This window comes from Canis lupus, chromosome 29 (genome assembly GCF_011100685.1).
Source record: "Canis lupus familiaris isolate Mischka breed German Shepherd chromosome 29, alternate assembly UU_Cfam_GSD_1.0, whole genome shotgun sequence".
NCBI lineage: Eukaryota > Metazoa > Chordata > Mammalia > Carnivora > Canidae > Canis > Canis lupus.
The window spans coordinates 9,809,425-9,953,603 of record NC_049250.1 but is presented as its reverse complement, the minus strand read 5'-3'; the positions used below and the strand labels follow the sequence as shown (position 1 = coordinate 9,953,603).

General features: G+C 39.8%; 2 protein-coding genes across 8 annotated transcripts; one reads left to right on the top strand and one right to left on the bottom strand.

The window, feature by feature from the left end:
* Window positions 1-36,349: 36,349 nt before the first annotated feature.
* Window positions 36,350-93,740, top strand: NSMAF (neutral sphingomyelinase activation associated factor). 3 transcript variants are annotated; one of them, XM_038579367.1, is made up of 31 exons: window positions 36,350-36,482; window positions 53,344-53,433; window positions 56,407-56,485; window positions 56,584-56,651; window positions 56,732-56,768; window positions 60,889-60,939; window positions 63,471-63,542; window positions 63,851-63,898; window positions 63,991-64,043; window positions 71,198-71,327; window positions 73,010-73,081; window positions 73,312-73,420; window positions 75,347-75,523; window positions 76,986-77,065; window positions 77,622-77,712; window positions 77,796-77,859; window positions 79,016-79,067; window positions 79,171-79,291; window positions 79,680-79,811; window positions 80,811-80,853; window positions 81,196-81,359; window positions 82,775-82,874; window positions 84,209-84,267; window positions 86,767-86,834; window positions 87,647-87,714; window positions 88,357-88,480; window positions 89,959-90,042; window positions 91,193-91,343; window positions 91,743-91,845; window positions 91,981-92,090; window positions 93,038-93,740. In XM_038579367.1, exons 1-31 carry the CDS (start codon window positions 36,424-36,426, stop codon window positions 93,130-93,132), a joined length of 2,754 nt encoding a protein of 917 aa, XP_038435295.1. In that variant the 5' UTR covers window positions 36,350-36,423; the 3' UTR covers window positions 93,133-93,740. The 3 variants fall into 3 exon arrangements, with proteins under 3 accessions (XP_038435295.1, XP_038435294.1, XP_038435296.1); XM_038579366.1 differs by having other exon boundaries at window positions 82,766-82,874; XM_038579368.1 differs by lacking the exons at window positions 36,350-36,482; window positions 53,344-53,433; window positions 56,407-56,485; ... (1 more) ...; window positions 56,732-56,768; window positions 60,889-60,939 and adding an exon at window positions 62,087-62,228 and having other exon boundaries at window positions 82,766-82,874.
* A 616-nt stretch (window positions 93,741-94,356) lies between these two features.
* LOC482977 (syndecan binding protein) lies at window positions 94,357-133,255 on the bottom strand. 5 transcript variants are annotated; one of them, XM_038579371.1, is made up of 10 exons: window positions 133,119-133,189; window positions 132,384-132,392; window positions 113,349-113,413; window positions 107,924-108,002; window positions 106,484-106,593; window positions 101,429-101,590; window positions 98,351-98,526; window positions 97,450-97,621; window positions 96,592-96,683; window positions 94,357-95,552 (listed from the first exon to the last, which is right to left on the bottom strand). In XM_038579371.1, the coding sequence occupies exons 3-10, from the start codon at window positions 113,397-113,399 to the stop codon at window positions 95,498-95,500; spliced, it is 897 nt and encodes a 298-aa protein (XP_038435299.1). In that variant the 5' UTR covers window positions 113,400-113,413; window positions 132,384-132,392; window positions 133,119-133,189; the 3' UTR covers window positions 94,357-95,497. The 5 variants fall into 5 exon arrangements, with proteins under 5 accessions (XP_038435299.1, XP_038435297.1, XP_038435301.1 ...); XM_038579369.1 differs by lacking the exon at window positions 132,384-132,392 and having other exon boundaries at window positions 133,119-133,255; XM_038579373.1 differs by lacking the exon at window positions 132,384-132,392 and having other exon boundaries at window positions 101,429-101,587; window positions 133,119-133,255.
* Window positions 133,256-144,179: the final 10,924 nt, after the last annotated feature.

The window sequence follows — 144,179 nt, the reverse complement described above, 5'->3', positions numbered from 1 at the left end:
ACTTTAGATTTTAGATATTCATAAAAGCATATGATTGCAATATTTGATATTGCCTATGAAGACTTTGTTTTCTATATTAGGAGAGGCTGTCATCAAAGATGGGAGATTTTCGATTCATAGCTTCTAAATTGTATTTTGTTCGATTTCAGGAAATACACACTGTGATGTATTCTTATTGTTCTAATATTTCAGAAAGTTTGTGTGGGTTACATGAAATACAAATTGGGCTTACATAGCTCTTCCTGGCTGAATTAAGGTTAAAATTAATATCCCTCCTATATATAATATTGCTTTTGGCATTTTGACAAATGGCTGATGATTCAAGAAACATAAAGATGAGTCCTACGTTATAAAAAACGATTAGGTATTATATGTGGTTTTTTGGCCTATGTGGATTTTTTTCTTTTTTTCCTGTTTTCAAAGTCCAAAATATGTGTCTACTTATTCATAATACATTTAGTTTTTGTTTCTTATGGGTAACATTTTAAAACTTAATAGACAACTCAAATTGTTTCATATCGTCAAATAACGCTGAAGGAGTGTGCACTTCACTTTTTCAACTCTTGAGGGAAGTAAGTATGATCTGAATTATGGACAAAACTGTGCTCCTTTGCAGCAAGAGGAAGGAAGTGGTAAGGAAAGCACAGTGTGGTGCTTTATTTTTAAAACACAGCATTTAGACTTAAAACCATGCACAAAGTGCATTTCATTTTCTAGCCAATTTTCTACCTTTAAGATGTGGTGACTTTAATTTAGATATGGACATACTAGACAACCAAATCCTCACAGAAAGGAGGAAAATTTTAGAAGATCAGGCCTTAGATTGAAGAGAATGACAGATCATCACACTCATGTTTATTGAATATCCATCTCTCTAAGTCATTGGGTTTTCTGTTGTAAGAAGCAGAGATGAAAATAAAGTAGAGCCCCTGCTCTCAGGAAGCTTTCTGTCTCCCCATGGAAACAGAGCTTCCTGCCTATTGAGCCAATGATGGGCAGGCAGCACCCTGAAATCCTCATATAGAAAGGGAAACCCTTGCAGGATTTATTTTAAGAATTTAGATGAAATATCTTACTTGACAGCAAATCAGGAAAAGACTTGGTCAGGGTCAATCTAAGAAGAGAGATGCTCATAGCTTTCTTTTATGACCATTACTGGTGCTCAGTGTAGCACTAACAGGTTTGTCTATGGTTTTGTAATTCCAGATCCAGATACAAGTAAAGCAAAATTATTTCCCTCAAAGCATGCATAGGATGATTTCTTTCTTCATAACCATATGTAATGTGGAGCTAGAAGTTAAGACTACCTAGTTTACTCCATTTTCAGTAAATACACCCAAAAGGAATGGTAGCCTCTCCCATTTCTTTTGAAATTCTCTTCACTGGCCAACAATCACTTCCCAATGCTTACAGATGAGGAATCAGAGCAAAGAAAGCCTTATTCTGCTTTAAGATCTAAGTAAAGATCCTCCCCCAAGAAGGAAAGCAGCATTCCCCCCTTACACTACAGAACACAAGTCTATTTGACTGCATCCTCACTGCCAGAAGGCTTTGTCCCTTCCGCAGTGCATGATACATGGCATTATGGACTGACTGTCTCCCCAAACAAATTCATATATTGAAATCCTAATCCCCGATGTGGTATTAAGAGGTAGGTCCTTTGGGTGGTTACTAGGTCATGAGGGTGGAGCCTTCATGAGTGGGATTAGTGCCCTTATAAGAAAAGCCAGGAGAGCCTGTTTCCTCTCTGCCATGTGAGGATCCAGGAAAGGGACATCCACCTGTAAATCAAGAAGTACATTCGAACCAGACACTGGATCTGCCAGCGTCTTGATCTCAGACTGCCAGCCTCCAAGACTGTGATGTTTAAGCAACCCAGCCTAGGTCATCAGCCTGAGCTAAGACACACAGGCAAAATATTCTCCATTTCATTCTCCCCACAGAAGAATTCTGTTAAAAAAAAGATTATATATATATATATATATATATCTTGATCTTCTAAAAATCTTAGAGCCAAAGTTATCTATTTTCCTAGGGTTGATAATTTGGAAGAAGAAGCAAGAGGCAAAAGGATGTGAAAAGTTCTATTTGTCCTAGAGCGTTTTAATACATCTTTCTTTAATTCTTAAAACCATCTTTAATTCTTTTGGAATTTTTAATCCTTTTTTTCCTACAGAATATTTCCAAAACTCTGAGCCAGAAAAGACCTTTAGAATTCACAGGGTCTAAGATTATGAAAACACATTAATGCATCAAACATCTGCGGAGGATTAGCCTTCTTTAGATGTTAGTTTAGTGCCATCAAGTGGACTAGTCGAAGAAGTGTCATTTCTGAAGGTTTTTTTTTTTTTTTATTACAATCTGACTTGTAGACGCTTCAGCCCCCTCTTATGCCTGAAGGCATTTACTGAAAATGGAGTAAATTAAGGAAAATCTTGACTTTTAGTTTCACATTACATATGGTTACAATAAAAGAAATTGGCCCACATTTTCTGCAAAATTTGATAAAACAGATTGTCATTGTCAACAAATTGTGTTAAGAATCTTTCTGTCTGCAACACTTATGATAAAAAATATATGACTCTATCAAAGTTCAGAAAAGCCTAAATATTCATGATTGTAGAGTTAAGTATTTAAGTTCACTGCATTGTTTATTAAATATTTTTGTGACACTAGGAAATTGTGATTTGCCCAAAAAAGCCTGAATGACTATCAATTCTTCCTTTTTCGCATAAATGTATAATTTAAGAATTATAAAATAGGTATGTACCCAATACCTAAGTTATAAAATAAAGCATACTCAGGACCCCAGAGGAGCTCTGGTTGCCTCTTCCTTCTTGTTTATAATTCAGCTTCAAAGTAAGTGTCTCTAAATAAAATATTTTGGTTTTGCCTAAATAGAATCACAGAGTATGTGGGGTATGCATGTGTGTGTTTAGGTGACTAACTTTTTCCACTTAACTGTAGATTTTTAAGTTTCATCTACTTTGAAGGGAGTTTAATGAGTTCATTTTTGTTGCTATATTATATTCCATTGCAGGAATTATTAATCCATCCTGCTGTAGGTGAATATCTTGGTGCTTCCTCAAGGATCTTATGAATAATGCCGCTATGAAGTTGTTCATCTATGTGTTTTGATGTCACATATACAATTCTGAAAGTGTATCTGAAGGATATAAACATAGAGTAGAATCACTCGGTGTTGAAGGGTGCGTATCTTCAATTTTGCTAGGAAGTTTATTTATGCCAGGACATTTCTAAAGCAGTTGTATAAATTTACTCTTCCACTACCAATATGAAAGCTCCTGGTGGTCCAGATCCTGACCAAAGTTGTTAGATCTCTTTTTCAGTTATGTTAAATAGTCTGCTGGGTAGTAATGGTATTTCATTTTGGTTTTAGCTGACATTTTAGTTGTGATTAACAATGTGGTTAAGAATATTTTTACATGCTTCATGACCATTGTGATTTCTCATTTTTAGAGAGCCTGCTCAAGTCTTTTACCTATTTTTCAAGATTGTCTTTTTCATATTGATTTCTGGAGTGCTTTATAGGACCAGGATATGATCTTTGTCATTTATGGATGATATAAATATCTTCCACTTTGTGTCTTGCTTCTTCACTTTTTCTAAGGTGTCTTGATGAATACATGTTCTTAATTCATTACAATCATTTTATTAATGACTTATGTTTCATATTCTGTTTCTATAATTTCAAAGTAATGACTCATTATTGGTTATATTTGCCTTGAACACTTGGTTAGATGGATGGATGTGTTTGTTCATTGCAGTTACTCTCTTTCTCACTGAAATGGGTAAATACGTTTGGGGAAGATACCTTGAGGCGAGTCAAATCCTGCTTCTATTCAAACTTTAGTCACCCAAATTTTTGCTCACTGGGGTAGGATGGAAAAACCCTTCTTCACACCTCAGTTCTTCACAAGTGAAATGCAATAATATTAGTATCTTCCTCAAGGATTATAACATAGGACATTTATCTTTTTTGGGGCATGACCAATTTCTAGTCCTTTGCCATTTGAAGGAATCCTGTTGTTTGTATACCTGTGTTTATCCCAGTGAATTATTTCTGCTAGACTCTCATTTCTTCTTCTTCTTTTTAAAGATTTTATTTATTCATAAGATACACAGAAAGAGACAGAGACACAGGCAGAGGGAGAAGCAGACTTTCCTCAGGGAGCCTGATGTGGGACTTGATCCCAGGACCCCAGGATCACGCCCTGAGCTGAAGGCAGACACTCAACCTCTGAGCCACCCAGGTGTCCCTCCTTTTCTTTTCTTGCACCACTTTACCACTTTACCACTTACACACTGTGGTGTAATTTATTTAGATATCCATCTTCCCTGTTATGTACCTGTCTTCCATGGGACAAAGATTAGCTTTATGTCCCCAACACTTAGAACAATCCCTTCCTTTTAATTTATTATGCCTCTATATATGTTGAATAAGTGAGTGAATGGAATGAAACAAAACTCACAGATTCACTTCAGTGTTGTCTCAATGTCATGAACAAATTTTGAGTTGAAAACCAACCTAGCACATTGACTACCAGTTTTTAGAGATGGATGCACCTGGCTTAAGCCTCACTTACTGAATGTGAGGTAATGCTAAACAAGATGTGTAAACTGGGCTTTTGTTTCCCACTTCATTAGCTTCCTGTGTTGATTAAAAGAGATAGTGAATGCAAGTACGTAGGATTGCCTGGTATATAGTAGATGCTTAATAAATGCTAATTATAATGTCATCACTGAATTACTTCCTGATTCTTGCTCCCACTAGGCTCATTTGCATTTCTACCCATTTGAAAAGTTCATACTTAATATGCTTACAGAGAAATGTGTAAAATAACTTGAAATCCATGAAAATATACTACTTCAAACTGTGACATTAAATAATGCCCTTATTATATCTTTAATATAAATTATCACAGGAACTGGGAAACTTGGGCGGCTCAGTCAGTTAAGTGTCTGACTCTTGATTTTGACTCAGGTCATGATCTCAGGCTCATGAGATAACCCTGCACTAGCCCCACACTGGAGCATGGAGCCTGCTTAAGATTCTCTCCCCTACCCGCTCCTTCCCCACTTATGCTCTCTCTTGCTCTCACTCCTCTCTCTAAAATAAATAATTCAAAAAAAAATTATTGCAGGAACTGAGGCACTTGGAATAAAAAGAAGCACTATTACATTCCCTAAACTCCCCTCTGCCTCTTTACCCACCAGCAGCGCTAGACAACCTCTAATATACTTGCTGTCTTTACAAGTTCCCCTGTTTTGGACATTTCACCCAAGAACTATAGAAAATTTCAAGGGAAAAAAAAAAAGAAAATTTCAAGGGTTTTAAATACACATAATGGAACACTAGAAGAAGATGACAGAGAGAAAGGAGCAGAAAAAAACTTAAAGTAAAAATAACTGAACATTTCTAAAATTACTGACCTAGGGATCCCTGGGTGGCGCAGTGGTTTAGCACCTGCCTTTGGCCCAGGGCGCGATCCTGGAGGCCCGGGATCGAATCCCACGTCAGGCTCCTGGTGCATGGAGCCTGCTTCTCCCTCTGCCTATGTCTCTGCCTCTCTCTTACTCACTGTGTGCCTATCATAAATATAAAAATAAAATAAAATTAAAAAAAATTACTGACCTACACCAAACCACAAATCCAAAAAGCCCAAGTAACACAAAGCAGAATAAATACTAAAACAAAGAACAAAGACAAAAACACCATAGTTTGGATATCATATTCAAACTACAGAAAGTAAAAAAATAGAGAAAATCTTGAAAGAAGCCGGGGGCCAGGGGCAGCTTGCGTATAGGGGAAGAAGGATAAGAATTATATTGGTTTATTTCTCAGACACTATGCAAACAAAAAGAAAGCGGCATAAAATATTCAGGATATTGAAAGAAAAAAAAATCCACCAACCTAGAATTCTGTATTTAGAGAAATTATCCTTCAAAAGTGAGGGAGAAATACTTTCTCAGAAAAACAAAAACTGAAAGAATTCATTGATAGTTTTGTTTACCTTAATAAACAAACAAACTTGAATACAAATAAAGAAAGGTATGGATCCCTGGGTGGCTCAGTGGTTTAGCGCCTGTCTTCAGCCCAGGGCGTGATCCCGGGAGGGACCGGATCCCGGGAGGGACCGAATCCCGGGATTGAGTCCTGGGATCGAGTCCCACATCAGGCTCCCTGCATGGAGCTTACTTCTCCCTCTGCCTGTGTCTCTGCCTCTCTCTGTGTGTCTCTCATGAATGAATAAATAAAATTAAAAATTAAAAATAAATAAAGGAAGGAAGGAAGGAAGGAAGGAAGGAAGGAAGGAAGGAAGGAAGGAAGGGTACTAGATAAGGAATAAATAAGGCAAAATAAAGTATTTTATTTTTGTTCTTCTTAATTGATCTAAGATATAACTGTTCAAAGTAATGATAATAACAATGATTGGGTAATTCTGCCTTATAGATAAGTGAAATGAATGATATCAAAGTCAGAAAGGATGGAAGGTGAATTGGGAATACTCTGTCATAAGATACCTGTACCACACCTGAAGCAGAGTAGTGTTATTTGAAATTGCCCTCATATTAACTTAAAATCTATACTTTAAACTGTAGGATAACCTTTAAGAATATTTTAAAAAGAAAGGTGCCTGAATGGCACAGTTGGTTGAGTGCCTGACTCTTGGTTTCAGCTCAGGTCATGATCTCGTGGTCATGGGATCAAGCCCCATGTTAGACTCTGCACTCAGCAAAAAGTCTGCTTGATTTTTCTTTCTCCCTCTCCATCTGTCCCTCACTCCTGCTCTCTCTCTCTCTCTCTCAAATGAATAAATAAAACTTTTTTTAAAAAAATATTTTAAAAAGAAGAATAACAAAATAAAATGGGATCATATTAAATATTTAATACTTGAGAAAACAGAAAAAGCGAGAGAAAGGAAACAAAGAACAAAACAAAACTTCAAAACAAAGAAAATTGCCATGAATATAAACTGGAATTACATAATGTTACAGAAGTTATATAATTATCCAAGAAGACATAATAATCCTAAATATGTATACACCTAACAACAAAGTATTGAACTATAGAAGTCAAAAACTAATTTTAAAAAGGGAGAAGAAATAGACAAATCCACTTTTATAGTTCAAAACTTCAACACCCCTCTGTTAGTAATTAATAAATCAAGCAAGCAGAAATCAGTTATGATATAGATGATCCGAATATACCATCAATCGAATTATTATAATTAACATTTAATTAATATCCAACAACTACAAAATACACATTCTTCTCAAGTTCACAAGGGATATACACCAAGATAGACTACATTTTGGCCATATCAACAAAGTTAAAATATAAAAATCATACCAAATATATTCTTAGACCACAATAGAATTAAGCTAGCTAGCAATAACAGAAAGGTAGCTAGAAAAATCCCTAAATAAACAGCACACTTCAAATTACTGATGACTCAAATAAGTTTCAAGAGAAATTTCAAAATATTTCAAACTAAATAAAATGAAAATATGACATATCAAAATTGGGAGGATGCAATGAAAGCAGTACCTAGAGGGAAATTTACAGTATTAAATATAAAATGTCATAATGTATTTAACTAAGCCCTTTTGTTTGGATATTTAGACTATTTTTATTTTAAAATTATTTCAAAGTTACTAACAATGCTATATTAAAGAAATTGAATCTTAATTATTAAGATTATTAAGAAAAATATATAAAAGCATAATTGTTGATTAAACATATTTCTAGATTTTCAATACATATTACCAAATTCCCCTGGAGAAATAATATATTCGTTTGTACTCCTACCAGAAATTCATTCAATCAAGATCAAGTGTTAATTCTCTTCATCTTTGCAAATTAAAAATATAAAGCATGGTATCTCATTTTTCTTTAAATTTTCATTTTTTAGGTTACATGTACACTCATTGAAGCAATGCCTTCCAGAAAATAGAAGCACAAATGACATCGGGACAATACAGAGTCATCATAGCACAGTCCCTCTGACAATGTAGTCCCAGCATCACATATTGGCAATTGTTCTTTTGGTTGCTTAAAATCACATTATCATGGATGCCTGGGTGGCTCAGTGGTTGAGTGTCTGCCTTTGGCTCAGGCCATGATCCCAGGGTCCTGGGATCAAGTCCCATGTTGGGCTCCCTACAGGGAGCCTGCTTCTCCCTCTGCCTATGTCTCTGCCTCTCTCTCTGTATCTCTCATGAATGAATAAATGAAATCTTCTTTTAAAAAACTACATTATCATGACAAGTTTTCTACAAGTCTTCTAGCTTTCTTTTATACAATTGGACAATAATATAGACTGCCATAATATTTATGAGGCCCCTTACAATATTAATGAATTTCCACCAATCTCCAGCTGCACACTAATCTACTCTTTCTGTATTAGTTACCTATTGCTGCTTGATAAATTTAGTGGTTTAGGGGCACCTGGCTGGATCAGTTGGTAGAGCATGTGACTCTTGATCTTCAAGCTCCACATTGGGCATGGAGCCTACTTTAAAAACAATAGTGGGGTGCAGACTGGATTTCTGCTCAGGTCATGATCTCAGTGTTGCAGGATCAAGGCCCCCTCCTCCACAGATTCCACGCTCACCGTGGAGTCTACTTGAGATTCCTTCCCCTTCCCTATTCCTCTCCCTCTTCTCTTCCCCCCACACTCTATATCTCTCACAAATCAATCAACAAATAAATAAAATTTTTTAAAAAAATTAATGGTTTAAAACAACATTTATTATCTCATGGTTTCTGAGGGTGAAAAATGTTAAAACAATCTTATTGGGCAATTGTGACTCAGGGTCTCTCACAAAGTTTCAGTCAAGCTGTCTGCTTGAGATGCAGTAGTCTGAAGCCTTATCTATGGCTGGAAGATCCATTTCAAAGAAGGCTCACTCACATTTATTAGCTAGAGTCCTCGGTTCCTCCCTGGCCATTGGCTGGAATTCTTATTCTCTCACCACATGGGCCTCGCCAAGGGCCATCTTTGAGACATGGCAGTTGGACTCCTCCAAAATGATAAGTAATGAGGCAAAGAGAGAATACATGAAATGAAAGCTGCAGTCTTTTATAACCTTATCTAAGAAGCATCATACCAGCATTTCTGCTGTAGGCTATTGGTCACATAGACCAACCCCAGTTCATTATGAGAGAGAATCATACAAGATTAGGAGAAATGCTAGGAAATAGGGATAATTGGGGCATTGTGGCAGGCATAATCATGCAACCCTATGATATTGTGATTTATAATAAGGATAGATATATCTGGTCTTTTCTCCATTTCTCCATTCCTGGCACAGGGCTCCTAAAACCCCTAAAATTTCATAAGTAATGACTCATAAGAGTGTCGATGTTGTGTTAATGAAGTGACTTTTGGAAAGCCCTAGATAACCTAAAGATGGGGACTAGTCACCAGAGAAACCAACTATGTGATTAGAGGGTTGGAATATTCAATCCCACTGTCCCACACACACATATTTGAGGAGAGGACAGAGACTCGAGATTAAGGTCAATCGCCAATGGCCAATGATTTCATCAATTATGCCTATGTAATGAAATTTCTGTAAAATCCCAAAAGGACAGTTTGGAGAACTTCCAGTTTGAAGGTCTGCTGAGTAGCCCACTCAAACAGCATGGAGGCTCTGTGCCCCTTTCCCCATACCTTGCCCTATGCATCTCTTCCATCTGGCTCTTCATGAATTAGTCTTTTTATAATAACCCAGTAATTTAGTACATAAAATGCTTCTCTGAGTTCTGTAAACTGCTCAGATTAACTGAACCCAAGGAGGTGGTTGTTAGAACCTCTATTCCAGAGCCAGTTGGTCAGAAGCACAGGGAAAAAACTGGACTCACAATTAACATCTGAAGTGGGAGGTGTGGACAGTTTATAGGCCTGAATCCGTAACCTATGGGATATGACCCTATCTCCAGGTAGACAGTGTCAAAATTGAGTTGAATTATAGAACACCTAGTTGGTGTTCAAGAATTGCTTAATGGCATGGAACAAACACACACACATACACACACACACACACACACACTGTAATTAGTGTCAGAATCTTACACTTAAAAAGAAAGACTTTATTTATTCATGAGAGAGAGAAAGGCAGAGACACAGGCAGAGGGAGAAGCAGGCTCTTTGTAGGGGGCCTAATGTGAGACTCGATCCTGGACCCCAGGATCATGACCTCAGCCAAAGGCAGACGCTCAACTGCTGAGCCACCCATGTGCCCCAGAATCTTATACCTTTATCCCCCTTCCCTCCCCTCACCTCCATGCCATAAGTTATCAAGTCCTAATTCCTGGAATCTGTGATTATCACTTTATATAACAAAGTCCTTGCAGATGTGAATAGGGATCTTGATATGAAGAAATAATTCTGCATATTCCAGGTGAATGACATTACTAAATGCCATCACAAGTATCCTTATAAGAGTGGTGGAGGGATTTTTCAAGACTCACAGAGAAGGCAATGTAAACAGGAGCAAAGAGCTTTGGAGGTGTGGCCACAAGCTAAAGAATGCTGAAAACTACCAGAAACTAGAAGAGGCAAGGATGGATTCTCTCCTAGTACCTCCAAAGGAAGTGTGTCCCTGCAAACACCTTGATTTTGGCTCAGTGATATATTTCAGATTTCTGCCCTCCAGTATGGAGGACAAATATGTTTCTGTTGTTTAAAAGCTTGTAGTACTTTTTTTTTAATAACAGTATAGTATATGAATACATCCATCTTAAAAGTTGACTATTACATATTCTATATCATCAAATATTTCCTAAAAGACACTTTAAGCAACTGTTGTGCAATTCAGAGTGATGCTCAACCTGGATTCTTTGCATAGTTCAATAGTTATTCAGCCATTATAGATAAAAATTATTTTCAAGTACAAAACAAATAGGGGAGCAATAAATATCACGTTTAGCAGAATATATTTAATTTGGCATAGTGCTCATTGGTTTAGAGTTCAGTATAGTATGCTGAAGTTCATGTCTGAGTATATGATCCCTTCTGTTTGCAGCTTTTATTAGATGAAAGTGAACCAAAGACATTGGCTGTTTATAAATACAAATAGCTAGTGAGGAGTAATTCTAAGGTAGCATTTAATCAATTCCATTCCAGGTGTTATTATTGGGGTCACAGGTATACTAAACCAGGTAAACTTTTTAAGCCTATTTTTGGAATTTGCATTTTTTGGTAGTGAGTTGTAGGTCTTATCTCTGGTCCAGTTTTCTATTATGATATTTGCCTTTTTCATTTTTCAAAAATTGAGCTCATGTGTCTTAAATGTATTATCCAGATATTTTCCCTACCCTTTCACTCTTAAGTTTGTTTAAGACAGATTTTTTTCTGTAAGGAATTCTTACATTTATTTATTTATTTATTTATTTATTTATTTATTTATTTATTTGTTTGTTTATTTAGAGAGGCAGAGAATAGGGAAGGGGCAGAGGGAGAAGGAGAGAGAGAATCGTAAGCAGGCTCCATGCTCAGCGCAGAGCCTGACATAGGCTTGATTTGACAACCCTGAGATCACGACCTAAGCTGAAATCAAGAGCCAGATGCTTAACCTACTGAACCACCAGATGCCCCCAACTTTCCCCTTTTCATGTGGTTATGTTGATCACTTTTCTCCAATTATGGGTTTTGCCTTTAGCACAATCCTTAGAAAAGCCTTGAAACTGGTGCAGCTACTCTGGAAAACAGTATGGTGTTTCCTCAAAATGTTAAAAATAGAACTATTCTATGATCTAGCAATTGTACTACTGGATATGTACTCAAAGAAAACAAAAATACTGGGCAGCCCGGTTGCTCAGCGGTTTAGTGCTGCCTTCCACCCAGGGCGTGATCCTGGAGACCGGGGATCAAGTTCCACATCAGGCTCCCTGCATGGAGCCTGCTTCTCCCTCTGCCTGTGTCTCTGCCTCTCACTCTCTGTGTCTCTCATGAATAAATAAATAAATAAAATCTAAAAAAAGAAAAAGAAAACAAAAATACTAATTCAGAGGGATACACACACTCCAATGTTTATAGAAGCATTATCTACAATAGCCAAATTATGGAAACAGCCCAAGTGCCCATCAGTTGATAAATGGATAAAGAAGATGTGAGATATATATCTCACCCATAGGAAAGAATGAAATCTTGTCATTTGCAGTGACACGGATGGAGCTAGAGAGTACAATGTCAAGTGAAATAAGTCAGAGAAAGACAAATACCATATGATTTCACTCATATGTGGAATTTAAGAAACATAACAAATGAACAAAGGGAAAAGCAAAACAAGAAACAGACTCTTAACTATAGAGAACAAACTGAGGGCAGGTGGGTGGGGAGACAAGTTAAATAGGTGATGAGAATTAAGCCGTGCTCTTAGTTTATTGAGCACTGGGTGCTGTATAGAAGTGTTGAATCAGGGATCCCTGGGTGGTGCAGTGGTTTAGCGCCTGCCTTTGGCCCAGGGCGCTGATCCTAGAGACCCGGGATCAAATCCCACGTCAGGCTCCCAGTGCATGGAGCCTGCTTCTCCCTCTGCCTCTCTCTCTCTCTCTCTCTTTGTGACTATCATAAATAAATAAAAATTTTTTAAAAAAAAGAAGTGTTGAATCATTATACTGTACATCCAAAACTAATATTACACTGTATGTTAGCTAGCTGGAATTTAAATTAAAACTTAAAAAAAAGAAAAGCCTTTCCATTACTAGTACATCATACATATATGCATGCATGTGTGTGCACACACATTCACATACAGCCCAAATTATTTTTAAGAAATACCTGAAGTCAGCTTCAGGAATTTCCTCAGTCCTCTGCTATGTAGAAATATAATGGCCTCCCTTCTATAAAGCATCCATCCTTCTTAGACTCCTCATTTTCATGGAGAAGTGTTAGCTGATATACTGGAAGCCCAGTATATACCTGGTAATATAGAGTCTCTGTACTATGGCTACTTTCTTGGTTAGCTCGGGCTGCCATAACAATATACCATAGGCTGGACAGCTTAAACAGAAATGTATTGCTCACTATTCTGGAGGCAGGAAGCCCAAGATCAAGGTGTGGTCAGATTTAATTTCTTCTGAGGCCTCTTTTCTTGGCTGGTAGTCAATTTCTCATGATATACTCACATAGTCTTTTCCCTGTGCCTATGCATTCTTGGTATCTCTTCCTCTTCCTCTAAGGACACCAGTAATTTAACCTTAATTATTGTTTCCTTAAGGCTATGTCCCCAAATATTTCTCTTGCAGCACCCTGGGAGTATATTCCTAATGCTTGTTCAAGGGAACAATCACAAAGCAAAGAAAGAGCTCTTGGGAAAGAGAATCTTGAATGTTAATAGTAAAAACAGAGTTTGTAGAACACAGCAAATGAGTAAAGAAATCTTCTCAAAAGTATAGAATGAGAGAAAAGAGACACAAAGGAAAAATCTAACAGAGAAGGTTGGAAGACAAAGTTGGGTGAATATTCCAGGAAGTGGAGCAAGGAAGATGAGGAAATACAAGAAAAATAAAGGACCATTTCTTTCCATTCAACATTTGAAGAATAAGTCCAGAAGAAGGACAGGGTCTGAACAAGAGTAACTGAACAGGACCATGGAATGAGTGGGGAAAACATCTCTTTACATTGTTGTGAAATTTAGATCATCAGAGATAAGGAGAAATCCCTAAAAGCTGCCAAAGACAATAAATAGTTCCCTACAAAAACTCAAGAATCAGACTGATGCCAGACTTCTTATCTACAACACCAGATGTAGGAGAGCCATAGAGTAAGGCTTTCAAAATTTGACATAAAATAAGACTTAACCTAAAATTTTGTACCTTACCCAATTACCAATTACACATGGAGGCAGGATAAAGACATATTAGACATGCAAGAACTTAAATGATCTCCTTTATATTCTTTCATAGGAAGTTACTTAAAGATTGAAGAAAATACGAGAAAGACAAAAACAGGGTTTGGTTTACCATTGAGAGGTTGAGCAGTGAAGATATATCCCAAGGTGACATAGTTCAGTAGCTCCAGAGAACACATGGGCTAGATGGGAGTAGAAGACAAAAGGCATGGGGAGGACTTACCATGGAGGAAGGGGATCCCGCCCCCAGCAAAAGGACCCCAGACAACGAGTAGCATAACTGTAAGAACATGAAAATATAAGAATATTCAACTCTACTATTTGGTGAACAAAAATAAAGTTTATTAGAAACTCTAGGCAAAACCAAAAGCTGTGGGAGAAAATCATGGCCTGTTTTGGCAAATTCAAATGTATGATTTTAAGTGCTTTGAAGAGTGAATTCCAGGGGACTGTGATGTTAAAGACATTTTCCTTCAAGTGGCACATGGATGTGTCCCACCAGGACGGAAATATAATACTAGCATGCCACTTGGTCTAAAAGTGAATAATAATTTAATAACCATAATAAAGTTAATTGTTTATTGATTTTTAATTAAGTCAGCATATGAAAAAAAGCGAGGTTACAGAACATAATACAATGGTAGCATTGTAAATTTTACCTTTAGAAAAATTTACAACGTGAATGTAAAAGAGTGATTTACAAAAGAAGGAGGTAGAAAGGGAGGAGGTTTAGGGAGGACAGTATTTCCATCTTATATAGAGGGGACCTACATAATGATAGACTATGAAATAGTGTACACTTCTAGAAGAGCTGAAAGTAGCTATCGGTGATCTTAAAAATAAAACTGCCTGTTATTCTACTGGTAAAAACGGGTTTGGTTGGAAATAGAAGAGATTTAGAATTCAATACAAGCAAGCTACTGCAAAAACTAGAGGCAGGTCCACTGAACAAAAGAGAGGAACTTTCTTTTATAGAGGAAAGAGAGATTTGGTAGGCGCTGTTAGAAACAAAAAGTCCATTGGAGTAAACAGGGAGTTAGAAGTATAGCAGCTTCTCATTGGCTGAGTTGTGAAGTCTCTCACTAGCTGGGCTGTTAGGGAAGAAGGGAGGAAAGGAGGTAAGCTTTTCTTCCTCCAGCCAGAATAGTAAAGTAGTACCCACTTGCAGGTTCCCTCACTTTCTGTTGAATTTGCAATTGACCGTGAGTTGTAGAGCATGAGAGTCCCCCTGTTGAACCTCCTGATTCCATTTTCTTGGTGGTTTCCCTTTATTCATTTTCATGTCATCTTCAATCAGCAAAGGATAGTGGAGCTTAGTTAAATCTAAAATTAAAATTTAGGGGTACCTGGGTGGCTCTGTGGTTGAGTGTCTTTTGGCTCAGGTCATGATTCCCATGATTCCCATCCTGGGACCCACATCAGGCTGCCTACAGGGAGCCTGCTTCTCGCTCTGCCTAGGTCGCTGCCTCTCTTTCTGTGTCTCTCATGAATAAATAAACAAAACCTTTCAAAAAAAAGTTGTGAACTTAGCAATGAGTATTTTTAAAATTGGTTTTTACAAATGACACCTTTTTCTGATGATCAACACTTACTTGCTTGTTGCTTCAAGAAGGAAATAAAATCGTGTTGCCATTTAACTATTAACAATTAGAGAGGAATTCTCATTCAGTCTCTAGTCCTGTCCAACAGTTTTTGAATGTTATGAGATTTATAGGTTTCTGATGGGGTATCTGGGTTTTTTTAAATAAAAAATACCACAGGCTATACATCAAAGAATGTGCCCTGAAGGGTTGTGGGAGACATGCAAGACCTTAGGATTTGGCATCCTGGGTTCAGGTTTATCCCACAGTGAGCAGCAGCAACAACTTGAACCAAACTCTACTTCTTCAGGTCCCCATTTTCTCATCTGTATATAGACAATTAATTAATAATTAATTATGATAATCAATTTTAATAGTAATACCTCTTTCACCTACTTTGCCAGTTTGTTATGGTCAGATGAGAAAATGTAAGTTAAAATAACTTTAACCCCTAAGTAGCTGGCTCACATGTTTTTCTTAATTCCAAAAATGCTGCTATTTCCATAAATATTCTTAAATTCCTGCTTTTGTAATTGTGTGGAAGACTCATTTTCAAGTTATGCATGAAAAGGCATCTCATTAATTAATAGTTGAGTCTTATTTTTGACCTAAGCATAAGTTACTCAGCATGATTATCTATTTTATTAACCATTTCTCCTCTGTCAGTGTCCAAAAAATCAAACCTACTTCTGAAAACATTATTTTTCAGCAGTGAGAGTATAACTAAAATTATAACATATGCTCCAAAATAAAAACCAAAATTTTATTTCACTTTATTTTATTTTTAAGAGGGGTGTAGGGGCAGAGGAAACAAGAAAATCTTGAGCAGGCTCCATGCTCAGAGCAGAACCAGACCTGGGGCTCGTTCTCAACCCTGAGTCCATGACCTGAGCTGAAATCAAGAATCCAACGCTTAACTGACTGAGCCACCCAGGAGTCCCCCAAAAACCCACAATTTTTGGTAAAATTTTTCTAATAAGTATTTAGTTTCCCAATATTTTGACTTTGGAAAGGAAAACACTTTATATTGATATACACCTATGCTTGTTTTTTGCTTTTTAAAAGTTTTTCAGTTTTTCACATGGTTTTCTGGTTAAATCATAATACAGGCCAATTTGTCGTTATAATCCTATATGTTTTATTTGATTTAAATATTACTACGTAAATTTTACATAATAACTTGTATGAAATGACAAAGGGCATGATAGAACAGGTAGGAAAATTCAGAAAGGCACAGAAACTGCACACTTTAAAGTGATTAAGATGGTAAATTTTAGGGGCAGCCCTGGTGGTGCAGCGGTTTAGCGCCGCCTGCATCCTGGAGTCCCGGAATCGAGTCCCATGTCGGGCTCCCGGCATGGAGCCTGCTTCTCTCTCTGCTTCTCTTTCTGCCTGTGTCTCTGCCTCTCTCAATAAATAAATAAATAAATAAATAAATAAATAAATAAATAAATAGTCTGTTAAGACGGTAAATTTTAGGACACCTGAGTGGCTCAGCAGTCGAGAGTCTGCCTTTGGCTCAGGTCATGATTCTGGGATCCTGGGATCAAGTTCTGCATCAGGCTCCCTGTGAGAAGCCTGCTTCTCCCTCTGCCTATGTCTGTCTCTGCCTCTCCCTCTGTGTCTCTCATGTGTAAATAAATAAAATCATTTCTAAAAAATGATAAACTTTATATTATTATGTGTTCTTGCCACAATAAAAGACAAAAAATAAATAAAAAGAAAGGCACAGACATTTAGATCAGAAGGCAAATAAGTAATTGTGAATTCAAGTTACTGAGCTCTTTCTACTAACATTTCATGAAGTAATCAAATCTTAAAAGAAGCTAATAATTAATAATATTGCTCTATTCTATTTTTTATTGCCCTATTCTAATATGCCTGTTCTCAAAATAGCATGAATATGAGCAAAAGTATAACACAAAACTAGAACCCTTTCTCCACCTTCACACCGTACCAAAAATGTAATCTAATTCAGCAAACAATAGGAATATGAAATGCGTCCTTTCGAATGTTATAGTCATAGGAGAAAGAATGACCATTTGCTAGAATGCTTGTAACCTGCCCCCCCCAGAAATTCTCCTGTCCTTTCTTCTAATGGTCACAACTTGAATATTCCTGATTTGTAAGGCTGAACATCATTCTGTTCCATTCACTTGCTGTGATTTTGTTTTGATGATTAGGTCTTAGCAATCACGGTGAGATTGAATGGATGCAGATGCTACAGATGGATGTGTCATAATAGCACTAACCACCAGAAGGAGCTCTAAAACAGACTACTGGGAAGAATTAGACCTGCTGGCAAAGAGGGGGAAATAATATATTGTCTACAGATGGAGAGTTTAAACCACATTAAAACTTAATAAAGGATTACAAAGTGGCTGAGGGAATTATAACACTAAAAAGTCTTCAGAAGACAGAATACAAGTGCCTGAAGGCATTAGGTTGGTACTGTATTTTTGTGGGTTTTTTTTTTCTTTTGAGAAAGAGAGAAAAAAAAAATACACAAGAAATATTGATTCAATTAGTGAAGCCAAACAAGCCATGAGATTGTAAATGAGAGTAAATTTACACAGGGTTTCTCAACCCCTCCATCTGCCAGAATATTCTTTGCAGTGGAGTCAGCCTTATGCATGAGCTTTGGAGGATGTTTCAAAAGATGCCAAAAGTTTCCCTTCACCAGACATCTCTCTTCTGAGTAATCCCTAGGGCCTAAATTCTTAAGATTCACATCTTACCCTAAGACCTTTAAGCTTTTTTTTTTTTTTTTAAGACCTTTAAGCTTTGTTACGTTTTATCAAATATCACATGTTTAACTGCGCTAAGGCTTCACCTCAACTTGGATGGCTAATACTGATTATTGGCGGGAGTTGGCTTAAACACCATAATCTTTTACTCCACATTATCCTATGGTAGGAAGGTACAGCTTTGAGGGTTAACTTGATGATGTTTTTTAATTATGGGGAGAAGATCAGGTGTGCAAAGAACTGTCTGTAGCCAGCAGAATATTGTGTCCGGAAATCTGCCAAGACCAACCGTGGGCACCTGTGGAAAAAAAAAATCGAAGAGGCATAAAGATAGTAACAAATTCCCTATGTTGGCTTCCTAGGGCTGTCATAACAAAGCATCAGGGACTAGGAGGCTTACCCAACAGAAATTTCTACTCTCACAATTCTGGAGACTGCGAGTTCAAGGTCAAGGTGTGAGCAGAGTTGGTTTCTTCCAAGTCCTCTCTCGGATGCTTGCTGGTGGCCATCTTCTCCCTGTGTCTGCTCACGTATACACCTGTAACCAAATGTCCTCTTCTTATAAGGACGCCAGTCCTGTTGGATTAGGGCTCACCCTGATGACCTCATCGTAACTAAATTATCCCTGGACAGACCCTATCTCCAAATATGGTCATATTCTGAAGTAATGAGGGTTAAACTCTCAACATATGAATTTGAGGGAGGGACACAACTTAGTCCATAGCACTCTCCTTCCCCATGTTGCCCATCCTTCTTAAAACTCCACAGCACAGGGGCACTGCAGGGCTCAGTTCGTTAAGTGTCCAACTCTTGATTTCAGCTCAGGGTCATGGGTTCAAGCCTGGCATTGGGCTACTAAAAACCTGCTTGAAAACAAAAATACTCCACAGTGTTGTGGGCTGGCTATGAAGCAGTCGAGAGGGCCCGAGTTTTAGAGTTAGGCCTGTATTAAAATGCCAGCTTCACCACTTCCTAGCAGTGTGACCTGGGGAAATTATTTGGCCTCTTAGCCTTAGTTTATCCATTTGTAAAATAAAACTAGAAATACCTTCCTCACCAGGCAGTGACAAAAGCAGGAATAGATAATTAGTGTGAAAACATGGACACAGCCTCTCTCACATATGGCAGAAGCCCTTGTCAGTCTTTCACTGCCCTAGAGTGATGACCCCCAAATTCTCTGCAGAGCTGACGAGGTCCCATGTGAGCTGATTCCCTTTTTTGTCAGTAGAGTCTTTCTGAGGTAAGAAGGACCTGAGCCACATAAAATTTTCCATGCCCCTGACAGAAAAGAACCACCCCTTCCAAATGATAAAAACAAGGAATCAAAAACCACAGTGTGTTTTTCAATATTTATTTAATAAGCCAATTTAAACATTCACAAACAGTATGATTGTCTACACAACCTCAACTGGAGATGAGACCAAGAATCTAAAGTTGAGGCTGTTAGGAACTTTTACCACATGTCTAGGCATCTCATAGAGTCTGTGCTCCTGCAGCTCTGGCTTCTTTCACTTCACTTTGCCAGGCTCCTGTCTGCTCCAGGCACTTTCCTCACCACCCTGGACAACTGATCTCTCAGATAGAGACTAACAGCATTTCTCGAAGAAAGGCTTCCTCTATGCCTCCAGCCATTTCCTCAGTATGTCAGTGTGTCACACACCCAATTTCATTCAGGCCACCTGATCTCACAGGGCCTCTGTACTTAATCTTTTTAGCAGTGACCACAATTGTAATGAAATAATTCACTCCATAATTGGTTGTTTAATCTCTGTCTCTCCTGCTAGGATGTAGGCAGCCTGAAAATTGGAACTTCATCTGTCTTGTTCAACTGTCTATCCCCAGAGTCCAAGGAAGGGCCTTGCCTACACATAATCCCACTTACTATACCTGAGTCAATCAATAAGTGAATTTAAGGTGAATGTAGCTTTCAGGACCCTATCCTCTCTTTACAGACTATTTTGACATTCTCAATTACAAATGCCAAGCCAAATCTACCTCCATGTATTCAATAACCATTCCTGCAAAGCTCCAAGGTTTGAAATATTCTCATTATATATATTTATCCCCATATATCATTTCCTGTAAGAACAGGCAGTTGTGATGAATGGAGAGAGGGATAAAATATCACTGATAATACAGATGGTGTGACTTGGTAGTCATTAATGATAAAGCCTTCTGGAAATTATACCATTCAAAGAATGTCATCTTTTAGCATCTGTTGGATGATGAAATCTGTTGATAAAAACATGAAAACATGCTCCTGGTACTGTATGCTTTTGATGGCTTCATTTTCAAAGTGATAAACTTGAGCATCAGGAAGATATATATCTATATGTCCATTTTTTAGGGAAAAAATGTATTTATCAATAAAGAAACAAACACCAAGATGCTATAAACACAATTGCCAAAGAACAGTGTTTTACTCTGGTTCTCAGAGTAGGCAGGACATATCCTCCACATTCTTCTTTAAACCCAGCTAGCTCACACCGATGAATGGGGAGCCCCATAGGGCCCAAATAAGTGGCCACCCCCATTCTGCACCAGTTGCTGTGTGAATGAGTATCAATTAAAGACCATAACGGAAGCAGATAATTCCACAATTTTCAACTGTTTTCAAATTTAATTCTACTAAAATTTGAAGTCTAGAAACTGGGATATAGCAACATAAGAAAAAAGAGATAATCTGTCCCCTTTGGCAGAATTATCTCCGGCTAGCCTAAAGAAAGGAGGAAAGAAGGAAGGATTCAAGATGTGGCCAACTCATCCATTCAATAAATGTTGACTCTGAGGCCACTACATGGTGGGCACTATCATAGGCATGGCAGTGAAAACCTGTCCCTACTGCTGCAGACCACATGCCACAGCGAAAGGGTCCAGAGAGTCCCTGGAGCCATCACAGAGCTGTTTCCTAGCTGCCACTCAGGAGAATCAGGTCACCCCAACTCGCTCCTTTCCTCTCCCTACATCATGGGTAGCTTAGAAGTTTGCTATGGTAGCAATCTTTTCCTGTCCTCAGCAGAATCCTTATCTCCTTCCCCCAAACTTGCACACTATCCTGTTTCTTATCTTATTTGGTGGTATCACCACCCACTCCAGTACATTCTGTAGTGATTTTGTCTCCTTGCTAGCTAGTCTTCATTGCCCCTGAGTTGCCTTTGTAAAACATAGGATTGGTCATTCTCTTGACTCTCTTTTCCAATCCAAAGTTATGTCCTGGCTCTCTGCAGCCAACTGCTCAAAACCTAAATTCATCATCACCCCTGCATTGACGTCCACAAGCTCCTCCTGCCTCCTTGTAAAGGCCTTTACACCTCCCGTATTCTTGTTATCCACTCTGAACTTCCTGCTGTTGCCCAAACCAGCCACAATCTTTCATGGTCTTTTTTTTTTTTTAATTTTTATTTATTTATGATAGTCACACAGAGAGAGAGAGAGAGAGGCAGAGACATAGGCAGAGGGAGAAGCAGGCTCCATGCACCGGGAGCCAGACGTGGGATTTGATCCCGGGTCTCCAGGATCGCTCCCTGGGCCAAAGGCAGGCAAACCGCTGCGCCACCCAGGGATCCCCATGGTCTTTTTTTTTAATCTCCCTCTGTGTTGCTTTTGACTGAGATGCCTTCCTCTCCTTCCTGAGCTCCAGAAACCCCTTCTGGAACTAGTTGGCAGCAGGAAATTGCTGCTGTTTCTGGGGCCCTGCTTCTGGTTTGGCCATACTTTATAATGCTGGTTCTGTTTAATTGTGTGCATGTCTATTTGCTCTGCTAGGTTATAAGTTCTTTGAAAATGAGCCACCATTTTATTCTTGTCTCTGCATTACCAATACCTGGCTTTAGGGTTTAAAACACTGTGTGATGCAAAGTAAACTATAGTGATTCCTGAATTAAGTCCTTTGTGCTTACGGATACGCGAGATGTTGGAATTGACAGAGGCCTATGGTATTTATGCCAACACTCTCTTGCACACGGCTAAGGGTAGTGCTTTGCGGGCAGCATTAAATTACAAATGCATGTTTAAATTACAGGTTTCGTGTCATAATATGTACATGGACGCTTTTTCACATTGAGGTTCTTTGGTTGCAAGCCAGAAACTGGATGTTTGGGCTCTGGTTACCTTAAATAAAAAAGAAAGTTTTCTGGAAAGGAATTAGGAATACTGAGAATCAATGAGCAGGCTGAAGCAGCAGGGTTTTTATGGGCAGGAACCCAGGTAGCTCCAGGGACTAGTGAACAAGAGCAGCAGGAACGAAGTGGCAACAAGACCAGTTTTTCCTAGTTAGCTCCACTAGAATAAATCATTCGGGTCATCCTTAGTCTGTATTCTACTTGGGATTTAAATTTCACGGAAGGTGCATGAAGTTTGGGTTCTGTGCCCAGCCATTAGCTGGGTGAGGAAAGAACATTTGACTAACAAAAAATTCCACCAGACTAAATTTAACAGGAGATAAAATAATCCTCGAAAGGAAATTAAACATGGTCTATGAGAAAGAGGCAGGGGATGCAGGTTGCCAAAAAGCCATCACCCGTGTTCTACACTCGGGTCCTAAAATTAACTTTAGTGCAAACACTGTAACAATTGTTGCAATACGATCATTATAAAACCATATTATTTTTCATCTATAGCCTTTCGCTAAGAAAAAATAGACCCTTAATCCAATTCTAAAACAGCTTTGTATCTCTTCTAAACTACTAACTTATGAGACACTGGATATGCTGTGATAGGATGTAAGTGAGTGAGTAGTAAAAAAAAATGGTCGGTGGTATGGCAACATCAGTAAGTTCTAGTCATCATCATCCATCTGGATCACCATCAAACCGTTATCGTTGTGGCAGAACCATGTGTGGCCACGGAATACTTCAACAGCCCTCCCGGGCCAGTGCTACGTTACAGCCCATTTAGCTCCTGTGTGGAACTAGTGGAGTCTCTTTGTTGAGGGAGTCATCGGCTCAATTAACTGGCATTAAAGTACTGTACCTCTAGAATCATAATCAGGAGAACATGATCATTTACTCCCAAAAATATCTGAAACGTTTTCCCTGCTGGGTAGAGAGGGAAAATTAAATTACATGAAATAAACTCCCAGCTCTCCATATGTGAACTCTCCATGTTACAGATTGCCAGTTCAAGAGCTGCGATTTGTCACCATGGCCGTGACCATGACCCAGCTGGGCTCTGAAATGCAGCTGAGAAATTATATGGATCAGAAATATGTTTTCTCTGGTTATCTGCAATGACAGTATACTTTATAAAAACTAAAGGAATAAAGAATGTTTCTTAAACTTGAGGTTTTATTTAAACTGACAGATTACTCTTCTTGTTTCAAATATCCCTTCAACCCTGTTAGAAATTCCAGTCTTGCTATAATCTATAATCCGGTTTATCACCAAGTTTCTCAGTGGCTATTTTCTCGTTAAGTGATTCCCAAAGTCTTAACCTTCTTATGTCAATTTCCATTCATTTTTCCCCCCTGTTCTTTTTAATAAAGTACCATTTTCTCTGACAGCGAAGGACCAAAATGTCTTTCATACTTTGCATTTTTTATTACTTATAGGGTAAGAAAATCTCTTTTATATTAATGTAAATCATTTATAATTCAGTTTATCACACCAACCAGAAATCTTAGCGGTCATGTGGGTGACTGAAACCTTAAAGCTGTGATGTTTTTAACCTTTCCTGAAATGACAAGTGTGTCAAACAAGTAAGACATCTCTAGCTAACAATGTTTGCAATCTCTCTGTCAGAAGCTGCTAGATTCTAGAACTTTCTGATGGTTTTGTTTATTGAGTAGTTTTCAAACTTTTTGGTCTACCAAACCCATTATGCTTTTATTTTTTAAATTTTTTTATTTTTAGATTTTTAAAATTTATTTATTCGTAGAGACACACAGAGAGAGAGAGGGAGAGACAGAGGCAGAGGGAGAAGCAGGCTCCATGCAGGGAGCCCGACATGGGACTCTATCCCAGTCTCCAGGATCACACCCTGGACTGAAGGTGGCGCTAAACCGCTGAGCCACCCGGGCTGCCCCCATTATACTTTTAAAAACTATTGAAAACTTTTGTTTATGTGGATTATAGCTATTGATATTTACCATATTAGAAATAGTGAGAAGTTTTAAAAATATCTTAAAATGAAAATGATAAACCCATTATCTGTAAACATAAATAATGCATTCACCAAAAAAAAAAAAACGTTTTTAAAATAGAATTAATTATAAGACTCGGTTTTGTTTTGCATTTTGGCTATTCCTTTAATATCTGGCTTTCATAGAACAAAATTGGATTTCCACAATCTGCTTGTGCATTTAGTTCATATGATAATGTTGTTTGGTTGAAGTATATGAAGAAAATCTCATCTCACAGGGATATGTGGTTAGAAAAGGGAAGACAATTTAATAGCTTTCTTGTGTGATTGAATATTCTTCGTTGGTACTATGCTGGAACCCATCAAGTGGCAGCCTTTTAAAGAATGGTTGGGGCAGCCCCGGTGGTCCAGTAGTTTAGCACCTGCCTTCGGCCCAGGGCGTGATCCTGGAGTCCCAGGATCTAGTCTCGCATCGGGCTCCCTGGATGGAGCCTGCTTCTCCCTCTGCCCGTGTCTCTGCTTCTCTCTCTCTCTCTCTGGATCTCCCATGAATAAATAAAATATTTTTAAAAATAAAAGAATGGTTGGATGTGGAAACCAAAACCATAAGTGAACCAAAGTGAGTTTCTCTTCCTCTGTTACATGAAAATCCATTAGTCTATCTCCCATTCTGAATGGTTCTTTTAAACATGTGTTTGTGTAACTTCCAAATGCCGACAGATTTCATTATTGCAATGTCAAAAAAAAGTCACACTTGCTAATATCCTCACTGATTTCATCAAGAACATTCTTTCAAATATTAGGAAACTATCAAGCTCATGGTTTTATACATGTTTTTATACAAAAATTCTAATTTTTGCTTCAAAGATGAGTGTGTGTCTGCATGTGTTGCACAGTACTTAGAGAATGTCTTGGGCAGCCCCAGTGGCTCAGCAGTTTAGCGCTGCCTTCAGTCCAGGGCCTGATACAGGAGACCCAGGATCGAGTCCCGTGTCGGGCTCCCTGCATGGAGCCTGCTTTTCCCTCTGCCTGTCTCTGCCTCTCTCTCTGTGTCTCTTATGAATAAATAAATAACATCTTTAAAAAAAAAAAAAAGAAAGAGAATTTCTTACTGACTGGAAAACTTACTCATGGGTCATAATTTCTGTCATGAATGACCTTTGAACTAGATCTTTCTTTCTTTTTTTAAAGATTTATTTATTTATTTATGATAGACATAGAGAGAGACAGAGAGAGAGACAGAGAGAGAGAGGCAGAGACACAGGAGGAACAAGAAGCAAGCTCCATGCAGGGAGCCCAATGCAGGACTCGATCCCAGGACTCCAGGATCGCACCCTGGGCCAAAGGCAGGCGCTAAACCGCTAAGCCACCCAGGGATCCCTGAACTAGATCTTTCTATAGACAAATCATTTCTTCTTCTGTCAACCTCCACTTTTTGGCAAATATTTTGTAATATACAAAATGGCGTATATTTATTATAGAAAAATTTTAAATTAAGCAAGGGGCACCTGGGTGGCTCAGTTGGTTAGGCATCTGACTTTTGATGTCAGCTCAGGTCTTGATCTCAAGGTCATGAGTTGGGCATGTTGGGCTCCACACCTAACAGGGGCCCCTGGGTGGCTCAATCAGTTAAGCATCCAGCTCTTGATTTCAGCTCAGGTCATGATCTCAGGGTCCTGGGATCAAGCCCCGTGTTAGGCTCCTCACTGAGTGGTGAGCCTGCTTGTCTCCCTCTCCCTTTGCCCCTCCCCCTGTTCACTCTGTCTCTCATAAATAAATCTTTTTTAAAAAATTAAATAGGAAATAGAAAAATAGATAAAGTATAATTCCACTAATAAAGATAATGCTGTAAATATTTAATGTACATGATATATCTGTTTCTCTCTAATTTGTCTTAGTCATTAGACCTATCTAGGAAAAGAATAATCAAAGATAATTCATGTCCTAAAGTTATTTTCCCCATTTCCATCTAAATTAGATACAATGCTTTGCCAGGTTTTTTGGGTTTTTTTGTTTTTCTTTCTGGTAAACAGTTCCATTACTTTTTCAAAAAAAAAAGTCACATGTAATTTTCTTATGGCTGCTATATAAAATTGCCATAACTTAGTGACTTAAGTCACCACAATTTATTATCTTACTGTTGTGTAGGGTCTCACTGAGCTAAAATCGAGGTGTCAGGAAAGCGACTTTCCTTTCTGGAGGCTCTAGGGGAAAATCTGTCCCTTTGTCTTTTCTGATTTATAGGGGCCACCTACATTCCTTGGCTCATGGTGTCCTTACTGTCCTCAATGCCAACAAGGATGGCTTGAGTCCTTCTCACACTGCTGATTCTTTCTTCCATAGGCATGTCTCTCCCTAAACACAACTAGGAAAGGACTCATGTGATTAGACTGGGGACACAGCCAGATTATCTGTGATAATGTTGCCATTTTCAGGCTCCTTAATTTATTCCATTGTCAAAATCTATTTTTCCATGGAAGGTATATATTCACAGGTTTTAAGAATTAAGATCTTCAGGGAGCTATTATTCTGCCTTCCATAATTATTGGCAGCATCTGAGGAGGCTTCATTATTTTTAAAAGCAATTTATAGCATTTAAAAAGTAATATGTTCTACTTGCATAGACTTCACTGGCTATCTTATTCATAAATCTGTGCTGAAGTAGACTTGCAGGTTTTGTTTTGTTCTAACTATGACTATTTTAGGGCTTAAGTTCTAATTTCCAGACTCTTTTTGTATCTGGAGACAGATAATACACCCTTCAACTTCATCTTCCACCTGCCATTTGCCAATTCCCTTTAAATAAATGATTACATTAAATCTGGCAAGCAACACAATCCTCAGTGATAAAAAAAAAAAAAGTGGTCTGTTTCATAAACAAAATCTCTTGAATGTCAAGGCCATGTGTAGAGTGATATTTTGCATCTCTTTCACAAGGACAACCGGGACCTGTTTTACTGTCAGCTTTCCAAGTTGGCCTTTTTTTTTTTTTTAAGATTTTATTTATTTATTCATAAGAGACACAGAGAGAGAGGTAGAGACATAGACAGAGGGAGAAGCAGGCTCCCCGTGGGGAGCCCGATGTGGGACTAGATCCCAGGACCCCAGGGTCACATCCTGAGCCAAAGGCAGACGTTCAACCATTGAGCCACCCAGGTGTCCCTCTAAGTCAATCTTAAGCCCCAGTGAAGAAAATAAAAAATAGAGTGAAGCAGTTACTACTTTTTAAACAACAGCACAAAGGGAGACTCTACCTCACTGTTTGGAGAAGGGAATTGAAGGGATTGGAACAGTGGAAAAGAGAAACTCCATTGAAAGGATAAAGTGTGGACTCTTGAATTTGAATTTGCCAGGATACAGACTAGAAAGACACATGGCACACACATCTAAACCATGTGAGTGAGGTAAGATAGATTTGTTAGCTAAGTTCAAAATACTACTATAAGGGGCACTCTGAAAATTGAACAAGAGAGTACAGTAAGTAAGAGGAAATACCACATCACAAAGTAGGTAATAGACTAATAGAGCTGAATCTTTCCTTCTTTCATCAACTTTCATTGATGAGATATGCACTGGACAGATAACTCTACTAATCACAAGGGATCAGAAATGTGTGACATGAGCTCTGGCCCTTGAAGAGATGTTACTAGAGGAAGGTAAATAGGCATGGGAACAAATAGTTACATTATAGTATGATCTAAAATTAAACTGTGGGGGCACCTGGGTGGCTCAGTGGTTGAGTGTCTACCTTTGGCTCAGGTTGGGATCCCCAGGATTGAGTCCCAACTTGGGCTCCTTGCAGGGAGCCAGCTTCTGCCTCGGCCTGTGTCTCTGCCTCTCTGTCTCATGAATAAATAAATAAATCTTAAAGAAAAGAAAAGAAAAGAAAAGAAAAGAAAAAAGAAAAGAAAAGAAAAGAAAAGAGAAAAGAGAAGAGAAGAGAAGAGAAGAGAAGAGAAGAGAAGAAAAGAAAAGAAAAGAAAAGAAAAGAAAAGAAAAGAAAAGAAAAGAAAAAAGAAAAGAAAAGAAAAAAGAAGGAAAGGAAAGGAAAAGAAAATTAGACTAGAAACAAGAAACACTGAAAATGCTTGGCATTCAGTATCTCCTGTGTCTTAGTCAGGGTCTGGCTAGGTAAAATGGCAACTGGGGATGGCTCAAGGAGGAAGGAGGAAGTGAAATTTGGCTTGAGTCATGAATGAGAAGTGGGAGGACAAGGAAGTTAGTGAGTTCAAAGCAACTTTGCAAACACTTGGGTGTGTAAGTATGCATCCTTCCCGGGCTTCTGAAGCTTGGGGAGATGCAGAAGTGAACATGAGCCAGAAGTCAAAGAGCCATGTAGTCAGGACAAAAGGCTATATTTTTCCCACCCCTCCTCCCACTTCTCATCTCTTCACTTGTGTTATAATGAGAAGCCAAATTTCTCAGGCCATTGACTGACACAGGACACACATTCCAAATCTGATCCCATCTCTCATCTCCTTTATCTCCCCAAACTCTTAAACTTTCCTGCTGTGTTAAAGTTCTTATACCCCAAGTACCTTTGGATCAAGAAATAAGTGTCTTTGTGCCGCTGAGTAGTTCCTTAAGAAAAAATTCCTAGATGTGAATTCAAGGAGTCTTGCCACCTATTTATTTCTTTTTTTAATTTATTTATGATAGTCACACAGAGAGAGAGAGGGGCAGAGACACAGGCAGATGGAGAAGCAGGCTCCATGCACCGGGAGCCCGACGTGGGATTCGATCCCAGGTCTCCAGGATCGTGCCCTGGGCCAAAGGCAGGTGCCAAACCGCTGCGCCACCCAGGGATCCCTCTTGCCACCTATTTAAATTGCCCTCCAGAAGAGCTAGCTCACTTGCCTATCCCTTCTCACCTCTGTTTTCAGTGACATCATGTTGGTAGCTTGAAATTGGCCATGACTGGAGTATTTATACCACAGCTATTGGCCAGCACTCCAAATCAGTCTGTTTTCTCCCAGCTTGCTAGTTGCTAAACCTGTACCAGCAGACACCTGAAACAGGTACTGAATTATACTATTTGTTGTGTTAAAGCAGTACCCAATACTCTTCTCACATGTACCCAATGCTACCATTAACAGCACTGATTATTTGGTAATTTTATATATGAAAATGGCATCTCATTGTGTTTTACTTTTTATTTATTTTTTAAAAGATTTTATTTACTTATTTATTTAGAGAGAACATGCAAGAAGGCGGAGCAGCAACGGGAGAGAGAGAGAGATAATCTCAAGCAGATCATGGCCTGAGCCAAAATTCCAAGTCAACACTTAGCCGACTGAGCCAAGCAGGCACCCCTACTTTTTATTTATTTACCAATGAAGTTGACATTTCTGCATTCTGAAGGATATAAAATATATCTTAAAGTCACTGCTTCATTTATCATTTGCTGCTTAACTTCTAATCTTTTTTTAAAATATTTTATTTATTTATTAATGAGAGACACACAGAGAGAGGCAGAGACACAGACAGAGAGAGAAGTGGGCTCCACGCAGGGAACCCAATGTGGGACTCGATCCCCAGACCGAGGATCAAGCCCTGAGCTGAAGGTAGATGCTCAACCACTGAGCCAGGCACCCCTTACCTTCTAATCTAATCAATTCTAATCTCTAATGGACAACGAGGATAGAAAAGTTCCTGGGTTTATAAAGTCCTCACTCATGCAGGCAAGATACTCTGTGCGGATAACAGATTATGAGTGCCTTCTGACAAATGTATGTTACCTGAGGAGAAAAACTTGATGCAATTGTGGGCGTATATATTTCCTGAGGCACATTAGGATTTTGCAACTGGCCATAGAAATCTGAATCTCAGAAACAATACTAACTGTGTGGGGGAAATCATTTAAAAGTTTTCAAAATCTAGCTTATAAGAATTGCCTGGCAAAACTGTGAGGTCTACTGACCTCAACACTAACTCAAAAGCCTGAACAGGCACAAAAGGGAAAAGAACAGGTACACGCCCACATTGCCAACGTGGAAAAATGCAAATGGTTATGCGTAGTGTCTACTGGGAGTGGCAGAGTTAACATCTCATTGCTGCCCCACAATCTGGTCCTTCTCACATACTTTTCACTTGTTTTCCTCCCCTTCTTCACTGAGCCATGTGCTTTGGGAAAAACTCATTCCTACTTTAATTTTCGAGATGGCTGTGGTCTACGGCCCATAGAACGTTCTTTTTTTCTAAAGTCTTTGATTCAGAGTAGTCGTGTGACCTAGGAGGCCTGAACAAGATGAATCTCTGGATCCTTGCTAAGATACTGGGCTAGATGTGGTCTCTCACCCTGAAGGAGAAAATCTAAACTGCCTGTGAGCCCTGTAGGGAGGGGGACCAATCTTACAATCAGCTAATGATGCTGAGGGCCTAACAGTAGAGTAGCTGTGTCTTTGATGAAAATATTGAGACTGGCTCAATAAACCCTGAGGCCCACTCTACCTCAGATTTCCAGGTACCTGAGCCAAAAATTCTCCTTGTTACTTAAGCAAGAAGTGAAAGGGAAATGGCCAATAACTGTTCCCATCTGACTTTCAAAGCTGTCTGTGTAGGTTCTGGGCTTCTGTCAGGCTAGTTACAACATAGGAACATTTAAACATTTAAATCAGATCCAGTGAGGGCACCTGGGTGGCTCAGTGGCTGACTGTCTTCAGCTCAGGTGGTGATTCCGGGGTCTTGGGATCGAGTCCTGCATCGGGCTCATGGTGGGGAGCCTGCTTCTCCTTCTGTCTATGTCTCTGCCTCTCTCTCTCTGTGAGTCTCTCATGAATAAATAAATAAAATCTTTAAAAAACAATCAGATCAGACGACTCCCCTGCTCTTTAATCCCCCAGTGGCTTCTGTCATACATTGTTAACAATGACAATAACAATACTGATGAATAGTCCAGTGCCCTCCCTGGCTCCATGGCCCTGGCCACAGATACCTTAGCACCCCTCCTGGAGCACGCTTAGCTACTTCACCTCATGTCTCAGTGCCGCTATGGTTATTGTCCCTTTCTGTCTGGAATGCCTTTTCTGGGATCTTCACAATTATGTCTAAATTCAATCATTCACTAGCTCAAGTATCAATCATCAGAGGGGGCTTCCAGGACCCCCTTACTGAAAGCAGTACCTACCCCCTTCACACTCTATCCCTTGTTCTCCTCTAATTTGTCTTCATAGCACTTACTCCTGCCTGAATTCAGATTATTGCCTTTAATTCTGTCCATCTCAGCAAAGTGTAAGTTCCATAAGGGCAAGGACTTTATTTACAACTGTGTCTCCAACACCTGGAGCATTTCCTGGCATGCAGCAAACAGTTGGTACATATTTATTGTAGAAAAAAATAAAGAAGACAATAGAATAGTAGTCTCAAAGAGTGATGGTCCTTAAGAACTACCAAAGTATAGTCCTTGACCATTTTTTATTTTAGTAATAGGGTACATACTGCTGATAGGGTGATTTGAGAACCCTCCTGCCTGGCTCTTTCCACTATCCTGCCTTCAAGATTCAAATACTTGTTTTCTTAGCTTCTATTGCTGCCACAAACTTGTTATAACAGTTCTGGTCAATGGGATGGAAGTGGAAATCTGGAGTGTGTCTCTGGAAGTGCTTTGGGTTGCCTCGTAAAAGAGACAAGCAAGTCTGACTCTCTTTCCTCCTTATTTCTGTTCAGAAGCCAGGTATGATCATGGCGATCCAGCAGTGATCTGTGGACCACATGACTGGCTATAAGTCTAAGAGAAAAATCATGTCATATCACTGAACTATTCAAACAAAACTAGTAATGAGAAAAAGAACTTCAACTGTTGACTGAGTTTTCTATTACCTATAGCGCAAAAAATCATAACAGACACAGTGGTGACAAAAATATTTACTGAACAACCACTAAGTGCAAGACACTGTGGGGAATGGTAATGTGGATACAAAGACCAACAAGTCACCGTTCCCATTTCCAAGGAGCTTCTAACCTAAATAGAGAGAAAGGCCTCAATAATATAACATAGACTGGGATCACTGTTAAAATCCCCATCTGTGAGCTTTGTGAAGTCACTATCCAGTGCCCACGACTATGTCTGATGTATGCTGTTATGAAATAAATATGTACTGAGTGAATGGGTGGTAGATGAATTCCACCTGGGTGCATTGGAGAAGGCCTCAAAGTCTTGAGTGGAAACTTAGGTAGGATTTCAACAGGGAGAAATGTTGGGTGAAAGGCAAAATGGCATATCAAGCAGAGAACAGGAAGCTTCAAGACATAATGGTAGCAAGACGTAACATATATAAGAGAATGATGATTAGCCATTTTGTCTAGGTAAAAAAAAAATATGCTACCACTTCTAACTTAAGAAAGGGTGGTAATTAAATATGTATGCCTCCATAAGATTTTTAAAAATAAGTAGACATTCTTCAGAAATATGCATTACTGAAAGATATTTATCTTACAGATAAAGACAACATTCTTGTTTACTCTGCTGATGAATTTCTTGCAAATGGGAGGTACATAAATGTACTTATCGTCATCTGCAATAAACACAATTTTTTAAAAATTGATGAGTACAACCTTTTTGAGGTTTTCAGAGTCTGTAAAATAAAAATAAATATACTACTGAGAGTTCAAAAAAATTTTTTTTTGGTGATTGCAAAATAGCTTTGAATAGAAACTGTTTTAAAAGAATAAAGCTCTGAGTTTTATGAGGATGATAACGGGGGAAGGGGTAAAGAGATAAGGTCCCTCCCAGAGCTTCACCATATTTCCCGGATGCGCAATCACCTTCACTTGAGGTAGGCAATATTACCACAAGCCCTATTTGTAAACAACTAAAGATCAGATGGGCTTAGGGCTTTAAGTGGTCTTATGGGAGTTCAGTGTTCTGTCCAAAATTCCCATTTCTTGAGGGACTGTACATTTCAAAGTCATCTGTCTCTCATCCTCCACTGCGGTCTTTTACTTTGCTCCATGTCCTGAAATTTTCCCTTACGTCTTCCCTGGTAGGTACCCACATAGGAGAGCCTTGGAAATTTGCTACTCAATTTCATTCTCACACACCTAAACCTAACACATTATCCTGGTTCCTCCTTCCTCTCCCCCACCCAATCACAGCACAGGTTACAATGACCTGTGAGTGCAGAGAATCAACCTTGGGAAGTTAGGCAGGAGAGAAACCAACCAAGGATACTGAGAAAGAGGAAAGACCCAGGGAAGAAAAAAAAAAAAAAAAAAGCAAAAAAACTGTGGGACCTTGGAAGCCATGGAGGAAGGCGCTTCCACAAGGAACTATGAGAAATGCAATGTTCACCTATACCGAGTTCTGCTGAGAGTTCAGGAGAAAAGTGACTGGTAAATGTGGTGACTTGGCAACATTTCAGAAGAGTGATGGAAACAGAAGCCTGGTTAGAATATATTGAAGAGAGAGAAAATGCAGACAACCTATTCTGACAGGTGTCTCTAAAAGTTTTGCTAAGCATGGGGAGCCAGAGGGAATTAAAGCAACATTTAAAAACAAAAAACAAAAAACTATATATTTGGATGGGAATGATTCAAAAGTGAGGGAGAAATTGACAAAGCAAGAGAGAGAAAGGGAAAAGAGACAAGAACATAATCATAAAGGCTACATTGTTGAGAAAGAAGTTGGCCTTTGTAGGAGCAAATATATCTCAAAATAGCAGTAATGAAGGCAAGGGAGCAGATGCTAGTAGGCTGGATGATTTGGAGGCAGAGGGTGATGACTGAGGAAATTCCATCTCGGTTTTTTTTTTTTTAATTATTTTTTAAATTTAAATTCAATTTGCCAACATTTGGTATGACACCCAGGGCTCATCCCATCAAGTCAATTCTGGCTGAATTCTCCACAAACACAAACTCTGTGACAGCAGAAGCATCGATCTTCTGAGCTATTGTTCAAGAGGATCCTTTTGAGCAAGTTTCTTCCCCTCCTCTTGTCAAAGATAAAGCTGGGGAAGTTAAAAATTACAAAGTGTAATTAATCAGTGTAAATGCTGTCTCTGTATTTGCTAGCTGGCAATTATCTTGGGGCCTGAGAGACAGAAGCCGATCCTTCCTGATGATTACATTTCAAAGGAATGGCTTTCAAGTCCTTGAGAAAGGCCCTCCTGAGTTGTAGGAGGTACACATATGCCTACCTCAAAGGTCCAGAGAAAGAATTCACCATTGTAAACCCCTCTTAGTAAATGCTTAAGAAACAGCAGTCAGGGGCTTATGTTAGGTGTTGGCTACAAGAAACAGTAAATTCTTTGGGCAACCTTGAGTTTTCTCAGACAGGGACTTTGAAGGAGGCTTAGGGTCATCCCAAGCATGAGGCCTTGAGCTGTTAGAAACCATGTTAGTGTTGATTTAAGTCTTTTAATGTGGGGGAGAGTGTGGACGAAATCATTTGTGCCGGGAGTCTGTAGTTTTTATAGGCCACGGTTGAGGCCTAGCTGAGAAGAAGGTTCAAAGAGGCCTGGCTAAAGTTTGGTCAAGGAGAAACTGTCACTCTCCACCCAAAAAGAATCACATTACCCTTTAACGTTTAAAAGGAGAAAACTTGAGTGCTGTTTTCTTGCCTTATTCCAGCCGAAGTGATACCTCTCTTCTGAATTCATAACATGTGTTGTATTATTTCTCACACAGAAAGCTATCATGTTGTACCTCTTGCAACTTTCGTTATCCTATCTCACCATTGGTGCACTTGTCCTGGCACTCCGATTAAGCACAATTTCCTATCGGTACACTGAGCTAATGTCTCTGACGTGTTTTTACAGTTACAGGTTCTGTGCAGCACGTGAGAATCACGTGGAAGGGACTTAAGACAAGTTACAGGGTACTTATGCAGCTTCACAGTTCTAATAGGTGCCCACTTTATGGGTATCATTTTTCCAATGCTGCTAGGATCAAACTCAGTAAGATCCATCTTGGCTTTTAATCTCGGCTTTCCATCTTCCCTTCAGGGTCCTGCAGCATCTTAGTGAGCTGAAATACACATTTACATAGAAGCCTTTAAAAATCTTATTCTGCAAAACCTGATCTGTAAGGCAATATTAGATAAGTGTCACCATATATGTAATTCAGAAGTTTATTATTTAGGAATCCCCTTACAACCACAGGCTCAGATTCAGGCTATATTAAGGAGTCAGTCATAAGGCAGCGGGATACCCCTCACACCCACTAGGAGAGCTATCATCGAAAGTCAGACATAAGTGTTGGCAAGGATGTGAAAAAACTGGGACCCTAACACACAGCTGCTGGGAATGTAAAAGGTGCAGCCGCTCTGGAAGGCAGGTTGGCAGTTTCTCAACATTTGAACACAGAGCTGCCACAGGACCCAGCAGTTCCACTCCTAGGTATGTAGTCAGTAGCAATGGAAACACCTGAGCGTGCAAAGACTTGTACAGCCGTGTTCCCAGCAGCCTTGTTCATGCGAGCCACGCGCCGAATGGACCAACAAAACGTGGTATATCCACGCACTGGAATAGTCTCGGGCCATAAAGAAGACTGAAATACCGAAACACGAATGAACCTGAAAAACATTTATGCTAAATGAAAGAAGCCAAACATAAAAGGCTACACAATGTATGACTGCATTTGTAGGGAACGTGGGGAAGGGGCACATTCCTAGACGCGGGAAGGCAGCGCGGGCGGGCGCGGTACCCGGAGGCTCGGGTCGGGTGGGGCGGCTGGCCCCGGGGTGCGTGTGCGGGACCATCCCCCCCACCCCCCGAGGGCACACCCTAAATGGGGGGGCTGCTTGCCGCGGGAGCTCCGTCTCAAGAGAGCCCTCGGAGAAAGAGGAAGGAGTCGTGCGGCCCGGGGGTTGCGCTCGGCAGAGGTGCAGGGCGCCAGGCCCGGCGGAGGCCGAGCGCGGCACGTGGGCGCGGGGGCCGCGGGCGCGGGGGCCGTGGGCGCGGGGGCCGCGGGGGCCGCGGGCGGGCGGCCCGGGCCTGAGTCACGGCGCCGCGGGAGTCCCCACGCCCGCCCGCTCGGCTGAGCGCGGCGCCGACGCCGGGCCCGGGGCGCAGCGTGGGGCGGTCGGGCCGCCGCAGCCGCGCCCCCCTCGCGGCGCGGACCTCGCAGCGGCTCCCCGGGCCCGCCCCCGGCCGCGTCCGCAGTCCCGCCGGACCCGGCGCCCGCGCTGCGCTCGCTCCATGGCGTTTATCCGGAAGCAGCGGCGCGAGCGGCAGCTGCAGCTCTACTCCAGGGAGAGGTGAGCGCCGGCCGGGCCGCGGGGGCCGGGGGGGGACCGGGGGGGCCGGGGGGGCCGGGGCGAGCCGAGCGCGGGCGGAGCTCGGCGGGTCCCGGCGGCCGCGGCCCGGCGGGGTGCGGAGGGTGCGGGCGGGGTGCGCGGGCCGGCGGCCTCCCCCCGCGCGGCCCCGGCCCCGGCCCCGGCCCCGCCTGCACCGGGCGGCTGCGGTGCCTCGCTCCCCCGCCCTTTGCCGCCAACTTGTGCGGAGCCAAGGCCGCGGGGCCGGGCCGGGGCCGGGCCGAGTCGGGCCGCGCCGCCGCCGAGGCCTCGCTCTGCCGGAAGCCGGGGTCCGGCCGTCAGGCGCGCTCGGGGGCGGCGGCGCACGGTCCGCACGGTCCTCGGCGCCCGCCCGGGGGGCCCCGCACTCCGCAGCCCCCGCCCCCCCCGCACTCGGCCCGCGCCGGACCCGGGGTCCCGCGAAGCAGCGGCCGGACGGGGCCGAGCAGCGCCGCCCCTACTTCCTGACTCGGCGCTGGGGAGGCCGCCGCCGCCGCCGCCTCACTCGCCCACTCGCCGGTGCCGAAAGGGACTGGGAACGAATCGTTTTACGAGGATTTTGACCCTGAGAGCAGGTCATCCGGGGGCGCCGCGAGCAGGTCACCTGTGATCGGCGCTGCGGGAAGGAGAAGAAACCTCTTCCCTCACCCTTGAAGGTCTAAGAGCCGGACTGAATTCACATGAAATAGATGAACAGGAGGAGAGAACCGAAGTTTTATTACCCGTGTGCGGAGGCCCAGCATTAGAGACCTAACGAGATGGCCAAGGCAGGCAGTTTTTATACATTTTGGGACAAGGAGACAGTATGTGTGTGAGGAATCGACAGGATAAAGAAAGCAGGTGTTTGGGAGCCTCAATTAGTAGGATTCTAAGCGGAATTTAGGCTGAGGGAGTAGATTAGAAAACAACAAGGTCTGTTTGTCTTTCTTGGCTCTAAAGTCCTTATCTCGGGTGGTAAAGATGTCTTTTTATTTTTTGGCACAGGGAGGGTATTTCTCACATGGGACATTTGTTTCCTGCTTTTAGGAGGGCAGGGGAGGGTCTGAATGACGTTGCACTGGCTATTAAGTAACTTTAATTTGAAATAATATGCCAAAGGGGCACATTTTGGGGCAGCCTGCCCTTGGCCCCTATAGGGGACACCAGCAAAGCAGATTATACGTGGAAATACAGGCTGGAGACTTTAAGGCTTGTGTGTGGCCTCGCAGCATCCACACTTGTGTTATAGACGTGACTTGACTGCTTTCATCCAGACACTCATGTCCTTTTCTAATCTCTAATGTTGGCCTGGCCAGGCCATCGATGGTTTAAAATTTCATTCCCCACCATAGAGAAGATGACAAGATGTATCCAAAAAAAAAAAAAAAGCATATCTTGGATATGGCTTTCAAAAACATTTTTGGTTTTGTGATGTTTTATCCACAGAAAGGCTTATCTTTTTTTTTTTTTTAAAGATTTTATTTATTCATGAGAGACGCAGAGAGAGAGAGGCAGACAGAGACATAGGCAGAGGGAGAAGCAGGCTCCATGCAGGGAGCCCAATGTGAGATTCGATCCCGGAACTTCGAGATCACTCCCTGAGCAGAAGGCAGCAGCTCAACTGCTGAGCTGCCCAGGGATCCCGAAACGTTTATCTTTTAATAATAAATAATAACTGGACCCTAAATAAAGTAACTCACTTGTAGAGGCTCTTCCGACTTCGTTTATAGGGCTTGTTTCATATGAAGGAGCTTGAGTTTCTTTGTTCTGTGCCAGCATCATTAAGAGTTGGGGGTATTCTGTACTAAATAGATGGATGTGCAAATTTGCATTGTGAGAACTTAGAAACACTTGAATTGCCATCATGTTCTGTGCTCAAAGAATCATTTGTAACAATTCTGTGGCCTCTTTGATAGAGAGGAAAACCTGTTTTCTTTAGACCTGCCAGTTAATTTGATAGCTGTAATTTTTGTTTCATTTAGTTAGTTTATGCAGCTCTGCAGTGTCACACAAATCTTGAAGTCTGCACTGAGGTTTCAGCATATAATCTGCTTTGTTGGTATCTATTGATCAGTGTGACAGGCTAGCAGTGCACGGAGATAACTGTAGCTCTCACAACCAAAACACTTATTCATCTGTCAGGAGGCAGCAGCTGTTCTGAGCATCAGTAATCAGAAGAAGTTGGTGCCGCATATCTTGGATATATTTGAATCTTGCTTGCTCACTGCCCCAATTTTTTAATGCTCTGCTCCCTGGCTTTGCAATCTTGGACTGATAAGCCGACTTTAACCCAAAAGGTGTCTAAAGAATACCAGTTGGATGAAAGGAATCTGTCTCACAATCAGGTGTGGGCTAGAACCAACCAGTCTCTGTAAATCTAAGAATGAATGCACTCTGAAAGATGAGAATATTTTAAACCAGCTTTATTTCTGCACAGATTTTTCCTGGCTCATCCCTTTGTGGCAATAAACACCTATTTAGCACAATGATTGATGTAGATCATTGGCTCAGTCATACCTAAGAGAACTGTTAACTTTCTTTGGGACTGCTTCGGAGGTGACCCAACAAAAGGCCTCACCTCCTCAGAGTTGTGAGTTCATTGGTTTCATGCTGTTTTCAAGATTTTAGATTTCTGCCACTACCAAGTAATGACCCCAGGAAAGGAGAAACCTGAAGTTAGCTTTTATTTCTTTTAGTATTAAACTGATACTACTGCATTTAGTGTAAGTGATATTTCTATAAAGGTAGAAGAAGCAGAGAGTCTGATTGGGAGTTTTTGGATTGGTGGCTTAGACCAAGATGGGGGCAGAAGAAATGAAGAAAGGTGGATGGGTTTTAGATGTTTTTAGGAAGTAGAATGGACAGGTCTTGGTGTGGTGGATTTCATATAGAAGATATCATAGAGAGAATCCCAGCTAGACTTGTCAGATAAAATATAGGATGCCTAGTTAAATTTGATTTTCAGATGAATAGTGAAAAACTTTTAGTACAAGTATGTCCCATGCAGTATTTGGTACATACTTACACTAAATTTTTTTAATACTAAATTTTTTGGTAACTTATCTGAAATTCAGAAATAAGTCGGTGTTCTGTATTTTTATTTGCGCAAAATGGCAGTCCTCTCAGGTTTCTGGCTTGAACAACTGTATGGTGGTACCACTTATTAGTAATATTTCTGTTTATAAAGAAATGCTTTGAAAAACAAACGAACAAAAAAGAAATAAAAAAACAACAACAACAACAAAAAAGAAATGCTTTGGTAATTTTCAGTATTTGAAAACAAAGGGATGCTTGGTCATTAAAGTTAAGTACAGTTGTATCTTGGTTAAGATTTAGATTCCAGAAACTATATTGATTTTACTGGCTTTTAAAAAATCTACTGTGTAAAAAAAGAAAAAAAAATGTACTGTGTAGGTGTTAATGAAAATAAATGGGAAGAAGTTTAAAAGACAACTCACATATCTTAGAAATGATGTTGGAAATAACAAATGTGTACAGTGCGTTTGCAGATAAGGATATTTTACAAACTGCTGCTATTTAAGATATTTCTATTTTCATGGCATCTGGGTGGCTCAGTTGGTTAAGTGTGTGCCTCCAGCTTGGCTCATGATCCCAAGCTCCTGGGGTGGAGCCCCACATCACTGCAGGAGGGAGGGGGTGTCCCTGCTAAGTGAGAAGCCTGCTTCTCCCTCTCCTGCTCCCCCTGTTTGTGCTCTCTCTGTCAAATAAATAAATAGAATCTTTAAAAAAAGACATTTCTATTTCAAGAGTAGGCTAATTGTTAAATAATTTTCGTCTTCACATCTAGGAGTGGTGTGATGGACGAATAGCTATTTTTTTCTTAAGTGATTGGAAATTGAGATACTTGAGGCATGCTCCTCCAGGAGAGAGTCCAGTTTTCCTCTCTGTAATGTTGTACAACAAATTACTTAGGTGTAACTTTTAAGCTATCATCCCAGAATAAAACACTAGTAATCATGAATTCTATGTTGAGCACACATATTTCATTAATGATTTACAGGCACTTCTTAGAATTCAACTTTGCTTTCAGACATTCCACGTGTATATGATTCTCTTGGTTATGCTGATACTAAATTTTTTGGCTGATACTAAATGTCTTTTATTTAATATTTTATCGATTGATTCTGTATTTATCATACTAAAAGTACTGGTTGAGAGGGCAGAGTGCTTTGCTATACTCCTGTTTATGCTTTTATTTCTAAGACTGACCATCCTATTCTTATAATGTCTCATTGGTATATGCCAGGTGTTGAAAATGAATATAAACTGCAGAACCACAGGAATGCTGAAGAGTTGAAGGAAATCTACCTGTGACTCAGAAATAGGGTTTATTTTTCTCACATAAAAACAAAAAACAAAACAAAAAAGAGTGGGAGAAGAAATAAGTGTTGCAGATATTTTGATTAACTTAGAATTTATATTGGCTTTACCCAAACTGCATTATTTAGGCCTTTACCTTACCTTATGCCCTATTGCTGTCTGAAATTAGCTTCTTCCAAAATTGCTACCATTTAAGAAGACACAAGAAAATAACCACAAACTTTGAGTGGGTTTGCTCTATGGTTTTTATTTAAAAATTTTTTTAACGTGATGTAAAGTGGGTCTGGCCATTTAATGAAAACATTGCTTGTCTTTCTAAATACCATTGCAATTTCATCTTTTACTCATCAGACATGTAGAATTGTGACTGTACATTTATGACTCAGTAATTTTGAAAATTACCTCTTTGTTTTTTGTTTTATTAAGTGGACACCACTTAATAAACCCAGCATAGGGCTTGAACTCAGGACCCTGAGATCAAAATCTGAGCTGAGATCAAGAGTCAGATGCTTAACTGACTGAGCCATCCAAGTGCCCCTGTTTTTTATTTTTAAATTTGTGTTTAGTCAAATTCTATTTAATACTGATTATTTGAAATTATTGTGACGTAGATGGTAGTCATTTTTTACACATTGATGTGAGGTTGAAAACATGTATATTAATATTGGTATAATATCTATATATCTGTTACTTTAAGCTTGTCAGTTGGGTTTCGATCTTTCATTTTTCTTAATGAATTTTTTTCTGAGTGACTTAGCAGTTACTGGGAGATGCTTCGTGATATAAACTTTGACTTCTATTTCTCTCTCTTTTTTTTTTAAGATTTTATTTATTTATTCATGAGAAACAGAGAGGCAGAGACATAGGCAGAGGGAGGAGAAACAGGCTCCATGCAGGGAGCCTGATGTGGGACTCGATACTGGGACTTGGGGACCACGCCCTGGACCAAAGGCAGATGCTCAACCACTGAGCCACCCAGATGTCCCTGAGTTATATTTCTGTCAATTTTTGCTATCATATTTTCAAGGGTTGTTATTGAGTCTATGTAAGTTTAAATTGCTATCTTCTTAGAAAATTGAATCTTTTATCAAGGATTCTAGTAATGATTTTTTCTGTTTTTTTTTCTGATATTAATATATCAAATTTCTTTGAAGTATTTGCATTATATGGAATTTTTCATTTTTTTTTACATTTTGATTTTGTCCTTAGGTTATAGGCATATTTTCATTAATAGCTTAATAGTTGGATATTTTAATAAATAATTTTCCAATAATTTTTGTCTTGATAGATTTAGTCCATTTACATTTATTATTTTACAAATATATTTGGACTTTATTCTTTTATTTCTTTAGTTTTATCTTATTTTTTTTCCTTCATTTGGATTAATTAAGACCCCCTTGTTCTCTTTCATTTTTCCTGAAGAGTATGGTACTTATATACTGTTTCTGTTTTTCTAGAGCTTACCTTGAAAGTTTAGCATTTATATTTAGCTTAAGATCTGAAACTAATCGTTCTCTTAACCTTGGTCCCTAACAATACAAGGACCTTGGAGGGCTTCCATTGACCCATCCTAAATTATAGTCTCTATTGTCTAGTATTTTCAATCTAGATTTTAAACCTACAAATCAGACATTACAATTGTCTAGTTAACGTTTATGCTTATATAGTTTTACATGCATATTTACCATTGTCTTAGTCCAGCATTCCTTCTCACCTATCATACCTTCTCTATGGTATAATTTTCTCTTTCCTGAAGAATATCCTTAGAAGTTCCCCTAATGGTAGTAAGCTGCTTTTGTCTGTCTGAGCATGTGCTTGTGTTTTGTATTGGAGATCAGTTTTGCTAGATGTATAATTTTTGGCCCATGAACAACAGGGGGTTAGAGGCACCAACCCCTGCACAGTTAAAAATCTGTGTATAACTTTGACTCCTACCAAAAGTTGAACTACTAGTAGCCTGCTGTTTACCAGAAGCCTTCCAATAACAAACAGCCAATTAAAACATATTTTGTATGCTATATACATTATGTACTTAAAGTAAGCTAGAGAAAAAAGTATTATTAAAGTATTCTTAAAGCAAGCTAGAGAAAAGAAAATGTTATTTAGAGGAACGTCTGGGTAGCTCAGTGGTTGAGCGTCTGCCTTCGGCTCATGTCGTGATCCCAGGGTCCTGGGATCAAGTCCCACATTGGGCTCTGCAGGGAGCCTGCTTCTTCCTCTGCCTGTGAATGTGCCTCGTTGTCTGTGTCTCTCATGAATAAATAAATAAAATCTTAAAAAAAAGAGAGAGAAAATGTTACTTAGAAAGTCTCCTTAAGGAAGACAAAATACATTTTCAGTACTGTAGTGTATTGGGAAAAAAAAATCCACCTATAAGTGGATCAGCACAGTTCAAACCCACGTTGTTCAGGAGTTAGCTGTAATTTTCTCAGCATTTTGAAGATTGTGCAAATAAAGACAGATAGCCAGGGAATATGCACCCAAACTGCTAGAGCAGTTTTTGGTGGGAGGAAACAGCTCTCAAACTCAGAGAAGAGGTCAATAACAGGTGTGCTGTGCCTTCCATGACACAGCTCTTAGCTACCTGGCCAGGTCAAGCTTCAGACTTCAGGAGAAACTTGGATCCTTGGAGTGAGCAGGAGCCAGGATGCAGTAGAGCTATGCTGTGATGCAACCTTAGCTCACCATGGCCTGACTGGGGCTGTTAAGCCTTGCACTTGAGTCTGTGTGATGTGGCAGGATGGGAGCAGGATTTGTTGTATCTGTGTTTGTGGTTAGGGAACCACCAGAACTCTCTCTGGCATAATGAAGACACTGGGGTCCTAGCCTTGCATTCGACGAGGACCATTTGACTTTGGCCCCAGGGCACAGTAAGTTTCTGGGGAGCTTCGCAGGAGGCCACTTTATTCTGGGGAGACCAGCTTGCAACAAACCCCTAGCATTTAAGTCCAGCTTTCTTTTTTTTTTTTTTTTTTTCTTTTTTTCTTTTTTTTAAATTTATTTATGATAGAGAGAGAGAGAGAGAGAGAGAGAGAGAGAGAGAGAGACAGGCAGAGGGAGAAGCAGGCTCCATGTACCAGGAGCCCGACGTGGGATTCGATCCCGGGTCTCCAGGATCGCGCCCTGGGCCAAAGGCAGGCGCCAAACCACTGCGCCACCCAGGGATCCCAGTCCAGCTTTCTTTTAAGGACTCTGTCTTCTCTCTGGCTGCTTTTAAGATCTCCTCTTTGTAGTGTTTCACTGTTGGTCTATCTATAAATTTCTTTTTATTCACCTGTCCTAATTGGGATTCCTAAAGCTGAAACATTCTTAGGAAATTTGGAGCCAAGCCTTCAGCTCTTAGAATATTGTTTTTATGTCTCCTAAAGGCTCTTTCCTATTAATCTGCATTTTTCTCTGCTGCATTGTGGGTATTTAAATCCATCTTAGAATTTACAATTTTTTTTTTTCTCTAGTTGCTTGTCACTTCTTCTTTGGAAACTTATCTTTGGGAGTTCTTGCAGGCCTGGGTTTCAGGTGGATTTTTCCAGAAAGTGTTTGTATTCATTTCTGTCTGGGGTGCTGGGAGAGACCACACTAGTTTGTCTTGAGTTTTATTGGGCTAAATAAGTAGTGAGTTCTAGTCCCAAATGTATGTCAGGGCAGGCTGGTGGTTTTATCTTCTCAAGGGAGACTGACTTTGCTCCTAGCCCAGCACCCAGGTCCTACCATCTCCCTCTAGGAAAGGGGGATGGGTGGTTTTTATTTCCATCCTCCAAGGGTTAACTTTAGGGATCCTAGCTTTTTCTGCCCCTACCTGTCCTCTCTGTCCTCTTTGCCCTCTGCTGTCTTCTCAGGGCACCGGGCCCTATGAAAGCAGGCTCCCTACTGCTCAGATTTGGGCAGAGCCCCCAGAGGAAAAGACTGCTCCAACGCCTGCTAAGTTTTCTCTACTGAGGCTTTCCTCACCTTTGTATCACCTCAGCCAAGCATTTGAAAAAAAGGATTGTATTAATTTATCCAGCAATTTTAGATGCTGTATAGTGAGATTGTTTTTCTGGACACATAATCTGCCATAATGTCTGAATTGGAATTCCTGCTGGTTTGTTTAAGCCTGGGTTTATTTCATAAATCTATAAACCCACTGGTTAACAAGAGACTTTTGAGGTAATCTAATTTGTCTCCCTCCCCTCAATTTTATAGTTGAGTCCTAAATAAAGTGATTGGACTAAAAGTCTAATGGCCAAGTCATGGCTGACCTAAGCCTGGAACAGATGTTATCTGATCCAAGGCCATCACCTTTGCCACCATAACATGCTGCTTCTGTTTTAAATATGAGGCCGGTGCTTATTTTTATGGTACCTCAGAAATTTAGAATGTTTAGGAATAATGGAAACCTTGTTATTCTCAGTGTAATACAATGGCTGGCAGCCTCTGCATTGCCTCAGAGCTTGATAGAAAATGCACAATCTTAAGCTGCACCCCAGATATGCCACATCAGAATCTGCATTTTAATGTGACCCCTACATGATCGTACACTCGTACACATGTTTATGTTTGAGAAGCACTTTCTAGATAACAGTAATTAAGCATTCCTCTTTTTTTTTTTTTTTTTTTTAATTTTGTGCCATTGAACTATGCTTCCACATTGATCTTCTCCATAGTTTGGAGAAGGCTCATGGAATATCCTTCTTCAGGCTATGACCCCAGTGAGGAAATTGAAAGATTTTGAAAGCGTGGATGATATTTTTGCCATTTGTTCTCAAGATAGTTGAGACTTGAAAGTAGAAATGACTGGTCTTATGAATGGTGTCAATGAAAGGGATTTTGATATCTGAACCATCTAGTCCAGGAAGTAACTGCAAAGTAGAGTCAGAGGAGAATGTAATTTCCTACAGTCTGGCCAAGTAGTAGAGTTTTAAACTTATCCCCAAGGGAAAGGATCACAAAGCCAGATGAAATGGTGACATTGATTACACTGGACGAGAGTAGGTAGGAGATGGAATGCTACAGTACGGGAAGAGGGGGCAGTAATTTGCTTGAAAAAACAATCTGTGTAGGACCTAGAAATAACATTTAGTCACTCAGGTGTCTTTATGTAAATATGCAGAATATGAATAATAAAATAAATTTTATTACAAAAGAGAATTAATGTGTCTTAGGTGTTATTGAAGCTTATTAGGATGAGGACTCAAGAATGGAATCTAGGGGCACCTGGATGGCTTAGTTAGTTAAGCATCTGCCTTCAGCTCAGGTCGTGATCCTGGGATCTTGGGATCAAGCCCTGTTTCAGGCTCCCTGCTAAGGGGGTGTCTGCTTCTCCCTCTCCCTCTCCCCACTGCTTGTGTGCATGCTCCCTCTTTCTCTCTCTCTCTCTCTCTCTCTCATAAATGAATGAATGAATGAATAAATAAATGAATGAATAAGTAAGTAAATAAATAAATAAATGAGATCTTTAAAAAAAGATTAGACTCTAGTGCTGAAAGGCTACAGATCTGTTCAGAAGGGAAGACTTGTCAGGAGGTGAGGCAGTGGGCCCTGAATGTCAAGAAGCACAAGTGCAGAGGAATCCATTAACAGAGGGGAAGAACCTGGGACCTTACTAAAAAGAGGAACAGAGATAATTGCATTCCTTTGTTACAGGCCACCTAAGTGAGTAGAAAGAATGGCGGATATGTACCTGATGTAGATGAAAAATGGGAAATAGCAACACAGATAATGACAGGAGACCTGACTTAGTCAATGTTTAGTGAGATAGAATTAGTTTCTTAAGTTCCCTTGTTGAAATTTCAATCTATTTGAAGGCAGAAAACTTGAGAACTTGGTAAAATTCTGAGTATTAAATAGAAATTAATTAAGTAGCAGTGCTGGAAACCTTCAGAAAAAGCAGTCCCTGTCAAGTTATTTATTGCTGAAGCCCAGAGGAAACCAAGATGGACTCATAACAGAAGTAGATTTTTTAGAAGGCAGATATTAAAAGTTTCAAGGGGGAGGTGGGGAAGATAGCCATTATTACTGAACAGTTCTGGAATGGATATTGATCCAGAAAGTTTTGAAACTGTCAAAAATAAAATTCAGAACATTCAGGCCAAATGGTCTTTGGTGAAGAGTTACAGAAAATCAGACAAGCAGTTAAACATAGGATAGTTGCACAGTGGTGTTCCTCTGAGCTTATACTTATTATTATTATTATTATTATTATTATTATTATTATTATTATTTATTCATGATAAACACAGAGAGAGAGAGGCAGAGACACAGGCAGAGGGAGAAGCAGGCTCCATGCAGGGAGCCGGATGTGGGACTCGATCCCAGGACTCCAGGATTGCACCCTGGGCCAAACGCAGGCGCTAAACCGATGCGCCACCCAGGGATCCCCCTTATAATTTTTTTAAAAATGTAAAACAAGGACAACAACCAGGGACAGATTAAGAGGATGTCACAGACCTGCACAATTAGCATCAGGAAAGTTAAAGCCCCAACTGTGGCTTTAAAAAATGCTGCAGATTAAAAACATTTTCACAGTTTCCTAAAGTTGAATTTAAAAGCAGGCTGCTGCCGCGCAAGGCCTTGGCTGATAGTGGAAATTGATTGATAAGAGAGGAAATGGCTCTTATTTGTGTTAATAATACTGACCTTCAGATGGGAAGTGACAGGATAAGTCTTCCAATGTGTGCTACATCTCCTGCTGGGAGCTGCTGGGAGAGTTTCGAGCTTGGAACCCCAGAACCATTTCAGGGATCTAGGAACGTTGAAAGGTGCCAAAGGAACATATATGCCTAAGTAAGTTTAGTGCTAATTCTGGATCATTCAGATTATTTATAAAATGCTAGAAGAGAAAGTTGTTGCCACCAGTCTCCAGAATGAATCCACTATAAAGTCACATCAATGCTCAACTCTTTTGACAGAGTTTGGCTGGTAGGTCAGGGACATGCAGTAGCTTAGCTCATGGGAACTTTGACAGAGGATAAGGGTTTTGAGTTTTGTTTTGGTTTTGATGTCTTAATAGCGGAATCGAGAAAGGAGAAACTAATGTTAGTATAGATTGGCGGAATGATGTGTCTCTGAATGACTGTTCAGAGGTTACTGTCAAATGTATTCCAGGAGGAACGTTTTCATGGTGAGTCACAGGACTGTGTTCTCGCCCTTGTCTGTTCAGCATTTTTCTTCATGTCCTCATTTCAGAGCCACTCTAAAAAGCTCACAAAAATGCCCCACTTAGTTGCACCAACTCTCTGAGTGGTAGGGGCCCTCGTGTCTAGTTTGAGCCAAGGACAGCGTTAGGGTACCCAGAGTAGAGAGGGCAAGTACGGGCCTCTCGTGCCCTCTCCCGTGCGTGTACACATCTCTCAGGCGTTAGGCCGCTGTTTCTCACGGAGCACAAAGCAGTTCCCCTCAACACAGTGAAACCTGCCCTGCAGCTGCAATCTAGAGAAATGATGGACTAGCATTATAACTACTGCTCATCAGTAGAGGGTCGAGTGGTTGGGTGGGCACAAACACAAGGGGCTGCCTAAAGTGAACTTATTCAATGAGTAGGATGCTTTAAAATTTAGGTGATGTGAGAATGGGACAGCCTCTCCTTTAGGAAATTAAGTAGCTAAATGAGTACATTTATCAAAGAGAATCCAAAGAGCCGCCCACACCTTTGTAAAGGTGAATTGAACTAAGGAATCCCCAGGAGCAGGGCCAGGGGTCTCCTAAAGAAAACATTTAAAATTATAAAAGTGACCTCACAAGAACCTTTTCCTCCCAAGGATGTGGTTTGAAAATCATCATTCAAAATGCCATGAAACTTTACTGTCATAATTTTTACATACAAAAATTTTAAAGCAGGTAAAACTGAACACATCAGCGGAAGGAAAATGCAGACTCAGAAAAATTCCTTAATCCTTTCACTTTAAATAACATGATTCGATTCTATCCCTTTGCCATGTGTTTTGGATCTCTTACAAAATATGCATATTGGTGAATTAAGGAGGATGTAAGTTACTGGTCAAGATAATGACTCTAGTTCTATAATAGTTAATATTAATTTTTTTTAATTGTGGTAAAAAGCACGTAACATGAGTTGACTGTCTTAGCCACTTTTACATGTATAGTACAGTAGTGTTAAGTATGTTCACACTGTTGTGCAACAGATCTCTGGAACCTTTTCATCTTGCAAAACTGGAGCTCTCTACGCCCTGAAAAGCAATTCCCTAAAAGGAGCTCCACTCTTTCCCCTACTACCAGCTCCTAGCAACCACCATTCTATTTTCTCTTGGTAAGAGTTTCACTAATTTAGATACTTGACGTGAGTGGAATTATGTAGTATTTGCCTGTGCCGCTAGCTTGTTTCACTAGCATAATGGTTCATCCATGAGGTAGCATAAGACAAGACGTCCTTCTTTGTTAAAGCTGAATAATATTCCATTGTATATATATACCACATTATCTTTATCCATTCATTGTTGATGCACATTTAGGTTGCTTCCTCCTCCTGGCTCTTGTAAATAATGCTGCAGTGAGCATGGTTATGCAAATATCTCTTTGAGATCCTGTTTTCAGTTCTTTTGGATAAATACCCAGAAGTGGAACTGTGGATTGTGTGGTAGTTGTATTTTTAATTTTTGAAAGAACCTCCATGCTCTTTTCCATAGCAGTTGCCCCATTTTACAGTCCTACCAACAGTGGGCAAGGGTCCCAATTTCTCCACATCCTCACCAACATTTGTTATTTTCAGGCGTTGTTTTAGTAGTGTGTGAGGTAATTGCTCATTTGTAGTTTTGGTATACATTTTCCTGATGATTAGTGATACTGAGTATCTTTTCATACACTTTTTGGCCACTTGTATATCTTCTCTAAATCTTTTGCCCATTTTTTAATTGGGTTACATTTTATTGTTGTTGATCAGTGGGAGTTCTTTATGTATTCTGGTTACTAACTCCTTACCAGATATATGGTTTAAAAATCTTGTTTCCAGTTGTTTGGGTTGCCTTCTCATTCTGTTGATTGTTTTCTTTGCTGCACAGTTTTTAGGTTTGATGTGGTCACATTTATTTTTGCTTTTGTTGCTTGTGCTTTTGGTGTCATATCCAAGAAATCATTGCCAAATCCAACATCATGAAGCTTTCTGCCAAGTCTTTGTCTAGGAGTTTCATACTTTGAAGTCTTGCATGTAGGTCTTAAATCCATTTTGAATTAATTTTTGTATGTGATGTTGAAGTAAAGGCCCAACTTCATTCTTTTGCATGTGGAAATCCAGTTTTCCCAACACCATTCATTGAAGAGATTGTCCTTTTCTCATTGTATGCCCTTGGAACCCATATTTGAGCACATAAGTGAGGGTTTATTTCTGAACTCTCTATTCTGTTCCATTGGTGTATATGTCTGTCTTTCTGCTGATTTTGAGTTTGTTTTGATTACCATAGCTTTGTAATATGTTTTGAAATCAGGAACTGTGAGGCTACCAGCTTTGTTTTTCTTTCTTGATGTTTTGGCTATTAAATTCCATATGAATTTTAGGATTGTTTTTTCTGTTTCTGTAATAGATGCCGCTGAGACTTTGATAGGGATTCCATCGAATGTACAAATCATTGGGGTGGTATGGACATTTTAATAATATTAAGGTTAGGATTACATATGTTTTATATTTTTCTTTAAAAAAGTTTTATTTTGTGTTCAAGTATAATTAACATACAGTGTTATGTTGGTTTCAGTGTATAATACAATGATTCAGCAATCCTATATATTGCTTAGTGCTTATCACAAGTGTGCTCTTAAAACCCTTCACCTATTTTAGCCATCCCTCCACCCACCTTCCCTTGCAACCACCAGTTTTCTGTATATGAGTCTGTTTTTTTCTTTGTCTCCTTTTTTATTCATTTGTTTTGTTTCTTAAATTCCATATATGAGTGAATCACGTGGTATTTATCTTTCTCTGATTTCTCTCACTTAGCTTAATATCCTCTAGATCCATTCATGCTGTTGCAAGGAATAGGACTATATTTTAACAATCATGTGGAAGAACTGGTTGTCTATGAAGGCTACTTGTGCTTTGTATGCCATTGTCTTATTAAAGAAACTTACTTTACCTTCTCTCTAAGAGGAGGAGTGGGGAGATTAAGAATGGGAAGGAAGGGTTATATAGCTCCAGCCCAAGCCAAGGGTTTCAGGTCATTAGAACAAGCTAAATTAAGAGGCAAGGTAACTAGTAAGTATCTCTCTGATTTAAACCTTTGTGGAAATTATCTGATGCATCAAAGGACTGTTCTAGCAATCCTAACTCTTGTGATTGCATTGAAATTCAAGAGTAAGTATTAATAGTGAGCATTTTACTTTGAGCCCTGGCATTGTAGCTCATGATTAATTGTTATTCACGGGTTTAAAGACATTAATAGGCTAATAAAAAAGTTACCTATTAGAATGATAAAGCTGGTTCCTGCTGTCATTATTCTTAATTTATGAGTTATTTTCCTTTTGGTTCAGATTTTCTCTGTAATGGGCAATGTCTTCTTGTCCCATGAATATAATTTCTTCTTTGTAAATATATTTAGTATAGGCTTCTGACCTCCTGTTTTCTGTATTGTGCCTAGAACTTCAAGTTGTGTTCTTCCACTTGCTTTGGTGTAGTTCTTTCATATTAGAGGTTGGTGGTCTTAGGCTATCCATTCATATCTAAGTGTGAATTGTGTTGTTCTGTGTCACTGTGGGTGGGCCTTTTCTGTTGGGCTTCAGTATGGGATGATATTGTAAAGACCTGGCTCTTTCAGATACTCCTATCCATACCATAGGTCTTTTCTCCATAGCTGTTTAGTTTTTTCTTTTTTGTTGTTGTTGTTGTTGTTTAGTTTTTTCTAAAAATAATCTACCAAACTCTTTCTGGAATGGTTATGTCTTCCTACTTTTTACACCACAGCCCTGCTTTCTACTATGTTTGATGTCTAGTTTGGAGCCTCGTGTTCGGTTTTTGTCTAGAAAAAGCTGTGCCAGAGTGAGGTAGGGTATGCATCAGGGGAGGGGTGTGGACTACTGACTCATTCAGACCCACCGTCCCCCCAGGCTTTCTCCCTACTTTCTTCGTACCTGATACCTGCGATTTTGGAACTTTTTGGAAGTCCTATGACTTGAGTTGGTTTTCTCCTGATTGGTGACTTCTCCTGGAGGTGTCTGCCATTCTGGCTTTTGATCACTGCCGATTCCTCCCATCCACTTGCTGCTCTCATCTTCGTTTGAGACTCTTCAGTTTTCTTTGGTCTGTGGTCTTGCCACTTAAAAAATATTTTAATTTTTTAAAGATTTTATTTATTTATTCATGAGAGACATAGAAAGGCAGAAACATAGGCAGAGGAAGAAGCAGGCTCCCTGCGGGGAGCCTGATGTGGGGCTTGATCCCAGGACCCCAGAATCACGACCTGAGCTGAAGGCAGATGCTCAAACACTGAGCCACCCAGGTGCCCCTTAAAAAAATATTTTAAGTCACCAGAATTTTAGTGGTGTTTCCAGAGGGAGCAGAAATAGACATACATGCTTGATCTGCTATATTTATTGGAGATAGCATCCTCCAGCACACCAGAACTCCAGTATCCCATCCCCACAAGAGTTTTTCCTGTTAAATCTAGATGCCACTGATACTTCCTGAACAAAAAACACTTGTTTTCAGTTATTTGCCATGTATTTGTTTCTGTGGCTGGACAACTAAATTAATACTTCTTCTTATTTCCTTATTTTGTTTTTAAAGGTTTAAAACACATAAAACTTTAAAAAGAACTATGTTTTAATCCTATTCTGTTTGGTTTACGTATTTCTTCAATACCAAAGCATTAGACTGATTATTATAGGGAAATATCTAGAGACATGCCTCTCACAGGCATATGATCTTGTGGAAGTAGTAGGATGAATGCCACTAACCATGAGGCAGGACATGGGAGCAGAGGGGGTGTGCAGCCTGGAAGGGGCGGTGGGGAAGCCTGGTGGTCAGTCAGCAGGAGCAAAGGATGAAAAAACTCTGTAGGTGAGAGAGCCCCAGGTTTTGTTCAGACAAGAATACGTTTTATTTCAGAAATCTGGGGTTTCGGGATCCCTGGGTGGCGCAGCGGGTTAGCGCCTGCCTTTGGCCCAGGGCGCGATCCTGGAGACCCGGGATCGAATCCCACATCGGGCTCCCGGTGCATGGAGCCTGCTTCTCCCTCTGCCTGTGTCTCTCTCTCTCTCTCTCTCTCTGATGACTATCATAAATAAATTAAAAGAAAATTTTAAGAAATCTGGGGTTTCTCCTAAAGGAATTGAAAAAATCCATCTGTAATTATTTTTTATTTATTTTATATTTGCCTTGGCTGGGCAGGACTATCTGTTGCTTTTTCCTGCTGAGTAGAGAAGAGCATCTGGTACATAATATACACTTCATAGGTACCTGTTAACTTAATGAATGGACAAACACTTTGGGAACAAATGCTTTAAATACTCTGCTTTCGTGATACTTAGAAAAAAAAAAACAACAACAATAACATGAGGTTTTTTTTTGTTCTGGTTTTTCCAAATTCAGATTTTCCTTGCTCCTGCTTAACTTGGAGGAATACTACTTTGAACAACATACCGCTAATCATATTCAGAACAAGGGTGGTCAGAATGAAAGGTAAGGAAGATTTTTGGATCTCTGTGAGACCTTTCGTTTGTCTGATACTTTAAAAATTAAATGTATGGTCATGTAGATTCCCTCCCTCTTTTGTACTGGGAATTAATGAGAAAGGAGGACTTCAAAGTTACTGTCATAACTTCAGATGTTTTCTAAAGCTGGGAAGCAGTTTGTATGAATTCCTCTAACGTGGGTTTCTCAACTCAACTGGACAGGATTGATTCATTCAGCTCTTTTTTCTTGTATCACTTTTGTACTTAATGCTCTCAATTATTTGGGTTATGGTATTATAAAGTAATAATCATAAAATACCAGAGTGGCAGAAAAACCAGTACTTTCAAAAGGAATAATTGGATTTGAACTGGAAGCAAAATCAGTTTTCTCTGTGTTGTAATAATTACTGCTTATTGCTATAAAAACAGATTCAGTTTCTTTGACCATACATTTTGAAAGCTGTGTACAAAAATGTATAGTGAAGTTTTTTGGTTTAAAAGTGCCAACTTGGGGAGTTAACTAAGATCAGAGTTGTTCCTGCAAAATTGTATCTGCTAATGATTTTCTTTGGGGATGTCCCTCAACAACTACAGGCCACAGCTTGAACATGTTTTGATGTCAGATAAACTTTTTATTTTTTATTTTTATTTTTTTTTTCAGATAAACTTTTTAATTGTTAGTGCTCTTCAGGTTTTATCTTGAAAGGACCTTTAGAGCCATGTGGTATTTGTTTAAAAAAACAACCTAAAGTGAAAATCACTTAGCTTTTTATTTGGGAGCTTCTGACGTGTTTGTTCCATAGCATTCAAATTAGACAGTTACTGTTCATTGAAACCAGCACCTTGCTTTCTTCTGCAATTTTGCTCATATTCTTCTCCCTAATTCTGTACCTTTGTTTTTCCTCCCAGTGCTCCTCTTCCCTATATCATAACAATGTCTTGCTTAAAGTTCAGTATATTTATTATTAAGACATAAATATAAGCTTGCAAACTGAGACCTGCTTTTGTAATTTTTAAGTTATTATTAGAGTTCAGTGGGACAACCCGTGGAAATGAATTCAGTGGTATCTCACAACATTAACCTGTTGCTCTAGGAAGGCTATTTCAAGAAGGTACCCTGGGAAATACACAAAGGGACATATGTACAAGGTTATTTATCATAACGCTACTTGTAATAGCAAAGTGCTAGAAACAGTCTAGTAGACTGATTGAATAAACAGGGCATGTCCTCACAATGGAGTACTCTGCAGCTGTTATAATGGAGTGGAGAAGTTCTGTATAGTGCTGTGGAGTGAGCCCTAACGTATATTTAGTGCAAACAGTAAGGGGAAGTATACTGTATATTGTATGCTGTCTTTCATATCATTATGAAAGGAGAAGAATAATTTTTGTTATTTTTAAAAATATTTTTTAAATTAAAATAATTTTTATTATACATTTTAATTTTTAAAAATTTATTTATTCCATGAGAGAGACACACACACACACAGAGAGAGAGAGAGAGAGAGAGAGAGAGGCAGAGACACAGCCAGAGGGAGAAGCAGGCTCCATGCAGGAACTCCAACGTGGGACTCGATCCTGGGTCTCCAGGATCACGCCCTGGGTCAAAAGCGGCGCTAAACCACTGAGCCACCCAGTCTGCCCATTATACATTTTAAAAAGCATAAACTAAAAGCTAACGAGAATGATCATCTACACAGAAGAAGGAGCAATGAGGGTATGATATAAAATGGCAATTAGACTTCTCTGAATATCCCTTATTTTATAGCTTTGTTTTTGGAACTGTAGAAATATTTTACATATACTTTAATATAGAATTAAATTTCAGAATAAACACTGAACCTTAAAACTCAAAAAGAAAATGAAACAAATTAACTTAACTATATATGTAAGTTAGAGGGTTAACCACAGAGAAGAATTATTTTAATCAGCTTCACAGCATAGTAATTTTTGTCTCTGATGTGGTATAGCCACAATAGAAAAAGAATCACAAAAAATGATGTAAATGTTTTAGTAGTAATATTGCTGTAATTTTTGATATTATTATTTTGAAACTGTGGTTTAGTCACACGTGCACATAGATTTATATAGTTAGAGGGAGCAAATGAGTATGTGTTGAGGCCAAGACCAAGACTTGCAGGATGAAAGATACAAATCTAACAGTAAAGGAGTTAAATTCAAAGCCTAATCTTACATTAGAATTGGGAATGTTTATACGGATGTATATACTTTCCTTTTAGAAGAAAGTATTTTCTAGCACTCCCCTCTGAAAAGGCCTAGAAACAACCCTATAGCAATGATCCCCTAGATTATGCTGTCTAAATACTGTGTCCCACTAACAGGAATGAAGGCTTTGTGAGAAGTGGCTGAGTCTAAGTCTGGGGCAGGAAGGGTACGAGATGAACCTGGGAGATCTTGTCCTGCTGGCAGTAAGGGAGGTACCAGAAATCTGTACATTCAATTAAAAGGACATAAGGGCCAACTTGAAGAATTGGGCAACAAATGGCACAAACTACACATCAAAAGAGAATAATGCCTGCAGTGGTGGGAGATGTATCAGAATTGTTAAAACCCACAAGTTCATAAGATACGTATGTTACCTGGCAGGGATCCTAGGACACCAACTCACTTTTCTGAAACTTGATCAATAAAAGTAAAGAATCTAGCATTTTTTCTGCTTTCTTTGTACAGATTGTACTCAGGGTAACCAAATCATAGATAAGTACTGGAAAGTTGTTCTTTGTGGATGAATTCTAGGTAATAAACCCAGGAGTCATAAAAATTTCAGCCCCTAATGAATAATGGGATCAGGTTGGCAAACTCTTGCCCTGAGGTTAAAATCTGGCCTGTCACTAATCTTTAATTACACTGCTGTTCTTTTAGTTAATGCTTTAGCATCTACTTTCTAGTTAAAAGTTGTATTATGATTTTTTGTGACTTTATGTTCATAGATAATAATCCTTTATATTTTGATTCCTAGGAAAATCAGAGGCTCCTTAAAAATATGTTCAAAATCAGTTATTTTTGAACCAGATGCCATATCTCAGCCCATCATTAAGGTAAGTGCATCCTAAATATGAACAGAGACATTCCTACTGTTTGTGTATATGTTACCTCTTGCATATTTTTGTAATACTTCCCTCTCGATTTTATCCAGATTCCTTTGAGAGATTGTATAAAAATAGGAAAACATGGAGAAAATGGATCCAACAGACACTTTGCAAAGTATGTCATTGTCACTAAGTGTTTAATTTTACCTCTACCAAAAAATTATAATTTTTTAATGACTTTTGTCTGCATTGTAGGACAAAATCCGGGGAGATCTCACTCATTTTCAGTCAGGTAAGCATCACACAGTAATTATTTTTTACTAACCTGAATGAACATACATATGCACACTTTTTCTTTTTTTAGAACGGTAAAATTATTTGTAGAAATCTCAGATGAAGACTGTTGGAATAGATGTGTACATGTTTTTAAAATTGAACCATTAAGAACTATATTTCTTAAAAGCTGTGGTCCCTCATGAGATCCTTAATGTTTATAAAGTTGTGTGATACCACAGGCCTGTGGTTTCATCCTTGGGAATCCTGACAATCCCCCAGTCATGTGGGGGTTCAGCCAAAAGCCCTGCAGTCCCTCCTGCAGCCTCCTGGCCAATTAGAAGGTTGGGAGACAGGCCGCACAGCATTGAGGTGGATTTCAGGGTGACTCATGGTGCAGCCAAGGCACCAACTCAGGACATGCCGTCTTGTACAGTTATGAGGCTTGGGGTCCTGACCTTTTTCATCCTAAATTTATTCTGCACACATTTATGTACCTAGTACTGTGCTTAATATTGGCAACACAGAGAAAAATTAAAACACAGCTTTTCTCCAATCATACATTTAGTTCATCTATAGATTTTTTTTTTTTTAACTTATAAATAAGAAGGGAGTACAGGGCCTCTCCCACTTGCTTTTTGCTCTGGTTTTTACCTTTTTTCATTGCTAAAATGAGAGGGTTCAAGATCATGTTGTCCCAGATATATGCAGAGCTCTAGTTTCATGACACATTCAAAGGAACATCCTTCCTTGGTCAAGTAAATGTAGGAAAAGCTGTGAGGAGCAAAGGACACAGCTTTCTTTCCTTCAGGACTCGACCCAAAGCCTTAGCACACGGAAATGCCTCAAAGGTCTCAAGAGGCGATGGTTGGGAGCAGAGGGTGTTCCCAGTCATATTTGGATCACTTGCCTCTTCTGTTCATGGAACACTTTTCAATTACATTGAAGAGTATTTTATGAAAGCTAGGAGATACCAGCTTAGGTACTTTTCTGTGTCTGCCTTCCATGCGTTGATGAATCTTAAGGAAGAAAACATTTCACAGCCTATTTTTTGACCTTATGTTGTTTTAACTGGCATATGTGCAAAGGGTTGTAGCCATCTTACTCTGGATCGTAGGGGACACCATTATTAATTCTGGCCTGCACCTGTGCTCTCATTATCTCTGAAGTATCATTCTGCATCATGGCCTTATGCTAGAAAGTCCATATTTTGAAAGGAAGAGGTATTTTTTCAGTCAGAAGTGTGGTTTCCATTATAAAAATAATCTATTTTAGGGATCCCTGGGTGGCACAGCGGTTTGGCGCCTGCCTTTGGCCCAGGGCGTGATCCTGGAGACCTGGGATCGAATCCCACACGTCGGCCTCCCGGTGCATGGAGCCTGCTTCTCCCTCTGCCTGTGTCTCTGCCTCTCTCTCTGTCTGTGTGTGACTATCATTAAAAATAATAATAATAATAATCCATTTTAGTATATTTATTTATTAGAACTTATTAGAAGAGGCCTCATGTCAGGTAAACTCAGAATCAGCTTAACATCCTGGGGTGACTAGTCAGCAGTTAGTTACTCTTTCTTTCTAGAATTATTTTGAGCTTCCTGGATTAAGTATACAACCAAAAATACTCAACTTTTGTGGGTTTTGATTTCCTTAAGTGGTCACACTGTTTCAGAAATATGTTAGGGTCCTTTAGGCTTTAGAGAGTTTTGCTTCCAGATTTTCTTTTGTAGAATAAAAAGAGGTGTATGTGTGTAAATTATAGTTTGTATTCATGCATTTATATATTCAGTAAGTATATTCAAGGCTATGAAGATACAGGGAAGAATAAAATATCCCAAAGCCCCTCTCCCCATGGACTTTACCTTGAGATTAGGGCAACAGACAATAAGCAGACGTCTTCTATAATGAAGGAAATGCATACAGGATGTAAGGGTAGAGAATGATGAGGAGGGCATGTGCTGCTGTAGGCAGAATGGCCGGGGGCACTTCCCCAAGTAGGTATGTGTGAAGGCACACCACTCTGAAGGCCTGAGGGAATTAGCCAGGCTGGATCCTGAGCAGTGGAGGCCCTGAGAGGCAATAGCCTGGCTGGTGGCAGGCCCGGTGAGGGTGAATGTGCCTGAGGGAAGGGACGAAGGGCAGCTGGGAAGGTTGGTTGAAGTAGTATCAGGGTCTGGGTCATGGAGGGTCCTCGGGCCACAGTAGAGAGTCCCAATAAAGCACAAAAGAGAACCCCCACCCCCAGAGAGCTGAAAAGAGGAGGGGTACGATCTGATTTGTATGTATTTGTGAATCTCTTGGAGGCAGATAGAGAATATGCTGTGAGGAGGGGTACGATCTGATTTGTATGTATTTGTGAATCTCTTGGAGGCAGATAGAGAATATGCTGTAGAGGGCATGAGCAGCAGCAAGGAGAGCCTTTAGGGGTACTGAGAACCTAGAGGTTTCAGACCAGGATGGTAGCAATGGGAGGGTGAGAGGTGGTCAGTGTTTGGATATATCCTGAATAAAAACCTGATGGATGTGCTGATGGGCTAGCTGCAGGGTTCAAAGGGAAACAGGAATGACTCCAACAGGGTGAGCAGCAGGGCTTTATTGCTGTAAAGAAGCCTGGGGAAGAGCAGGCTTTGTTTAGAATGTGGCCTCCTGGAGGCTGATGGGCATTTGGGAGCATTGCTCTGGGCTTCAGGGAGGAGGTCAAGGGCAAGAAAGATAAACTGGGTGAAGGCTTGGGGCTGAGTGTACACAGAGAGGTCTGAGGACTCTACTAGGGGGAGGTTGGGAAGAGAGAGGGTCCAAAGGAAGGCAGAAGGAGTAGTGGGTGAGGCAGCAGAGGGCCAGGAGCTGATGGCTGGAAGCCAACTGGAAAGCTGCTTCGTGAAGAACCATCAGCTCTGTCATGTACTCTGAGAAACAGAATGGAGGATGTCCTTAGAATAGACTCTTGGGTTTGGTGACATGGAGGTTCCTCTGAACCTTTTATGACCTTCTCAGGAGGGGATTCCATAACACAGTGCAGCTGAAAACCTGTCCTGAACCCAAGAGAAAGTACAGTCAGCTCTTGCAAAGAGTTTTGCCACACAAAGGAATAGAAATGACAAAAGGAGGATATAAGACCAAGGGAGGGTTTTTATCTATGGTTTGTCTCAAATGGGAGAAAGTGCAGGAAGCATGTTACTGCAGAAGCTTTTGAACAGCCTAGTCAAGTGACTGGCTCTGATGGCCCAGGCAGGTCTTTCATCAAAACAGGAGGGAAAGCAGGGCGAAGGCTTCTTGCTCCATGTTGACGGCTCTAGGGGGCACAGGGGGCAGTGGCGTTGCTTGTTGGACATGGTTACTAATACATAGTGTCAGCAGGTGGCCATGAAGCACCATGTGCCCAGATCACCTCGAGAAGAGGAATTTCTTTATATAAAAAAATGTAGGGGCACCTGGGTAGCTCAATGGTTGAGCATCTGCCCCGTGATCCTGGGGTCGGGGGATTGAATCCCGCATTGTGATTCCTGTTGGGAGCCTGCTTCTTCCTCTGCCTATATCTCTGCCTCTCTTTGTGTGTCTCTCATGAATAAATAAATAAAATCTTTTTTAAAAAGTATTTCATACGACAGTTTGTTTTACCCATTTCTTACAAAATTTGCACTTAAATTAGCTAGCTTCCTTCACTGGTGTACTTGGTTACCTGGTACAAGTACTGGCATTCATAAAACATCCTAAGTATTTTATTTACCCAGTAATGGTTGCTACCTTGTTGCCTTGATGAATCTCTCTCTCTTTTTTTAAGATTTTATTTATTTATTCATGAGAGACACACAGAGAGAAAGGCAGAGACACAGGTAGAGGGAGAAGCAGGTTGCATGCAGGGACCCCGACATGGGACTCAGTCCCAGGTCCCCAGGATCAGGCCCCAGGCCGAAGGCAGGCGCTAAACCACTGAGCCACTGGGCTGCCCCTTGATGAATCTCTTTTTAATGCAGTGTTTGTTATTCTAACATTGGAACTTTAAAGTCATACTAATATTAATGCAAGTGCTTTTGGAAATAGAGATTATGTAACAGTGATCTAAATTTGATTCATAATATCCTAATTTATAGCAACTCATTACTATGAAAATTTTTATTTTACAAGTATCAATTTGTCTTTCTCAGGTGTATTTCATTAAAGAACACAACATTGTTGCACCATATAAAATAGAAAGGGTAAGTACCACTTTTCATTTATTCCTAGCAATTCATATCGTTTTTTAAGCAATAAGATTCTGTGACTTTATTCATAGCATCTTTAATCAAACATACTAATAATGAGTATAGTATTTTAAAGCTTGTTACCAGCAGTTAGAACAAAATTACCCAAGGGAACCAGACTTTAGTCCAAGACATTTCAATTAACTTTTTGGCCTAAAAACAAATGTGTCTAATGGGGGAAAAACTTAAATTATTAGATGAGAAATTGAAATCAGAATATGTATCATTTGTAAGATTATTTGCTGGATATTACTGAGAATATAGTTTTTAAAATGTTGAGAAATATTTATAGGTTATAAAATACTCTTGAGAGCTCAGTTATAATTTGTAAATTGTCTTAATTGGGAGAAGCTGTGAGTAGGTTTGACTGCCATGTTTGGTTTTCCAGGACCTGTCACATAAGCATAAATGTTACATTTAACCATACTATGCTTTATTGAATTCTTTTGCTTCAGCTTAATATATATCAAAGGGATAACTTTTACCAGAAAAGAGTCTTTATAGGACCTACATCAGGCTATAGGACCTACATCAGTGCCCTATATAGGGACACCTCTGTAAATGAGGAAGAGCCTCACAGGCTGAATCTCTGTCTCTGCAGCTTCTCAGCCAGCACTTAGGGAACATGTGGGTTAGTTACATGCTGTGGCCTTGGGGGTTTATGCACAAGAAACACTTACATGTGCTAGTCAGAAACTGTAAATATGAGATTTAATTACTCCCAGGTGGTGCTGTTGGCATTTGGGGAAGGATAGTTCTTAATTTTGTGGGGCCATCCCTTACAGTGCAGCCTGCTCCCAGCCACTAAACACCCCCTCTTCACCATTACCCCTACTGTTGGATAGTATCTCCTACATTGACGGAAGCCTCATGGGGGTGGTGGATTACCCACCCCCCCCAAGTTGAGAACCACCGCCAGGGGGGATTGGGGCTCTCCCTCCTAAGGCCCTCCTCATATCCACTTGAAGTGCCAAGCTCTTCTTGGCTCTTTGAAAATTTCTGTAAAAGGAGATTAGGGAGGTTGTCTGAAGCAAAGAAAAGCTCTTTTGTTCCAGTGGGAATTAGAACACCCAAGGATTTTCAGATTTCAGAAAGAGGGCGATGGTGACACCGATGGTGACCATGAGAGATGGCAGACTAGGAAGCCCTTGCTCCTCTCATGAAGACACTGATTCAATCGACAGTACATGGATGATGCCTTTTGCAACAAACCTGGAAACCAACTGAGAGACCGTGCTCCCCAGGTTAGCATGAACTCAGCCTCATTGAAGCTGATAGGGGCATTTGCAATAGCCTTTCACTGTAGGCCCTCCCACAACACAGTACCACGTCATGGGAGAGAACTCCCAGCTCCCAACTTCTCCCCGGAGGGAAAGACAAGACTGGACCATGTGTCCAGTGTTCTGTTGGGGTGGTTGCCCAAGGGACTGGCTTCTGTCTTGCCTGTCTTGGAGTGGGGACAGGACCTGGCATATGCCCTAGATGCCTGGGGCCACTGAAAATAAGAGCTGGACATCAGGCTGTTGCTCCAGGGGACCCGTGGTCTAGCAGACAGAGGACAGCGCAGGACTCTCCTGGCAGACTCTCCCTCAGGACAAAGAGAAGAGGAGAGCATGTGACACATCCCATTAACCTTCACAATATGTAGTCACCCATCTTCCCAGCACCAAAATATTTGAAGCGTACATTGACAGAATTGGAAGGAGAAATTGACAGCAACCTAATAATAATAGGAGACCTCAATGCCCCAATTTAATTAATGGATAGAACATCCATACAGAAGGTCATTTAGGAAACAGAGGATCTAAACAACACTGTAGACCAGATGGACCTAAGGAACGCATAGAGAACACTCTACCTAACAGCACAGAATCCACACTCTTCTCAAGTGTGCATGGAACATTCTCTAGGACATCAAATGTTAGGTCAAAAAATGAATCAAAACAAATTCAAGAAGATTGAAATCCTACCAAACATCCCTTCTGACCACCATGGAATAAAACTAGAAATACATGGCGGAATGAATATTCACAGCTGTGTGGAAGTCAGACAACGCCCTTAAACAACCAGTGGGTCAAAGAAGAAATAAAAAGGGAAATTAAAGAATATCTTGAAACAAAATCGAAACCAGAACACACCTAAACTGAGAGATGCCACAAATGTACATACTAAGGGGAAGTTTGTAGTGATATGTGCCTACATTAAGGAAAAGAAACTTCTCAGATTTAGAAACCCAACTATACACCTCAAGAAACTAGAGCAAGAACTGCAAACTGAGCCCAAGTTAGCAGAAGGGAAGAAATAATAAATGTAGCAGTAAATCTGACAGTGTCTGCTCACCTGGAGCTCACCTTCCAGGGTGGGGTGCAGGCAGACATGCACGGGTCAACGGGGGGGGGGGGGGGGTGCAGGTGTTCTTAAAGGAATACAGCTTGACATTGACATGCCGCTTCTCTTTGATTTGATTTGTTTCCCTTTTTTGTCAGGGCAAAATGGAGTATGTCTTTGAATTGGACGTTTCAGGGAAAGTGGAAGATGTGGTGGAGACGTTGCTTCAGGTAAGCCAGCACCGTGCTCAGGCATTCATCGGGCAGAAAATTCAAAGCAAACTTCAGCAGAACATTAAAAAAAAAATCATATTTACACATCTCACTGAAACTATAATTTCTTTTATAAATATGAAGCAGTTTACTTGAATATGTTGAATTTGAAAACTGTATATTGGGAAGAAGTCATAGATTTATGAGAAGTGATCTTAACCGTTACCAAGTAACAGAATGATTGCTGTGTTTCATTTCTAGTTCTAAGGAAATACCTATATGTTTTAGAGAAAAAAATAAATTCTTGTATATTTGCAATATTTTAGCTTCACAGAGCATCCTGCCTCGACAAACTAGGAGACCAGACTGCTATGGTAAGAGTTTCTAAAGGTCTGGGTCTTTCTTGTGAATTAAATCGTACTGATGGTTTTCTCATAAATACTTTTACATGGTTCTGTTTTCATAGATAACAGCTATTTTGCAGTCACGTTTGGCTAGGACATCATTTGACAAAAACAGGTAAGTTAATGATTTCATTCCCTGAGTCTTTTTTGTTTTTTCTAAAGATATATTTATGTATTTGAAAGAGAGAGAAAAAGAGTGCATGTGAGTATGGCGGGGCGGGGGTGGAAGTGGGGAGAGAGTCTTAAGCAGACTCACCACTGAGCCCGAGATCATGACCTGAACCCAAATCAAGAGTCAGATGCTTAACCAACTGAGCTCCTGAGGCACCCCTCACTCCCTCACACCCCTAAAAGGAGTGGATGTCTTCCACCTGGAGGCCTCCTCCTGCTTGTCCTGAACCACCCGCATTACCATCTGTGTCACCCTGACCTGCGCGTTGTGGCTTCTCTATCCTGAGTATGGCCAGTGTGCCAGGCCCATTGACCAGTGTTCTCTAGGATCTTTCTAGTCTGTCACCATCCTTTCCCACTGTCGTTGAGGCCACCATCACCTTCACTTGGAACACTGTGACAGCTGTTAGCTTGCCCACCGGACCCCTGTCTTCCCTTCTCCTGTCCTGTTTTCCCTACTGTCCTGAGTGTACTTTGAAAATGCAAGTTTTCTAAAGTACTTGCTTAATTATGTCACTTGTCTGTTTAAAGCTCTTCAAGATCTCCCATTGCCTTCAGGATAGTCTTAACCCTCCATGGCTTAGGTTCCAGCCCTTGTGCACAACCCTGGTCGCTGGTGACGTGACTTAATTCTGTGTGCTTGCTATCCACATTTATGTGGATCCCGCACATGTCCCAGGGTCTCTTCCCTGCGACCTTTGTACGCTTGCCTCTGCTTAGAGTGCTCAGCCTCCTTCCTCTTTTGCACCAGGCTGACTCTTACTTGATTTCAGCTTAGCTGTCAGTTGTTATGGAAAGTCTTTCCTGACCCTTGCTAAGGTACCTTGCTAAGGTGTCCTGCAGGGTCCAGGAGACACATTCCTACTGGTCCAGTGTTTTTTTTTTTCATTGATTTTCTTGGCTTTTCTAAGTATATGATATCTCATGCAAATAATTATGCTTTTATATGAATCCATTCTCTTATTTCTTTCTTGCCTTCTACGAAGTAGATTTGCATCTCATCTGTATCACCACTGTAGCAGTCACATAGCTTTATATGAAGTAGCTTGTGGTATCTGCAAGTTCAGGGCCTCCCATCTTATTTTCCTTTTTAATTTATGTCATCATTGTTCTTGGCCTTATGCCACACTTTGTATAAATTTAGAAACTGCTTGTTGAGTTCCAGAAAAGAAAGCTCCCCGAGATTTTGATTGTGATTGCAATGAATCACCCATTTATGTAGGCCTTCTGTAATGTCTTCCTTAAGGTTTTTTTTCCATAAAGGTCTTTCCTCTCTTGTGTTAGATTTATCCCAAGTACTTCATATTTTTTGATGGTGTTGTAAATGGTGTCCTAAAAAACTCACTTTCTATTTATTATTGATATATAGAACACAGCGGGTTTTTGTGTATTCATTTTGTTGTCAGCAACCCTGCTAAACTTTCTGATCAGTTCCATTGACTTTATTTATAAACTCTGTAACGTGGACAAAATCTTATGGACAAATTATTGCAGGGCCTATTCACTATAAATATATATTTTTTTTAGATTCTTATTTTAGATTTCTGCATTTGTAATCACTACAGCTTAAGGACAACGTAGAAAGTATTGGTTGAGTAGATTCATTTATGGATTATGATGTGCTAGGCTTTTGCTAGAAGATTATGTTTATATATGAGATTAGTTTGTAATATTCTGTTTTATTGTGATCGTTGTGAGATTTGTGACCCTTCACTTCATTTGGAAGTGTTGAAGAACTTGCCAGTAAAGCCATCTGGCCAGTAATGTTTCTGTGTTTATATTTGATTGCTGCTTTTTCTGTTTCACCTACATAGCATTAATTTTCTTTCTATTTTAATACTTGCAGGATATGCTAAGTAAATGGATTGCTGAGGGGAAGAATAGCTTCCAGTTTAGCAAGGAAAAGGAATAAGAATAATTAGTTTCTCTTGACCTACTTAGAATGCATAATTCTTCTGAGTAGTGATTTTTTCAATCCTGGATTTCAGTGTGACATTAATTTAAAAAATGGCTCACTCTGGAAGTCTTAATTTAATCCAGTCTCTAAAATGTTAGGCTGAAGAATCTGGGGAAGAAACTTGCAGTAGAAGATAAGATACTCTGGTGTTGTATACATCCTCTCAAAGAAAAAAAGGAAACTTTTGCCAAAGTGAGCTTTCATCATAGTTCTGAGAAGATACTTTCTTATTGAAGAAATGAGGTGATAACTATATTTATTTTTCCCTACTGTTCATTTAGAAAATTTTCACATCCTCACAAGTTGGAGGAATAACATGAACACAGATACCCGACAAGTCACCAGGTGTTCGTTTGTGAACATTTTGTCAGATTTGCTTTACTTCTCACATGGTCTGTGAGCGCATGTGTGTGCGCATGTATATGTAGTGTGTGTACGTCTGATATATATGTGTTATATGTGTCTATACATATAGGTCATGTGTACGTGTATGTACATTTGCATTGTGTATAAAATACATACTTTTTGCAGAATCACTTGAAATTACATTGCAAGACATCATGACACTTCACCCATAACTACTTCAACATGTGTCTCTTCAAAGGGTATCCTCTGGCACTCATCCATACTATGACAATACCCAAATAACGATAATTCTCTAACGTCATGTAATTTATAGTTTCATATTCAAGTTTCCCCCATTTGTACCCCAAAATATCCCCCTTTACTTGAGGCTAATTTTAGATCTAAAGAAAAGGTGTAAAGATGGTAAAGATAAGGTAAAGATAAGTAAAGGCGTAAAGATACACAGAGGTCTTTTACACCTTACCCTCTTTTCCCCCAGTGTTATATGTTCAGTCTGTCCATGTGGCCATATTTGATCGAATGGATTCCTAGATTGGTGATTTTTAAAAAAATATTTTATCTATTTATTTGAGAGAGAGGGTGAGATAGACTAGAGGGAGAGGGAGAAACAGACTCCCTGCTGATCAGAAAGCCTGGTATGGGGCTCGATCCCAGGACCCTGAGATCAGGACCTGAGCTGTGGCAGATGCCCAACCAACTGAACCACCCAGGTATCCCGATTGGTGACTTTTGATGCTATTCAAGTTTTGTTTTCCAGTTATTTGTTACTGGTATATACATTGTTGTTGTTTAGTTTTGTTTTTATATTCACCTTGTATTCTGTGACATTTCCAGATTTACCCATTAGTCCTGGTGGGTTGTTTATAGATTGCATAGCGTTTTCTGTATACATAATTGTTTAATCTGTGAATAATGACAGTTTCACAGAAATCCTTATGGCTTTTATTTCTATGCCTTGCCTCGTTGTACTGTTTAATAGATGTGGCAGGAGCACATTCTTGCCTTGTTCTTGATCTTACAGGAACAGGGTTTGTTTCACAACTAAAGAATGAGGCTAGCTGTAGGTGTTTCTTGGATGCCCTTTATCAGAATGAAGAAGCTCCATTTTATTCTGGTTTGCTGAGAGTATTTTCTTTTTTTTTTTTTTTTTTTTTTTTTTTTGAGTATTTTCAATAATAGGTTTAGAGTTTTGTTAAATATTTTTTTCTGTACTTACTGAAATGATCATATCTTTTCTACTTTATTCTGTTAATATTGTGAATTACATTGATTGATTTTTGTCAGTCTTAAGCCAGCCTTTTTCATGGGCTAAATCCAACTTGCTCATGATGTATTCTTTTTGTATAATTTGTTATTACTGGATTTGCTTTGCCTGTGTTCTGTAAAGGATTTTTACATCTGTGTTCATGAGGGATATTGCTCTGTAAATCTTTAATGTATTTGTCAGAATTTGCTATCAGAGTTATGTCTGCATCATCAAATCAGTGTAGCAATGTTCCTTTATTCTCTGTTTTCCGAAAGAGTGTGTGCTGGATTGTATTTCTTTTTCTTTTTTTTTTAATTTTTTTTTGGATTGTATTTCTTCCTAAAAATTTTAATCAAATTTATTGGTAAAGTCCTATAGGCCTGAGTGTTCTTATTTATTTTACTTACTATGAGACTGTGTTGGTTTTGTTTCTTGTGCCTGTTTTGGTAAGTTGTGGTTTTCAAAAAAAAGTGTCCACTTCATCCCAGGCTTATTGGTATAAAGCTGTTAAAGTCCTTTTAATGTCAGTAGGATCTATAGTGATGGTCCCTCTTTCATTCCTTATACCACGGCTTTGTATTTTCTCTTTTTTTTTTTTCTTTGTCAGTTTTGCCAGGGATTTGCCAATTTTATTATTTTCAAAGAACCAACTTTTGGCTTTATTGATTTTTCTCTACTTTTCCATTTTATATAAAAATGATTTGCCCTCTTATGATTCCTTCCTTTGGCTTAGTTTGGGTTTAATTGTTCTTTTTCTAACATGTTACAAAGATTAGAACACTAACTTTAGACCTTCTTGTAACATAATTGGTACTTAAATGTAACTTGACCTCTAAGCACTGCTTCAGCTGCATCCCACACATTTTGATATGTCTTCACTGTCATTACTGTAAAAATATTTTGTGATTTCCTGTGTTATTTCTTCTTTGACTCGTGGGTTATTTAGAAGTGTGTTATTTAACTTCTGCATATATGGGGATTTTACTATTACTTTGTCATTATGGATTTTTAATTAAATACCATCTTGGTTCAGAAAATATATTCTATATGATTTCAGTATTTTGCTACTGTTGAGATTGGTTCTGGGCTCAGCATATGGTCTGTCATGGTGAATGCATCCTCTGTCCCTGAAAGGAATGTGTATCTGAAGTTACTGAATATTGTCATTCAGGTCCATCTGGTTGAGGTTGTTCAGATCATCTATACTTTGTTGGGGTTTTTTGTCAATTTGTTCTATCAGTTACTGAGAGAAAGATGTTAAAATTGCCAGTAATGATTGTGAAATTATTCCCATTTTTGTCAAATTTATGCCTTGTGTATTCTGAAGCTGTATTGTTAGGTTCACAAACATTAATATGTGTGATGTCTCCTTGATGGGTTGAACACTTCATCATTATGAAATATCCCTCCTTTTCCATTTGTCTTGAAGTCAGCTTTGTCCTCTTTTAATCTAGTCATACCAGTTTTTCATGTGGTATGATTGCATGGTATATCTTTTTCTATCCCTCTACTTTTAACCTGTGTCCTTATTTCTGAAAAACACACACTTTATATAGTTGAGTCTTGCTTTTTATAGTCTGACAACCTCCCTTTTTAATGAGAATGTTTAATTCATTTTTTTGAATTTACTTTTTAGAGAGAAAGCTCCTTCTCTTCACACATGTTGCTCCTCTTCTGGATCTTTAGCATATCTCTTATCTTGAAGTCTCCCTCCAGTGGGTCCCACCTTGAGTCATCTTCTGTTGAATCTTTTCTCTCTTGAGCATGGGTCATATTTCCTTGTTGCTTTGTAAGGTTCTTGTAATTTTCTGTTGCATGCTGGGTACCATGTGTTCAAAGGAACCTTAGAGACCTAACTGAATGCTGCTTTATGTTACCTCCAGAAGTGGTTGCTTGCGCCCACCCCTCTGTCCCCGATCTTGTCCTGGGGGCTCTGGCAGCACCATCTATGATCTAGTGGGGTCAGGGCTTTGTGGCAGCCATGGTTATGTCCCTGTCTCTGCCACCCACTGTTCTTTGGGGGGAGGGATCAGGACTTTCTTCCAGTGGAGCTTGGGATCTGAGCACTCTAATGACCCTGGAAATAATCTTTGCACCTTCCAGCTGAGCCACTAGCTTTCTGAACCCTGGAAGATTTCCCTCTGCTCTCCACCCAGCTGGCAGCATTTTCGCCCCTCTGCTCTCCAGTCCTGACTCTGCTTTCTGCTTCCGTCTAGACCCCTCTCCATCTTGCAGTCCTCCTTATCTGTGACAGGTGGCTCTTCTTCCTGCACCCAATCGTGGCTCTCTTCATTTAGGTTTCTTTGCATCTTGAGCTTTCTGATGGCTTTTAAAAAGGCTTGTGTAGCTCTTCTAGCTGGTGTGTGTGGTTAGGGTGACAGCTCTAAGGTCCCCTTCACTTCCTAAGGAAGTAGAAGTCTATCCCGTGGGCTTTTGTCCCGTTGTTACTTATAAAAATGGGGAGATTTATTTTTAACCCAGTTATGTAACTAAAGAATTGCCTTCAAATACTGATAACTTGGTTGTTTCCCCTCTATTTTTTTTACTAATTAGTAAGCAAAAATAAAATGGACTTTTTCAACTAGTTAAATAATTTAGGAGGGGGTGGTAGAAAAATCACATTTGACTGGTTATACTGTAGTAAAGCCACAAAAGAACATACCTTGGAACTGACATTCAAGTAATTGTAATTATGGACTCATAGCCTTACAAAGTGCTGTGTGAAATAAATGGCACCTATGACTATAAAAATGGGGCTTAGAGATGCAACAATAGAAAAATATGTTAATATAGGAATAGTTTCGAGACCAGTTTATTCTGGAAGAAGAGTTCAGCTATAAAGGGTTGTTTGGTATTACTTATTTGCCTGTCTTCTCTTCTGTGGCACATAAACCCATCTTTCGTTGTTGTTTGAGTTCTCACTACACCATTTAATTTTTTTTTTTTTATTTATTTACGATAGTCACACACACACAGAGAGAGAGAAGAGGCAGAGACACAGGCAGAGGGAGAAGCAGGCTCCATGGACCGGGAGCCTGACGTGGGACTCAATCCCGGTCTCCAAGATCACGCCCTGAGCCAAAGGCAGGCACCAAACTGCTGCGCCACCCAAGGATCCCTCACTACACCATTTAAAAGAATGTCAGGTTTTTGTCTCTTAAAGAACATCAGTTTTGGGGCAACTGGGTGGCTCAGTCATTGAGCATCTGACTTTGGCTCAGGTTATGATCCTGGGGTCCTGGGATCGAGTCTCACATCAGACTCCCTGCGGGGAGCCTGCTTCTCCCTCTGCCTCTCTCTGTGTGTCTCTCATGAATAAATAAATAAAATCTTTTTTAAGAAATTAAATAAGTGAAGAACATCAGTTTTACTTAAGCAATGGATTTATATTACCATTTTTCTTGTATTAAGTATAGTGTTTAGACAGATGTCATGTGTAGTCACATTATAGCTCCCTTAAAGAAAGCTAAACCTAGAACATACATTGATTTGTGATTTTTCTTATTGTTGCTGAAAACTGTATTGTCAGATTCCAAAGTGTTTCTGAAAAGCTGCACATGGAATGCAAAGCAGAAATGGTGACACCGCTGGTGACGAATCCAGGACATGTGTGCATCACTGACACAAACCTGTATTTTCAGCCTCTCAATGGGTACCCGGTAAGTAGAGACACAGAGTCAGACGAGAGCCACTTTAGCTCTGGGGTCTTCATCTTTCCTGTGGACTTGACTTCACAGTTACAGTGTTCTCCTATTTTGTCAAGGATCGAAAATCGCCCTCTTCCCCTCCAGCAGCTCTGTGTTTAACAGGCCTCCCTGGGTCATCCTGATGCCTGCTGATCGGATTCCAGCTCTTCTGAACTCTTTTCAGTAATTCCTGGGTCACTTGCTCCTGCTGTGAAAAGTAACCCTGCCCTGCTCCCCCCCCAATTTTAGTAAAGGGTTGTTAGAGGTTTCTACCATTCTACTTGGAAGCACTTCTGGAAGAGACCAATGAAATATACTAAAATTAAAGAGAAATGGGTATTTTCTGTATATCTGCTTATGTGTACAAATAAGTGGGTATTTCCTGTTTTTCTTTAGGAGCAAAATCAGTAGATGTGAAGCTGTCACAAGCAATATCTTCTGCCAGGTGGTACACAGGCACATGTGGAGATGCTCTAACTGAGCAGCTGTAGCGTTTCTACCGTGATGGTGGAAACAGTGTCCTCTTTCACAATGACTTTAGATTTGCTGGGCCAGATTGTAAAAGTAAACTCGGATTTCCACAGTAAAATTTGTAGAGATCTGTCACTTTATTTAGATGTGAATACTTTTTGGACTGGTTCATCAGAAGAATAGAAACGCTAATACACTCTGATAGTGCGTTGGACCATTTGGCAGGGCAGCTTAAAGAACGTGTTTTCTGTCATAGGAAGCTCCGTCCTAGAAGTTCTCCAGGCTGGCCAGTCATTAGGTCCCTGAAACATCTAATACTTTTCTACGTGAACAATGGTGCTGTGACAGTCCTGTCCAGAAGGTGGCGCGGCACCCTCACCCAGCCCTCCCATAGATGCTCACAGTGCTGAAGGGCATTGTCCGCTGGTGTGATAGTGCCTTGGCCACTGCTGTAACTGTGGCTTGTGGGATACTATCTGAGTATGTGCTGTAGCTCCACGATCGATGGGGGAGCATGTATCCCCTCCCACTTCTCTGGGCTAGGATCCTTGACCAGTCTTCAGGCAGTTTCCACATGTGGGCTCTTCCTCCCTCTCACTTAGGAGAAAGGTGGATATGTCACCGTTTAGCCAATCTCAGTGGCTTTTCATTCTCCTATAACTAGTGTTTTAAGCCTCTAAAGAAGCAAGAAAAATTTCCTCCTCATAACAAAAGAAAAATTTAGTGGCCCTGCTTGCTACTATTGTTATGAGCCTTAATACAATATAGTTTTTACGGAGATAAAGAACGAGATTCTAAAAAAAGATGTACTGTGTCAGTTCTAAAAAAAACCATTGATCTATAAAAAGATAGCAGAATTCCTGAGAGGTTATCTGTAGCAGCACTTGAATATCCCTTATCACTCAGCAGCCTTGCAGAACCCTGAATGATACATCAGTGCATTATCATTTGGCAGGTCCTGAGTGGGGGTAGGGAAACTTGTCCATGGTCAGGAAGTAAGTGAGAGAGGACAGACCAGGACATAAAACCAGAAATGCCTGTTCTAAAAGCTCCCTTTCCAACTGTTCACATGTAACACATTGGGAAGGCAAGATTTGGCCACTTTTTCACATTTCTGGTACCAAAGGACAGCTTCTAACTGTGTCTGAATGTTGATTTTTGAGATTGTCTTTCTACTTTTAAAGAAACCTGTGGTCCAGATAACACTCCAAGATGTCCGCCGCATTTACAAAAGGAGGCACGGCCTCATGCCTTTGGTGAGTTCATGTGGAATGTCACTTCTGGGTGGATGATTATCATAGCTTCAGTTCGGCCAATGGTGTATTGACTTTGACTTGTAAGCACTCATGGCATGTTTGAAAAGTGCAAGTATGTTGTATTAAGCACGTTGACTCCAAGTCTTTCTTTTGTACTTCCATAGCTTGTTTTGAGATTGCAAGGTAAATCCAGTGGTATTTATTTTACTGTTTTCTTTCTGAATTTATAGGGCTTGGAAGTCTTTTGCACAGAAGATGATCTCTGTTCTGACATCTACTTAAAGTTCTATGAACCTCAAGATAGAGATGACCTCTATTTTTATATTGCCACATATCTCGGTATGGTGCTCAGCCTTCATTGTATCTGTTCATATGAAGGTAGTTCAACTTTTAAGTACTGAGTTAGGAAATAAGAGAAGTGCTATCTAGAATCACCTCTCTGGGTCGTCCTCTCAGGGACAAGGTTGGCAAAATGGAATTCTAAAAGCTAAGGGAAATATAAATGATATTTGGTAATAGTTCATTCCAATTGTGCGTTTGAAAAACTCTTGATATTTTTAAATGTTTTTTGTATTTTAACAACCCCCAGGTTGAATGGAGTATAAAGAATCGACCTCATTATTTTTCTGTTCAGTTATGTCTATGTTCGTTTATGGAAACCGAGACTTGGTTTCTTAATGTGAAGCAGTGAGTTATCTGGTCATGTGCTTGTGATCGTTAGCTGTGGTCTTAATCACAAAGCTGGAAAACACATAAAAGGAGCACATGAGCCTTCTGTACTCAGTATAGTACCATGAGACTTGATTTGCTTTTCATAGTTTCTAAGTCTCCTGGAAAAATGTGAATTTTCCCACCTTTATTGGAAAGAGCACCTCATTTTTCTTTTTAGGCATAAACATATGAAATTGTATGGTTGAAGTAAATCATTTTTGTTTACAAGTTGTTAGAAAACTAAAATAGGTTGATTTTCAAAAATAGATGTTGGGATTTTATTAATGCCATCTTATCTTCTTCGCTGTTCTTACTCCCTTAGAAATAGAATTTTCCCTCAGAAGAATAGTTTATTTTCAATAAGGAATATATTTTATTTTATAGTTGATTTAGAGTTTATATCTTTTTCTTCTCACATTAAGCTATTATGTTTATTTTAATGCCTGAGTATAGCTCTGGTACAAGTTCCTGCCTCCTGATTAAATTTTTTTTTTCATTTTATTCCTCTAATTGTATAACAAGATTACAACAAAAAACTCAGCTTTCATGGTGAGTCCTAAAATCTCAAGTCAAAACACTTGCCATGACCTAAAAACCTGTCTTCTATAAAGCTTCCTTACTCTCTCTGATCTGATTCCTCGGGTTGGCCAGACTTTTTCTGAGGTGTTGTGAGTGTGGGAAATGAGAATAAGCATTTTGATTTTTTAGGCCCTTTCCTCATAGCTGGTTAGAGAAGAAACTTGGTAAAAATCAGAGGAATAAATATTGAATCAACAGATGAGTTAGATAATTTGCTTGGTCCAGCCAACAAAACACTTAAGGCAGAATCTTCTGAACAAAATAAAACAGTAGAGTCACTTCGCTCCCTGAGAGGAAAGCTGTCCTTACCCACCCCCTACGGCTGCTGACTAACCCTATGTTTCCTGAGGTAGTCTCAGGGCGGGAGGGGGAGCTGTCGGGCTCTGGTCTTTGAGAAGTGCTTTCCTGCCAGAGACCTTTTCTCCTTCACTGGGTTCCTTTCTCACTCCTCACACGCATACATAATACACAGGCATTGGCAAACCTGTGGCTGTACACCTCCTCCTGATCTAAAAGAAAACTTAAAAGACTGTTTTTTGTTTTAATTTCATAAATATTGGGGGCAATAAACTTTTACGAATGGTCACAGCTTCTTAAAGGCATTGAAACTCAAACATTTTGTATATATGGTGGCCTGTATATAATATAGTGAACGTCATCCGTCACCACGTAATACATACATATTTGCTCCATACCTTCATATTTGTTTTACAACAAATATTTAATATATATGATGTATTTTATATCATATGTAATAATATTCCCTCCTGGCGAATATCTTTGGGAGATACGCCAGCTCAGTGCAACAGGTGTTTGGTGAAAACCAACCACGGCCTACCTCGCTTTCTTAAAATGCATTTTTCAAAAAATGCATCGAAGAATCTATATGTAAAGCCTCTAGTTTCTTACGCTCAGTATAATGTAGCCAGGGTTGGACAAGTTCAGCGGTGACCCTGCGGGCCCTGTTCCCCTCAGAGCACCACGTGGCCGAGCGCACGGCCGAGAGCTACACGCTGCAGTGGCAGCGCGGCCACCTCTCCAACTACCAGTACCTGCTCCACCTCAACAACCTGGCGGACCGCAGCTGCAACGACCTGTCGCAGTACCCCGTGTTCCCCTGGATCATCAGCGACTACTGCAGTGCCGAGCTTGGTAAATGCCACAGGGTGGGGTTTCTGGAGGAAAGGGGGTGTTCCGATTGCCAGCCGTGTTGTATGTGTAGACAGATTAGAACCCATCTGGATTCTTGTACCAAAGGTTGCTAGCTTCCATTCTGATGTACTGGATCAGCGTTATCTAAATTCTGGGGGTTCTTTATGTGTTTTCTCCACTCTCCCTTAAAGTCTTATAATCCTGAAAAGAGGACTCGCAGACTTCTGGAAAGACCCACCCAGAAAGTATGCCTATGATTTTTAAGCCGATGTTGGCGTTATTACCTGTAACGACCACACTTGAGATACTTTTAAGTTTTTCACTTTGAAAATTTGTCTCAGATTGTCCTGTTGTTTTAAAATTCACACTCAAGGGGCGCCTGGGTGGCTAAGTGGTTGAGCCTCTGCCTTTGGCTTAGGTCATGATCCCAGATCCTGCGGTCGAGTCCCACATCAGGCTCTCTAGCCTGCTTCTCCCTCTGCCTATGTCTCTGCCTCTCTCTGTGTGTGTCTCATGAGTAAATAACATCTTTAAAAAGTAAAATAAGATAAAATTCACACTCAAGCATGTGGTTGCCAAAAGTAGTAATCATGCATTACAGAACATTTAGGAAGTACTGGAATATTTAAAGGAGGAAACAAAAATCAATAATTACATAAATGAGAGAGAACCATGTTAACCCTGGGGTATATGTATTTCTCTCAAATTATTGTAACAAAAATGTGACTGTATTATAATTTGATTTTGTAATAGTCTAAATTATATATTGTGAGCAGTGAATTCCTTCTGATAGTTCACTAATCAAACCCTTTCACTTGAAAGAAATAAGAGACTTTCTGGGAATATGATAATTTATTCCTCTGATAAATATTCCGTCCCCAATTCTCGTATTATGTTATTATCAGAGAATAATAATATTCACTCTAATCGACCTTAAATCTTGGTAGAAGGAATACTGACTTTTAAAATGTGATTATTTTTTGTTGTTTTCCTTGGAACATAGTTAAAACACAGTTAAAAAAAAATCAGTAATCAGGGCGTTTTCAATTAAGAGCTGCTACTCTTGAGTGACTTGCTAACTCGGAACTCAAGCGCTAACCTTTACAGCTATGTAAGTGACTATCAGAAATACTATAATTCTGGGGTCTGTCTCAATCTTTAAGGGCAGCCCAGGTGGCTCAGCGGTTTGGCACTGCCTTCAGCCCAGGGTGTGATCCTGGAGACCCGGGATTCGAGTCCCACGTCGGGCTCCCTGCATGGAGCTTGCTTCTCCCTCTGCCTGTGTCTCTGCCTCTCTCTCTCTCTCTCTCGAATAAATCTTAAAAAAAAAAAAAAAAAAGAATTATTTGTGGAAAGAAATGTGTGTGCCTATGTATCCATTATGGGGAGGAGATAATGTTATTAAGGATAAGCTTGCCTGCTTTATTTTAATTCATTTTTTAAAATGTATTTATTTCTATAGATTTGTCAAATCCAGGAACCTTCCGGGATCTTAGCAGGCCAGTAGGGGCCCTAAACAAGGAAAGGCTGGAGAGACTCCTGGTACGTGGTTTTGGGGATGCCTGGCTTCTAAGCACCTCCATGAGCCATGGCCTCTGTTTTTGTAGTAAGGGAAACTCCTTTCTCCAAGACTTAGGGGAGGTCTATGATGAGTGACTAGAGGATCTACATCCTATTTTTTCTTACTTTCCTCTCTGCCCTCTGCCTTCCCCTGTAAGTTTATTAGCTGCTCACCCACCCACCGTTTGCTTCTTCTGCCTTCAATTCAGGACATAGGAGACTGTGGCTTGATCACAAATCAGTTTACGGATTTATTTGCACGAAGGTGCTCTCTGGTAAATCACATAAGAGACACATAAAATCCATTCTGTTCAATCCAGCCCAGTGTTGTTCCCACAGAGCCAAGAAAAGCAAAATACTTGTCACAGGAATACTGTGTGTGTTCACAGTTTTCCCCCCCTTTTCTTTTCTCCTTTTCCCCTTTAAGAGAGAAACTAAGGGATATGTATCCATGCCCCAATTTTAGGCTTTGACCAGTTGAGTCAGTCACTATCTTCATGGCCAACATCTAAGCAGGATCTCTCTCCATCTGTTGTAGGCCCGCTACCAGGAAATGCCAGAGCCAAAGTTCATGTACGGCAGTCACTACTCATCCCCGGGTTATGTGCTATTTTATCTTGTTAGGATCGGTAAGATTCTTTATCAACCCTCCCAATTCATGTGGATTCTTCAGAGATTCTGTTCTCTCACTTAACTCTGATTTCCCCTCTAGCGCCCGAGTACATGCTGTGCCTGCAGAATGGAAGATTTGATAATGCAGACCGAATGTTCAACAGGTTTGACCCAATGTTTCACCTACCAGTTTTTAAACTTTCTAATTATAAACATACAATATGTTTGCTCAAAAAACCTGGATACAAAAATGTCAAGAAATGTAAAGAATCACTAATGGGTACATCTATTCCTTTCAGGCTTTTTCTAGTCGTGTGTGTGTGTGTGTGTGTGTGTGTAAGAACTTCTTTTATTTTTATTTTATTTTTTTTAATAATTTTTTTTATTTTTATTTATTTATGATAGAGAGAGAGAGAGAGAGGCAGAGACACAGGCAGAGGGAGAAGCAGGCTCCATGCACTGGGAGCCCGACGTGGGATTCGATCCCGGGTCTCCAGGATCGTGCCCTGGGCCAAAGGCAGGCGCCAAACCGCTGCGCCACCCAGGGATCCCAGAACTTCTTTTAAATACAGCTTTTGTCCTGCCTGTCCTAGCCTTGTATTAGATATTGAAGTTTTCCCCATGTTATCAAATGTTCTTCAGTGACTTTTAAATTATTGTATCACATCCTAATATATGCCATAATTTAAGTATTTTCACTGTCTCTGCATTGTTGGACATTTAGACTGTTTCCAGTATCTCATTATTCTAAATAATTCTGCTGTGAATTGAATATAATTTCCTATAAGTATTTAAATGACTTTTTTTAATTATAAAAGGAATATTTCCTTGCCAAAAAGTTAGAAAATACAAAGAAGAAAATTAAGTTCACTTGACCTCCCAACCACACTTAGATAATATTCATTGTTAATCCTTTGGTCTATGTCTCTCCAGTCTTTTTCTAAACTGTATGCATGTTTCTTTTGAATTCTTTTTGAAATGAGCTATTGAAACAGCCGTGCTAGATTATCCGTGTTTATGTACCACCCTGTGTTGGCCTGTCAATGAGGCAGTGTGCATGCACGGAGGCTCATGGTGTAGGCTTGGAGATGCCCTGTCTGCATCTGTGTCCTCACCCGGTGTCACTCCCCACATGAGCTCTGAGGAGCCGTCTCATCTCTTCTGTCAAAGGGGGATCCTGACACAGTTGTTGAGAGTAATGAGTTAGAGAAACAGGTTAATACAGGTGAAGTGTAGGACAACACTTAGGTGTATAGACAGTGCTGTGGTTGCTATTTCCAGACCCAAGACTTCAGATCAGTTAATTTTTTTTTTATCTAGTATTGGAGAAACTTGGAAAAACTGTTTGGATGGTGCAACAGATTTTAAAGAGGTAAGCAGTTAATAAAGGTAATAATTCACTGGACTTGTGGTTTCTAACTGCTTTAAAAAAATGTTCATTGCTGTTCTCTCCCCCACCCCCGCGAAACTTTCAGTTGATTCCAGAATTCTATGGTGATGATGTCAGCTTTTTAGTCAATAATCTGAAGTTGGATCTGGGAAAGAGACAAGGAGGACAGATGGTTGATGATGTGGAACTTCCCCCCTGGGCACGGAGTGAGTACCACCTTGGAAGTACTGACTTAGAGCAATGTTTCACCTGGGGGGACCGTTTCAGTATTATGATTTAGTTGCCTGGATTTTTAAAAACTAATAGTATAATTCTCTATGTAAATGAGGCGCTGTCAGTCCTGTTCCAAATCAGAAATAGTCTGTGAGTCTACAATGTAAAAACGTGGAAGACCTAAATGTTGTAAAGATGATTTTCACCACTCCCCTCTCCCTGCCAAAATTTATATTTTGTATGATGGAGACAGAGAAAAACCTCATTAAGAAATATGTACCTCTACCCTCTCCTAGAAGCTTTAGCTACATATGGATAGACAAAAGAAATGGGAGACAGTAAACCAAGACACTGATGTTTTGATCGAGTCTAATCTAATAGGTCCCGAGGATTTTCTCCAGAAGAGCAAAGACGCGCTGGAAAGCAATTATGTGTCCGAGCACCTCCACGAGTGGATCGATCTGATATTTGGCTACAAGCAAAAAGGGAGCGATGCCGTTGGGGCCCATAATGGTGTGTGAGAGTCTCGGAAATTTCATAGCACATTAGACAAAAACAAAAGCAAAAAAGTAAGAATCAAGACCAGACCAGTCAGGCTCATGTGTTGAGCAGAAGCATCTTCCATCGGCAAACAGAGGCTCCCAGCTCAGTGGCCCTGGATCAGATACTGAGTAACAGAGGAGGAAGCACTTTTGCCTAAAGAACCCCAACCCCACCATGATTCTGAGAGGTGTTTTTCCAGTCTTCCAATTTTAGCATGTACTCTCCATCCCACTCACTAATTCCAATTAAAACTCAATCTTGGCACGCCTGGGTGGCTCAGCTGGTGGATTTTAAGCGTCTGTCGGCCTTCAGCTCAGGTCATTAAGTCCTGGATGGAGCCCCACATCGGGCTCCCTGCTCAGTGGGGAATCCGCTTATCCTTCTCCCTCTGCTCCCCCCACCCCTGCCCCCCGTCCTCCTTCCCTCCCTCCCTCCCTCTCTCTCTCTCTCTCTTTCTCTCAAATAAATAAAATCTTAAACTAAATCAGAATATGATAGAAGGGCACCCCCAGTTCCTCTGAAGGGACCCAGGGCTTTTTATTAATTGATCAGAAAGAAGCCAGCATGATACACGTCCTGCTCAGGTTCCTTCTTACCTGCCGCCAGGTTGCTGGGTGGTGCTAGCAGGTCAGAGGAGCTGGAGAAGTTCCGGCCTGACCTCGCTCGCTGGGCAGTGCAGGGTGATCTGTGCTTCCCCTGGGGGCAGAAGTGCTAATTGGCAAATACCTGGAGATAACAGACTGTCTCACCTGCCCGATGACTTTCTGCTCAGCAAAAGATAATAACTCAAGTTGATATTTGTTGCTGTTGGATGTTACCAGTCTGTTTGTGCAAAGTGACCATCAGTTTCTTTGAATAGAAGTTTCAAGTTGTTGAGTTTTTAAGATTCTGTACAAGAGCGCGCCTATTATAAACCAAACAGCACCTCTTTCAAGAGTGTTTTTCATCTCTCTTTTTTTTTTTCTCCAGTATTTCATCCCCTGACCTATGAAGGAGGCGTAGACCTTAACAGGTACCTGTATGTCTAGGAGTTTCTACTTGAGTCACGAAATATCTTTTTGTCTAAACGATTAATGCAGCTCTTTGATCATATTAAGGTGTGGAAATTTTACAGTGAATCATATTTTGCTTCCCCCGTAAAGGAAGGAAGATATCCTTCCCCCCCTCGGTAAGGTACTGAGCCTCTGAAAATTCTCTAAAGATGTGTGATGAGGCTTAGACAGTCCTGGCATGTAGTCTCTATTACTCTTTGAGGGTTAAATCTGTCTGCTGTTAATTTGCGTTATTTGACATTTATGCTTTCAAAGAACTTGAACCTCGTGGTTCACTGCATTATTTGTGTTCTGTCCTAAAGCATTGAGGACCCTGATGAGAAAGTAGCCATGCTGACCCAAATCTTGGAGTTTGGCCAGACGCCGAAACAACTCTTCGTGACGCCACATCCACGACGGATCACCCCAAAGTTTAAAAATTTCTCCCAAACCTATAGTCATAATGCTCCCATGGCAGATTCTCCAGGTGAGTTCTGTAAAGAGAATAAATGTGAGCACCCTTTGTTTCTCTTTTCTGATCGAGATGTTCCTGAAGATTCCGAAGGCCAGGGGAAACCTGAACTGTCGTGTGGCAGACAGAGGTTGCGTGCGGGCGTCCTGCTGCAGTTCTCCTGAAAAACAGCTCCGACAAGCCTGTTTTTGTTGTTGTTTCATTTGTGTTTAACTGCTGATTTTAAAGAAAATCAAGTTCTTCCCGGTGGTATTACTCATTTTACATGAGACCTGGCAGTGCTTTGTTGTTGTTGTGGCTCGGGTTCTCCTTCGTTTGTCTGGTTCTCCAAGGCAGCGTTGGCTGCTTAGCCCGTCACTTTCACACCCGGCTGCTGGCCCTGCTGTCTCGCCTGGGCTCTCCCAGAAAGGACTTCCTTCCTCTGTCCCTAATTCTCCTTCTCTTTCCCCACACATCTCGAATTCAGGGTGCTTTGTCGTCTTTGATTCTTTTTTCCTACCCAGTCGTTGGAACAGACACACAGTCCCCCCCATTGTGTGCTGGGTGCTAAAATGAATGTGACCCTCGTGTCACATCTAGTATGTGGAGGAGGAGGAAAGGCTACTCACCTTCACCCAGCCTCCCTGTCGGACATTTCACAGAGCACAGCCTCAAGCCCGAAGGCTCCCAGGGGTCCCGCACTCTGTGTAACCCGGGGGGGCGGGGTCACATGAGTGCTCGGCCCCTGCAGGCGTGTCTGCTCTGGGTGGGGGCGCCAGGCGTGGAGGGGTGCTGGCGGCCGGGGACCCAGGGCTGGCCAGCAGGCCTCTGAGAGATAATGCGCCCGGGCTTACGTCAGAGAGACCATGGGATGATCTTGTGACGCCTCTCAAACCCGGGCCCGCTTAGTCACCAGGCTCATCCCACTGTCCTGTGATTGCACCCGAGGGTGATTGTTCCAGGCCTTCGTGGCACGGGAGGGACGGCGTCCCCTGTCCAGGCCTGGGCGCCAGGCCGCTTTCTCCCCCATCAGCACCAAAGTGAACCCACAGCGTTTTGGGGAACAAACCGGCTTCTGCAGCGATTCCTGACAAGGAAATAGTTACTCAGCCTCGTACTTCCTGAGGTTCCTAAGTCAGCGGCCGAGCGGCACGTCGGCAAACACTGCTACGAGTGTAAAGAGACCGGCATATTTCAAAGATGATAACTTTGTCATCTTTCTCCAAAGGATTTTTTTTTCCTTTCTTAGATCACACATTTTTTCACTTCCCTTGACAAACAGGGAGCTGTGTAGCAGGCACGTTCAGAGTAGTTCGGTCTCGGGGCCGAGACCAAGGTGTGCCTCCTTGGTCATTTGGCCTGAACGGGACGTCGCGGGCGGTGCTGCTTGTCTGCCGCGCGGTACTAATTGAGGTGCCTCACTCAGCCACAGCTCACTGTAGTCTCTCCAGGTGAGGAGTCCTTTGAAGACCTGACGGAAGAAAGCAAAACCCTGGCCTGGAATAACATCGCCAAGCTGCAGTTACACGACCAGTATAAGATCCACAAAGAGTAAGAACGTCCCCGTGCTGTCCGTGCAGAACCTGGGCCCTTGGCCTGCAGAGACGCTGTTGCCTGTGGAGTCCAGGGGGTGGGAGTCCCTCTCAGCGTTACTTTGATTTGTCTTGAGAGTTCTCATCCCCCTAAAACATCTATAGTGATCAGCCACCTGAGGTCAATGTGGCAAGGGAAGGTTTGGCACAAAATGGATTTCTGGGGACGCCTGGGTGGCCCAGTCGGTGAAGCGTCTGCCTCTGGCTCAGGTCATGATCCCAGGGTGCCGGGATCGAGCCCCACGTTGGCTCCCTGCATGGAGCCTGCTTGTCCCTCTCTCTCTGCTGCTCTTTCTGCTTGTTCTCTCTTTCTCTCTGTCAAATAAGTAAATAAAATCTTTAAAAAGAAATAGATTTATGTCAGCCTTCCATGCTGTCATTTCTACCCCCTGGTCTTTCTAGGGCTTTCTAGATCAAAGGGCTAAGTTCCCAGGAGTTTTAAAAATAATACCTATACTTTCAAAGAAAGGACTTCCTGTCAAACCCAGAGGGGCTATGAGGGTTCAGACTTATACCATTAAAGGTATTTACACATTTTGACAGAAAGGCTTGAGAAACACTGGCCTCCCCTCAGCCACATCCTGTTACAGATGAGAAAACCCGGGCTCAGAGACGAGCCCATTGGCCTGCACCTTGGCCGTAGACATCGTGTCTGACATGTTGGTATCATAGACACCATTTGTTGTGGATGGGACTGAAGGTGCCAGTCTGCTTCAGATCGATGGCTCCAGATCAGAGCACAACCTCCTGCAAAGATATGCATAGTTCCACCTTACTGATGATAACAGTGGCTTTCCTTTCCTCAACTTCTCTAAGTGACACATAGAAAGAGGCCTTATTGTCCAAAGCAGTGAAGACATGAATGAACCTGTAAGAGGAAATGGTTGAACCAGACAGTCGTATCATTACCGTACAGATGCTCTGGTAAATTCGATTCAGAAGTCAAGCAAGTGAAGTGCTTGTAAAGAAGACTTTCAGTAATTTCGGGGATAGTCACATAAGGTGGAATCGAAAAAGAAGCAGATTTCCCGGCATCAGGAACATATTCAACTTTAAATCAGGCAGCTAGGAAAGCTGAGACCGGGAGTGGTTTCCACCCACGGGTATTGCCAAAACTAAATTCAAATTGGTAGTGGGGGTGTAATGTGGGGGTGGGGTGGGGGGGCAGATCCAGCAGACGAGCTCTGACAAAAGAAAATACAGAAACTTGGTAAAATGAAATCGAGGACTTGAAAGAGACTAGCGTCCCAGCACCCGGTGGTTGGGGACTTCTAACACTCTGTCTTTCAACAGGGCAGTTACTGGGATAGCGGTCTCTTGCAACGGGTCCTCTGTCTTTACAACCTCACAAGGTATGTCTTCCTGCCTGAAAAGTGGCTTACTGGAACCGTGCAGTATCCAGGTTTCTTAGCTCTCGGTCAAGGATTTGTTCTGGAATGTGCTGCCTCCACGTAAAGTGAATTTTGAGCAGTTCATGGCATTTAACATAACGTCTTTGCAGTTTGCCAAAACAATCATGAAAATGCCTTTCTGTTTCTGGAAATTTAAGGGACAGGGCAGAAGGAGCTTGTTTCCCATCTTCTTGCTCAGCGGGGGCTTTTGCCTGTTGCCACAGGACCCTTGCACATTCGCCACGGCTCCGCCTGAGCCAAGAACAGGCCTGACAGTGGAGGGTCGGTCCAGCGCAGGATGCCCCAGGGCATGGTGTGCTGTAGCGCCTGCAAGTGTGCGTTCGTTCGCTGTTAAGGTTATCCCTTTTGTCAGTTGGTACATACTTCAGGGTGTGTGTTATAGAATTTCCCTGGAAATCTTACTCATACGTTGTTAATGTCCTTATACGTCATCAAATTCTTGGCCATCCTGCTTCTGTTTTTTAAGACAGCTTGTTCTGGCAGAGTTAGTAGCTGGCTGCCTGCAGGGTACTTGTTCCTTAGCCTTTCTTTATCATATGAAATTATGTTTTTCATTGACTAAGCTTGGCAGTGGTGCTCTGCAACTAAACGCTTCCAGAGCAATCAGTCACCACACTCAGGTTCTGTAATGGCTTATGACCTGTAGCACGTCATTCCTGTCTCTCTCTCAAGTGCAATCCCAGGATGCGTAAAGCAGGATGTTCCCCAAAGCGTAGGTGACGATTCTGCTGTGGGCCAGGGGAAGCGACCGTGCAGGACACGACTGGGCCCCGTTGGGGTCACACGGCGATGCTCTGATAGAGGGAAGCCGTCTGCGTTTCCCCAGGATCCTGCCCGCACAGGGTGCCAGCCTCGTGACACGAGACCACAGGCCTCTGGAAAGCAGGGTCTCTGTAAGGCTTCATCTTTAAGCAGAGCCTGCGTTCTTAGCTGGATTTGCCTGATGTGCTTCATCCAGTCCCTCAGTCTGTTGTACTTGGATGACCTTGTAAACCACGAGTCTGGGGAGCGTCCAGGCCATAAAGCCCTGAGGCTCATTAAGCATGATTATCACTTCTTTGTACAATTACCAAATAAAGGGGAAAGCGGGTCCTTTTTTTTTTTTTTTTTAAGTCAAGAGCTTTTTTTTTTTTTCCTGTTTGTTTCTTCTGTTAATAACTCATATTATTGATTTATACGTATCCTGATGGTCACCCCGAAGGGACCCGTGTTGCTCACACCCGGGGTGTACACCTCGCTGCCTGGGCACCTGGGTGGCCCTCAGCTGGGAGCCTGGCTCTTCGGCAGCCTTTGTCGGGGTCGCCTCTAGCACGGGGTGGGGGGGGGGGGTGTCCTGTTTGGGAGAACAGCATCCTTACCCGTGGGGCTACCCGCAGCCCTGCGGGCTTCCTTCCCTGAGGCTGCCCCAGGGTAATAAGCTGCTGGTGACCTTGAGGCGAATGCTCGAACTGCAGGATCAAAGGCAGGTCGGTCCAGAGAGTCTCAGGAAGGCCCCACAGGGCCAAGTTCAGGGAATGCTGTGTTCACTCTTTGGACTTTGCTTCCAAGCTGATGCTGGAAATGCTTTCCACTTTATGAAGTCTCAGGACTTGGTATGTCGGTGTTGAGAAAATTAGGTCAAAACGTTAGACTTGGGGATCCCCGGGTGGCTCAGCAGTTTAGCGCCCGCCTTCAGCCCGGGGCCTGATCCTGGAGTCCCGGGATCGAGTCCCACATCAGGCTCCCACATGGAGTCTGCTTCTCCCTCTGGACCTGTGTCTCTGCCTCTCTCTCTCTCTGTTTCTCTCTGTGTCTCTCAGGTATAAATAAGTAAAATCTTAAAACAAACAAACAAAAAAAAAGAAACGTTAAATTTTACTATACAGAAGAAATTGTTTAAGGCTCACTCTGACCTTTTAGCTGTCATGTTGTGTGTTTACAAGTTAGGCAATGTGTTACTTGCTTCAAATAGGGGATGTTTGGAGCTCAATGTCATTTTTGCAAGTCTTGATTTCCAAGAGATTATTCTACACTTTTTAAAGCTTCTGTTAGGAGAGGAAACTTTAATCCCTACTTTATTATTCTTTAGGAAATCTGGTTCCTCCAGAAATGCTAATTCTCTACAGGGGCATCACACCATAATTAGGCCATTTGTTAAAAAACAAAACAAAACATATATTACTATAATTTTTGTGGTCTTTATAAAATTGCTACTTTATTCCTCTCGAACTCTTAGCTTCTGTCCGTGACGAGGTCCGCTCCACGTTCAGTCCTGCTGAAATGTGAGCAGGGTGCTGGTCCTGCACTGGGGATGCAACAGTGTCCTTGTCATGGGCTGACAGGTCCCCAGAGGGGGCCCCACCTGCCACCCCCACTGCCTGCTGGTCTCTGGTTGGTGTTTGACCTCTGGAAGGGTCAGGAAATCTTTCTCATACGTTTCCCTTCTCATTGTTAAATCAGATTCCACCTTGAAGATGTTCTCTAAGGAATCCAAAATGCTACAAAGAAGCATATCATTTTCAAATATGGTGAGTTCACTTTAATTTTAAACCAGTGGTATGATGGAAGTTCATGCAGCAGTTTGTGTTATACGCACCTATACTGGCATTTCGTTTCTCCCCAAGCAATTGGGTTTATTCCCATGGGGTGTCTACAGAATGCCTCAGTGAGATTACTTCTCAATTCAATTAAAATTTTTTCAGGGTGCCTTTTTCTCATAATACCGTGATTTGGTTTGTAGTCTGGAAAACTAGAAGTGCCACCCAGTAGACTTCTCCATAGTAAATCTTTCCTTTTCTGGAACTGGCAAACTAAACATGTCTATGTCTTTTAAATAATGTGTGCATTTCTGAGTTGGTAGGACACCAAATACTTGAAAACCAGTTCTTCTGGAAAAAAAAAAAAAAGAAAAATGCATCTTATTGTTAATGTAAACCACCCAAAAGGTTTTGAAGTTCCCTGCAGATTTTTGGAAGTTCTCCCTACCTGTGCAAGTCTGTAGTCCAGAGACTTCTTAAGGATAATACGCAGCCCACCCTCCCCTCACGATTTACCCAGGCTAGGAGCTCCTCCAGCCCAGTGCCCTGAGGGCCACCAGGGCCCCTAAAAATCCTCAGGCTAGATCCACATGCACTGGACACGCTTTGACTTTCTTTCTTACGTTTGGGAGGAAACTAAGCATCTGGAATTAGCCATTGGGAAAAAAAAGTCCCAAACGTGAGGAGACAAAAGTAAATAGAATTTGAGCATGAATTTTGGGGGCAGCTTACAAGTTAGTTTTACCGTGTTAGGGATTTACTAATTATTGTAAATAATTAATGCTGAACCATTTGCATTTCAGGCTTTATCATCTTGTTTACTTTTGCCAGGAGATGCCACTGTCATAAGTTCTTCATGGGATAATAACATGTATGTATCTGGGCTCCCGGTGTAATTCCTCACTCGGCTTAGTGATCTCTGGGGACGAAAAGCAGGAAGGACAGGTCTTCTGCTGGTGGCACAGGTCTTCTACTGTGTTGTTTCCAAAAAGGAACAAATATTAGCTAAAGATAGTACTGGTGGCTTTCACTATGATTATTGAACCTAATAATTTCTCCAGCAGGACTCTCTCGCTCTGTGGTTTAAACTGAGGTAAAAACACAAATGAGGGATCCCTGGGTGGCGCAGCGGTTTGGCGCCTGCCTTTGACTCAGGGCGCGATCCTGGAGACCTGGGATCAAATCCCATGTCGGGCTCCCAGTGCATGGAGCCTGCTTCTCCCTCTGCCTGTGTCTCTGCCTCTCTCTCTCTCTCCGTGACTATCATAAATAAATAAAAATTAAAAAAAAAAAACACAAATGAGCCAGACCTGGAGACTTCTAGTTTTAATGTTCAGATATTGAGTATTTTGGTTTAGTAAGATGAAAACAAGTAATTTGTAATTCTAGCGAGTCTCAGTAAGATTAGAATTAAACAACATAATATGTGTTTAAGAGTCTCAGAATGAAGCTGGAATGCTTTTTTTTTTTTTTTGGAATGCTTTTTAATAGTTCTCATTATCTTTTATGTCAGCTATTTTTATTCTATAGCATTTGCAAGACGCCAGGACACGTTAATGGGACACGATGATGCCGTTAGTAAGATCTGTTGGCATGACAACCGACTGTATTCTGCATCGTGGGACTCCACAGTGAAGGTCTGTATATATTTTCTAACTTAAAATGTTTGGGTAAGGGGCGCCTGGGTGGCCCATTGGTTGAGCGTCTGCCTTTGGCTCAGGTCGTGATCCCGGGGTACCGGGATCGAATCCCACATCAGGTTCCCTGTGAGGAGCCTGCATCTCTCTCCGCCTATGTCTCTGCCTCTCTCTGTGTGTCTCTCATGAATAAATAAATAGAATATTTTTTTAAATGTTTGGTTAATACAAGTATTATAAACCATTCTACTACCCGTTGTTAATGTGCTAAGTCACTTCACTATTTTTCACAAAGTGTGTAAGTGACGTAGAAAGATACTGAATGTTATTACCTGTGTTTTTTTAACCTGTGTACTTTTCAATGGGAAGTCTTCATGATTTTTTTGTGCCATGTGCGCTCAACTGGGGGGTTGGAACAATGTGGAATTCACAAGACAGAGTTAACAGAGAAATACAGTTGACCGTTGAACACCACAGGTTTGAACTACACAGGTCCCCTTATAAGTGGATTTTTGTCGATAAATCTGTACAGTACTGTAAATTCACTTTATGATTTGCTTAACATTTTATTTGCTCTAGCTTTATTGTAAGACTACAGTCCACGATACATGCAACACGAACTATGTTAGCTGTTTGTGTTACTGGTAAGACTTCCAGTCAGCAGTAGGCTATTAGCAGTTACGCTTTGCGGGAGTCAGAGTTATAAGTAGATTTCACCTGCATGGGGTGGGGTGTCGCCCCCCACCCCCAACCACCCCAGCATTGTTCAAGGGCCAGCTGTAGACAGTAGCAGCCCATCTGATCTCACACAGTCAGGACTAACAGTTAACCAGTTAATTAGAAAATGTCAAGTTAAACTGGGGAATCATGGAAAGAGGACACATTTTATTTCAAGTTAGCACAGGCGGACACACATTCATTCACCATTCTGTTGATGCGGGGCCATCCTCAGCCCCTTCTTTGGAACCCTCCACAACTATCTGGCAAACACCCCACCAGTATTCATCATATTCAGTTTCCAGTTTGCATTTATGTAAAAAGAAAGCAAGAACCTAAAACTGTTAGAATTCCTTCAAGAGTTTTTCAGGATTTCCCCCCATTCTTATAAATTCCCTTGCCTACACCAAATTCTATTAATTTTTTGGGGGGACTTGCCTTTTCGGGTCTTCTCAAAACATTAACAGACACACTACAATGCGCTTGCACTCAGGTTTCCTTAGTCCTCATAAAAATCACAGCCACAAGTGCAAAGGGTAGAAACAGACACAGGCACCAGCACTCGGGAGTGCCTGTGGCCGGAATAAAAGCCTGGCACTGCAGGAGAGGAACCAGAAGCATTTCTCATGTAAAGAGAAAAACAGCGTTATTTTCTTGGCAAGTACGTTAACTGGAAGTTGGTCAGTCAAGCATTTTTCTCGAATGTGTTAGAAATGCTTTTCGTGCGCAAGAAATACCTTCTGCAATATATTCCACCTTAGGTGTGGTCTGGTGTTCCTGCAGAAATGACCTGCACCAGGAGACAGCGGTTTGACATGCTGGCCGAGCTGGAACACGACGTCAGTGTGAGTGCCAGCAACAGCGCTGCTCCCCGCTGAGCCTGAGGCCAGAGGAGGGGGCGGGGGTTGGTTTTAGCTGTGTGTCCATTTTTCTCTCTCATTTTATTATGCTTATTGGAAGAGAGCATGGACTCTTTGGGTTTCCAAGTCTGCTTTGTCTTTTTTTTCCTCCAATTTGCTGGTTCCCAACAACTAGCTATGGTCCCATCAGATTTCCAAGACATTGAATATTTGGACACCCTCAAACTATTTGGGGCAACACAGTGTGCCTCCTCGGCTTTCGTGTTTTCTGACACAGAAGGTGGAAGGGGCCGTCTGTTCTAGCATGACGCCCTCCGACAGGCGAAGACACGGACCTGATGTTGGGGTGGCCCAGGGAAGTGCACCCGAGCCGGGGCAGGACTGAAGCTAGTGCTTTGTCACTTGTCCCATCCCCTCCAGTCCCCCTGGGTCCCGCTGCTGCATCTCCCACTAGAGCTGACAATACTGCCTTTGCTCGGAGGTGGTGAATTGATGCCTGATTTTCATGGTCGACAGTTGAGCTGAGGTTGAGAAATATTTACGTAGTACGTAACTCCGGGTGGGCCTGGAAACATAACCCTGAGAGACCCCGGCTTCTCCCAAATCCCTCAGGTAACCATGGGCCAGCTGTGCTTCAGACCGTTTGGCACCGTGTACGATGTGTAATACATGGAGGTATCTTTCTGAAACTGTCAATTTTAGGCTATTTTGAGACAGCAAATCGGGCACCCGGGTGGCTCAGTCGGCTAACCATCTGACTCTTGGTGTCGGGCTCAGGTCGTGATCTTGTGAATCACGGGATCGAGCCCAGAGCTGGGCTCCACACTCAGTGGGGAGTCTGCTTGAAAATTGTCTCCCTCTGCCACTCCTCCCACTCACTCTCGCATGTGCTCTCTCTCAAAATAAATCATAAATCTTAAAAAAAAAAAAAGCATTCCATTTACCCTACCAGTATTTCATTTTATTCACTAGCATATGAAGAATTTAATTTTTAAATAATTCAGTAAGCAATGGTGAAGGCCATCTGCATGAGCCACGTCAGCACACCGTACAGCGGAGCAGAACCTTGCTCGGCCAGCCAGGGGAACAGCTCTTGACCGTAACCCTAAGCGGACTACTCTGTTTTCTTCCTTAGGTAGATACAATTAGTTTAAATGCTGCGAGTACACTGTTGGTTTCAGGCACCAAAGAAGGCACGGTGAATATTTGGGACCTCACCACGGCCACCATGTTGCACCAGATCCCGTGTCACTCGGGGACCGTGTGTGATGCTGCGTTTAGCCCAGGTAGTATTATCCTTTGTAATACAGATGATAACTGGGGGAATCGGAATGATTTTAAATAAGAAGAACGTAAAGAGAAAAACAGTGCTGATAAAAGTGTTGCCTGGATGTGAGGCTGCTTCCCGGCCCCGTAGCGTATACTCGGGCCATCGGCACCTACAGGAAGGCTGTAGCGGAAACGGTTCTTAGTTCGTCAGCTGCCCAGAGAAACGAATGTATAAGATGCAAATGCACTCACACCCAAGGGTCAGCAGCCCGGGGTCTTAGAAGCATTTCAAGGAGAGGAGAATCATCTGGCAAGTACAGGTAGCTCAAGGAGAAGGAAAGTGAACATTATGCCAGAGGTGAAATGTCAGAATCCTTTACAACACGCTTCTGAAGCCGTGTCTCCTCGTGTTGCAGACAGTCGCCACGTCCTCAGCACAGGGGAAGACGGCTGTCTAAACGTCATAGATGTGCAGACAGGAATGCTCATCTCCTCTATGACTTCAGACGAGCCCCAGAGGTAATATGTTTTTTGAGCTACTAGTGTGTGAAAACACTTACAGACAAGTTCGTGATCATGTCATTTGGGTTTGCTCTGGCCAGGGTAAGAGAGAGCCCCTCCGTCATGACGATGATCTCTGCACCTTTCTTGCAGATGCTTTATCTGGGATGGAAATTCTGTTTTATCTGGAAGTCAGTCTGGTGAACTGCTTGTTTGGGACCTCCTCGGAGGAAAAATCAGTGAGAGAATCCAGGGCCACACAGGTGAGCAGTTATGCGGTTGACTGGACCTTTCTTCCTAAAATGCTGAACTCAGACCTACTTTTCCCATCAGGAAACATACTCTTCCCAGGCAGAAAACACACCGTTCCTCCCCGTGCCGTAGCTGTTCCCCTCCAGCACCTTGGTTGGCCAGGCCAGCTGCATCTCTTGGGTCCTTGGGGACTGAGATTTAGGTTAACAGACATTTGACTCCAAAAAGGAAGTTTGTACAACACAAAAATAATAATGTGAACAATCTTCCTCCTGCCACTGACTCCCGCACCCCCACCCCCGGTCTCCTCCTCGAAGGACGGGTTCCAGTTTGTATCCTGGGAGGTGTGCCCTCATTATTGAGAGGGCACATTGTAGGCATATTGATTATTCTGTTCTAGTTGGTCCGAGGGCTGTGGGTTATTGTTAAGCTGATTATTCTGTTCTTTTGGGTTTTTTCCACTCTTTGCTTACACTTGCATGGTTGCCTCTTGACCTTCTGGAAGATTTATGGTTTTTAATTCTTCTAGTATCTCTGGTTATAAGCATCTATTTACCTTTCACTGTGACCAGTAACCACCACCTTCACTCCTTTCCCTCTATCACCCAGTTATGTGGTTATTTCTTAACATTTATATTAAGTGATCTGTTTAGGATCATTCTTAACTTACTGGCTTTAAACATTTGACTCCTTCCAGTAGAAATGGAATGAGCAAATTTACACCGGTTCCCTACCTTCTCCTCTCACCCATCCTGACTACGGCTAGGAATATCTATTTGCAACCCATTATTTTAGCTTTACATTTAAGTGTCTCCTTATTCCCCATAAGTTCCTGTGCTAAGCAGTTATTTTTAATTTATACACCAATTACAAGATGAGAAGACAACATAGTACTTAGAGTATATCTTCGGGGCCCCCGGTCAACTTACTACCTAACCACAAGGTCTCTTTCTTTTAGGTGCTGTGACATGTATATGGATGAACGAACAGTGTAGCAGCATCATCACAGGAGGGGAAGACAGACAGATTATGTTCTGGAAATTGCAGTATTAAGTGCCTTTTCCTCTCTTGAATGTTAAGTCGAACTCTATTTATTTTTAAACCAAACTTTCAAATGAACTGGTGAATGTGCAATGATAGTAATTAGAAGTTTTACCACATGAGACATTTGTGGTTTTAAACTTCCTAAATCATGGCGACTTCACTGAAGGCCACTAGTTGCCATCCTCCCAAGGCAAGGATATGGCAGTGTTAGGGAGAAAACATTACATGTGTGAGGCCAATAACCATCCCAGGATGCTGATGGGCAGAAGGCAGGTTTGGGTGGCTAAGTAGCCGGGAGATACTAAATAAACTGAGATGAGAAAACTTTCAGAAAACACAACAATTTTGAATTTTCCAAGAAAACTTGCAGTATTCTCTCCTACTTCTGAGTCGCTCTGTCTTCCTGACCCATAGAATTGCTGCCCATTGGGGTTTTGGATACCTGTGTTTTTCATGAATGGTTACTTTGTATAACCTACTGACCTCAGATTCTAAGAACCTGGGGAAAGATCAGCAATTCTTGTAACAGTATATTTACTGTGTATAGAACGGTTTATTTCATTATAGCTATTAAATGCTCACCTTTTCTACATTAAAAATATTTTTCTGTAATGAAAGCTGTTTTCATTTTCTTATTTAAATATTTTATTGCCAAGACTAGTACCTTTTAAGAACTGCAAGTATTGATCCTTGAAAACTGTACTGAGTGAGGTGTCACTCACTTACATTTCTGGAACTATACACAGACCCAAATCCAGTTAACAAGGCAGGTAAACCAGGAAGCATTGTTCAGCTCGCTTTTCTAAATTTCAACAAGGGTAAGCTCTAAAACAACTCTACTGACTTCCCTTTCTACTATGACAATGTTTTTAAAGACTATAGAAGTTTTATTTTGTAGGCTGTATGACATGGAAAACTTGAGTCAGGGTACCAGTTTTCAAAGTTGGTTTTAAGTATGATTAAACATGACTTGGTGTCAGTTGTTGCAGGGAGCAGCACCGGCGGCCTCCGTGAGTTCTGCTGCACAGCCTGAAGTGTGCAGGCCGCAGTGTACTGGTCGCAGGTAGAAACACTCTTCATGACACCCCCGCCCTCTCAGCACAGAGGGCTTTCCTCAGGGATTCTGGGTGTCAGCTGCTCTGGGAGACCACTTCCACGGGCCCAAGGTGGGAACTTCACATGCCTGTTTTCTAAGTCCTGTGCAAGTTTGGTGAAAGTTTCCAAGTGACACAATAACAGACTAAAAGTCAACTTTATTTATATGTATTTAATTAAAATGGAATAGACATAAACCAAAAAGAAAAAAATCAGGATAAAGTGTCATTGCCATTTTGTTTGTAGGGAGGGGTCAGGAAATGGAACAGATTACCTGGGAAACATCCTAAGACGATCTCAAAGAGGGTAGGTTACAGAATTTAAGAGTAAATGACAAAATTAGGTATTATTCCACTTAACCTACAAGTGAATAAAGGAAGTCAAAATAGTTATCCTATTTGGTACAAGAATTTTTACATTTAATACATAGTGATTCATTTCTCAGAAACTAAAATACCGGTAACTTTTAGAAGAAAGAAATTTCCATTACACAATGACTAGAAAAATCTCAAATGCAACTAAGCAGCTATGCTGTATAGCTCAGTATGTATCATTACATTGTTCTGGGCTAGTGTACATTTCAGTTTAACATAGAACTGCATTTTGGGTTTTAGAAAGGCAGCAATAGTTCTATTTTGGCTTTTATTCTAGATGCTTAACACAGTTAAGGCGACAGTTCAAGCATATTAAGTGAAGGTAGTTACAATTTAATGATGACCAACACAATCTCTTACAACCTACATACACTGTATAATGCTTACATGGAATGAAACCAGTGTACTTGGTGTTTTACACGCGCGCGCACACGCACACCCACAGAACTAAAAAAGCATCAAAAGCAGTCATTCTACATGTACTATGGCAACACATTAAAAACGCAATTATACCATAGAACTAAAGTAATATGAACAGCTCTACTTGATATGTAAGATAAAGGTGATTGGTTCTAACACAGAGCCAAGACTGTATCAGTCACTCTAATCGTAATGGCTTATAAAAGCATCAGGTTTCCAGTAGAGAAACTACTCTAGGAAAATCAGTAAATCTGTCCAAAGTTTCACATCTGTAAAACCAGGATAAGGCTACAACAATCTTGAAGTGTGAACAAGATATCCAATCTAAACAGTGAGATTCCCAGCCATAATGTAAGATAGAAAGGTCTTCATCATGCCGCATATGCGCTCTGGCTCCTGGAAAGCTTCATGTGCATAATATAAAGTTAAGTTGCCCAAGAAGTAAACTGGAGAAGTTCGGTGAAGTTTCCATTGTGCCATGACTTTTAAACCTCAGGAATGGTGTGATCCATCAGGCTCTTCATAATGCTTGGTGCCATCCTACAAGAGAGTCAGTCACTTTATGAAAGTGAGGTTTGGGTTTCTTTTTTCAGAAAGGCTATGCTAATCCAGGAAAACTCCCATTCAAACTTAGCACTCGTGAGCATCAAGTGGGATTGTGGAAAGAGGGAAAGTCTCTTTAATGAGTTCAGATCTAGGAGTCTCAGGGAATCTAGTTGTTTGCCATCTAGTATGAATGACTCCTGAACCTTGGCTAGAAAAGTTAGATAAGACACAAATAAGTCTTTGTATATTAAAGCTCATGACGAAAAACAAGGAAAATGACAACACTGTTATGAACTGGGAGGGGGGAACATAGCACTGGTTTAAGAGAACTTGAAAACAATGAGTCCTGACTATAACACTTCCCTTTTTTTTTTTTTCTACCAAGGAACTGAAAAATTTTATTAAGGTATTATGTTTTATTTCCACAGGCAAGACAGATTCTGAAAGAAGGACCTAGGTTGGCTTGGCAAAAGCAGCTCTGCTAGAAGCCAGGATTTTAAAAGTTCTAGGGGAGGTAGCAACACTTGCTGCCCTCTCTCTCCTTTCCCCTTACTCAGCTGCCTAATCCTCATTTCTGAGGACCATCGTAGCACCACACTCCACACCCCTACAAGCCTCTACCTGTCTCCTAGATGCTCTCAGCACAAAAACCATTACTCCTAACATCTCATAGGCAGGAATTCTCCATCATGAGCCACCACAGTAGATTTCTATTGAGCAGACAAGCTGTAGGCAGAGTGCAACCACAATCCATTTTACTGAAAGCTGAGATGAAAGCCTGCCCACTTGTGCTCATCTTACCTCTTTTCTACTAGAAAATGTCAAAACTTCTGAAGTGTGTGGTGAACTTTATGCAGTACTTGGGAATTTGTTAGGGATCATCCTTACCTACCAATTTCTATGATTTTTCTAGATATAAATACCGTGGCATGCCTAAGGTAAAAGAACCAAAGACTTGGGACTTAATATAAGCACTGTACTTTCTTGTAACTCACAGGACCAGAAGCATCAAATTGAAGTACCGTCTACTTACCGTTTAATAATATGTTCAAAGATAAAAGCAGGCATGATTGTAATAGTAACTACAGTCTCAGATGTTGACAGTATGTCTGCAATTTGAGAGTCCTGTTGAAAATACGTAATGAAAATTAATACTAAGGCTTTATTTCATAAATATGAAACTATGTTATTCTTGGTAAAAATATGTATGTCCTCTTTTATGTTTTGCTAAGATCTCTAAAATCTGACTCTTTATAATTTTTTCCAGTTTCCCTTACCAAGTTTAATTCTATAGTATCACAATTGTATAGATGGTAACAAAATTACTAAGTAAGCTGAGTAAATATTTTAGCTAAAAAATCATCTTTTCATTACTTAAGAGGAAATAATTTTCCTTACATACACTATCCTATCCCCCCAGTTAATAGTGCATCCTTAACCAAGTTTATGAAATGAATAGATCTTAATGAAAACATTTACACCTTAAAATAGCCACACATAGGAATCTGTAGAGGGAAAAAAAGGTACTAATATAAAACAGAAACTATTACTCATTTCCTACTATTCCTAGGTTGAAAAAGCTCAGCAATCATCCTTTCAGAAGGTCATCAAAATCTCAATGCCCACATCTCCATAGAATTCTAGTTCAAGGGACTGCTGAGATCAAAGAGTCAAGCCCTCTGCTCTAGGAATGTTAATTCCAAATGACCCAGGCAATTTCCTTTGGCCTGAGAGCACAGCCCAAGCCCCACGTGCCACATCACCCATCTCCCCCCACGGAGTTTCTATTTATTTTGGAGGTCAACATGAAAACACAACCTCAACAGACAAATGGAAAAAGACATCTGCTAAAATAAAACTGCAGGAGTAAGACAAAAATTCTGTTCCTTACCTTCAGCCCAATGACATTCTGCCCATTGACTTCACAGATGTTATGTTCTGTGAGAAGACCATTTCTGGCTGCAGAACTATCTTTCACTATGGATGTTATCTTTCCATTTTTGAAGATAAAGCCAACATGTCCGGTACTATCCTTATGCATGGTAACTGTCCGTTCAAAGGGCCTATAAACATAATGAAAGAAATTAAAAATTTCATTCTTCCTATTGGTCCAACTTATTCTTTGAAATCTTGCTTACTAAATACCTACCATGTGTGAGAAACTGTAAACAAGGTTAGATAAAACCTAAGTTTAAATGAGAAGAATAAAAATCCAAAAGCTAACTGTTAACAATGTGAGATAGGTCCACCCTAAACACTTGTTAGTAAAAGGCAAGAAAATAAACAGAGGCCCTTACTTCATGTGCTGTTTAGGCTATTAACTGACTGCTAAATAAAATATTCTATCTTGAGAACTAGAACATCATAACCACCTCAAAAGGCCAGATTTGGTTTCATGAACTCCTCCTATACCACTTCAGAGTTCTGCAGGGCCCCTGGCACTTATCCATCCTATGCTGGATATCTAAGCAAACTAGAAAGCATGGCCAGAGATGCCATACTGCTTACTTTTCCAACATTCATTTTCTATGATCTATAGAAACAGGAAAGTAACTTCTTAGAAGATGAATTTGATAAACTTTGAAATAAGATGCATACAAAACCAGAATGCTTTATTAAAAAGAAAACTATGTAAGAAGAATCTGCAATACAACTGCCAATTGCCAGAGTATAAGGCTAATCAATAACATGAAATCTTCTGAAACACAATATAATACCCACAGAATCTTCAGAAGCCCCAGAAAATGGAAAACTAGTCTTGAATTTCCATCTGAACTGTCTAGTCAACTTACCTGTCACGAACAGTCATAGTAATCTTCTCTCCAAAAGCCTGTTTGAGCACCTTGTGAGCTTTATCAGAGCTCCAGCCTGCACAGTTTTCCCCATTGATCTGGAGTACTTGGTCCCCAAATCTCAGACCAACCAACGAGGCTGGAGAATTTGCCTGGACCAGTTGAACAAATATACCCTAGGAAATGATAAAATAACAGTCATTTACCACTGTTACGATATGGTTTAAAAACGCTGGAAAATTAGCAATCAACTGTTCATGTTAGAAATCTGCCCAAGTTAAAAAAAAAAACAAAAACTACATAAATAAAACTGAAAATTTATCAAGGCAGTGGCCCCAAGAAATAAGGCAAAAATGGGAGATCTCACTAGTAATTTCTACCTCCAATCATGACCCACCACCACCCACCTGACCAACTTCAATCATCCTTTGTCTTGGAATAAAAAGTCTAAAGAAAATAAAGTAGGGGGGACACCTGGGTGGCTCAGTGGTTGAGTGTCTGCCTTTGGCCCAGGGCATGATTCTCGAGTCCCAGGATCTAGCCCCACATTAGGCTCCCTGCATGGAGTCTGCTTCTCCCTCTGCCTGTGTCTCTGCCTCTCTCTGTGTCTCTGATGAATGAATAAATAAAATCTTTAAAAGAAGAGAAGAGAAGAGAGAGGAGAGGAGAGGGAGAGGAGAGGGAGAGGAGAGGAGAGGAGAGGAGAGGAGAGGAGAGGAGAGGAGAGGAGAGGAGAGGAGAGGAGAGGAGAGGAGAGGGAGAGGAGAAAAGAAAAAGTAAGGTTTCCATAATATATCTAAGCTTCTATGAGTTTGGTAGAATACAAAATAGGTACTGGCAACAGGGTCTTTGTTTAGGGAAAAGGAAGTCAACTGTTAGAAATTTTATGATTTCATTTACAGTCTAAAAAAATGATAGTTTAGTGTAAGGTCATAGCTCTCCTTGCAGCTGAAGGACTCCTTAACCCATTTGCTAAATTAAAAATAAATAAGATTAGAGTTTATTTAATAGCCTAAAAAGGTGAGTACATTCAATACTACTCCAATTCTTTTTTTTTTTTTAAGATTTATTTTTATTTATTTATGATAGACAGAGAGAGAGAGAGAGAGAGAGAGAGAGAGAGAGGCAGAGACACAGGCAGAGGGAGAAGCAGGCTCCATGCCAGGAGCCCGATGCGGGACTCGATCCCGGACTCCAGGATCACGCCCTGGGCCAAAGGCAGGCGCGAAACCGCTGAGCCACTCAGGGATCCACTCCAATTCTTTCATACAAGGAATCCCCTACGAAATACAGAAAACTCAAGTTTAGTCGACAAAGAACTAAACCTACATGATATTTATACTTCTATAAACTCCCAATCTTAGATATTGAAAAAAATATAAGTATAGAAGAGTAAAGTTGGTAAAAAATGAAAGCATCTACAAAGTTGGACCTTTTCTAAATTTTTTTTTTAATTTTTATTTATTTATGATAGTCACAGAGAGAGAGAGAGAGAGGCAGGGACACAGGCAGAGGGAGAAGCAGGCTCCATGCACCAGGAGCCTGACGTGGGATTCGATCCCGGGTCTCCAGGATAGTGCCCTGGGCCAAAGGCAGGCGCCAAACCGCTGCGCCACCCAGGGATCCCAAAGTTGGACCTTTTCTATCCTCCTAGGCTGGGTCAGATACAACTTCTGTGTCTTACAGTTTGCTTTAGAGCAGTACTGAAAATTAGGCAGGACCCTGTAAAATGCTCAGAGCAATGAGTACTGGCCAAATGGAGAAATCTACTGCAGGGATATCTGCAATGGAGATAGGGGCCTGTGAAGAGTGTCCTGTCTTTTAGGACAGAGGAAGAAGCAGAGAAGAAATCCTGACAGAAGGGGCAGCATATGGGACGCCTGGGTGGCTCAGTGGTTGAGCATCTGCCTTTGGCTCAGGTTGTGACCCCAGTTCTGGGATTGAGTACCGCATTGGGCTCCCTGCAAGGAGCCTGCTTATCCCTCTATGTCTGCCCCTCTCTCTGTGTCTCTCAGGAATAAACAAACTCTTAAAAAAGGGGGGGGGGGGCAACATATACTATTTACTGAAAACAAAGGGAGAGCAGTAACATTAGGGCTTCCTGAAGAAGCATGCTGATGTGTCCTAAGTTATGCATGTGCAGAGCCATAGATGACCTCAGCTCTCTGGGCAGGCAGGCAAGGTCGGTCGGGCCTGCCTGCCAAGATGAGCCTCAGTCATTTACCAGTGTGACACTCATTATCACTTCCTGTGTGAAAAGGTTGGACACACTGAGCTAACAAGACTTAAGACTAATAAGGAATCTAAGACATAATGCCTGAAACCACAAATCGGGGTAAAGACTCAGCATATCCGTAACAATCCTAAATGCCTCCTCAGAGAGTAACCCTGGGAAATTACAAAGGTAAAGGAATGGCTGCCCTAATTAGAAAATCACTTTTGCTCAAAAAAATGACCTATTAAATTCAAAATGAAGGATGGAAATAACAAACGTGCAAACCCACTTCACAAGTTAAATGATCATTATTTAATTTAAAAATACATACTATAAAGGCTACCAATTCTCACTGGTCTTTTTGTTTTAATTTTATTTATTCATGAGAGACACAGAGAGAGAGGCAGAGACATAGGTAGAGGGAGAAGCAGGCTCTCTGTGGGGAGCCCAATGCAGGACCTGATGCCAGGACTCTAGGATCATGCCCTGAGCCAAAGGCAGATAGATGCTCAACCACTGAGCCACCCAGGCGCCCCTCTCATTCTCAGTTTCTTAAACATCACATATAATGCCCTTTTTGAATGCCATTTTATTTATACAACCAAGTTATAATATATGAAGACCAGTGAACTTTATTACAGAAAGATCAAAAACAAAATTCATTTAAAGTAATAAATTACCAACTCTGACTCTTCAAAATAAGGCATCTCCAAGTGAAAAAAATTAACAATTTTAAAATGATCTTGATTATAAATCAAATATTACAATTAATTAAAACATTTCCACTGTAAATTCTTCTAATATTGATCACTTAGTATCTCATAAGCTATTGGACAAACTGAAATAGAATTAAAAATACTTACATTATCTATTGATTTAAGCCTGAGTCCAATTTTTCCATCTTGATCCTTACACAAAATGACTTCACGAATCCCTTGCTTAATTTCTGCTCTACGAATTCCAACATCGTTACCAGTTACAGGAGCTACCATATAGTTCATACTGGAAGGTCTTGCTACCAACTGCTGATAAGAACACAATGTGTCAATACGTAGAAACATTCTCCATGAAAAAAAAACCTAAAATGATAATTGACTTGAATATACTCAGTTGTGGTTTCCCAAAAAGGGATATGTATTCTGTTTCCTTCAAATAAAGTTTGTTTTATGCAAAAATCACCCTAGTTTTTATTTACTAATTTTTTTTTTAAGATTTTATTTGAGAGAGACTGAATAGACTAAAAAGATAGTGAGGGAAGAGCTAATCAAAGTCGTCTTAGTTGGAATCTGTCAAAAAAAAAAAAAAACCCTCTGACCTACTTAATAACTGTAATGCTTGGAGCAGTAATAATAGGGAAAGAGGAAACTCAACTACATAATCCCCATGGATGGCAAATTTTTTGTTCAGAATTCATGGTAATTATGATAGCATATTCTAAAGCTGACAGTCTAACAGGAGTAATGTACACAATTAGGCTAGAAATCAGAACACGTAATGCCAGAAAATATTAGTTGCGAGATTACAAAGATTTAAAAGAAATGACTACAGCTATAAAAAACAAAGGAAAATCAGGAAATGTGATACAAACAGGAAAACTTAAGCAAATGAATTATTTAGTTTAGCTGGCATATAGAAAAAGGGTTGAGAGCTTTGGAATGGGTTTTACTTTTGGAAAAATCTTTATTTTTTCCAGCAAGTATTTTAAAGTACTTGACTTACTAGGTGTTCTTACTTATTATGACCATGTTATCTCTGTCCCTTTACCCTGTTGTAAGCAAGCAACCATTTCTGGCAAGGACTGTAATAACTTAGATCATCTTCCTGATTCTCCCCCCACAGAGTAAGCACAGAAATCTAGAATAGAGAGAAAGAGAAAAGAAAAAGAAAAAGAGAAAAGAAAAGAAACCAAATGATGACACCACTCCCACAACTATGATCCCAATCCCTTACCATGGTTTACAAGACCACAGAGCACCTGGTCCTCCCTACCCCTCCAATGCCATCTGTTGCCATGTCCTGCCTTGCTTTCCTCTGCTCACCACACAACTCTTGTCTCTCAAGTCCACCTGGTTCATTTCTGCCTGAAAGCCTTCAGGTTCTGTCTATATAGAATGTTCTCCCACCTGATACTCACATGCCTTACTCCCTCATTTCAGTTCTCTGCTCATGTGTCAACTCCTCAGAGAGAACATATATGCTCACTATATGGAAATGGAGCCCTAACACTATTCACTTAACTCTCCTTCCATTTGTTTCATGTTATACGCACCAGTTTATCAGTCTACAATGTGAGTTCCAGTACTGTGTGTGGCAGGAAGGGGGGCACTGCTATGGTTTACTACTGCATCTACCACACCTGGCAGAGTGCCTGGAACATGTGGGTTCTTAAGCTACTGGCTCCTATCTCCACCCATTTAAGGTGCCAGTGGGAGACAACACACTGAAAGGGGTTCTACCTTATAGGATACAACATATGCTTTGAATGAGCAACCAAATGCATGATGCAGTTTCTTCCAAGGCCCAAATAAAAGTCTGTAAACCAAGGTGTGGCCTGGGAATGGTTCCTTTCATTTTTATACCTAACCATATACAAAACTTTTGCGTCCTGTCCCCACATCTTGAGCTCTACAGTGTGAAGGTCTTATTTATGAGGGAGGAATGCCTCCACTGGGGAATACAATATTTCCCCCTGAATAAGAAGGGTCATCACCTAACTGTTGTTTGGGATTTATATGCCACTCACACAAAGGCAAGAAGAGATTACTGAACTGGCTAGTGTGATTAGTTCTAGTTACCAAGAAGAAATTAGGTTGCTGCTAGATAATGGATTCTGGACTACGTGTGGAATCCAGGAGGTTCTTTGAGATGCCTTTTAGGTCTGCCATGTACAACAGTAAAATTAATAGAAAAACAGACTTCTGCTTGCAGTCATATGGAGCCAGGCTTACTCTCCTGCTATAAATAACTAAAAATTTTGGAAAAATAGGAAGCAACAATTTTTAAACACTGGGCAGTAAGCAGTGTAGGGCAGTAAACCCTGACAGAAAGGAAACACATGAAGTGAGCCCTTTCATCGCCTGGCTTTCTACCCAGACCACTATCTGGACTGGAACGCAGAAGTACAAATCTCAAGCAGAGCAATGTGTTCCTGTAAGTCGAGGAGACAAAAATCAGGAAGAGTGAAGCAGCTAGTAAAACAGCCAGAACTTTCAGGGCTGATTCCCAAAGAGGAAGGAGCTACACAGAGAAAAAAATCTCCAGAGATCTATCGCTTTGAACCCTCTGCTAAATGTTAATCTCCGTATCTGTGAGGTAAAGCTCCAGATGTCATGCAGGGAGCTGAAAGCTGAGCCTTCCTGCATTATCATACAGGGTTGGGAGACATCCAAGATCCTACCAGCAAAAGTGGTGTGCTCACTGATTACCCAAGGCCTTCAGCAAAGGTACACCAGAGGGGACACACAGCTGCAGTAATGAGGCTATGATAACCCTACAATAAAGGCTGCTTCATACCTACCCTAACAATATGTAAGATCAAGCCTCAGAAGGGCCAAACTGATGCACATGTAGTTACACTGCTTGCCAGAACAAGTGCTGACACTCTTTAAAGAAGTACAACATAATTCAGCACCTAAAAATGTAAAAAAATTCACAATGTCCTGTTCTGATAAAAAAAAATAATAATAATAAAATTAAAAAAAAACAGGTGCCATGTGAACAAGCAGGAAAATGTAATCTATAATCAGGAGAGAAATCAGTTAATAGAAATTCGGAAATAACATCATAAAATTAGCAGACTGGATTTTAAAATAGCTACTATAAATTTGTTCAGTACACTCAAGGACTTAAAACCACATGGAACATATCTAGCGAAGAAAAATACACACATGAAAAATTCACTAGATGGAAACAGTTAATAGAAACTGCCAGCAGTAAAATAAAACAAAAATGAAAAGAAAAAACAAGATACTTAAAGGGGGGCTGACACTTCAAAAATGGTTTAGGTCACCCCAGTATATACTAAGAAAAGACCAGCTCAAGGGCAATGGTGTAAAGAATGTGTAGCAGACAAAGGAAGTCATAATACTAACTACAGCCTCGTGATCAAATCACCAATATTTTGGATCCCAGTAGCTATGACTACCTTCTTTGATTATACCCATAAATTATATATATATATATGACACATACATATATATGACAACTTTTTGTTTCCCGCCTACCTCCTTTACCTTTATACACGACTTCTTTATAACAGTGAACTTTATACTTCTGTCTTTAGGTCAAAAATACTCAGCTGGAAATGTGACTACTAAGGGCTAATTAATACTGTACAGTAACTGATATCACAGGCCACTGCCCAGAGATGGTTATGATAACTGGCATTGTCCCATTTTGGGGTTAAGGGTAGGAGGTACTTCATTATATCAGAGATAGTAACTTGCTTGGTTTTGTACCCCCTGCATTAAAAATTACTTTTGTACTTCTAAAAGGTTGTAAAGCAAACAAACAAGAATACCAGAGAAACCACGCATGGGTAGCAAAGCTTAAAATGCTTACCACTCACGGAGTCCCCCATAACAGAAGAAAGTAGGCTGAACCCCAATTTTACCAAGAATTGCATCTTTTAAAGGGCAACCCTGCAGTTATCGCTGTCATTTGAAGTTAAAAAGTATGTGGATATATGTAGTCAAAGGAGTAGGTAGTGCTGGGTATTAAGCTACTATTTGTCAGCTCCAAACCCATGCTTCTAGACTCTACTTGGTGAGGGTAGAGCTTGAACTGTGCAAAATACATATTCCTGATTTCTGGTACGTATCCACCACAGGAGGCTGGAAGAAGACAAGTGCTTTGTTTCTTTCTGTTACCAGCTTCTATCCAACTGCATGAGCTGTGCCCTTAACCCCTAGTGGCAGCAGTTGATTCCATTCTCCAGCTTCTACTGCCACTTTCAGCACCTGTCTCACTTGCAACCCCTCAGAGGTATCAGTATTGACAGCAGTGGTCCCCTCCCACAAGCTTCTACGTTCTGAAAACTCAAAACTCAAAACCCTTCCCTGTGTCACCCCAGTCCTAGAAGGAGCAGCAACTTTCTGCAATTACATCTTTCTTCAATGTCTGGTTATTCAATTCTTTAACCTTTCTAATTTCTTAAATCATTTCTGTTGACATACCTACTGTCTACCAAATGGGCCTTGAATAATATAAATAAGTTTTCAATAAACAGTTAATAAATAAATGCCAGGTACTATGTTAAGCACTGGGGTTATGGCAACAAGACAGATATGGATCCTGTCTTAATGACTTAACTACAATTATAGTAAGTACTATAAAGTGCTATGGCCTTACAGCAAGGACCTTAGTAAGAAGCTACAAAAAACATTTAAAAGCCTGGAGTTGGGAGGTCTTATAGAAAGCTTTAAACTTCAGAATGTTGAATGTTAAAAGATTATGACCAAAAAAAGATATGACAGACTTGTACTTCAGAAAGACGAATCTAGCAGCAGGTTAGCACTGTTTGATATAAGAAGTTACCAGAGAAAATTTAAGCGATGACTGCAATAATCTATGTTAGAAGTACAGAAACCCTGAAGCAGTTATTATAGGGCTGGAATGGAAAAAGTGAATACAAGAAACCTGAGGAGGACAGAATCACTAAGTCTTAATAACTGACTAAATGCAGAAGACTAAGGAGAATAAACTACTCAAAAGCATCTGGATCTGTAACTCCTAATAAAGTAGAAAAGTGGTAAAAGGTTAAGAGAGAGTAAATCATTTAAGAAGTGATACCCAGAAGGCAATCTAAAATTGAAGAGAGGCCAATGCTAAAGTTATAAATTTGTGAGTTGCCCATGAAGAGGAGAGCTTTTATCTCTAAAATATTATATACAATTCAAAATTAAGTACAGTATACATACCCCCTGAACTGATGCTCCAGGGGCCAAGGCCATATTTGCACGGATTTCTTCATCATTTAAACTCAGGCCCATGTACTGGGACAGCTCCGGATATAGTTTAGGATAGAGATCTAAAATGAATAAATGAATAAAGAAAAAAAAATCAGAATATTTAAAATGAAAACTGTTGTTATTATGGGCTTCTATTTGTGTTAAGAAATTACATGTATTTTATAAAATCTAGAATGAATCTATATTAGTAACTTGGAAAATCATCTCCTTATGTCTATAATGACAATTAGAAATGAGAAATATAGAAAAGGTTTAAATAGTCAAGATAAAAATAATTTTTCTAAATAAATCATCTTCCTACTTTCTTAAAATAAATCTATTTGGTTAGGAATTTCATAAGCATACCACTGATTCTCCACTGCTGAACAACTGACTATAATGTTTATTGTCAACCAGCTACTTTACAACTCAATTAATAAACACTGATTGCTATTAAATGATTCTTCTGAATAAAAAAAGCAAAGCTTATAAGTGTATTTAGTGTCTTATTTAAAAAAAACATTAAACACATTCTAATGAAATCTTAGAAACAATATATTCAAATATTAACAGTAAATAACTTAGTAGCAAAATTAGTATTTCCAAAAGTGTTTTTATATAATCTGTGACTTAAAATGAACTGTCTAAAAGAATGTTATAGGGATCCCTGGGTGGCGCAGCGGTTTAGCGCCTGCCTTTGGCCCAGGGCGCGATCCTGGAGACCCGGGATCGAATCCCACATCGGGCTCCCGGTGCATGGAGCCTGCTTCTCCCTCTGCCTGTGTCTCTGCCTCTCTCTCTCTCTCTCTGTGTGTGTGACTATCATAAATAAATAATAAAAAAAAAAAAAAGAATGTTATAAATAGTTATGACTGGCTACAAAAACCTATTTAATACTTTTATTTTAAATCATATTATTTAGGGGTTCTGTCCTAAGTCTCTATAAACTTAGAAGGAAAAGGAACCAAAGAAAAGTATATGGAGACCTAGCAGAAATCCCAGAATTTGGGAAGCTCCCCCAAAAGGAGTTGGCTGGAAATTTCAAAACCCGCCCTCATTCCACACAGACGGAGGACAGTTTAGCAAGTTCAAGAGCAGCAGTATGGGCACAGTGCACATATAGGTTTTCTTCATAAATGAATCAGTCATTAGTTAGGGACTTATGAGAGTTGAGATTTAACTTAATTCACTTAATTCTGACTAAGCTATAAAATCTATCCTTCATGTTCATAGTTCACTTTCTTGGTTAAAGATTATTTTTTGAAGTAAACATTCTTTTACTATTACAAGAACTTTAGCCACATATTTTATGCTGTAGATTAAAAAAAAAATCTTGGATTCCCTATTTCAGTAAGAGAAGGCTTAAACATATTTCAGTTCAAGAAGAATACACCCAAAGTATAAACCTACTTCCATCTTGAGAGATGGGAGCAGAAGCTTCAGACAAAATTGCTGGGTTGGCAGGATTTGCAGAAAAGGCAGTTTGAGCCTGAAAAAGAAAAGAAAATTCTAACAATGCTATATATACACTTGCTTAAAAGTCTTATATAATTTATAAGTTAAATTCAGTATTTCCAAAAAGAAACTAAAACACTGAAGTCTTATTATTCAATAAAGTTTAATTTGGGGGCACCTGGGTGGCTCAGTCAGTTGAGTATCCGACTTCTGATTTCAACTCAGGTCATGATCTCAAGGTTGTGAGATCAAGGTCCATGTGTGCTCCATGCTCAGGGTGGAGTCTACTGGAGGTTTTTTCTCTCCCTCTCCCTCTGCTCCTCCCTACCCCCACTGCTCATGCTCACTCTTTCTCTAAAATAGTTTAATTTTAAACACTTCAACAAGTTTTTCAAAAGAAATCTGCAGGGACACCTGGGTGGCTCAGCAGTTGAGTATCGGCCTTTAGCTCAGGGTGTGATCCTGGAGTCCAGGGATAGAGTCTCGGATAGGGCTCCCTGTGAGGAGCCTGCTTCTCCCTCTGCCTGTGTTGTGTGTCTGCCTCTCTGTGTCTCTCATGAATAAATAAGCAAAATCTTAAAAAAAAAAAAAAAAAAAAAAGGAAATCTGCAAATCTAAAATACATTTCATATTCCAAATATTTTAACACTGTGATATAAAATTTGACTAAGTACCATATAACCAATATTTCATAGTGCTGCAAATTACAAAGTAGCATTTTCAAAATGCATTACAAAATGTATGGCTGCATATTTTAAATTTTCATTATTTTTTTTTTACCAACTACTCTAATAATACTTGCCTAAGGAAAAAGCTCAACCATATTCATACAAGTCACATATCAGAAAAACACCTAAAAATTTAAATACTAAGTTGTTAGTATTTTGCCATTTTGACATATCCCACTGATATAATCTTCATCTTCATTTTAGCAACTATAAGAAAGGAATACACTATACTAAATACAAAAAAATTACAAAGTATGCAAATGCATACTTTATCACCGACATTAAAGAACACTAAAATAATTAATTTGTAACTTAAACAAACTTGTTAAAATCATTTTGCAGCATATATATTTATCAAAATGCTACTCATGCTCAAGTATGCCAGGAACTCCTCTCAGGCTGCCCTTCACAGCCCATGTCACATTAAGTATTCCAAGATGAAATCGTTTTTCCTATATAGATAGATCTGATTTTCTAAAATAGCCATATATCATTTAGAGACAAGATTGCTAAAGCTGTATGGCCAATCTTTAATATCACTTTTTACTTAATTGGAAAAAAAATGTGAATTATACTATTATGTTTATAGCCCTGAAATTAATGCCAAGAGTAGTCCCAAAATGCTTGGAGTGATTGATGCTTAATTTAAATAAGTATAGCCTATAAAAGCATTAGATGCTACTTCACTCATTTGGGTTGTAAATGTTCTGACACTGTTATTGCGTCATACTTTAGTATTTATCGTTTTACAATCTGTCACATTCTAAACTGAAATAAAATGCAATAAAAATCTCTATAATTTTAAATAATAGTCCACAGACTCAACGTATATTGAATTTTCAAAGTTCTATCACCAGCTATCAGCTAAAAGTGAGCTAGGAGCCAGTGGATTACTTCTTGGATAATCTTTAAGGAAAAAAAAACACTGTTCACTCAAAGAAAATGAACTATCAAGCCATGAAAAGGCATAGAGGAAATTTAAATCACCTTTTCTTAAAAAAGATTTTATTTATTTATTCATGAGAAACACAGAGAGAGGCAGAGACACAGGCAGAGGGAGAAGCAGGCTCCATGCAGGGAGCCTGATGTGGGACTCGATCCTGGGTCTCCAGGATCACACCCTAGGCTGAAGGCAGGTGTAAACTCTTGAGCCACCTAGGGATCCCCTAAATGCACATTATTTAAGTGAAAGAAACCAATCTGAAAAGCCTGAACACCGTATAATTCCAACTCTATGACATTTTGGAAAAGGCAAACTACAGAGACAGTAAAAAGATCAGCAGTTGCCAGAGATGAGTGGGGAGGGAGGGAAGAATAGACAAGAATTTTTAGAGCAGTAGTCTACAGTATGGACCTCTATACGATACTAGACTCTATACAGTACTACAATGGTAGCGATATGACATTACACATTTGTCAAAACACCACCAAATATATAACAGCAAGCCTGAACCCTAATGTAAACTATGGACTTTGAGTGGTAAAAATATGTCAATGTATGTTAATCAATTGTGAAAAATGAACCACTCAGGTGAGAATATTAATAGTAGGGGAAGATATGCTAAGTGTGTGTGTTGGGGGGAGGCGCAACTAAGATGGAAAGTCTTTTTATCTTCCATTCAATTTTGCTGTGAACCTAAAACTGCTTTAAAAATAGAATGTATTGAGGCGCCCAGACGGTGCACTTGGTTAAGCGCCTGTTTCATCTCAGGTCATGTGACATCAGGATCATGAGATCAAGCCCCAAGAACTCAATGTGGAGTCTGTTTAAGATTCTCTCTCCCTCCATGTCTCCCTCTCCCTCTGCCTCTCCCCTGCTCAGTCTCCTAAAATAAAAAATAGTAATAAAATGTATTCATTTAAAAAAATTGTTCCTTTTTCCATTGGTTATTATTTTCTATTCTTTTACTCGTTGCTTACTCGTTGCTTTTGTTCTTATCCAAGGAATACTGAAGTGAGAATATATATAGAAAGCTTACAGTTATATATGTATTATGTAATCTATAGTAAAAACAAAACCAGAAGAAAGATGGTACAACAAGGGCATAAGAACTTTATGCCATTAAATGTGGTAAATTATTTCAGACTTACGTGAAATCTCAAACAATTTTTAAAGAAAAGGAATGGGGTCTCCCAAGGAGCACACGGTTACCACCAAGGCCTGCGTGTGGAGTTAATAGTGTTGACTTCTGCTCACTGTCTTAGAAGACTGAGTCTCTGTTACAACACTGTTTCTAAAAGCTTATTTTATATAGGTGTAACCACCACAGGTTTATGTGAAGGATTCACAATAGAGAGAGATTCAGGGATTTTATGATGCTAAAAGCAACAGCTTTTGTAAAGTAGTTTATAAAATATAGGAGCTGCCAATTCACTGCTGCAATTTAGCTTTGCTGTCATGTACAAGGTCAGAAGATTAGAAAATAAATGCTACCTGTGCAGGGACACCTCAAAAACAAAAATAAACCTAAAATGAAACAACAACAAGAAAAACCAGCCCAAGAGTATAGTGCTGAGGAAGAATATTTTCAAACACCAACAGAATAAAAACTGATGTTTCTCCCTCCTTATTCATGGTTACATCTCCAAGCAGCTAAAACTTCCTGCTCAGAACATCTATATAACTTGCTTCTCCTTAAAGAGGTCAGTATGTTGTGTTTGTAGCTCTCTTTATTTTCCAAACATATGTCAAAATCAACTTTCCTGGGGCACCTGAGTGGCTCAGTGGATGAGCGTCTGCCTTTGGTTGTGGTCAAATCCTGGGGTCCTGGGATTGAGTCCCGTATCAAACAGGGAGCCGGCTTCTCCCTCTGCCTATGTCTTTGCCTCTCTCTGCATTTCTCATGAATGAATAAAAATCTTAAAAAAAAATCAACTTTCTCTTTTAAGTTTTAAAAACCAAAAATTTCTGTCAAAGTCAACTATGATTAGAATTCAATTTTATAAAAACCAATAAAGAGGGGATCCCTGGGTGGCGCAGCGGTTTGGCGCCTGCCTTTGGCCCAGGGCGCGATCCTGGAGACCAGGGATCGAATCCCACATCGGGCTCCCCGTGCATGGAGCCTGCTTCTCCCCTCTGCCTATGTCTCTGCCTCTCTCTCTATCTCTCTCTCTGTGACTATCATAAATAAAATAAAATAAAATAAATTAAAAATATATATATAAAAAAAAACAATAAAGAACAAAAACAGATTAGTCATTCTTTTAGATTTGTCTGCAGATCCTTATCACTCACTGCTCTGATGTCATATTAATGTCTTGTTATTCTTGAAGGCTACGTATTTCAGATAAAAGCTTTTTAAAAACAAAGTATTCTTGTTAGGATGAACTTTGCAGAAATAAAAATGCCATAAGAAAAATACTGACAAAATACTGAAGAAAGAATAAAGCATTTAAGATGACAAATCTCTAAAAATTGAAGCTTCAAAGCCTTTAGCAGCTGAACAGATTTCAGGTTTTACAAACCACATTTTAATGTTCTCAGTGGATTTATGATGGAAAATATGTGTTGATGAACATGTTTACCCAATCACTGCTACAAGGTAACAATTCCAACCATACAACTGCCCCTATTATTGCTGGGGGTTTATACCTTAAAAAGGCCAATTTAGCCTAAAAGACACTTTTATACTTGATGTTGCTTAAGTCTAGATTGCTCACAAGTTTAGGGGCGCCTGCATGTCTCAGTCCATTAATTGACTGCCTTTGGCTCAGGTCCTGATCCCAGGATCCTGGGATCCCATATCAGCCTCCCTGCTCAGCGGGGAGCCTACTTCTCCCTCTCCTCCCTCCTTGAGCTCTCTATCACTATCTCGTTCTCTCTCTCTCTAATAAATAAAATCCTTAAAAAAAATAAAGACTTCTCACAAATTTATAATTGATTTTTATTTAGAGTAAACTGGCCAAGGCCTCAAGTAAAAGGATCCTCAGAATAAGAAGCTTTGAAGTACTACAAATTATCCCCAGCTAAAAAGAATAAAAACTTACAAAACAGCAAGACTTGACCCCTATTTCAAACTTTCTTAAGCAGAAGCATCTATCTTGAAAGCTAATACTTACTTGAAGAACTACAAAAAGTTTTTGACTTCATAAAATTAGAAATACTATAATCTCTAACACTCAGACATTTAGAGGATATTCACATGAAATGTCTGCCACTTAAAGGAAATCACTTTCATTGTGCTTTATATTACTTCTAATAGCATTCACCATTTTTATAATTTTTAATTTCTCAGTAAAGGCAAAGAATTATTTTTAAAGATAGGTCCTATCTGAAGATCCAAAGAACTACATACTAATTTTAAATAAAATTATGAGCATCTAAAAAGTTGAAGTGTATTTTACCAACATAAATATATGGTATTTAATTTAAACTTGAGTCTTAAAATCAAGCTATCTTGAGTTTAAGTCCAGTTTTAAAGTAATAATATCCCATATCTATTAATTCATAGTGAAATGAAAAAGAATTGGTAGCTTTTCTGTAACTTTTCAGTCTGCAATTAATAACTTTTTAGTCTGCAATTAATAAACTGAAAAGTTTAATGTAAAAATGAATACATCCACTATTTAAGTTTTTTGCTTCACTTCACCTATAAGTAGAATGTGTGACAATGTATATATTAAAGAAAAGCACATAAACAACTTAGACATACCTGAAGAACTTTGTCTACCTTCAGGTCTTCAAGAGATGGGTAGAGAGACATTTTTGCAGATTTTTCTAAAGAAAAAACAAACAAATTTCTGTAACTTTCAAATTTCATTGAAATTTAAATAGTATACATAAACCAGCAATATATATAAACATATGTAAATTTTTAACACAATAAGAAACATTTAAATTGTAGAACACATGGAAAAATATGAACATCTAGCCTACACTAAAAACTGATTACTGGTTACTAAACTACTTCATCCTCCGTTACTACTATCAAACTATATCCACTGCAGATTTTAAATTTCCCTTCAAGTAAAAGTCCCTTCATTTCAAAAGTTTAAAAAAATCAAAGAGAATGGTTATCTGACTTACCCTAGCTTACACAAGTGCTTGCAAATGAAAAAAGACTATATCCAAACAAAAACCTAGAAGAGCTCCTATACAATTATCTATGAAATCTCTATCACTGGGGGGGGGGGGGGGGAGAGGGAATATATATATACATTTATATGTATGCACACATCTATTATTATATATGTACTTAGAAAAAATAACTTTTAACAGCAATCGTTAGGAATAGTTTTAATTTTAGGAGACAAATGATACAGATATTAAGGGACTGAGGAATAAGAGAAATTTTTACATTTTAAACATTTCTATACTGCTCAATGTTTTTTAGCAACCATAAATTGCTTTTTGTAAAAATTTACAACAAAGTTCTCAAAGTATTACAAGGCTATGTACTTGAAAATTTTGTTTAGTCATAACTATGAGATCTGGTACTTCCTTTAAACCCAACAAAATAGAATTTATCTCTAATTGGCATAGGGTATGTCAGAGGTTCTTGAGCTGGCTATCAATGTATTACCTCCCACCTCCCAAATCCACACATTACTGGGGGCTCTGCAAATGGAGCCAGTCCCCTTAAATACTGCTTTGTGGCCAGCTAGCATGAGGTTGCGCTTCGTCAGTGCAAGGAGCTGGAGATACACTGGAGGAGAAAAGGTTTTTCCTTAAAGGTTCTGGGATACCACTCCAGGTAGGCTGCTGCAGTACCTGCTTCTCTAGCATCTTGCCCCTGGCAGAAAACAGCTTTTTAAGCACTCAACTCCTGCCGTGCACAGAACCAACACTGACCCCCACATCTGTTGAGCAGTTTACTAGCATGGTGCCACCTGCAAGGCATCTCCCCATAAGTAGCTTTCCCTAACACTCCTCTCATGTGCACCAAGTTCCAAGGTGCAGCACCCTTCCTGTAGCTGACCTCCACCAGCACTCCAAAGGGAGACTTTCCAGTAAACTAGTTTTGAAAACCAACTTCACCATCCACTGACCAACAGCTGCACTCTCCAACAAGGCCTGGCTTTCAGGCACAGAAGAGGGCAGTCTCTTCCTGGGGTACTCTAACTCAGCCCAGGGGTTAGTAGATACTTATTAAATCTGTCCTATATTCATTAAAGTTCTCTTTACTTTTTACCAACCAATTCCGGTTCATGTTCAGGTTAATAATTCTGTACATTGAACTTTCACTGTTCAAGTTACTATAGTTTCTGTCTCTTAGCTGGATGCTGAATAACACCACTTTTTAAGAAATCTATGTACTTTGGGGGCACCTGGGTGGCACAGTCAGTTAAGCAGCCAACTCTTGGTTTTGGCCCAGGTCATGACTCAGGGTCATGAGATCGAGCCCTACATCCAGTTCCACATTCAGTGCAGAGCCTGCTTGAGATTCTCTTTCCTTCTCCCTCTGCTCCTCCCACTCGTGCACTCCAAAATAAATAAATCTTTTAAAAAATGTATATACTTCACTTCACATACCATAAAACTCACAGTTTTAGAGTATACAATTCTTCAGTTTTAATATATCTACAGTTGTGCACTCATCCCTACCATCTGGTATTAGAACATTTCCATCACTGCCCCCCTCCAAAAAAAAAAAAAAAAAAAACTCTATGCCTATCCATTCTCCCCTCCCTCCAAGTCCAGGCAACTAAAAATTTTTCTGCTTCTTGATTTGCCTATTCTGAACATTTAATCTGGAATTACAGTATATGTGGACTTTTGTGTCTCTTTTTCACCTAGTATAATGCTTTCAAAATTCATCCATGCTATAGTGCATACCAATACTTCACCCCTTTTTATGACGGAATAACATCCGACTATACGGACTTGCTAAATTTTGGGTACCCACTGATCAGTCAGTAACATTTTGGATTTTTACAGCCTTTGACTATCATGAATAATGCTACTAATGATGCTAATGAACATTTACAACCAGTGTTTGTGTAGACATATATATATTTAATTCTCTTGGTTTATAACTAAGAGTAGAGTTGCTGGGTCACATGGTAACTATTTTACTTTTTGAAAAAATGCCAACTGGTTTCCAAAGTGACTGTACCATTTTACATTCCCATCAGCAACATATAAGGGAGAGTTCTAATTTCTCTGTATCTTTGCCATACTTGCTATTGTCTTTTTTATTACAGCCATCCTAGTAGATGTGAAATAGCATCCCACTGTAGTTTTGATTTGTACTTCTCTAATAATCAATGATGTTCAGCATTATTTCATTTGTTTATTGTCCATTTGTATATCTTTGGAAAAATATCAATTCAAATCCTTTGTCTGCTCTTCCCTCCTTCCCTTCTTTCTTTCTTGCCTAATTTTCCTGGGCTAGAACCTCCAATAAAATGCCAAATAAACAATGGCCTGATACAGGGGCACCTGGACAGCTCAGTCAGTTAAGCGGTTAAGTGTCTGCCTTCCACTCAGGTCATGATCTTGCTCAGGTCATGATCCTGGGATCCTGGGATCAAGCCCTGCATCAGGCTTCCCTGCTCAGTGAGGAGTCTGCTCCCCCCTCTCCCTCTTATCCATGCTCGTGCTCTCCCCTCTTTCTCAAATAAATAAAATCTTTTTTTAAAAAAAATGGCCTGATACAGTTTTTAAGGAGAAAACAGGGCTTACATATGTGAATAAAATGCAAATTCGTGAGAAAATACAGTAAGAAATGGTTTAATTCCATTAATTCAGGGAAACAAAATGCAGTAACCTTTCTGTGTCTCAAAAAATCATTAAGCTTCCCCCTGTAAACATGTTTTATTTACATTTCCAACCATTTTATCAGTATCATAAAATTATTTTAAATTCACTGGAACAAATGTTGGCTTTTTTTTTTTAATTTTTTTTTTAATTTTTATTTATTTATGATAGTCACAGAGAGAGAGAGAGAGAGAGAGGCAGAGACATAGGCAGAGGGAGAAGCAGGCTCCATGCACCGGGAGCCTGATGTGGGATTCGATCCGGGGTCTCCAGGATCGCGCCCTGGGCCAAAGGCAGGTGCCAAACCGCTGCGCCACCCAGGGATCCCCAAATGTTGGCTTTTAATGTAGTACTATTTCTATTTTAGGTTTCTACTTTTACTTCTGCCACTGGTCACATACAAGATCCCCTTTTCCTCATGAAAAGTGAATTGGATGAGTGTAAATTTCAAAAAATCAGTGAGTTTTCTCAAACATTTCCCTCATAAAGCTTTTCCTTAAATATTAACTGAAGTTGTCTGAACAACCCTGAGGTCACTCATTTCCTAAAAATTACTTCATGCTCATACAAATATTCAAACTCCATCCCAGAAAAGAAATGGGCTTTTCAGACATTTTTTAAATAAAAAGTATCATCACAACTTACACTTTTTAAAAAATTTAGTTTCAGGATTGTTCGAAGTATGTGACCTTAATCAACTCTCATTATTTTTCTAAAGTACGAAGGATTCCTCAACGATTTTACTTCACAAACTATTTTTGTGGCTTCATTTCACATAATTTCTTTCTAAACATTACAACATTCTAGCTGCAACAGCCTTCTATTTCTTTTTTTTCCTAAATTTTTAATTTAAATTCAATTTGCCAACATATAACATCCAGTGCTCATCCCATCAAGCGCCCTCCTTAGTGACCCTCACCCAGTTACCACCCCCCCCCCCCCCCGCCCACCTCCCCTCCACCCTTTGTTTCCCAGCTACTTCCCATCCTGGTCAAGTGCTTCTGTGCCCCCTATCTTTGCAAAAGCTGCTTCCTCTTCCCAAAATCCCTTTTGAGGACTTCTCTTTCAAAACCCCAGTCAAGAGCTACTTCTGTGAGGACACCTTTGATGACCTCAACCTAACAGGTTTCTCTAACATCAGCAGTTTCACTCTCCCTGTTATACAGCTAAGTTTATGTTTCTCTGGTCCTTGAAATCAAGGCCTTTAATTTTTTATTTCCCTAGCATAATTCCTTATCCTAAAACAAGTCAAATATTTACTAAATTTTGATCAATATTGCCAAAACAGCAGTAAACAAGATATCTTTCAAACATTCATTGAAAAGTTCAAATTTTCTTATCTTTCCAGTCTACATCTTTGAATACAAACTGTTAAAAGCTTTCTGGGAGAATAATAAATTCTTGTATTATTTTTCTTAAGGGTTCCATTAAGTAGGAGTGAGTTCATCTTTGATCTAATGTCAAAAACAATTAGCCCTTTTTTAAGAACTACCAAACTACCTTTGAAAAATCCTTTCAAGTACGGTTGGAATTTCAGAATGACCAATAATGAGATTCAAAGGGATTGTGAAAATAATTCTATTATATCAGTATGTGAACTCGCATTTTACTTTCACTTAAAACTCCTCTCACACACTATTATTGTACTGACTACAGAATTTTGCTACTAGGCCTCCCCTTCAGCTGACTGAGAATCAATAATAAGGTATAGATCCCAGTGACCCTGAAATTAGTAGGCAAAACATCTTGCCATCTACTCTACCAGAGTTTGAGCACATTCCTGACTGTAAAGCTTTGTTTCACTGGTCTAATTCCTGGAAAGAACTGGTCTCCACTTACCCCTAGACTAGGTTTGGCCCATTCTAAACTCTCTCCATGCGTAATGAAAAACCTCTGCACCCAGTGCACCACTAGGCCTTAGGAAATAACCCCTAAATTAGTTTCTACTAAAATGTTTCTCAGAGCTTGGAACACTTTCAGGGTTTGTTTAGAACATCTAAAAATAAAAAAAATACCTGACTATTCTGAGTATCAACTTTCCTATTTGGCTCTCCCATATCCTCAGGGCAATGTCAGGGTAGCTTCCTTAGAGTCTTTACATATGTGCAGACTAAAAGCCTCCATAACTCAAATACCATATGTTATATTTTGGAACATCTAGTTAATTTGCTTCTTAGATGCTATACTCTGGCAAATGAGGTAAGAAACATACTAGTAAAGCTTTCCAGATAATATCACCTGGAATGGCAATGCATATCATTTTCTGAGTTGCTGACCGCATTCCCTCAATAAAACCAACTACGAAAACTGGTCTTTTTTAAAATGACATGTGATTGTTTAAGTTAAAATAGTATTTGTTTAATCCCAGCTGTTAAAAAAAAATCATAGGATAATAAAAATTCGGGACTGCAGAATCAGTAATCTTAAAGTGCAATACAACACATCTGGTACTCTAGCTTTTGTAGCTGCTGCCCAAAGATAACTCCTTGACTGCCTGGCTCTGGTGGCCAGTAAGGCTTAAATTCATCAATCCCATAAGACTATAAGAAACAGAAACAGTTGTTAACAGGCTATCTTCCCCAAGGCACAACACAGAGACAGCGGACTGAAATAAATGCACCTCCAGTTTTTCTATGAAAGAAGTCTATTAGCTTATCCTCATAGCTATAGCCTGAGGAATAGGCTTCTAATTAAACACACATCTAAGAGCTGACTACAATACTCTCCAAAGACTGAGAAGGCCAGTGGGTGCCTCTCCTTTGCCCCCTACCAAGTCTTTGGTGTCTCCAAGACAGAAGCTAGTGTACAGGCCTGGCACACAAAATGTTTCCCATAGGGCACATCCCTGGATAAACAGGCTTTGGTAGTGAGGAAGCCTGTATTCACAGGTTCCACAGTACTATAACAAAACAAAACAAAACAAAACCAAGTGAACTATCACCCTAGGGCACAACACAGAATGGACCGACAGAAGTCTTTCCCTCAAAGAGGTATTTTGCATACATTAAAAGCTGCTGCCTGAGGTCCCTGAATCTAAGTGTTGACTAAGATCCTCTCCTTTGGAACACTGACAGATCTTGGCACACCTTCAACTACTGGGAGCAACTAAGAATAAAGTAGGCTGTTTGGACAATTAAAAAAGTATGAGACAACCAAGAACTCAGATGATGAAGTTCATCTCTTAAGTGAGGTGTGTCACTCAAGACAGAGAGATGACTTAATCTAATCAATGAAATCAATAGAAAGTCAAGTAAAATAAAGAAACAAAGGAATATTTCAAGTAAGAACAAAATAAAACCTGAGTAAAAGACCTTAGTGATATGGAGATAAACAATTCACCTGATAGTTCGAAATAGCAGTCAATATATATGCTCACTTGGCTCAGAGAACAAATGATGAAAAAAGTGAAAATTTCAAAAGAAAATACAAGAAAATACCAAGCAAATATCACAGAACTGAAAAATACAATAATTTAACTGAGAAATACAATAGAAGGATTCAAGAACAGACTAAATGCAGTAGAACAAAAAAAAAAAAGAAAGAAAGAAAGAAAGAAAAGAAAAGAAAAGGAAAGGAGAGCAAAAGCAAAGATAGCATAAGAGACTAACAGGACATCAAGTAAACAAACATCCTCATTATAAAGGTCCCAAAGGAAGAAGAGGAAAAGGGGCAAAAATTTTAAATTTGACAAAATAATGGCTAAAAAAATTCTCTAAATTGAAGAAGGAAACAGATATCCAAGTCCAGGAAGTCCATAAAGTTCCAAATAAAATGAACCCAAAGAGACCCACATCAAAACACATTATAATCTAATGTCGAAAGTTAAAAGAGAGAAAGAATCTTAAAAGCAGGAAAAGCTTGTTCGGTACAACTTGTTATGTACAAAGGAACCTCCATAAGACTTTACGCACACTTTTTAGCAGAAACCTTGCAGCCCAGAAGAAGTCGCATAATACAAAGAAAAAAACTGCCACTAAGTATACTCTACTCAGTAAAATTGTCCTTTAGAATTGAAGGAGAGATAAGTTTTCCAGACAAGTGAAAGCTAGATGAGAATGACAAGAAACCAAAGGAAGCTAATTTTAGGAAAGCATAAGAAAATACGAATCTCACTGGTAAAAATAAATATATTGTAAAATTCAGAATAATCTAGTTCCATAAAGAGGCAATCACTTACAAAGCTAGTATGAATGTTAAAAAACAAAAATAAAAATAACTTTAAGTACAAGAGGGGTGCCTGGGTGGCTCAGTCGGTTATTTGTCTGCCTTCAGCTTGGGTCACGATCCAGGGTCCTAGGATCAAGTCCTGCGTCAGCCTTCCCTGCTGTGTGAGGAACCCGCTTCTCCCTCTCCCTCTGTCCACTGTCATACTCTGTCAGATGGATGAATAAAATCTTTAAAAAAAAAAACAAAACACTTATTTCTTAAGATTTTATTTATTTATTCATGAAAGACATGGGGGCGGGGGGGGGGGGGCAAAGACATAGGCAGAGAGAGAAGCAGGCTCCATGCAGGGAGCCTGATGTGGAACTTGATCCCAGGACTTCAGGATCACACCCTAGGCTAAAGGCAGGCTCTAAACCGCTGAGCCACCCAGCGATCCCCAACACAAAACTTTAAGTGTAATAACTTGCTGAGGAATACAGAAGATAAAAATTATATAAATTGTGACATTAAAAATATAAAAGGAGAAAAGAATAAAAATGTAGAGATAAGGATGCTCACTCTTGCCACTTTTACTCAATACAGGATTGGAAGTTCTACCCAGAGCAAGTAGGCAAGGAAAAAAAAAAAAAAGGCATCAAAATTGGAAAAGAGGAAAGCTGAAACTGTCCCTGTATGTGGGTGATATTTTATCTATAGAAAACCCTAAAAACTCCACCAAGAAAACTGTTTGTTTTTTTTTTAATTTTTTTTTAATTTTTATTTATTTATGATAGTCACAGAGAGAGAGAGAGAGAGGCAGAGACATAGGCAGAGGGAGAAACAGGCTCCATGCACTGGGAGCCGGATGTGGGATTCGATCCCAGGTCTCCAGGATCACGCCCTGGGCCAAAGGCAGGCACTAAACCGCTGCGCCACCCAGGGATCCCAAGAAAACTGTTTGAACTAATAAACAAGCTCAGTAGAACTGTAGGATAAAAAAAAAAAAAATCAATGTACAAAAGCATCTGTGCTTCTACATCCTAATAAGCTAAAACAAAAAAATTAAAATAATTCCATTCACAAATGCATCTAATGATAAAGAATATTTAAGCATAAATTTAATCAAAGAGATGAAAGATCTATAAACTGAAACCATAAGACAATGCTGAAAAAAACTGAATACAAATAAATGAAAAGATAGTCTGTGTTCATGGACTGGAAGAATTAACACTGTTAAAATGTCCATACTTCCCAAAGCAATCTACATATTTAATGCAATCTCTACAAAAACTCCAATAGCATTTTCAAAGAACTAGAATAAAGAATCCTAAAATTTGTATGGAACCTCAAAAGACTCTATAAACAGCCAAAGCACTCTTGAAAGAACAATGCTGGAGGCATCACACTTCCAGATTTTAAACTACGTTACAAAGCTACAGTAATCAAAAGGGAATGCTACTGGCATAAAAACAGACACACAGATCAATGGGAGAGAAAAGAATCCAGGAATAAACCCACATATATGCGGTCAATTAACTTATGACAAAGTTGTCAAGAATATACAATGAAGACAGTCTTTTTAATGAATAGTGCTGTGAAAAATGGACAGACACATGCAACACAATGAAACTGGACCATTATCTTACACCATACACAAAATTCAACTCAAAATGTATTAAAAGACTTGAACATAAGGCCTAACAATCCCTAGAAAAAAGATATGGATGCTAAGTTTCTTGACATTTGTCTCTGTGAGATTTTTTTTAGATGTATATTTAAAACTAATATGTTATAGATCTATTACATCTTAATTTTTAAAAATTTAAAAAATTAAAAAACATACTGTTGGAATAAAAGCCAAGTTTAGTTTCAGCTCTGTCAAGAACTTAAGCTTCTTTCCAGGGTCTCAATTTAATGTATGATACAGTAAATCAACAAAGTATCTATTCTGTAAGGCAAAAGACTTAGAACACAGTTTTTCTTTAAATAGCCGTCATTATATGCTATATTCCTGGAACTCTTCAATAGCAATGGGTTTGAATGTTCTAGTTCCATAAATTATTTTCAAAGGAACACCACATCAAACCATTCCCTTATTTAAACATAGAAGACTAATTAGCTTCAATAATACGGTATAAAACTTTTTAAATTAGCACAAGAAACAACAAATGCACATCAGGAAAGTAATCTAAAGTAAAGTCCTACCTGTCCCCTTAATCCAAAGGGGACACATTCCAAGACCCCCCAGTGGATATCTAAATTAGGGATAGTACTGAAACTATATATATTATGCTTTTTCCTGCACATATATACATATGATAAAATTTAAGTTACAGTTAGGTAGAGTAAGAAATTAATAACAATAGCTAACAATAAAACAAATACTTCGAAACTTGTATGAATGTGTTCTCTAAATATCTTACTATACTGTACCTGCCCTTCTTATGATGATATTAGAGATACAATGATGAGATGAAGTGAGGTAAATGACATAGGCATTGTGACCTAGTGTTAGGCTACTACTGACTTTCTGATGATACATCAGAAAGGGGATCATCAGCTTCCAGACCACAGTTGACCATGCAGATAAGGGGGAACTACTATACTAACATATAATAGCAAATTAAAAATCACATTAAGGCCCTAAAATAGGATTTCTTCAAGTTTAAAGTCCGTTAAGTATAAACTAGAAATGTTAATAAAGATTCTGGAGTCCTAGCCCAGAAACTAAAACAATCAAGTCTAGACCAAGGTTCAGAAATCTGTCCTCAACCCTTTGTATACTATCAGGGTCCAATGGACCCATTTTGAGTTCCTTTTTTTTAGCATTCTATTTAGTGACTTTTATTCTTTCTTATAAATCTTTCCAAAGAAAAAAAAGAAAGAAAAACCTTTAAATGTAGTAAAATCACTCGATCTGATAAGAGTTCAACTGGACTTTTTCATAAACCTAACATCTGTTATAGGATTTTAGTGAATTTATTTTTCTCCACCTTGAAATACCTTTCTATTTCATCAATTCAGAATTACATCAGAATTCATCAGTAGGGATCCCTGGGTGGCTCGGCGGTTTAGCGCCTGACTTTGGCCTGGGGCGTAGGTTAGTCCTGTATTTCCGGGATAGAGTCCCACACATCGGGCTCCCTGCATGGAGCCTGCTTCTCCCTCTGGCTGTTTATCTGTCTCTCTCTCTCTCTTTCATGAATAAATAAATACAATCTTAAAAAAAAAAAAAAAAAAAAAGAATTCATCAGTTATTTGCAACTATGCTAAGAAACTAAAATAACAAAAAAATAAGATCACCCAGAATGATGCAACAGTGAAATACTGCATTCTTTCATCCTTCAGTTTGTACTACCCAAAGTACTGCATCTTCTTTCAAGAACATATAAACTCTGAAGACACTATATGTGTAGCTTGTTTTCCAAAGTGTTCCTTAAATACTTGGAATTTTTCCATTTTTCACCCATGATGGCAGAGAATAGGAAACTGAAGGAGGAAGACATTTATGAGACAAATCAGAATACAAGTAACTGTATGCTAGATTCTTATGATAATGAGGAAACCGATCATATACGCAAATCACAGACTATGAATTTTCAGACCATGATGATCTCCTAATTAAAGTTTTTCAAGTTTAATAAGTAAACATACCTGTAATTAATAAAAGAAATAAAATTTTTCACTCATTCAAAAGAACATTATCATGCAACATTTTGAAACAAGTCCCTCAATCCTTTTTACTAAATAAAATATTACCATATTTTATTCCCTTATATTTATAGACCAAAATTTACTTGATAATGGATTTTAAGTGGCCAAATGAAGGTTGGTGTTTAAACAAAGATGACTGGGAAAAAAAACAGTAATGTAATGAAAAATTTTTAAAGTCATCACACTGGTTATTCTAATTGGTGTTTATAATATATAGATGAAAATTCTCTGCAAACATAGAAGAAAAAGGGTCAACCTTGCCATAAAATCATAAGCCATTAAAATTTGTAAAAGTACTACATTTTGGAAATACAAGTCCAAAGTACCAGATGGTAACAAGAGAATCTATTAGAGATGTATATGAAATCTAGTATCAGTATTGTAGTTTGACAACCAAGTTCATGAAGGAGAACCATATGTAATGATAAACTATAACATATCAGAGATGTATTTGACCTGGGAACAATAAAAGAGGGACGTGCTAATTTCACACGTGCCAACTGATGAGCAATTAGTTGTACTCAAAAAGATGTTGCCCATTTCAGCTATATATACTTTCAAATCCAGGAAATTTAGAATAAAAATGTGGGTTTCTTGAGGTACTAGGGTAGCTCAGTCTGTTAAGCAGGCAACTCTTGATTTCAGCTCAGGTCATTATCTCAGGGTCATTAGAGTGAGCCCTGCATTAGGCTCTGCACTCAGCGCAGATGCGCTGCTTGAGATGCTCTGATCTCCTCCTTCTGTCCCTGCCCATCCAGCTCATGGTATAAATAAATTTAAAAATCTTTAAAAACAGAAAAACAACAAAAACCTATGGGTTTCTTGTGTTCCAGTTGTTACTTAAATTGTTTTTCTGGCAAAACTGTGCTTCAACCGTCCCTTTACCATCACTTTGGCAAATTTTTCTGAAGATGAACTAAAATATATAAAAAAAAGAAGTGTCCATTGGGCTCAGATGGTAAATGGTGATGACTATGTTTTATGGTACACTAAGCATTCTAGATGATTCATAAATGTCGTCGATGAACTCACTGTGATAAAGTCAACAGCTGTCTATAGCAATGGTTCTCAAATTTGGCTAATCATCAGATCAGAATTACCTGGGCACAAGTTAAAAATAGCTTCCCAGGCTGACACAGATTTCATGGAAGGACTTAGGAACTCTTTAATAATTAGCCAGGGAAATTCTCATGATAAGCCATTGTGAAATGTGGCCATATGAAATATACTATTAAGCAGAATACTTTCCTCTTACCCATAAGGTTCCATTTCTGACCTATTGGACTGGCAAAACTCCAAAGTGTGACAACAGACTTCGACAGTAAGGTTTTTTAAGACACTCATATATTACTCATGGAAGTACAATTCCCATACAAAGTAAGTTTGCAGTATCTATCAAAATTATGAATACAGATACCCTCCAACCCTGCAGCATCCAGTCCACAAATATATTTGCACATAAAAAGTGACATATGTAAAAGCTTATTCTTGAAGCACCAACTGCAATAGCAAAATACTTCAAAGAAGGAAGTTCTATATACATAAACATAGAAAGGTCTAAAATAACATTAAAAAACAAAGCATGTTTTAGAGAGCAGTATATAAACATGCTAATATTTGTCTTACAAGCAAGAGGGAACTTAAAGATCTAGAAAAAGTACAAACTAAACCTAAAGCTAGCAGAAGTAAGGAAATCATAAAGACTAAAGATAAATGAACTAGAAGATAAATGAACTAGAAAATAGAGGAAAACAACAATCAATGAAACCAAAACATGATCTGAGAAAAAAAGAAACAAAATCGACAAACCTTTTGTTAGCCAAAGACAGAAAGAGAAAAGTCAAAATACTAAAATGAGAAATGGGAATATGCACATTGATTCTACAGAAATTATGACAGTACTATGAATGACTGTACACCAAAGTATTGTATAACCTAGATTAAATGGACAAATTCCAAGAAATATAAAGCCTACCAAAACTAAATCACAAATAAATTAAAAATCTCAATATACCTATAACTACTGACAAGACTGAATCAGTAATCAAATATCTCCCAACAAATAAAAGCCATAAACCTTAAGCTTCCTTGGTGAATTCTTCTAAACATTTAAAAAAGATTACCAATCCTTCTTAAAATTTGGCAAAAGTTGAAGGGAATATTTCCTAACCTATTCTATGAAGACAGCATTAACCTGATATCCAAGTCAGTCACTCCCAGAAAGAAAACTACGGACCAATATCCCTTATGAACACTGCAAAAAATCTTCAAAATACTAGCAAATGGAATTCAATAGCACATTAAAGGATTATACATCTTTTAACCAGTGGGATTTATTTCTGGAATACAAGGATGGTTCAACGTACAAATAACTGATCAATATAATAGGCTGCATCAACAAAATAAAGGGAAATAAAACACATGATCATCTCCATTGATGCAGAAAAAAACATTTGATAAAATTCAACAACCTTTTATGAAAAAACACTCAACAAATTAGGAATAGAAGATAATTACATCTACATAATAAAAGCCACATATGAAAAACCCACACCAAAAACTCAATGATGAAGACTGACTGTTTTTCCTCTAAGATCAGAAACAAGGCAAAGAAACCCACTTTTACCATTTCTATTCAACATATTACTGGAAGTTCTAGCCAGAGTAGTTGGGCAAAAATAAGAAATAAAAAGCATCCAAATTGAAAAATAAGTAAAATGATCTGTGCAGATTATTTGATTTACATGTTTAAGGTTTAGAAAACTATAAAGATGTCACAAAGAAAAAGCTGTTAGAACTAATAAATTCAGCAATGTAGCAGGGTATAGTCAATGCACAAAATCAGTTTATTTCTATACATGAAAAATAATCTGAAAATTGTTACTATTTTACAATAGCTTCAAAAAGAATACTTACAAATTAACAAATGTGTTAATTTAATCAAGGAGGTGAATGAAAGGCTTGTACAATGAAAACTATAGGGGTAACTGGGTGGCTCAGTTGGTTAAGTATACAATCTTGATTTTGGTTCAGGTCCTAATCTCAAGGTTATGAGATTGAGTCAGGTCAGATTCTGCACTCAGCAGGGCGTCTGCTTAAGATTCTCTTCCTCTCCCTTCGCCCCCACCCTACCCCACCCCACTGCCTGTGCTCATGCCCATGCTCTCTCAAATAAATCATTTTAAAAAAAATTACAAAACACTGCTGAAAGAAATCAAAGAGGATATAAATAATATGAAGCACACCCCATGTTCATGGATTGATAGACTTAATACTATTAAAATGTATCAGCTAAAGTGACCTCAAGATTCAATGCAATCCTTATCAAAATCACAGTGATTTTTTTTTTTTCAGGGGAATAGAAAAACTCATCCTAAAATTTATATGAAGTCTCAAGGGACTCAAACATCCGAAATAATCTTGAAAAAGAATAAAATCAGAAGGCTCATATTCCTGATTTCAAAACTTATTATAAAGCTACAATAATCAAAACTAATCTTTTAGTATAATGGTATACAAATCAACGGGAAAAAATAGCCTAGAAATAAACCCTCACCTATATGGTCAAATGGTTTTTGACAAGAGGGCCAAGACCATTCAATGAATAAAAAAATCTTTCAACAACTGGTGCTGAGAAAATTGGATATCCATGTGCAAAAGCATGAAGATGACCCTTACATAATACTATTTCCAAATTCAACTCAAAATAGATAAAGGAACTAAATTTAAGACCTAAAACAATAAAAACTCTTAGAAGAAAACATAGGAAAGAAGATTTGTAGCCTTGGACTTAACAGTGATTTTTCTGGACATGATACCAAAGACACAGATAAAAGAAAATCTAGATACACTGGACTTCATGAAAAATTTAAAATTTTGTACATCAAAAGACAGCATCAACAGAGCAAAAAAGCAACCCACAGAATGGGAGAAAACATCTCCAAATCACTTATCCAATAAAGGATTAATACCTAGAATAGAGAACTACTAAAACTCAACAAGTAAAAAAAAAAAAAAAAAAAAAAAAAAAAAACTGGTAAAGGACTTGAATAAACATTTCTCCAAAAAAGATACAAGAATGCCCATAAATACATGAAAAAAAAAATCTTCAGCATCATTAAGCATTACAAAAATGCAAATCAAAACTGGGAGATTAGGATGGCTACTATCAAAAAAAAAAAAAAGACATGGAGAGAAAACTTGTCAAATACAAGCAGAAGAATGAAACTGGACCAATTTCTCACACCATACACAAAAACTCAAATTGGATTAAAGACCTAAAAAGGGAAACCTGAAACCATAAAATCCCAAAAAAGAGGACAGGCAGTAACGGCTCTCGCATGGGCTGTAGCACCATTTTTCTAGATAAATATCCTAAGGCAAGAGAACCAAAAGCAAAAATAAACTACTGGACTACCTCAAAATAAAAGGTTTCTGCACAGCAAAAGGAACAATCAACAAAAATAAACAGCAACCTACAGAACGGGAGAGGATATTTGCAAATGACATATTGGGTTAGTATTCAAATATATAAAGAACATATATAACTCAAAGACCAAAGAACAAATAATTCATTTTAAAAGTGGGTAGAAGACACGAACATTTCTCTAAAAAAGACATCCAGATGGCCAACAGACACGTGAAAAGGTGTTTAACATGACTCATCACCAGGGAAATGCAAATCAAAACTACAATGAGATATCACTTCACACCTATCAGAATGGTTAAAATCAAAAACACAAGAAAAAAATAAGTGTTGGCCAGGATGTAAGAAAAAGGAACCCTCTTGCATTGTTGGTGGGTATGCAAACTGGTACAGCCACTTTGGAAAACACTATGAAAGTTCCTCAAAAAGTTAAAAATAGAACTACCCTATTATCCAGTAATTGCTCTTCTGGGTATTTACCTAAAAAAAAATACAAAAATGAGTTTAAAGGGATACTGGCACCCCGGTGTTTGCTGCAGCATTATTTACAATAGCCAAAATATGGAAGCAACCCAAGTGTCCATCAACAAATGAATGAAGATGAAGGATGTACACACACACACACACACACACACACACACAGTGATTAATCAGCCATAAAAAAGAATAACACCCTGTCATTTGCAATGACATGGATAAAGCTAGACAGTACAGTAAGCAAAATAAGAAAAAAGGCAAATACCACATGATTCCACTCATATGTGGAATTTAAGAAACAAATGAACAAAGGGGGAAAAAGGCAAACCAAAAAAACAAGACTCTTAACTATAGAGAACAACTGACAGTTATCAGAAAGGCAATGGGTGGGAGATGGGTAAAATTGGTGATGGGAATTAAGGAATGCATTTGCACTGGGTGACATATGGTATCATTGAATCACTATACTGTATATCCAAAACTAGTACAACACTGACTATATTGGATTTTTTTTAAGTATCAATTAGCAGGGATGTGGAGAAGCTGGAACCCAGTGCACTGTTGATGGGAATGTAAAACGGTATACCCACTATAAAAAAGTGTGGTAGTTCCACACACAGACACACAAAAAAAAAATATATATATTTTTTTTTATTTTTAATTACCATATGATCCAGCATTCCACTTCTGGGTATACATCCAAAAGAATTAAAATCTGTATCTAAAGAGATATTTGTACACCCATGTTCATAACAGCAATATCCACAAAAGTTCAAACATGGAAGTAATGCAAGTATCTATCTATGGATAAATGGACAAGCAAAATGTGGTATGCACATAAAATGGAACATTATTCAGCTTTAAAATGGAAGGAATTTCTGCAACATGCTGGATGAATCTTGAAGACTTTGTTAGGTGAAATGCACCAATCACAGAATGACAAATACTGTATGATCCCATTTATATGAGGTACTTACTCAAAATTGTAAAGATATAAGGATGGTGACCAAGGGCTGGGGGAAGGAGAGAATGTGGAGTTATTACTAAATGGTTACAGAGTTCCCACTGTACAAGTTGAGTTATTTAAGGACAGATGGTGGTGAGGATTGTACAACATTGTCAATGTTTTTAATACCTCTTAACTACATGCTTAAAAATGGTTAAGATGATAAATTTTGTTATGTGTATTTTATTACAATAAAAAAAGAGGAAGGAGCAGAATATATTTCTATGTTTGTACAGTTATAAGATATCCCTGGATGGATACCTAAGAAACACAAAGCAGTTGGCTCTTATAGAAAGGAAATGTGGTTGGCTGGAGGACTTTTTTTTTTTTTTTTTAATTTTATTTATTTGAGAGAGAGAGAGAGCACGGACATGAGCAGAGGCAGGACCAGAGCGGGAAGCTCCTGGCTGAGTGGGGGGCCCAATTCAGGGCTAGATCCCAGGACTTGGGGATCATGACCTGAGCCAAAGGCTGACACTTAACCAAATGAGACACCCCAGTGCCTAAAATTTTTAAAGATTTTATTTATTTATTCATGAGAGAGAGAGAGAGAGAGAGAGAGAGACAGAGAAAAGCAGAGACACAAAGGGAGAAGCAGGCGCCACGCAGGAAGTCCATTGCGGGACTCAATCCAGGCATTCCGGAATCACCCCCTGAGCCAAAGGCAGACGCCCAACCGCTGAGCGACCCAGGCATCCCCAACTGGAGGACCTTTAGAAGGAAGGAAACTACATTTTGAGCCATGTTACTACTGACCTCCTCAAAACCTAAATGTATAAATAATATTGGCAGCACTGGAAAAGAAATTAATAAATGCTAATAATGTAACTATTACTAGATAAAGGACATATTTTAAAGTTGTTCAGAAGAAACTTTTTTTATATAAAATCTTGGCATTTACTACCTAAAAAAAGTACCTAAATCTGACAAAAACAGGAAAAAAAAAAGTTGAGTCATGTTTAATTTAGGTAATGGTTTTATTAAAGAGTACATTCACCTGCCAACTATTTGTAAATTCATCCTCTTCTGGTCATGATTTTTATGTCCTTATAACACTCAAAAATTAGTGTTGTCAGAGTTAAATCTGGATTATAATGGACTATTTCCTGAACATTTTAAAAGACATTCCACTTCCTTATTTTCACTTAGTGGCACAAACCACTTGATCTATAATATTACACACCATTTATTTTCTTAATTTATTTTTTAAGATTTTTAAAAATTTATTTATTCAAGAGAGAGAACACAAGCGGGGGTGGGGGGGCAACAGAGGGAGAGGGAGAAGCAGGCTCCCCACTGACCAGGAAGCCAGACAAGGGGCTGCATCCCAGAACCACGGGATCATGACCTAAGCAGAAGGAAGATACTTGACTGAGCCACCCAGGCGCTCCTAGTACCACCGAAGGAAGAAAAATTGATAGAACTAAACTGGTAACAGAAAACATGAAAAAACTTTTTGTTTCTTTTTTTTACTGTTTGCCCTTAACCTCAAATAGAAAAGCTAAAGATTGGAAAATCTAGATTTGGAGCCCTGGGTGGCTCTGGGGTTCAGCATCTGCCTCGGGTTCGGGCCGTGATCCTGGAGACCCGGGATCGAGTCCCACATCGGGCTCCCTGCACGGAGCCTGCTTCTCCCTCTGCCTGTGTCTCTGCGTCTCTCTGTGTCTCTCACGAATAAAAAACTTTTAAAAAAAAAGTAAAATGTGAATTTTAATCACCTACATACATTGAAGATAAAGCCAACAGCCTGCAGCTGTTTTCAATGTAATTTTCCTTTTTAATCTTTTTTTTTTTTTTTCAGACACGTAGATGTTAAGTCTGGCAAACCAAATGTACTTTTTTTTTTTAAAGATTTTATTTATTTATTCATGAGAAAGACAGAGAGACGCAGAGACACAGGCAGAGGGAGAAGCAGGCTCCCCGCGGGGAGCCCGCTGCGGACTCGATCCCGGGACCCCGGGGTCACGCCCCGAGCCAAAGGCAGACGCTCAAGCCCTGAGCCACGCAGGCGTCCCCCAAGGTACTCTCGAAGGAATGTACTCACACAGAGAAGAAAAAAGAACAACACAGTAAATGAGCAGACGGAGAACATACACACACTAGACAACCCAGAAATCGCCTCCGAGCCCGGTACACTGGAAGACCCGTGATTAAATAACTCCACTTCGGTAAGGACGGAAACTTTCCACATCCATATGCCTTCACTTTCCCATTATTACCAGGAAATCCTGCAATGAAAACTCTGAGTCACGGCACGTCCGGGGATAGCTCCCCGCGCGCACAGCCGCCGCAACGCCTCCCCTGCGCTCCAACTTCTCCAGGAAGAGGCGCGCCGCGAACCCCCCTCCGCACCCTGCCCGGGAGTCGCGGCTCGGCGCCCCGCACGCACCTCGGCCCCGCCGGCCCCGCCGCCCCGGCCCCCGCGCCCGCCCCCGAGCCCGGGTCGGGACGCAGCGCCGTCCGCGGAAGGCTGGCCCCGCGACTTCGCAGCCAGCCGCCGGCCCCGCCGCTCCCGGGGGCCCTCGGCCAAGGGGAACAAAAAGGCGGAGCGGCCCGGACCCCGGCGCCCGAGCTGCGGGGGCGGCGGGGAGCGGGGGCGGCGGGCGGGGGGCGGGGCGGCGGGGAGCGGGGGCGGGCCGGGCCTCACTGGCCGTCCGTCGCCCGCGGCCCCCGGCGCCCCCCGCCCCCCGCCCCCGGCCCCCGGCGGGACCTCGAACCCCGCAGCGGCGGCGGGCGGGCGGGCAGAGCGAGCGGCTCGCGCCGACTTTCGCCCCGGGCCCCTCCGGGCGCAAGCAGGGGCGGGGCCCCCGAGGAGAGGGCGTCGCCGCCGCCCCCCGAACACCGCCGAGGCCGAGACGCCCTCCGCCAGCGACCCGCGGCGCCCCCGCCCCCGCCCGCAGTCCCCGCATCCCGACGCGGCCTGAGCGCCCCTTCGCCCGCCCACGGCTGCTCACCTCGGTCGCAGGACCCGCCGCCGCCGCCGCCGCCTCCGGTAACTGGCCGGGACGCCGAGACCCGAGGCGGGGAGAGCCGCGCGCGCCCGAGGACCGCCCGCCAAGCGCGTCACGGCGCCTCCCCCGCCTTCCGCCCGCGCAGGCGCGCGGCCGCGGTCAGGTGACCCAGTCCCCATGGTAACGGGCGGCGGGGGCGGGCGCGGGGGTTGGGGCGCCGAGGGCCGCCCGCCCGCTCCCCGGGTGCGGCTCCGCGCCTTTTCCTCCGGCCGAGGGGCGGTGCGGGGGCGGGTGCCGCGGCCTCGGCGGTGTCCGGCTGCGATGACGCCCGTTTGGCTCCCTCCGCTTCCAGCCCGAGGAGCGGCCGAGATCGCATCCTTGGGGACCTCCTCCCGCCTCTCTACCCCAGCCGTCTTGACCTCTCACTTGACCTCTGCGCTCGCGGGCTCGGAGACTTGCCTGCACGAACCCGTCTCTACCCCTGGCCTCTTCGGTACAACTTTTTTCCTTGGCTTTTATTACTCTTTGTCCATCTGAGCGAAAGTTCATTGGCTGTTCGAGGTTATGTGTGGTACAGCGCACAGGTCATGACCCATATCCTCAGGCAAACGCTAAAAAACTGTGTTTCTCAGGGCTGTATTCCAGGTACCGACCTAAGAACCTGATGTGTATGGCCTCAGTCCTTACATCCCTGCTAGCGCACAGAGGAACAGGCACTAAGTTACCCAGGCTTACCGTAGCTACCAAAGAGCGACAAAGAGTACTTGACGAAATAGCGTTAACTTAGAAGCATTTTATTTCTAGTTATTTAGTGCCGCAACAATTTAACGTGGTAAAACTAATAAAAATCTGAGCATAAAAGAGATGACAAGATGGAAACTTAGAGAGTTTATGGTCTAGCTGATAAAAGACATTTAAAGTTAGACAATAGATTGGTAACGAAGAAATATACCTATTTTTTTCTGGTCTTTAAATAATAAACATGTGACATGATTATGAAGAAAATCCAAAAAAGTTAACCAACCCCCCCAAAACTAATAAGCAGTTACAGCAGAGTTGTAGGATACAACTTTGTTAACAAGTTAACATATGCAAAAGCCAATTACTTATATATTCCAGCAATTAGAATTTGAAATTAAAGACATAATGTCACTTACATTAGCACAAAAAAATGAAATACTTAGGTCTAGATCTAACACAATGTGTACAAAATCCATAGGATGAGAATTATAAAATTGGGATGAAAGACCTCAAAGAAGATCCAAATAAGTGGAGAAATAGCCCATGTTTATGAGTAGGAAAATCGAATATTGTCAAGATGTCAGTTCTTCCCAACTTGATAGATTTGACACAATCTCAATTAAAATCCTAGCGAGTTATTGTTTGGACATCAACAAAGTAAGCAAAGTAATCCTAAAGTTTTTATGGGAAAGACAGAAGTCCCAGAAGAGCCAATCAACACTGAAGAAGAGGAATAAAGTCACAGGCCAAAGTACCAAGACTTACTAGAAAACCACAGTATTCAAGACAGTGTGGTATTGACAAAAGACTAGAAAAATAGATCAGTGGAACAGAATACAGAGCCCAAAAATAGACTCATGCAAATACATTCAGTAGATCTTTGGCAAAGGCACTAAGGGGATAGTATTTTCAACAAATGGTGCTGAAACAACTGAACGCCCCATGCAAAGAAAAAAAAAAGTTTGCACCTTTTGCAAAACTTACTTTGAAATGGATCATTAACCTAATTTTATTTATTTTTTTAAATTCTTTTATTTTTTATTTTTTTAGATTTTATTTATTTATTCATGAGAGACGCAGAGAGAGAGACACAGACACAGGCAGAGGGAGAAGCAGGGAGCCCAATGTGGGACTCCATCCCAGATCTCCAGGATCCCCCCCACCCCCACAGAAGGCGGCACCTAAACTGCTGAGCCACCCAGGCTGCCCTGCCTAATTTTAAAAGGCAAAACTAAACTTCTCAAAGATAACATAGGAGAAAATCTAGGTAACCTTGGGTTTGGTCACAAGTTTTTAGATACAACAAAAACACAATCCATGAAAGAAAAATTTACAAGTTAGACTTCACTAAAATGTAAAACTTTGGCTCTGTGGAAGATGCTGTTTATAAAAGGAAAAGGCAAGCCACAAAGTAGGAGAAAATATTTGCAAAATACATATCTGATAAGGGGACTGTATTCAAAATATTCAAAGAGCACCTGAACCTCGACAACAGGAAAACAACCCTATTTAAAACTGGGCAAAAGATCTGAACAGACAGCTCACCAAATAAGATATACAAATGGCAAGTATGTGTATGGAGAGGACATTCGAGAAATGCAAATTAAAAAAACAATGAAATACCACTGCATACCTATTAGAAAGGCTAAAATCCAAAATACTGACAATACCAAATGTGAAGTGAGGATATGGAGCAACAAGAATGTTTATTCATTGCTGGTGGGAATGTAAAATGGTACACCCACTTTGGAAGGTAATTTGGAAGTTCTTTTTTTTTTTAATTTAGTTTTTAGATTATGCAAGTAATTTCAAAGTTCTTACACAGACCAACATAGTCTTGCCATATAAACCAGTTATCATGCTCATGGATATTTGCTCAAATGAGTGGAAAACTTATGTCCACAGAAAACTCTGCACATGGTGGTCCCTGGGTAGCAGGCAGGTTAAGCTTCTGCCTCTTGGTTTCTGCTCAGGTCATGATTTTGGAGTCTTGAGATCAAGCTCCATGGTGGGCTCCATGCTCCGCATAGAGTCTGCTTGGGATTCTTTCTCTCCCTCTCCCTCTGCCTCTCCTGCTCGTGCTCTCTCTCAAGTACATAGATAAATCTTTAAAAACAAATGGAAAAAACTGCACATGAATATTTATAGCTGCTTTATTCATAATTGCTCCCAAACTGGAAGCAAACATGGTATCATTTAATAGGTGAATGGATAAACTGTGGTACATCCATACTATGGAATATTAATAAGCAACAAAAAGAAATGAGCTATCAAGTCATGCAGGGACGTGGAGGAACTTTAAATGCACATTGCTATGTGAAAGCAGACTGTAGAAAGGCTACATACTGCATGATTCTGACTATATGACATTATGGAAAAGGTGAAATTACAGAGACAGTAAAGAAATAATTGCCAGAAGTTTGGGCAATAAGGAGAAAGATAAGTAGGTAAAACACAAGACGGTGAAGCTATTTTGTATGATATCATAATGGTAGACAATAATATTAGCATTTGTCAAAAGCCATACAACAGTATGTGGTGTGCGTGTGTGTGTGTGTATATATATATATATATATATATATTTAGTCTTTGTCTCCAGTTCCTGGATCAATGCTTCAGAAATGCTTTTGAGTTTCAGAAGTGATAGGTGTGTCCTAATGAGGTGGCTAATGGCTATAGGGGGAAGGAGCCCTAGATAACTCCAGGATGGAGGCTGGTTGCCAGGAAGATGAAGCATTTGAATAGAGTTGGAACTTTTAGCCCCAGCTCCCCACACTTAAGGAAGAGAGTGCACTGGAGAGTGAGTTCATACACAGGTTTCCAGATAGAAGAAATAGGTCCTGTGCTCATGACTGAGAATCAGAATGGATTGGACTTCTCAACAGAAATGCTTGAAGCCAGGAGACAATGGAACAATGCCTTCAAAATCACAAGGGAAAGTGATTTCTGGAGCACTTGGGTGGCTCAGTGGTTGAGCGTCTGTCTGCCTTTGGCTCAGGTCATGATCCTGGGGTCCTGGGATCGAGTTCTGCATCAGGCTCCCCACAGGAAGCCTGCTTCTCCCTCTGCCCATGTCTCTGCCTCTTTCTGTGTGTCTCTCTCATGAGTAAATAAAATCTTTAATAAAAAGAGGGCAGTGATTTCTAACCTAGAAGTCTACACTGCAGCAGATGAGATCATTTGAGAGTGATAAATGAAGACTTTTGTATAAATACTACAAAGTAAAAAAAAATAAATAAATAAATAAATAAATAAATACTACAAAGTATCATAAAGTCAGGGATGCCTGGATGGCTCAGCGGTTGAGCATCTGCCTTCGGCTCAGGGCATGACCCTGAGATCCAGGGATTGAGTCCCACATCAGGCTCCCTGTGAGGAGGCTACTTCTCCCTCTGTCTGTGCCTCTGCTTCTCTCTGTGTTTCTCATGAATAAATAAATAAAATCTTTTTTAAAAATCATAGTCTATGTCTCGTGTTCTCTTTATCAGAAGGTAACTGACAAAGTAAATGTGCATTTGTGGCATGAAAGAATACGATAAGGGCAAGGAAAAGGGGGTGAAGAGTTTCCCACAACACAGAGGCTTCAGCATCAGAAAGGCAAACATAGTTGAAGGATGTCGTCAAACGGAGATCCTCAAATGACAGCTATGCAAAAGGCAAAAGGAGCAATCCCATTTGAAGCTGGATGATAGAGGGCTCTAGAGGGAATGTCTCCAGGAAAAGTAACATATTTGAACAAGAGATTCCTGCTTCTGGGAGAGGGGAGATGAATTAATAAATCAGAGTACAAAGCAGCGGAAAAAAATGAGGCAAATTGACCAAGAAAAGACATATAATCGTATCACTTTACATGACTCATCTTTGAAGAATATTTATGTAGATACAGTAAGATGAACATATTATTTATTAGTTTAGACCCAAACCATGATCGCAGGTTAGCTGCAGACATTAATGTAGTTACTTTCCAGAACATGTTATTTTCTTTGGACTTTGGTCTGATACAAAAACAGATCCACAAATATGAATATACTCTAACAATTACCGTGGTAGGGTATGCCTAACCAAAGATATTACTACGTATTAAATCTCTTTGGGGCACCTCGGTGGCTCAGTTGTTGAACATCTGCCCTTGGCTCAGTTCATGATCTCAGGATTTGGAGATAGAGTCCTGCATCACGTTTCCTGTGAGGAGCCTGCTTCTCTCTGCCTGTGTCTCTGCCCTCTCTCTCTCTCTCTCTGTCTCTCATGAATAAATAAACTCCTAAAAAAAATAAAATTTCTTTATATTCTTTGCTATAAAGTTCAGTATTCTTATTTTAAAAATAACCTCTTGGATCTCTTCCTGGCTTTTAATGTTGTTTATGGGTAGGAGTAAAGATAAGAATGATCATGATACTTTTTTATTCAATTTTCAGAACTGAGAACTTTGTCTTTTTAAGGTCCTTGAAATACTAATAATGAATAATACTATCCTAATTAGCATTGTTGCTATTTCTAAAGATTTAATTTTACCATAAAGAGCAAAAATAGTTTCTCACTCACAGGTCACCTGCTCTATTGAATTATGCAACTTCCTCTTCTTTTTTAAAATCCCAGCCACATGACAAACCAGACTCCCCTAAACTCTTTATGATGTTAACTTTCATTCCGGAACACATTTCCTTCCTCGGGGTTTTACATCAACACGATTATGAACAATGTTTTATTGAACAGTTAAACCACCACTAGAAAGCTCCTCAGCTGACTTTCTTGAAACAAACTTATTTATGCACATTTTAGAGAATCACACTTAAAAGAGATTATCTTTCTGGAAAACAGATAAATTATATTTTGTCAAGTCAGTCACTTTTTCAATGTACATGGGGTGCTCCCTATTTAAAAAGAACATTGAATTAAAGACACTTGTGAAAAGCAATTATTTCTTAGTAAATATTACTTTTTAAGTTTGGAGTTAGTATAACTGGTTATTTTATAATATAACATTCATGTGTAAATATGAATAGTCTCTGTTGTTAAATTACCATTTTCCCAGGTACTTACAATTCTTACAAAGCTACTTTTTAAAAAGTTTTTATCTTAATTCCAGTTAATTAACGTACTGTGTTATATTAGTTTCAGGGGAACAATATAGTGATTCAACACGTCCATACATCACCCTGTGTTCATCTCAACAAATACACTCCTTCATCCCCATCTCCTATATCACCCATCCCCCACCATCCACCAGTTTGTTCTGTATAATTAAGAGTCTGTTTCTTGATTTGTCTCTCTCTCTCTCTCTTATTTTTTTTCCTTTTGCTTATTTGCTTTCTTTTCTTTCTTAAATTCTCACATATGAGTGAAATCACATGGTATTTGTCTTTCTCTGATTAACTTATTTCACTAAGCATTACACTCTAGTACCATCCGTGTCATTGCATGTGGCAAGATTTCATTCTTTCTTATGGCTGAATAATTTTCCATAGTATATATACATAGCATGTATATACCACATCTTCCATATCCATTCCTCAATCGATGGGACACTTGGGCTGCTTCCATATCTTAGCTATTGTATATGAAGCTGCCATAAACATAAGGGTGCATGTATCCCTTTGAATTAGTATTCTTATATTCTTTTACAAAGCTGTTTTTAAAATTTTTTCATCATAGATTATTTTGCCAGAGTGAAGTGGTCATCAGTACTAAAAATTCTGTCATAGTCATGAGGCACACCTTTCACAGGTAATAAAAATATTGTTGGATGACATACCAATATGTTAAATATAACTTGTAAAAATGATTAAATTAACTTACAGTATGGTATTTGACTTTCCTTTCAAAGATGTGTGTTGAATTCTGCTTCCCTAAAATATTTAAATTTTACCATATTTAAAAAGTTCTCTCCTCCACAAAACAAATATTCTAGGGGTCTGCTGAAAATTTTTCAAGCAAAACTAAAGTGAAATGTGACTTAAAAAAGGAGTTGCAGTTGTCAACTGGGTCATTTGCTTTATTCCAAGGTTTTATTTTCGATATTCTTTCACTAACCATGATGAATAATTCTTACAAGGAGCGAAATTTAAATATATTTTAATACGCACTTGATCTATGGATTCTTACACAGAAAATATAAAGAAATAGAAATGGTCAATAATATACAAGAATTTGCTATAGCCCACTTGAAATAGCTATGTTGGTAAAAGGACATAGCTCTTTTTCTTCATCGGTGTCCAAAACAATCATTAAAGGAGCACTATAATACACTGAGTCCACTTATATTTGATTTAATTTTTTATAATACCTGGACTATTTAAGAGCACCTGGGTTCTATTAAGAAAGTAAAATCATTAAAGTCTCTAAATGCATCCATGGACCACAGGAGATGTGCCAAATTAATATTTGGGTTACCCTGCGCTCCATCAGTTATTAGCTGGGTGTTCCTCTACCACACAGGACAGTACTCTTTCAGTATAGTAAAAATTGTATTTGCTATTAACTGTGGAATTCTATCTGGGATTCCTCCCTAAACTGTGAAAGCACACACCCTAAAAAAGGATGCCAAATGCTTTGTTCCAAGTTCCACTTGGCCAAAAGTGTTCCAGATGTTCAGAATCAACCTGTATTAGTTGCATTTAGACAGCCAGGAAAATGCTTAATTTCTGAACTGTATTCATATGGAAAATTACTATAGTTTCAAACATTTAGTCTCTTGTGTGTGGATAATGAGGCAATTGTATTAATTTGACCCTTGGATGGCACCCTCATCCTTCAGCTCTTGCCATAGTCCTTACCATATAATTTTACATGTAATCAGAAGTGGTTTTGTCTTTGCTTTTCTTCCCTGTTGTTTCTTCTGTGTAATCATTACTTCATCTTATAGAAACTTCCTGAGGGCTGGGGCGACGCTTGAAATGGTCTTTGATGCTTGGCACAATGCCTGAGGAACAGAAATTTTTCTATAATGCTAGAATTACTGTATTTTTCTGTTCCTAGGATCCACATTATCTTTCACATTTTAACAACTAAGGACATAAGATTTCTGTAATAATCAATGTCAATAGACTATTTCAGCTGCCAGGCCAAAGAGAGTAAGTTGAGATGTTTTTTTGGCTTCCGCATGTAGCCATGCCCAGAAGTAACCCTTGAACGCTTTGTCACCTGGCTGCATTGTTTGCATTCTTACCACTCCAGCTGTTAAATTTTTAACATAAAGTCTGGATTCCTTGTTGTCACGGAAAGTGCCTTTAAAAGGTTACACAGTGAAGTAACTAAAAACCACAAGATAAGCAGCAGATTGCCTATGCAATTAAAGGCAACTTGAAGCGCCCAGGTGGCTCAGTTGGTTGAGTGTCCGACTTAATTTCAGCTGAGGTCATGATCTCAGGGTCATGGGATCAAGCCCTGTGGCCGGCTCCACACTGAGCATGAAGTCAGCTTAAGATTCTTTCTCTCCCCCTCTGCTCCTCCCCCTACCTCACATGGGCTTCTGGGCATGTGTGCTCTCACTCTCATGAATGAATGAATGAATGAATGAATTAATTAATTAATTAATTAATGAAAACAAAATAAGGCCAGAAAAAGAATTTCAATACCTCACCTACATGTTTATTTTAAATTATTTTATTATTTTTTTCATCATGATAAGTGTACCCTTTCATCCCAATCACCTATTTCACCATCTCCCAACCCACCTCCCCTCTGATAACCATCAGTTTGTTCTCTATAGTTGAGAGTCTATTTTCTTGATTTCTCTTTCTCTTTTTTCCCCTTTGTTCTTTTATTTTTTATTTTTTAAGATTTTATTTATTTTTTCATGAGACACACACACACACACACACACACAGAGGCAGAGACACAGGCAGAGGGAGAAACAGGCTCCATGCAGGGAGCCCAACATGGAACTCGATCCCTGGTCCCCAGGATTAGGCCCTGGGCTGAAGGTCGGCACTAAACCGCTGAGCCACCCGGGCTGCCCTGTTCTTTTATTTTGTTTCTTAAATTCCACATGTGAGTGAAATCATATGGTATTTGTCTTTCTCTGTCTGACTTATTTTACTTAGCATTATACTCTCTAGCTTTATCCATGTCACTGCAAATGGCAAGATTTTATTTCTTTATAATATTTATAATATTCCATTGTGTGTATTATATATATAATGCATATTATATATATATGATATATATACAACATCTTCTTCATCCATTCATCAATAGATGGGCTTTGGTCTACTATAGTTTGGCTATTGTAAATAATGCTGCAATAAACATGGGGGTGCATATATCCCTTTGAACTCATGTTTTTGTATTTTTTTGGTAAATGCCTAGTAGGGCAGTTACTGGATCATAGGTAGTTCTATTTTTAATTTTTTGAGGAAACTCCATAGTGTTTACCAGAGTGCTGCACCAGTTTGCATTCTCACCAATAGTGCATGAGAGTTCCTATTTCTCCACATCCTTGCCAACACTTGTTTCTTGTGTTTTTGATTTTAGTCATTTTGAGAGGTGTGAGGTGATGTCTCATTGTGGTTTTGATTTGCATTTCCCTGATGATGAGTGACATTCACATGTCTGTTGGCCATCTGGATGTTTTCTTTGGAGAAATGTCTGTTTGTGTCTTCTGCCCATTTTTAAATTGAATTGTTTATTTTTTGGATTTGAGTTGTATAAGTTCTTTATATATTTTGGATACTAATCTTTTATTGGATAGGTCATTTGCAAATATCTTCTTCCAGTCAGCTGCCTTTTGGTTTTGTTGATTGTTTCTTTTGCTGTGCAGAAACTTTTTATTTTGATGTGGTTTTTACTTTTGCTTTCATTTTTTCTTTTGCCTCAGGAGACATATCTAGAAATATGTTGCTGCAGCCAATGTCAGAGCCATTGCTGCCTGGCTATCTTCTAGGATTTTTATGGTTTCAGGTCTCACATTTAAGTTTTTAATTCATTTTGAGTTTATTTTTGTGTATAGTGAAAGAAAGTGGTCCTGTTTCATTCTTTTACATGTAGCTGTCCAGTTTTCCCAACACCATTTGTTGAAAAGACTTTTTCCCATTGTGTATTCATTCCTCCTTTGTCGAAGATTAATTGGCCATAAAATTATGGGTTTATTTCTGGGTTTTCTATTCTATTCTATTGGTCTATGTGTCTATTTTTATGCCAGCGTCATACTATCTTAATTACTACCTACTTTGTGTTATAACTTGAAGTCTGAAATTGTAATGCCTCCAGCTTTTCTTTTTCGTTTTCAAGATTGCTTTGTCTGCTTGCGGTCTTTTGCATCTCCATCGAAGTTTTGGATTTTTCTAGTTCTGTGAAAAATGCTGGTGGTATTTTGATAGAGATTGCATTAAATGTGTAGATTGCTTTGGATAGTATAGATATTTTAACAATATTTGTTATTCCAATCCATGAGCAAGAAATGTCTTTCCATTTCCATTTCTTTGCATTGTTTTGAATTTCTTTCAAGACATGTTTTAGTTTTCAGAATACAAGCCTTTCACCTCTTTAAGTTTATGCCTAGATATTTTGATTGTTTTCAATATAATTGTAAATGGGATTATTTAATTACTTTCACTTTCTGCTGCTTTATTATTAGTGTATAGGAATGCAACAGATTTCTGTACAATGATAGACTTTACTGAATTTATCAACTCTAGTAGTTTTTTGGTGGAGTCTTTTGTTTTATATACATAGTATCATGTCATCTGCAAATAGTGAGAATTTAATTCTTCCTTATCAATTTGAATGCCTTTCATTTCTTTATGTTGTGTAATGGCTATGGCTAGGACTTCCAGTACTGTGTTGAATAAAGTGGTAAGAGTGGACATCCTCGTCTTGTTCCTGACCTTAGGGAGAAAGCTCTCAGTTTTACACCATTGTATATGATGTTGGTTGTGGGTTTTTCATATCATATTGAGATATACTCCCTCTAGACCTACTTTGCAGAGGTTTTCTTGTTTGTTTTTTTTATCATGAACTGACATTGTACTTTGTCGAATGCTTTTTATGCATCTACTGAAATGATCATATGCTTTTTTATCCTTTTTCTTGATGATGTGATGTATTGTGTCAATTGATTTGAGAATCTTTTTAAAAAGATTTTACTTATTCATGAGAGACACAGAGAGAGACAGAGAGAGGCAGAGACACAGGTAGAGTCTCCATGCAGAGAGCCCGATGTGGAACTCGATCCCCGGGATGCTGGTATCGTACCCTGAGCCGAAGGCAGACGTTCAACACAGGCACGCTGATTTGAGAATATTGAATCGCCTTGCACCACTTGATCATGGTGTATGATTTTTTAAATGTATTGTTGGATCCAGCTTGCTAATATTTTGTTCAGAA

Bases quoted from the DNA above. Each gene is read 5' to 3' on its own strand.
- LOC482977 (XM_038579369.1), bottom strand. From the start codon at position 113,399: ATGTCTCTCTACCCATCTCTTGAAGACCTGAAGGTAGACAAAGTTCTT. The intron at 101,591-106,483 runs GTATGTATACTG...TGTTCTTATCAG, and splicing joins CTGGAGCATCAGTTCAGGGG to CAGTTGGTAGCAAGACCTTC. The intron at 95,553-96,591 runs GTAAGTAGACGG...ACTCTCTTGTAG, and splicing joins TTTGAACATATTATTAAACG to GATGGCACCAAGCATTATGA.
- NSMAF (XM_038579366.1), top strand. From the start codon at position 36,424: ATGGCGTTTATCCGGAAGCAGCGGCGCGAGCGGCAGCTGCAGCTCTAC. The intron at 63,543-63,850 runs GTAAGCCAGCAC...GCAATATTTTAG, and splicing joins TGGTGGAGACGTTGCTTCAG to CTTCACAGAGCATCCTGCCT. The intron at 73,421-75,346 runs GTATGGTGCTCA...TGTTCCCCTCAG, and splicing joins TTATATTGCCACATATCTCG to AGCACCACGTGGCCGAGCGC.